At 37.0% G+C, this 127,585-nt stretch overlaps 1 protein-coding gene and 1 long non-coding RNA gene across 2 annotated transcripts; both read left to right on the top strand.

Annotated features, from left to right (window-relative positions):
- Positions 1-8,077: 8,077 nt before the first annotated feature.
- ptprjb.1 (protein tyrosine phosphatase receptor type Jb, tandem duplicate 1) lies at positions 8,078-119,869 on the top strand. The gene is made up of 41 exons (XM_051923414.1): positions 8,078-8,301; positions 9,504-9,557; positions 27,607-27,660; positions 27,998-28,051; positions 32,747-32,800; positions 33,151-33,204; positions 35,385-35,438; positions 36,641-36,694; positions 37,408-37,461; positions 37,891-37,944; positions 39,251-39,304; positions 40,646-40,702; positions 50,941-50,994; positions 52,226-52,279; positions 52,655-52,708; positions 53,910-53,963; positions 55,630-55,683; positions 56,034-56,087; positions 56,522-56,575; positions 57,776-57,829; positions 63,006-63,059; positions 63,410-63,463; positions 63,898-63,951; positions 65,152-65,205; positions 66,871-66,924; positions 67,275-67,328; positions 67,763-67,816; positions 69,017-69,070; positions 70,378-70,431; positions 81,672-81,725; positions 82,147-82,200; positions 83,224-83,311; positions 87,702-87,758; positions 91,346-91,433; positions 94,637-94,727; positions 100,700-100,767; positions 102,531-102,665; positions 109,726-109,845; positions 109,953-110,113; positions 111,284-111,419; positions 118,135-119,869. The coding sequence occupies exons 1-41, from the start codon at positions 8,082-8,084 to the stop codon at positions 118,264-118,266; spliced, it is 2,919 nt and encodes a 972-aa protein (XP_051779374.1). The 5' UTR covers positions 8,078-8,081; the 3' UTR covers positions 118,267-119,869.
- On the top strand, positions 71,276-78,972 carry LOC127526783 (uncharacterized). Its single transcript, XR_007934217.1, has 4 exons — positions 71,276-71,324; positions 77,098-77,151; positions 78,523-78,576; positions 78,928-78,972. It is a non-coding gene; the product is annotated as an uncharacterized LOC127526783 (long non-coding RNA).
- Positions 119,870-127,585: the final 7,716 nt, after the last annotated feature.

Genomic DNA, 127,585 nt, shown 5'->3' with positions numbered 1-127,585 from the left:
ATTCAAAAGAGTATAACTTATTGCCGCAAAGCTCAATTGAACCCTGATCAAAAGCCAGGAGGGGTTTTTTATACTTCAGCATCTCATGATTAATAAGACAGAAAGAACATCCTTATCAAAACAGTAAAGTTAAACAATATGTCTGTTGAGCTAAGCATTATCTGTGTTTTGGAAGCTAAGCACAGGAGAGACGCCTTTGCATAAACTACATGTACAGTTCTGCAGCCTTGTGACCTTGTCCCTGAAACATTCACTCTGAGAAAGGGAAAAACAAGAAACAGCTTACATTTTATTCATCTGGACACTATTTCTCCTGAACCCTGGAATAACATATTTTTGTTAGTTCATAAGCCAAAGCGTCTCTCACTGGCAAGTTACAAAATAGTTATTATAAAGATTCTAATTTACTAAACACACAAAATACGTGGTGCTGAGGAGAACATTCTTCTTCTACAATACTTTTGCTTATACTTGACTTTTGAACCTGCTTTCTGTATTTTTCTTCATTTTACGGGGCTGGAAAACAGCTTCTACCAATATAGTTTTAGAAAAGTGGGTTTTAAAAATGTTTGCTTTAAATGATGTTTGAATTTTGACGTTTACGTAACTGAATAAGCACATTATATTGATGAAGTAAGAAACAAGCAGTGCTGGATGAATAATTCATAAATCCATCAACTGAGAAATCAGTTATGAGAAGCAGTGTGCATTAATATAAAGATCTTCTTAAACGAAATCACCAGTGCTAATGTTTAGTAATACAGTATGTTGATTTCTCATTGTAAACTATTGCAGAATGATTTGACATCGAATGGTGTTTTATGTTATTTCCTTTCATGCACAAACTGATTGTTGAATCCTGATATCTTATCACCGTAAAGAACACGTTGTATTGATTAGGCCATCTCTCTCATGTAAAAGAAAATAATCGATAATCTCATTGGGACTGTTCTGTCTCTTGACAGTTTCTTTTCCAAGTTTGAGATTTTAGATATTGATTATTTTTGACTATTTTGGGGTTTGGTTATTTAAGTGGAATTCTGAGAATGAAAAATTTCGAGGTTTTGTAGGTTCAACTAAACATGACATTTAACTTTTTATGTAGATTTAACTACTCAGAGATATCTATGTTCAGTTTGCAATCTCTATTGATGTCCAAATTTCTTTCTGTTGAACAGTTAATAATTCTCTTTGACAAATGATCTCCTTGTTCTTTGCTGTTTACTTTGTTGTGAGATACATTTTAGAACCTTTTCAAAATATCTTTCATCCTACATATTTTAATGAAGGATTGGAAAATCGCTCAGTTTCTACTTTTACAGTGTTGTAATATAACCTCATGTTCTGTTTTGCTTCATTAAATGTGTCTGAGTGTTTGTTGACAGTATTAATCAGTTAAAAAATTATTCAATATTCTATAATTAGTTTAAGAAAACTGCAGCTGTCGATTCTCTTCCTGCTAAATACAGCTCCCCATACAAAGCAACCAAATGTATAATTCTTTCATGGTTTGTTTAAAACAGAAACCGTGCTGCATTCAATTTCAATGCACCTTTGTGTCAGAAATCAGGCCTTAAAATCATTTTTATACTGTTTATCACTGCTAATTTATGTCTTTACACTTCTTTATTTTCTAAACCGACTTTTTCCTTTGAGAGTTCTGTTAATATTGAATAGATCTTGACGAGATTAGGTTTAAAGTAGGAACTCACCTTGGATTGACTGTATTGCAGTAAATGTTGAACAATGTTGATCCATATCAATATTTAAAGATTATTAAATTGTATCTTCTTGGTAGTTGAAATGTTTACCATCTTTCAGTTTCTGAACCCACTAATTAGTTATATGTTACTATGGAATGTATCTTGGTAGGATTAAGTACATAGTTGGAACTATGAGCTGATGATGTCACACACCGATTCTTACGCATTTGCTAGTGTCACTTGTTTCAAGAAAGATAGTAAGAGCCTCACATGCTCGTGTCTCCACTCTAAATCCCTTTCTTATGTTGAGAGGCGTTTGAGGCACAAACCCTGATCTGTAGTACTGCGCTTTATTTTGTTTCAACAGCAAGTGTAACTTCTGCAACGACAACTAATTCAACAACAACCAGAATTTTGACAAGTAAGTGACAATAAAGTTTGTAATTTTTTTTGAAAGTCAGTATTTCAAGAGTAAAAAATCTGTTATTATTCCATCTACATGTATTTTCATGCTTTATTTTCCTGGACCTACTTTTTCTCTTTAGTTTTCTGTTAATTTAGAGTGGCTCTTGGTAGAACCAAATGTAAAGTACAGAAAATTGGACAGGAACTCCTTCTAAATGTCAAATAAAGTGGTACATTTTATGGGGGAAAGACTCAAGTTAACTTTTTTGTCATTGCACCTGTGATAGAATGACTGAATTTCTGAAGTGGTGTCCCGTCTTTCTCTTCATTTTACATGGGCTGCATTTTGGATCTTGAAATGTTCCTAATAAAATATGCACATTGTTTTTATCAAAGTATTTGCATCAACTTAAATAAAAACATCTGTTAATCTCTTTGGATCACTATATGCTCTCTATGGTCTCTGTTTCAAAATATGATATGGAGAATACTGTTACAACATTTTCACAAATCTTGCAATGAGTGTATTTTAATGTGCTTTTTGAATACACTGACGTGGATTAATAGTACTTTCTGAATACGTTAGTTTAGTGATATGTTAGTTTATTATCGTTTAGTTGTCTTTCCTTTTCCAGTGTCAGATTTGCCTTTTCTTTCAGCGCTTTGCTATATGAATGTTTTTGTCCTGTAGTTTCCTGCTCTTTCGGTTTTACTGTAGTAGTTACGATAATCCTAGAATGTTCTCCAAATGCCTTTCCATATACAGTACACATATGACAGAGGAAATCTTCTCAATTTCACTTTTCCTATTTGTTGTTGTATTGGTATATGCTATATTTGAACTTTTGTAAGCTGTACTTTTTAAAATTTTGCTAGAGAGTTTAATGACAGTGTTACCCAGTAGCATATTATGTGGGAAGATATACATGAATGTTAATTCCTGTATTAGAAATTTCATTAAGTAACATTCAATAAGATTCCATCATTTTGCAGAAAGCATGAATGTTAATTCTCTCACTGTCTTCCCCATATTCCCTTATTGCTTACAGTATGTAGGCACAGGCATATTTCTTGTTTGCGTCTGAGAGAATGTCTGTCACATACAGAGTCAATGTATCTATCAATTGACAGGTCACTTATTATAAACAGTAATACTGCTATTAAAGTAAAGAAGAAACAGTCTGCAGCAATGTGCATTTTTTGTTTTAACAGCGACTGCATCTCCTATATCAACAGTTTATTCAGCAACATCCACAACTTTGCCAAGTAAGTGACAGTGTTTTTCTTTTTTTATTAATGTTAGCATTTCAAAATTATTGTATTTTGCCTGATTACTTTTTAAAGTATTTTCAACATTACAGGTTTTGAAGCCACCATTTCAGATAAGTTTTATGTTAATACAGAATGCACCTTGGTAGAATTAGACTCATAGCTATAACTAACTTTCAATTTACTTGGTTGAACTAAATTCCCCCTAAGATTAAATTATACATTTGAACATTAATATACAGAAAGAACCCAGCCACATAGATTGCACAAACCAGTGTATTTCTTCGTGCCGGTCCCATGCCCGGATAAATGGGGAGGGTTACATCAGTAAGGGCATCCAGTGTAAAATTTTGCCAAATCAATATGCAGACAACAATATAAATTTCCATACCGGATTGGTTGAGCCCCGGGTTAACAACAACCGCCACCAGTACTGTTAGCCAACAGGGTGCCGGTGGAAATCGGGCTACTGTTGGCTGAAGAAGAAGAAGGAGAAGAAGAGGGGGGAGACGTGTCCGGAGGCAGGAGGAGAGGAGGAAGGTAAAGAGAGTGGAACTGAGGGTAGGAACTTTGAATGTTGGCAGTGTGACTGGTAAGGGGAGAGAGTTAGCAGATATGATGGAGAGAAGGAAAGTTGATATATTGTGCGTGCAAGAGACTAAATGGAAGGGGAGTAAGGCCAGGTGGATAGGAGGTGGATTCAAATTGTTCTGTCATGGTGTGGGTGGGAGGAGAAATGAGGTAGGAATTATTCTGAAGGAGCAGTATGTCAAGAGTGTTTTGGAGGTGAAAAGAGAGTCAGGCAGAGTAATGATTATGAAGCTGGAAATTGGAGGTGTGATGATGAATGTTGTTAGTGCATATGACCCGCAAGTTGGGTGTGCAATGGGTGAGAAAGAAGATTTTTGGAGTGAGTTGGATGAAGTGATGAACAGTGTACCCAAGGGACAGAAAGTGGCGATTGGAGCGGATTTCAATGGGCATGTTGGTGAAGGGAAGAGAGGAGATGAGGAGGTGATGGGTAGGTATGGTGTCAAGGAGAGGAATGAAGAAGGTCAGAGGATAGTGGATTTTGCCAAAAGGATGGACACGGCTTTGGTGAATACGTATTTTAAGAAGAGGGAGGAACATAGGGTTATGTACAAAAGTGGAGGAAGATCCACACAGGTAGAGTACATCCTCTGCAGAAGAGTTGATCTGAAGGAGATTGAAGACTGCAAAGTGGTGGCAGGGGAAAGTGTAGTTAAGCAGCATAGTTTGGTGGTCTGTAGGATGACGTTGGATTTCAAGAAGAGGAAGAGAGTGAGGGCAGAGCCAAGGATCAAATGGTGGAAGTTGGAAAAGGAAGACTGCATGGATAAGTTTAGGGGGGAAGTGAGACAGGAACAGGGTGGCAGTGAAAAGTTACCAGACAGCTGGGAAACTACAGCAGATGTAGTAAGGGTGACAGCAAGAAGGGTGGTTGGCATGACATCTGGAAAGAGAAAGGAGGAAAAGGAAGCCTGGTGGTGGAATGAGGAAATACAGGAGAGTATACAGAGGAAGAGGATGGCAATGAAGAAGTGGGATAGTCAGAGAGATACAGAAAGTAGACAAGAGTACAAGGAGATAAGGTGCAAGGTGAAGATAGAGGTGGCGAAGGCTAAAGAAAAGGCATATGATGAGTTGTATGAGAGGTTGGACATTAAGGAGGAATTAAAAGGACCTGTACCGATTGGCTAGACAGGGGGACCGAGCTGGGAAAGATGTGCAGCAGGTTAGGGTGATAAAGAATAAAGATGGAAACAAACTCACAAGCGAGGAGAGTGTGTTGAGCAGATGGAAAGAGTACTTTGAGAGGCTGATGAATGAAGATAATGAGAAAGAGAAGAGGTTGGATGATGTGGAGATAGTGAATCAGGAAGTGCAATGGATTAGCAAGGAGGAAATAAGGACAGCTATGAAGAGGATGAAGAATGGAAAGGCCGTTGGTCCATATGACATACCTATGGAAGCATGGAGGTGTTTAGGTGATATGGCAGTGGAGGTTTTAATCAGATTGTTTAATGAAATCTTGGAAAGTGAGAGGATGCCTGAGAAGTGGAGAAGAAGTGTACTGGTGCCGATATTTAAGAATAAGGGGGATGTGCAGGACTGTAGTAACTACAGGGGAATAAAATTGATGAGCCACAGCATGAAGTTATGGGAAAGAGTAGTGGAAGCTCAGTTAAGAAGTGAGGTGATGATTAATGAGCAGCAGTATGGTTTCATGTCAAGAAAGAGCACCACAGATGAAATGTTTGCTCTGAGGATGTTGAAGGAGAAGTTTAGAGAAGGCCTGAAGGAGTTGTATTGTGTCTTTGTGGACCTGAAGAAAGCATATGACAGGGTGCCTCGAAAGGAGCTGTGGTATTGTATGAGGAAGTCAGGAGTGGCAGAGTACGTAAGAGCTGTACAGGATATGTACGAGGGAAGTGTGACAGTGATGAGGTCTGCGGTAGGAGCGACAGATGCATTCAACGTGGAGGTGGGATAAAATCAGGGATCGACTCTGAGCCCTTTCTTATTTGCAATGGTGATGGACAGGTTGACAGATGAGATTAGACAGGAGTCCCCGTGGACTATGATGTTTGCTGATGACATTGTGATCTGTAGCGATAGCAAGGAGCAGGTTGAGGAGACCCAGGAGGGGTGGAGATATGCTCTAGAGAGGAGAGGAATGAAGGTCAGTAGGAACAAGACAGCATACATGTGTGTAAATGAGAGGGAGGTCAGTGGAATGGTGAAGATGCAGGGTGTAGAGTTGGCGAAGGTGGATGAGTTGAAATACTTGGGATCAACAGAACAGAGTAATGGGGATTGTGGAAGAGAGATGAAAAAGAGAGTGCAGGCAGGGTGGAATGGGTGGAGAAAAGTGTCAGGAGTAATTTGTGACAGACGATTATCAGCAAGAATAAAAGGGAAGGTCTACAGGACGGTAGTGAGACCAGCTATGTTATATGGGTGGGAGACGGTGACACTGACCAGAAAGCAGGAGACAGAGCTGGAGGTGGCAGAGTGAAAGATGTTAAGATTTGCGTTGGGTGTGACGAGGATGGATAAGATTAGAAATGAGGACATTAGAGGGTCAGCTCAAGTTTGACAGTTGGGAGACAAATTTAGAGAGGCGAGATTGCGTTCGTTTGGACATCTGCAGAGGAGAGAGGCTGGGTATATTGGGAGATGCTAAGGATAAAGCTTCCAGGGAAGGGGAAAAGAGGAAGGCCTAAATGAAGGTTTATGGATGCGGTGAGAGAGGACATGCAGGTGATGGGTGTGACAGAGCAAGATGACAAGGACAGAAAGATATGGAAGAAGATGATCTGCTGTGGCAACCCCTAACGGGAGCAGCCGAAAGAAGAAGAAGAAGAACATTAATATACTGAAGGAACCATTCGTGTGTTTTCTTTTATTCACCTTCACATTCTAAGATATTTCCAGTGTTTCAGCTCGTTTTGAAGGGTAATATGCAACCTTTAAACATGTAGTGATGCATGAATTAAGTTTAAAACAACGAATGTTCTGTATTTTGATTCTTCAAATGTATTTAATTTAGAAAGGAAATTATCTTTATTAATATAACTGCCTCATTTTGAATTAAATCAATTGTTAATCTCAACACTTTTTCATTCAGTTACTGGCATTTATTTCAAACCTATCAAGTGAGGATTCTTTTATAAAGTTTTCATGAATCTGACAATAAAGAAGTGGAGTTAGTACTTTTGGTTACATTAAAATTTGGGCACATAAGTCAATATTTTGCAAACGTTTTTCTGAGGGAGACTTTTTTGTTTTAGGAAAATCTGCACATTATTACCGTGTTCATCTGTAGCCTACTTCACATAAAGTCGACCAGGTTGAGTCGCAATTCCGTTTTCAGTGTTAAATGCAAATCATCGTTCAGCACTATACTAAATAGTTTTTTTTAATCATACAGTTTCATGCTTTTTTAGCTTTATAATTTGGTATTGAAAATTCTAGAAAGGTCTCCAAATGCCTTTTTAATATAGTATATACATGCAAGTGGGGGATAGGAAAGTGTGTCAGTTTCAGTTTTAGTGTTTGTTATTACATAGCCACATGGTATTAAGTTTTGCTTTTTTATTTATGCCTGAGAGTTGCGTTATAGTATAAGTCACTTAATATAGAGAGTTGGAAAATACATATGAACGTTTCTTCTTGTATTTGAAATCTCCCCAAGTAACATTCATTAGGCTACCATTATTTTACAGGCTGTGCAAATGGTTGATTCTATTACTGCTAACAGTATCTTGCCTTAATACTTACAATATGACATCACATGCATGTTTCTTCCATGCGTTTCTTCAAATATAATCATTATTGCTTGCAGATTAGATGTATCCATAAATTGACAAATCACTTTTTATAATCACGAATAATGCTAATGATGTGAATGAGGCCTAGTCTACAGCAATGTGCATTTCTTTTTGCAGTAAATTTAACTGTTCCATTAGAAGGTACTTCAGCAACATACACAACTGCTTCAAGTAAGTAAAGTATTTCTTTTGTTATTTGCAATGTCAGCATTTCAAGATTATTAAATTGTATCTTCTTGGGAGTTGAATTGTTTACCATTTTTCAGTGTCTGAACTCACTAATTAGTTGTGTTACTATGGAGTTTATTTTGGTAGGATTAAGTACATAGATTGGAACTAAGAGCTGGTGATGTCACACTCCGATTCTTACACACATTCGCGACTGTCACTTTATTCAAGAAAGCCAGTAAGAGCCTCACATGCTCTTGTCACAACTGTAAGGCCCTTCCTACGTAGAGAGGCATTCAAGACACGAATCCTGATCTGTAATATTGGCCGTGTTTTTCTCTTAACAGCAAGTGAGACTTCTACAACGACAAGTGGTTCAACAACATCCACAACTATATCAAGTGAGTAACAATGAAGTGTCATATTTTTTTGAAAGTCAGTATTTCAAGAGTAATAAATTTGTTGTTATTCCATTTACATGTATTTTCATGCTTTATTTTCCTGGACCTACTTTTTCTCTTTAGTTTTCTGTTAATTTAGAGTGGCTCTTGGTAGAACCAAATGTAAAGTAATAACATTGGACAGAAGATCCTTCTAAATGTCAAATAAAGTGGCACATTTTATGGGGGAAAGACTCAAATGAACTTGTTTGTCATTGCACCTGTGATAGAATGACTGAATATCTGAAGTGGTGTCCCGTCTTTCTCTTTCTCTTTATTTTACATGGGCTGAATGTTGGATCTTGAAATGTTTCTAATTAAATATGCACATTGTTTTTATCAAAGTATTTGCATCAACTTAAATAAACACATCTGTTAATCTCTTTGGATCACTTTATGTTCTCTATGGTCTCTGTTTCAAAATATGATATGGAGAATACTGTTACAACATTTTCATAAATCTTACCATGAGGGAGTGTATTTTAATGTACTTTTTGAATGCACTGACGTAGATTAATAGTACTTTCTGAATACGTTAGTTTAGTGATATGTTAGTTTATTATCGTTTAGCTGTCATTCCTTTTCCAGTGTCAGATTTGCCTTTTCTTTCAGCGCTAGGCTATATGAATGTTTTTGTCCTGTAGTTTCCTGCTCTTTAGGTTTTACTGTAGTAGTTACGAAAATCCTAGAATGTTCTCCAAATGCCTTTCCATATCCAGTACACATATGACAGAGGAAATCTTATCAATTTCACTTTTCCTATTTGTTGTTCTATTGGGATATGCTATATATGAACTTTTGTAAGCTATTCTTTTTAAAATTTTACTATAGAGTTTAATGACAGTGAAACCCACTTAGTATGCTATGTTGGAAGATATAAATGAATGCTTATTCCTGGATTAGAAATTTCCTTAAATTATATTCAAAAAGATTCCATCATTTTGCAGAAAACATGACATTTAATTCTCTCACTGTCTTCCCCATATTCCCTTATTACTTACAGTATGTAGGCACAGGCATATTTGTTTTATTGCCTGAGAAACTGTGTCGCATGCAGAGCAAATGTATCCATCAATTGACTACTTACTTATTATAAACAGTAATACTGCTATTACAGTAATGAAGGAACAGTCTGCAGCAATGTGCATTTTTTGTTTTAACAGCGACTGCATCTCCTACATCAACCATTTCTTCAACAACAACCACAACTTTGCCAAGTAAGTGACAGTCCTTTTCTTTTTTTTTAAGTGTTATTATTTCAAAATTATTATATTGTGCCTTATTACTTGTTAAAGTATTTTCACCCTTACAATTTTTGAAGCATCTATTTCAGATTAGTTTTGTCTTAATATAAAATGCACTTTGGTATGATTAGGTTCATAGCTAGAACTAGTTTTGGATTTACTGGATTGAAGTAACTTTCCTCTAAGATTAAACTTACATAAATGTTAAAATGTAGGAGAAGTGACCACTTCTGTGTTTTCTGCTATTCACCTTGACATTCTAAGATATTTCCTGTTTTTCTCCTCGTTTTAATGGTTAATATGCAACTTTCAAAAATGTAGTGATGCAAGAATTAGGTGAAAAACATGAAAGCATGTTCTGGATTTTTTTTGATTTTATTGCTTTTATTAAACACAAATAACATTCCAATATGAATAAGTCAAGTTTTACAAAAATAGGTGTGAAAGAAATCAACCCCAACCCCTGAGAAGGAGAGCAAGGCCAGCAAAGTAAAAAGTTAAGCTATTCAAAATAAGTAAATAGATAAATTAATAAATAAATAAATATTAATAGAGTAAAGGAGGGGAGAGAACCTGCTTCCTCAGTTTAAATGCTTATTCTAAAATGTTATTGATCAGATCCTGCCAGGTTTTGAAAATGTTTTGTACTGATCCTCTAAGGGTGAATTTGATTTTTTTCCAATTTCACATATTACATAACATCAGTTACCTACTGACGTAGAATAGGAGAGTTAGGATTCTTCCAGTTGAGCAAGATAAGTGCCAATAGTGTAGTAAAGGCAATTGCAGTTTGTTATTCCTTCTCCACTTTAAGCCCATCTGTGAGCCCACCAAACACAGGTCTTAATGGATTAAGTGGGATTGTGACACAAAGGCTGTCTGAAAGGCATTTAAAGATTTTCATCCAGAATGATGTTAATTTGCTGCAGGCCCAAAACATGTGGCCCAGTGAGGCTGGATCTTGATTGCAGCGTTCGCAGGTTGGATCTTGCTCTGGAAACATTTTGGACAATTTTAAATGAGACAGATGTGCTCGATATGTCATTTTGAGTTAAATAATTCTATGCTTTGCGCATATGGAGCTCAAGTGAATTCTGTGCATTGCTAACTTCCATTCCTTTTCTGAGATATTGAGTGAGAGATCCTTTTCCCACTGTCCTTTTTGATCTTTGAAAGGGAGGGACTGTAAAATGGTTTTATATATTACGGAAATGCTGTCTGAGTCCTCATGACTGATTAATATTTTTTCCGGCATAGAGGTAAGTAGGAGGTGAGAAAAATTGGGCAGGTTCTGTTTAACAAAGTTTCTAACTTGAAGGCAGCGAAAGAAATGTGTAGCTGGAAAGTTAAATTTGGAGTGTAATTGTTTGTAGGATGGAAATACATTGTCTATGTGCAGATCTCTAAGTGATTTAATCCCAGATGTTTTCCAGACAATAAAAACTGCATATGTTTGAGGGTGGAAAAAAGTGGTTCTCATGCAGAGGAGCCACAGATAAAAGCTACTCTATCTTAAAATACTCACTACATTGGTTCCATACTCTGAGTGAGTGAAGTACAATTGGGTTGTTAGTATATTGGCGATAACTTGTATTAATTGTTGTACAAAGGAAGGAATATAAAGAAGTACTGCAGGATTTTTTTTCTATACTGGACCAAGCCTGTGTATGTTCATCTATTTGTCTCCATGTCCATTTTTTTATTGCTTGTATATTTGCTACTCAGTAATAAAACTGAAAGTTAGGTAGAGCCATGCCACGTTCCACCTTATGTCTTTGTAGGGTCGCCTTTGGATACATGGATGTTTTGAATTCCAAATAAATGAGGTTGTGGTTGAATCTAATATCACTGCTAACGGTATCTTGCCTTACTGCTTACAACATGACATCACATGCATGTTTCTTCCATGTGTTACTTCAAATACAGTCATTATTGCATGCAGCGTAGATGTATCCATCAATTGACAAATCACTTATTATACCCACGAATGATGCTAATGAAGTGAAGGAGGCCTAGTGTATAGCAATGAGCTTTTTTTGTTTTACAGCGACTGGATCTCTTACATCAAAAAGTACTTCAGCAACATCCACAACTGCTTCAAGTAAGTAACAGTGTATTCTTTTTTAAATTTATATGCAATTTCAGCATGTAAAGATTATTAAATTGTATCGTCTTGGTAGTTCAAACGTTTGCCATCTTTCATTTTCTGAATCCACTAATTAGTATTGTGTTACTATGGAGTTTATTTTGGTAGGATTAAGTACAAAGTTGGAACTAAGAGTAGGCGATGTCACACTCCGATTCTTACACACATTTGCGAGTGTCACTTGTTTGAAGAAAGCCATTAAGAGCCTCACATGCTCTTGTCACAACTGTAAGGACCTTCCTTCGTTGAGAGGCTTTGAAGACACGAACCCTGATCTGTAATATTGGCCGTGTTTTTCTTTCAACAGCAAGTGAGACTTCTGCAACGACAAGTGGTTCAACAGCATCCGCAACTACGTCAAGTGAGTGACAATGAAGTGTCATATTTTTTTGAAAGTCAGCATTTCAAGAGCAATAGATTTTTTGTTTTTCCATCTACGTGTATTAACATACTTTATTTTCCAGGACCTACTTTTTCTCTTTAGTATTCTGTTAATTTAGAGTGGCTCTTGGTAGAACCAAATGTAAAGTAATAACATTGGACAGAAGCTCCTTCTAAATGTCAAATAAAGTGGCACATTTTATTGGGGAAAGACTCAAGTGAACTTGTTTGTCATTGCACCTGTGATAGAAGGACTGAAACTCTGAAGTGGTGTCCCGTCTTTCTCTTCGTTTTACATGGGCTTCATGTTGGATCTTGAAATGTACCTAATTAAATATGCACACTGTTTTTATCAAAGTATTTCCATCAACTTAAATAAAAACATCTGTTAATCTTTTTGGATCATTTTATGCTCTCTGTGGTCTCTGTTTCAAAATATGATATGGAGAATAATGTTACAATATTTTCACAAATCTTACCATGAGGGAGTGTATTTTAATGTACTTTTTGAATGCACTGACATAGATGAATAGTATTTTCTGAATACGTTAGTTTAGTGATATGTTAGTTTATTATCGTTTAGCTGTCATTCCTTTTCCAGTGTCAGATTAGCCTTTTCTTTCAGCGCTAGTCTATATGAATGTTTCTGTCCTGTAGTTTCCTGTTCTTTCGGTTTTACTGTAGTAGTTGCGAAAATCCTAGAATGTTCTCCAAATGCCTTTCCATATACAGTACACATATGACAGAGGAAATCTTCTCAATTTCACTTTTCCTATTTGTTGTTCTATTGGGATATGCTATATTTGAACTATTGTAAGCTATGCTTTTTAAAATTTTACTAGAGAGTTTAATGACAGTGAAACCCACTTAGTATGCTATGTTGGAAGATATACATGAATGCTTATTCCTGGATTAGAAATTTCCTTAAATTACATTCAAAAAGATTCCATCATTTTGCAGAAAACATGACAGTTAATTCTCTCACTGTCTTCCCCATATTCCCTTATTGCCTACAGTATGTAGGCACAGGCATATTTATTTTATTGCCTGCGTCAAAGAGAAACTGTGTTGCATGCAGAGCAAATGTATCCATCAATTGACTACTTACTTATTATAAACAGTAATACTGCTATTACAGTCATGAAGGAACAGTCTGCAGCAATGTGCATTTTTTGTTTTAACAGCAACTGCATCTCCTACATCAACCATTTCTTCAACAACAACCACAACTTTGCCAAGTAAGTGACAGTGCTTTTCTTTTTTTTTAAGTGTTATTATTTCAAAATTATTATATTGTGCCTTATTACTTGTTAAAGTATTTTCAACCTTACAATTTTTTAAGCATCTATTTCGGATTAGTTTTGTCTTAATATAAAATGCACTTTGGTATGATTAGGTTCATAGCTAGAACTAATTTTGGATTTACTGGATTGAAGTAACTTTCCTCTAAGATTAAATTTACATAAATGTTAAAATGTAGGAGAAGTGACCACTTCTGTGTTTTCTGCTATTCACCTTGACATTCTAAGATATTTCCTGTTTTTCTCCTTGTTTTTATGGTTAATATGCAACTTTCAAAAATGTAGTGATGCAAGAATTAGGTGAAAAACATGAAAGCATGTTCAGGATTTTTTAAAATTTTATTGCTTATAATAAAATCAAATAACATTCCAATACGAATAAGTCAAGTTTTACAAAAACAGGTGTGAAAGAAATCAACCGCCACCCCTGAGAAGGAGAGCAAGGCCAGCAGAGTAAAACTTTAAGCTATTCAAAATAAGTAAATAGATAAATTAATAAATGAATAAAGATTAATGGAGTAAAGGAGGGGAGAGAACCTGCTTCCTCAGTTTAAATGCTTTTTCTAAAATGTTATTGATCAGATCCTGCCAGGTTTTGAAAATGTTTTGTACTGATCCTCTAAGGGTGAATTTGATTTTTTCCAATTTCACATATTATATAACATCAGTTACCTACTGACGTAGAATAGGAGAGTTAGGATTCTTCCAGTTGAGCAAGATAAGTGCCAATAGTGTAGTAAAGGCAATTACAGTTTGTTATTCCTTCTCCACTTTAAGCCCATATGTGAGCCCACCAAACACAGGTCTTAATGGATTAGGTGGGATTGTGACACAAAGGCTGTCTGAAAGGCATTTAAAGATTTTGGTCCAGAATGATGTTAATTTGGTGCAGGTCGAAAACATGTGGCCCAGTGAGGCTGGATCTTGATTGAAGTGTTCGCAGGTTGGATCTTGACCTGGAAACATTTTGGACAATTTTAAATGAGACAGATGTGCTTGATATATAATTTAGAGTTTAATAATTCTATGCTTTGCGCATATGGAGCTCGAGTGAATTCTGTGCATTGCTAACTTCCATTCCTTTCCTGATATGTTGAGCGACAGATCCTTTTCCCACTGTCCTCTTTGATCTTTGAAAGAGAGGGACTGTAAAATGGTTTTATATATTACGGAAATTCTGTCTGAGTCCTCAACGCTGATTAATATTTTTTTCCGGCATAAAGGTAGGTTGTCGGTAATACTGACCGTGTTTTTCTTTCAACAACAAATGAGACTTCTACAATGACAAGTGGTTCAACAGCATCCACAACTAAGTCAAGTGAGTGACAATGAAGTGTCATATTTTTTTGAAAGTCAGTATTTCAAGAGCAATACATTTGTTGTTATTCCATCTACGTGTATTTTCATGCTTTATTTTCCTGGACCTACTTTTTCTCTTTAGTATTCTGTTAATTTAGAGTGGCTCTTGGTAGAACCGAATGTAAAGTAATAACATAGGACAGAAGCTCCTTCTAAATGTCAAATATAGTGGCACATCTTATGGGGGAAAGACTTAAGTGAACTTGTTTGTCACTGTACCTGTGATAGAAGGACTGAATATCTGAAGTGGTGTCCCGTCTTTCTCTTCGTTTTACATGGGCTGCATGTTGGATTCTGAAATGTACCTAATTAAATATGCACACTGTTTTTATCAAAGTATTTCCATCAACTTAAATAAAAACATCTGTTAATCTTTTTGGATCATTTTATGCTCTCTATGTCTCTGTTTCAAAATATGATATGGAGAATACTGTTACAACATTTTCACAAATCTTACCATGAGGGAGTGTATTTTAATGTACATTTTGAATGCACTGACGTAGATTAATAGTACTTTCTGAATACGTTAGTTTAGTGATATGTTAGTTTATTATCGTTTAGCTGTCATTCCTTTTCCAGTGTCAGATTAGCCTTTTCTTTCAGCGCTAGTCTATATGAATGTTTTTGTCCTGTAGTTTCCTGCTCTTTAGGTTTTACTGTAGTAGTTGCGAAAATCCTAGAATGTTCTCCAAATGCCTTTCCATGTACAGTACACATATGACAGAGGAAATCTTCTCAATTTCACTTTTCCTATTTGTTGTTCTATTGGGATATGCTATATTTGAACTATTGTAAGCTATTCTTTTTAAAATTTTACTAGAGAGTTTAATGACAGTGAAACCCACTTAGTATGCTATGTTGGAAGATATACATGAATGCTAATTCTTGGATTAGAAATTTCCTTAAATTATATTAAAAAAGATTTCATCATTTTGCAGAAAACATGACAGTTAATTCTCTCACTGTCTTCCCCATATTCCCTTATTGCCTACAGTATGTAGGCACAGGCATATTTGTTTAATTGCCTGCGTCAAAGAGAAACTGTGTCGCATGCAGAGCAAATGTATCCATCAATTGGCTACTTACTTATTATAAACAGTAATACTGCTATTACAGTAATGAAGGAACAGTCTGCAACAATGTGCATTTTTTGTTTTAACAGCGACTGCATCTCCTACATCAACCATTCCTTCAAAAACAACCACAACTTTGCCAAGTACGTGACAGTGCTTTTCTTTTTTTTAAGTGTTATTATTTCAAAATTTTTATATTGTGCCTTATTACTTGTTAAAGTATTTTCAACCTTACAATTTTTGAAGCATCTATTTCAGATTAGTTTTGTCTTAATATAAAATGCACTTTGGTATGATTAGGTTCATAGCTAGAACTAGTTTTGGATTTACTGGATTGAAGTAACTTTCTTCTAATATTAAATTTACATAAATGTTAAAATGTAGGAGAAGTGACCACTTCTGTGTTTTCTGCTATTCACCTTGACATTCTAAGATATTTCCTGTTTTTCTCCTCGTTTTTATGGTTAATATACAACTTTCAAAAATGTAGTGATGCAAGAATTAGGTGAAAAACATGAAAGCATGTTCTGGATTTTTTAAAATTTTATTGCTTATATTAAAATCAAATAACATTCCAATACGAATAAGTCAAATTTTACAAAAATAGGTGTGAAAGAAATCAACTGCCACCCCTGAGAAGGAGAGCAAGGCCAGCAGAGTAAAACTTTAAGCTATTCAAAATAAGTAAATAGATAAATTAATAAATGAATAAAGATTAATGGAGTAAAGGAGGGGAGAGAACCTGCTTCCTCAGTTTAAATGCTTATTCTAAAATGTTATTGATCAGATCCTGCCAGGTTTTGAAAATGTTTTGTACTGATCCTCTAAGGGCGAATTAGATTTTTTCCAATTTCACATATTATATAACATCAGTTACCTACTGACTTAGAATAGGAGAGTTAGGATTCTTCCAGTTGAGCAAGATAAGTGCCAATAGTGTAGTAAAGGCAATTACAGTTTGTTATTCCTTCTCCACTTTAAGCCCATCTGTGAGCCCACCAAACACAGGTCTTAATGGATTAGGTGGGATTGTGACACAAAGGCTGTCTGAAAGGCATTTAAAGATTTTGGTCCAGAATGATGTTAATTTGGTGCAGGCCCAAAACATGTGGCTCAATGAGGATGGATCTTGATTGCAGCGTTTGCAGGTTGCATCTTGCCCTGGAAACATTTTGGACAATTTTAAATGAGACAGATGTGCTTGATATATAATTTTGAGTTAAATAATTCTATGCTTTGCGCATATGGAGCTCATGTGAATTCTGTGCATTGCTAACTTCCATTCCTTTTCTGATATGTTGAGCGACAAATCCTTTTCCCACTGTCCTCTTTGATCTTTGAAAGTGAGGGACTGTAAAATTGCTTTATATATTATGGAAATGCTGTCTGTGTCCTCAAGACTGATTAATATTTTTTCCGGCATAGAGGTAGGTGGTCGTTAATATTGGCCGTGTTTTTCTTTTAACAGCAAGTGCAACTTCTGCAACGACAAGTGTTTCAACAGCATCCACAACTACATCAAGTAAGTGACAATGAAGTGTCATATTTTTTTGAAAGTCAGTATTTCAAGAGTAATAAATTTGTTGTTTTTCCGTTTACATGTATTTTCATGCTTTATTTTCCTGGACCTACTTTTTCAATTTAGTTTTCTGTTTATTTGGAATGGCAATTGGTGGAGCAAAATGTAAAGTAACTACATTGGACTGAACTCCTTTTCCATGTAAAATCAAACGGCACATTTTATGGTGGAAGGACTCAAGTAAATGTGTTTGTCATTGTACCTGTGATAGAATGACTGAATATCTGAAGTGTTGTCCAGCGTTTCTCTTCATTTTACATGGGCTGAATGTTGGATCTTGAAATGTATCTAAATAAATATGCACATTTTTGTTCAGACTAATTGCATCAGCTTGAATTAAAATATTTGTTAATGTGTTTGGATCTTTTTTTATGCTCTGTATGACCTCTGTTCCAAAATATGATATGGAGAATACTTTTACAAAGTTTTCACAAGTCTTACAACGAGGAAGTGTATTTTAATTTGCTTTTTGAATACACTGATTTGGATTATTAGTACTTTATCTATCTATCTATCTTTATGCATATCTCAGTTTAGTTATATGCTAGTTTATTATCGTTTAGTTGTCATACCTTTTCCAGTGTCAAATTTGCCTATTCTTTCAGCACTATGCTATATAAATGTTTTTACTTTGGTGGTTACGAACATCAGTCATTGAGAATAAAACTTTTGGATTTCCAGCATTATCATTTATAATTTTATAAAAATCAGACTGCCTGTCAAGACAGAGTGCTTTTTTTATTCATCTATATGTGCGTTTAATATTTTGCAGTGGACTGTTAATTTTGTTTTTCTCCATCTACTCTCAGTACTATGGCATTTTCTCTTAAGATCCCGTTTTCCAAGGTGTTTTAGTGCTAGAGGATTTTTTCAAGCGGGACTGTGTCAGCTACAGTTCTCACCTTAGAAAAACAACATTCTACCTTACTGGGAATATTAATGACTGTGTTAGGACAAACACTAAATTTACACTGATTATTGAGAATATTAGCAAATTTAGACATTGTGAATGCATCAAATTAACATTTTTAAGAATATGCTATAATTCTATTTACCAGTATTTCCATGTTAAACAGAATGAAGAAATGATCAGATATACAGATATCCACAACTTGAACTCTCTAATGTATTTAGAGATACAGTATCTGTCAATGATTAACAGATATTTTTAAATGGGTGCTTGCATATTTAAATATATCTTTAAATGATTTAGAGACATGTTTAAATGAAGTAAAGATATCTTTAAATGATTTACAGGTGTTTTTAATTGATTTACAGATATCAGAGCGCTTGCATATTTAAAGATGTGTTTAAACAACCTATAAATATTATATTCCTATAAACATACAGCAGATGGTTATGTTTCATAAATTAGCCTATTATACAACTAATGCATCATATTTTAATTAGTACATGCATATTAAAATTAAAATACAAGAAAAAAAAACCTTGCAGTGAAAATTGGATATAAAGTACTATAATGAATTAATTGTGATAACCATACAATTTTTAATTATGTAATGAGTTATTCTGTATCATGATAATGAAGGTTACTTATTCATCACCTCCACTTCTGTGCACTGGCTGTGCAGCTGAATGTCTTTGAAATAAGGCTCTAGTTTCATAGAAAAATGTGGCCGCTTCAGAATCTACAGCTGAATTCTGTCCATCCGTGTCTGCTCCAGGTTCTTTTCTACTTGTATAAAAGGTCAGCACCACACCAGGGTTAACACCAGCTGTAGGGATGTAGCACAGAACTATACATAAGCAGTCATTTTGGGCCCCTTACCCTTGAAAACAAACTTTTCATTCCAGGCTTCAAAGGCCCATCTTCTGGGCCCTGGGTAATCATTACCTTTTCAACACCCCCTGTCTCCTAGCTGCGACACCTATTCCAGCCGGAATTCACAAACACAAATGTATCTAAGAATCATCTATGTAGGAAAGCCACCTGATAAACATGAATAAAATACTGTTTATATAATATAACCAACACTGCTGACATCTTAATCACAGCAAACATATATGCCACAAACAATCGCTGACATTTTTCATATTCTATAAATTAACACATATGGACAAAATAAATACGGAAAAATACAACAATGCCTGGGTAAAAAGGTAAAATATCGAGAATTTGGACAGAAATCGACTGCCTTACTCAAACTAAGAAAAACCAAAACATGATTACTAACTGTATTAGCTGCTATTGATACTTCACATGAAGCGGTGGCAACTATTTGTAATTTAAACTTTGAAAAAAATGTTGGATGCGTGACTGTGAGACTGCATTATTTCCACATTGGAATATATAAATACAAATATATTTGTAAATCTATTATCTTCTATGAAAGAACGAATGGCTGAAGTCATTCACAGGAAGTGACGTAAAGACATCTTCATTTCCTGCTTAGAATATCCAACTATATACATATTACTTCTATGGTTCCTTCCCAAAGAAAACTGTTGCATGTAGATTAATACATTGACTGAGTAACAAATCAGTTATTACTTCTAATAACAGTGCTGTTAAAGGAAAAGTTTGGTATTTTTTAAGTTGAACTTATTTCTTCACAATCGTAGTATATATTAATTTGCCACATAAAACTGTGTTCTAAAGTAAATTGTTTTTTATAAATTTTAAAAAATACCTTGTCTGTTCTTACATCATACCATGGTACTGTATGTGTGATAAAAAAAATGTCTTAAAACTTACCAAATACATCCATTCTCCAAGCCAAAAAGGTAATCGAGTATTGATCTGTGTCTTGAGATTACATCCATATTGCAAAACAACATATCCTTATTGTTTTAAGAAGAACAATAGCAAAAAGCAAACAATTGTTTTGAAATTCTGCTATTTTAAAAGGAGATTGACTGTAAGCCTTAATTCTTTTCCAGCTTCACTGATTGTCTTACTCTGCAGTACCTGTGTTCTCTCTGCTCTGTATAGTGTAAAAAAAAAAACACACTTATAATCTCATATTTACCAAATGGGAAATACTGCCGGCTCTGGCTGGATTGATAAAGCACTTGAATGTTCAGAATCAGAATCAGAATATCTTTATTGTCATTGTAAGAAATACAATGAAATTAGGTGCAGTCCCTGCGGTGTCAAAATATAAATCTCTCTATTATAAAAAAAAATCCTGCAGAGAAACAGTTACAGCTACGATATGTGATCTTCATGTTAAGATCACAGAAGACACTTAAAAGACCCGCGAGACTAGAGAGATTGGCCACCGAATGTCTCGCGGGGACCTTAAACATGAGACTTTGTCCAGACGATTGACCCAGGACCGTCTCACGATGACGTAGAACATAAGATTCTTGCAAGACGCGCCCTACTTACCAAATAAATAAGAGCAGGGGCAGCCAGCAACACACACACTCGTGTTTTGGCTTTGAGTACACACAGATCCAGGTCTCTCAGCGCGTATAAAGCGTATAAGGACAATGCATTATAAATGAAACGTAGACGACAAAGCGAAGAAGAAAGCAGCGTGGAGAAAAGAGACTCAAAAGCGTTGGAGAGACAAAAAGTAAAAGAATAATCTAGGTGCAAATTCAGAAAATAAGGAAAGTAATTATCAGCCTGGAACAAGTGGAATTGAAAAAAAGCACGTCCAATCAGGACGTTTGCACTATACACATGCAGAGCAGGTTAGAGATTATAAAAGCAGTGGAATTTGAAAGGCTCAAAAAAAAAATGGCGTGATACACATGTGGAGAAAGTTAAAGAATATGAAAGTAGGAAAATTAGGAAGTATAAAAAAAGAAAGTAAAGATTGCAGGAGCACAAACAAACTGAAATTATTACTCGAAGAAGGGAAGATAATCACCATGGACCAGGGGCCTCATGTATAAGGCTGTGCGTAGAACTCACACTATAACATGGCGTAAGCACAAAAGCGGGAATGTGCATACGCACAGAAAAATCCAGATGCAGGAATCTGTGCGTACGCAAACTTCCCTGTTCTTCCGCCACATAAATCCCGATCAGCATGAAAAGTAACACATGTGCACACACCTTCTGTCCCACCCCAACTCCTCCCAGAATTACGCCTCTTTGAATATGCAAATCAATATAAATAGCCCTTAAACTCAGCCTTCTGTGAAAAGACAATGGGAAAAGCACGGGGGGAAATATAAGAATTTCAGCAAATACCAAGTGGAGGCAAAGAAAAACGTACTATTTGTTGGTTTAAATAGTGGTATAAACAAGAAAAGGAAGTTGATTGAGTGACATAGCGTGTCGGAGAAACTCGAAAGCTCAAGTTCACAAAGTCGCACAGTGCCCGAAATAAAAAAGAAGTTGTCAGATATCAAATTCGCCATGAAAAGCCGAGTTGTAGCCCACCGTCTGAGTTTCATATGAAAGCTTATTAGGGTACAGAGAAAACAAAAATAGGCACACAGTGGGAAAAACAGCTTGAAATGTCAACTTTGATCTCGAAATTTTCACTTTGATCACGTAGTTTAATTTGTCATTAAAGTAGAACATCATAAACTTCATCTTAAAATCATTTAATTTACTAGTTTTTCAAATCCCATCGTAACTAAAGTAGCATGTTAAATGCTTTGTTTTGTATTTGATCTTCTATGTGCTTTATGTGTGTGAATCACTACGTACTTACCGGCTTTCTCTTCCTCCGACAGGACACAAAATCCATTACGTTCGTAATATTATTATGTATACTTGATATAATTTTCATGATGATAGGAGTTAAAGCATGTTATTAAACATGGGAACACGGTGGTGCAGTGATTGTGCGCGACCTTCAGTGAAATATTGATGATATTGTAGCAGTACTGTCTCTTTCAAAGTACTAACCCCCAATTCCTGTCCTTACTTTTCTTTCTCCAAATACCCAATCGCCACACAATCAGCTCTGTAATAGACGTTAAGTCATCTGTAAACTTATAACGCCGATTCTTCAAAACTTTTAAGGAACATTGAAATATCTTTGTAGTATATTATTCTATCCTTCACGCCAGTCCCAGTGAAGCATACAGTGTGAGGCAGGAACAATCCGTGAACAGAGCACCAGATCCTTGCTACCGTAGTGACACCGTTTCCTGTAATTATTAACAATATAGATTATTTAAATGAAGTTAAAGTTTTATCTGTATAATATGTTAAACATATTTTGCTGCATTTCATCTTAAAAATGATATCATCATCATGTGTAAATACGCACTTTATAAAGTAGCTCAGGTTGTGCAATATTATAACTGTATCGCAAGTTTACAGTGAGGTGATTGTACTTATAAGTACAAACAGTTCTACAAGGAGCACTTGATGAACTGATTGATTGCATTTAGAGCTATTGGGATGAAACTCTTTCTGAACCGCGAGGTCCGTACAGGAAAGGTTTGAAGCGTTTGCTGTGTGAGAAGCAGTTTAAATAGGAAGCATGGCTGAGGCGGCGTGTGCTTGATGCTGTATACCGATAATTCTCTTTCCGATCAGCTGCTCCGAGTGGTACAGTGAGAGTAATATGGAAAAAGATGATCCGCTGTGGCAACCACTAACGGGAGCAGCTGAAAGAAGTAAAAGAATGTGCAGTGAGAGTAACAATGCTAAAGCAGTTATGGTATTTGGAATAGTTTGACCATTCCGTGTACCATTATATTGTTACTGGTTAATTACAATCAGATGCATTAAACTAATAAACAATATGCGGTTAATTTCAGTGTATTTATAAAGCCGCGTCAGGGATGTGGATCAGGAAAAAGAAAGGGTAACCACATAGGAACAGTAGCACTGCTTTGACGCTGGATGCCACCAGTCTGCAAAACTGAGCGGAGAACTTGCGTATGCCAGGGTATGAGGTACCATGGAAATGTGCGTGGCTTTACGGCAAGTTTAGGTTTTATACATCGCGATTTGAGCGTGGAAACATTTGTACGCAACATTTCTGTGCGTACGCATCGTTTATACATGAGGCCCCAGGTGTCTTTAAAAATAAAAGCAGGATAAAGCGAGGTCAGAAATAAAAGACAGAGTAGAAAACAAAGTAAAACCTCATAAAAAGGTTTAAAAACAAGGGGGCCAAACACATGCAAATCAGGTTAGAGATAATGAAAACTGGAATTCAAAAGCCTCAAAAAAAACGTAAATGCAAAACACATGCAGAGCAAGATACAGAATATGAAAGCAGAAAAAAATGACAGTGTCATAACAAAGAAAGTAAACATCGCAGTAGCGCAAAGAAATTGAAATTATTACTCGGAGAAATAACGAAAAGAGATTGAATATATGGACACAGGTGATATGACAGAAGTATTTAAATATTGTAAGGCTTTGAAGTTTAAGTCAAGAGAATTTCAAAGATAGAGTTTACCTCACATGCATTTATTGGTCACTTTGCTGAAATTCCAAACAGAGAGAGCTATCCTGAATTATGGTACAAAGTCGTTAAACACATGTCTCATTGACCTCATTGAAAAGATAGGGCGGAGTGGTGGCTCTGAGGCTAAGGAGCTGCGCTGGTATCCCGAAAGTTGCCGGTTCGAATCCCCGTCACTGCCAAAAAGGCCACTGCTCTGCTGGGCCCTTGAGCAAGGCCCTTAACCTGTAATTGCTCCAGGGGCGCTGTACAATGGCTGACCCTGCACTCTGACCCCAAGGGGTATGCGAAAACTACCAAATTCCTAATACAAGAAATTGTATAAGGTGAAATAATAAAGAACAAAAAGATTTAGCACGTTGGGACTCGAAAGATTCCAAATATTGTTTTTACAGAAGTTCTGAAATAAAAGTGAAACTAATGAAATAGCAACAATTCAAAGAACAAAAAATCTTAAAAGTGTGTATCCGGAAAAACAAAAACGGGGGTTGGCGAGCGAAGTGAGCAGGGGGCGAAGCCCCTTTGTAAATATAATTACAAAAGGATAGGAAAGGATAAGAAGAAATAAGGTAGAACACAAACATTCAACATAAGACCTTATTGCACATGAACACTGTCGCACAAAATGTCATCTATTGCACTGCAGCATTGGAGGTGATTAGGTGGCATTCAGTGCCCTAACAGCAACAGTGTAGAAACTACTATTCAGTCTATTAGTCTTTGATTTGATGCTCCTATGTCTTCTGCCTGATGGCAACAGTTGGAACATGTCATGAGCGGGGTGTGAGGAGTCTTTTAGGATGTTTTCTGCTTTCCTGAGGCAGCGAGAGCTGTGCAGTTCATCCAGAGAGTGTAAAGAACAGCCGATGATCTGTTGGGCCGTCTTTACGATCTGCTGAAGTGTTTTCCTCTGTGCTGTTGTGCAGCTGAAAAACCACACGCGGAGCCAGTAGCACAGGATACTCTCGATAGAGCAGTGATAGAAGGACACCAGCAGTTTTTGAGGGATGTTATTTTTCATGAGGACTCTCAGGAAATAAAGTCTCTGCTGAACCTTCTTCAGCTCAGCTGTGTTCGCACCCCAAGACAGGTCTTCCATGATGTGGACTCCCAGGAAGCCGGAAGTCTGACACCCTCTCCACACAGTCCCCTCTTTTCTTTTCCTGAAGTCCACAACGAGCAGGTTGTTGTCAGTGCACCATGTTGTAAGCCACTCCACTTCGTCCCTGTAGGCGGACTCATTCTCCCCAGAAATGATCCCCACCACAGTGGTGTCGTCTGCAGATTTGACGATGGTGTTGCTGTGGTGGGCAGGGGCGCAGTCATGTGTGTACAGCGTGAAGAGCAGGTGGCTCAGCACACAGCCCTGAGGAGAGCCGGTGCTGATGCTGATGGCCGAGGAGATGTGAGGGACCACCCTAACCCTTTGTGTGTGGTATGTCAGGAAGTCTTTAATCCATATACAGGTGGAATACGGGAGTCCCAGGGCTAGCAGCTTACACACCAATCTATGAGGGAGGATGGTGTTAAAAGCAGAGCTAAAATCAATAAAGAGGAGACGTGTGTAGCTCCCCTGGTGCTCCAGATGGGACAGGGTAGCATGGAGAGCAGCAGCAACAGCATCCTCAGTAGATCTGTAAGCCCTGTAAGCAAATTGGTGTGCATCAAAGGTGGGAGGGATGAAGGACATGATATGACTCCGGACCAGTCTCTCAAAACACTTCATCAACACCGGGGTGAGCTCTACTTGCTGATAGTCATTCAAGTTATGGGTGATTTTTTTGGTAAAAGGAGTAATATGGAGGATTTCAGACAGGGAGGAACTGAGGCATGGGAGAGTGACAGGTTAAAGATCTTTATAAAGACCCCGGCCAGCTGCTCTGCACAGCTCCTCAGCACACGTCCAGGGACCTGCTGCCTTCCTAGGATTGACAGCCTGGAGCGAGCATCTCACCTTGTGTTCCTTCACCCTAAGGGTGGGGGTGATGTTGTTGTGAGCTGCTGCTGCATGTGTAACAGCTGTCTCTGGTAGTTCCACCTCAAAGTGAGCGAAGAAGTGGTTCAGCTCTTCTGCCATTGAGCCGTCACCTTCAGCAGCTCCATGACTGGTCCTGTAGTTGGTGAAGTGCTGGACTCCCTTCCAAACTATGTTTTAGTGAGACTAAATATTGAGCATGTGTAGAAACCAACTAAGTGACAATAACTGAACAGATATCATGGCCAAACATCCAAAGCTTGAATTGGAGAAAACCCGGTATGGTGTGTTGGTTCTTACTACCCCACTTCAAGCCCTGTATACATCTCAATCATCTTCCCAACCAGCATATCGAGGGCTGCATATCAAGGGCAGATGCAGTCCACCTGATGCCTATCCCAGCAAGAAACAAACACAAGGCAGGAACATCCATCCATCCATCCATTTTTCAACCCGCTGAATCCGAACACAGGGTCACAGGGGTCTGCTGGAGCCAATCCCAGCCAACACAGGGCACAAGGCAGGAAACAATCCTGGGCAGGGTGCCAACCCACCGCAGAGGTGTAATATGCAACCTTTAAAAAAGTTGTGATGCAAGAATTAGGTGAAAAACATGAAAGCATCTTCTGGATTTTCTTTCTAAAAAGTAAATTATCTTTATTATGATAATTGCCTCATTTTGAATTAAATCAATTGTTAATCTCGAAACTTGTTCATTCTGTTAATGACATTTATTTCAAACCTATCAGGTCAGGGTTCTTTTATAAAGTTTTTATGAATCTAACAATAAAGAAGTGGATTTAGTACTTTTGGGCGGCACGGTGGCGCAGTGGGTAGCGCTGCTGCCTCGCAGTTGGGAGATCTGGAGACCTGGGTTCGCTTCCCGGGTCCTCCCTGCGTGGAGTTTGCATGTTCTCCCCGTGTCTGCGTGGGTTTCCTCCCACAATCCAAAGACATGCAGGTTAGGTGGATTGGCAATTCTAAATTGGCCCTAGTGTGTGTGCTTGGTGTGTGGGTGTGTGTGTTTGTGTGCGTCCTGAGGTGGGTTGGCACCCTGCCCGGGATTGGTTCCTGCCTTGTGCCCTGTGTTGGCTGGGATTGGCTCCAGCAGACCCCCGTGACCCTGTGTTCGGATTCAGCGGGTTGGAAAATGGATGGATGGATGGATTTAGTACTTTTTAGCACATTAAAATTTGGTCACAACTCAATATGTTGCAAACATTGTTGTGAGGGAATCTTTTTTATTTTAGGAAAAACTGCACATTATTACCGAGTTCAAAACGCAAATCATCGTTCAGCACTATAGTAAATATTTTTTTTTAGTCATACAGTTTCCTGCTTTGTTGGCTTTACAATTATGGTATAGAAAATTCTAGAAAGTTCTCCAAATGCCTTTATAGTATACACATGGAAGTGGGGGATAGAAAAGTGTGTCAATTTTTGTTTTACCGTTTGTTGTTATATCCACATGGTATATTTGCACCTTTTAAAGTTTGCTTTTTTATATTTGCCTGAGAGTTGGGTCATAGTATAAGATGCTTAATTTAGACAGTTGAAAAATATGTATGTACTTTTCTTGTATTTGAACACTACTCAACTAACATTCAATAGGCTACCATCCTTTTACAAAATGTACAAATGATTCTATCACTGCTAATGGTATGTTGCCTTACTGCTTACAATATGACATCACATGTACAGTATGCTTCTTTCATGTGTTTCATCAAATACAATTATTATTGCATGCAGAGTAGATGTATCCATCAATTGACAAATCACTTATTATAACCACAAATAATGCTAATGATGTGAAGGAGGCCTAGTCTACAGCAATGTGCATTTTTTTGTTTTACAGCGACTGTATCTCCTACATCAAAAAGTACTTCAGCAACATCCACAACTGCTTCAAGTAAGGAACAATGCATTTCTTTTTTGGTGCAATGTCAGCATTTCAAGATTAGTAAATTGTATTTTCTTGGTAGTTGAAATATTTACCATTTTTCATTTTCTGGACCCACTAATTATTTTTGTCTTACTATGGAGTTTATCTTGGTAGGATTAAGTACAAAGTTGGAACTATGAGCTGGTGATGTCACACACCTATTACTACTCATTGTCACTTGTTTCAAGAAAGCTAGTTAGAGCCTCACATGGTCTTGTCACAACTGTAAGGCCCTTCCTATGCAGAGAGGCATTCGAGACACAAACCCTGATCTGTAATATTGTGGATTTTTTTGTTTTAATAGCAAGTGCGACTTCTACAACGACAACTGGTTCAACAAAATCCACAACTTTGTCAAGTAAATGACAATAAAGTTTCATATATTTTTTTAAAGTCAGTATTTCAAGAATAATAAATTTGTTCTTATTATGTTTACAAGTATTTTCATGCTTTATTGTCATAGACCTACTTTTATTTAGTTTTCTGTTGATTTGGAATGGCTTTTGGTGGAGCCAAATGTAAAGTAATAACGTTGGACTGAAACCCCTTCTACATGTAAAATAAATTAGCACATTTTATGGGGGAAAAACTCAAGTAAATGTGTTTGTCATTGCACCTGTGACAGAATGACTTAATATCTGAAGTGGTGTCCTGATTTTCTCTTCATTATACATTTGCTGAATATTGGATTTTTGACACTTATCCAATTAAATATGCACATTATTTTTATCAAATTGCACCAACATGAATTAAAATATTTGTTAATCTCTTCTTTTTACGCTCTGTATGGTCTCTGTTCCAAATATGACATGGAGATTACTTTTACACTGCGGTGGGTTGGCACCCTGCCCAGGATTGGTTCCTGCCTTGTGCCCTGTGTTGGCTGGGATTGGCTCCAGCAGACCCCCGTGACCCTGTGTTCGGATTCAGCGGGTTGGAAAATGGATGGATGGATGGATGGATGGATGGATTACTTTTACAAAGTTTTCACAAATCTTAGAAAGAAGAAGTCTATTTTAATGTGCTTTTTGAATACACTGATGTGTATTATTAGTGCTTTATGAATTTTTCAATTTAGTTGTATGTTAGTTTATTATTGTTTAGTTTTCATTCCTTTTCCATTTTCAGATTTGCCTTTTCTTTCAGTGCTATATTATATGAATGTTTTTCTCATATAGTTTCCTACTTTTTAGGTTTTATTTAAGTGGTTACGAAAATCCTAGAATGTTATCCAAAAATTTTTCCATATACTATACACATATGTCATAGGAAATTTTCTCAGTTTTTTTTTCCTATTTGTTGTTCTATTGGTATATATTATATTTGAAATTTGCTAAGATGTACTTTTTAAAACTTTGATAGAGAGTTTAGTGACAGTGTAGCCCAGTTAGTATACTATGTTGGAAGATATTCATTAAAGTTTATTCCTGTATTAGAAATTTCCTTAACTAGCATTCAATATGATTCCATCATTTTCCAGAAAGCATGACAGTTAATTCTCTCACTGTCTTCACCATATTCCCTTATTGCTTACAGTATGTACGCACGTGCATATTTCTTGGTTGCGTCAAAGAGAATCTGTGTCACATGCAGAATAAATGTATCGATCAATTGACAGGTCACTTATTATAAACAGTAAGATTGCTATTACAGTAAAGATGGAACAGTCTGCAGCAATGTGCATTTTTTGCCCTATTAGTGACTGCATCTACTACATCAACAAGTCATTCAGCAACATCCCAACTTTGCCAAGTAAATGAGAGTGTTTTTTTTTTTTTTCTTTTTGACTAGGTGGCTTTGCCCCCTGCTCGCTTCGCTCACCAGTCCCTCCGACTTGCGCTACACGATAGCCACTTTGCGTCTATACCGCTCGCATTGTGAAGAGGGAGGCTGAACGCACCCCAAGGAGATATGATCGCTCCTCCGAAACCTCTTCTTAAGCAGTGATACAATGGGAAACCAATACAGTTTTATTTTTACCTAATCTTTGCTCGATCAGCTGCTGGCTTCCTGCTGCTGCCGTGCCATGTGATCTGCATTTCATGCCGTGCACCTCTGTCATACCACCTATGTCCATATACTCGATCTCTTTTCACTTTTTTACCTTTTCATCAATATCATATTGAATTTTGATTCCGTGTTTGGAATGAGATTGTGACAACGCAACGTATAACTGCCTGTGAGTGAATATCGTTTCTTTCTCTCTACAAGAAATGTGTCTGACAATAGCATTCACACAAATGATAAATTGAATGAAAGTGTCTCTCTGAGAAAATCACGTTCTGTCTACTTCCAACCTTCCAAGATTTTTTTTTATAATAGAGAAAATATTAGTGTTTCAAAATTATTATATTGTGCCTTATTACTTGTTAAAGTATTTTCAACCTTACAATTTTTGAAGCCACTGTTTCGGATTAGGTTTGTCTTAATATAGAATGCACCTTGGTAGAATTAGGTTCATAGCTAGAACTAACTTTGGATTTACTTGATTGACCTAAATTCCCTCTAAGATTGAATTATACATTTTAACTTTAATGTACAGAAGTGACCATTCCTGTGTTTGCTGTTATTCACCTTGATATTCTAAGATATTTCCAGTCTTTCTGCTTGTTTTGAAGGGTAACATGCAACCTTTAAAAAAGTAGTGATGCAAGAATTAGGTGAAAAACATGAAAGCATGTTCTGGATTTTAATTCTTCAAATGTATTTAATTAAAAAAGTAAATTAACTTTATTATGATGACTGCCCCATTTTGAATTAAATCAAAGCAATCTCAAAACTTGTTCATTCTGTTAATGGCATTTATTTCAAACCTATCAAGTGAGGATTCTTTTATAAAGTTTTCATGAATCTAAAAATAAAGAAGTGGATTTAGTACTTCTGACTACATTAAAATTTGTCACATAAGTCAATATTTTGCAAATATTCTTCTGAGGGAGATTTTTTTATTTTAGGAAAAACTGCACATTATCACCAGGTTCTTGTGTAGGCTTTTTCACATACAGTGGTGTGAAAAACTATTTGCCCCCTTCCTGATTTCTTATTCTTTTGCATGTTTGTCACACAAAATGTTTCTGATCATCAAACACATTTAACCATTAGTCAAATATAACACAAGTAAACACAAAATGCAGTTTTTAAATGATGGTGTTTATTATTTAGGGAGAAAAAAAATCCAAACCTACATGGCCCTGTGTGAAAAAGTAATTGCCCCCTTGTTAAAAAATAACCTAACTGTGGTGTATCACACCTGAGTTCAATTTCCGTAGCCACCCCCAGGCCTGATTACTGCCACACCTGCTTCAATCAAGAAATCACTTAAATAGGAGCTGCCTGACACAGAGAAGTAGACCAAAAGCACCTCAAAAGCTAGACATCATGCCAAGATCCAAAGAAATTCAGGAACAAATGAGAACAGAAGTAATTGAGATCTATCAGTCTGGTAAAGGTTATAAAGCCATTTCTAAAGCTTTGGGACTCCAGCGAACCACAGTGAGAGCCATTATCCACAAATGGCAAAAACATGGAACAGTGGTGAACCTTCCCAGGAGTGGCCGGCCGAACAAAATTACCCCAAGAGCGCAGAGACGACTCATCCGAGAGGTCACAAAAGACCCCAGGACAACGTCTAAAGAACTGCAGGCCTCACTTGCCTCAATTAAGGTCAGTGTTCACGACTCCACCATAAGAAAGAGACTGGGCAAAAACGGCCTGCATGGCAGATTTCCAAGACGTAAACCACTGTTAAGCAAAAAGAACATTAGGGCTCGTCTCAATTTTGCTAAGAAACATCTCAATGATTGCCAAGACTTTTGGGAAAATACCTTGTGGACTGATGAGTCAAAAGTTGAACTTTTTGGAAGGCAAATGTCCCGTTACATCTGGCGTGAAAGGAACACAGCATTTCAGAAAAAGAACATCATACCAACAGTAAAATATGGTGGTGGTAGTGTGATGGTCTGGGGTTGTTTTGCTGCTTCAGGACCTGGAAGGCTTGCTGTGATAGATGGAACCATGAATTCTACTGTCTACCAAAAAATCCTGAAGGAGAATGTCCGGCCATCTGTTCGTCAACTCAAGCTGAAGCGATCTTGGGTGCTGCAACAGGACAATGACCCAAAACACACCAGCAAATCCACCTCTGAATGGCTGAAGAAAAACAAAATGAAGACTTTGGAGTGGCCTAGTCAAAGTCCTGACCTGAATCCAATTGAGATGCTATGGCATGACCTTAAAAAGGCGGTTCATGCTAGAAAACCCTCAAATAAAGCTGAATTACAATAATTTTGCAAAGATGAGTGGGCCAAAATTCCTCCAGAGCGCTGTAAAAGACTCATTGCAAGTTATCGCAAACGCTTGATTGCAGTTATTGCTGCTAAGGGTGGCCCAACCAGTTATTAGGTTCAGGGGGCAATTACTTTTTCACACAGGACCATGTAGGTTTGGATTTTTTTTCTCCCTAAATAATAAAAACCACCATTTAAAAACTGCATTTTGTGTTTACTTGTGTTATATTTGACTAATGGTTAAATGTGTTTGATGATCAGAAACATTTTGTGTGACAAACATGCAAAAGAATAAGAAATCAGGAAGGGGGCAAATAGTTTTTCACACCACTGTAAAGTTGATAAGGCTCAGTTGCAATTCCTTTTCAATGTTAAAGGCAAATCATAATTCAGCATTATACTAAAAAGTTTTTTATATATGTCTGAGAGTTGGATGATAGTATAAGTCACTTAATTTAGAGAGTTAGAAAATATGTATGAACGTTTCTTCTTGTATTTGAACTCTCCCCAAGTAACATTTATTAGTATACCAACATTTTACAGAAAGTGCTACAATTGATTCTATCACTGCTAGCGGTATGTTGCCTTACTGCTTACAATATGACATCACATGCATGTTTCTTCCATGTGTTTCATCAAATATAATTATTATTGCATGCAGATTAGATGTATCCATCAATTGACAAATCACTTATTATAACCATGAATGATGCTAATGAAGTGAAGGAGGCCAAGTCTACAGCAATGTGCATTTTTCTGTTTTACAGCAACTGTATCTCCTACATCACAAAGTACTTCAGCAACATCCACAACTGCTTCAAGTAAGTAACAATGTATTTCTCTTTTTTATTTGCAATGTCAAAATTTCAAGATTATTAAATTGTATCTTCTTGGTAGTTGAAATGTTTACCATCTTTCATTTTCTGAAGCCTCTAATTAGTTTTGTATTACTATGGAATGTATCTTGGTAGAATTCAGTACATAGTTTGAACTATGACCCGGTGATTTCACACACTGATTCTTACGCACATTTGCGAGTGTCACTTGTTTGAAGAAAGCCAGTAAGAGCCTCACAAGCTCTTGTCACCACTTTAAGCCCCTTTCTTATGTACAAAGGTGTTCAAGGCACAAATCCTGATCTGTAATACTGCAGTTTATTTTGTTTTAACAGCAAGTTCGACTTCTATAACGACAACTGATTCAACAACATCCACAGCTTTGTCAAGTAAGTGATAATGAAGTTTCATACTTTTTTTTGAATCTCAGCACTTCAAGAGTAATAAATCTGTCCACAACTGCTTCAAGTAAGTAACAATGTATTTCTTTTTAAAATTTTTTTTTTTGCAATATCAACATTTAAAAATTATTAAAATGTATCTTCTTGGTAGCTGAAATGTTTACCATCTTTTATTTTCTAAACCCACTAATTAGTTTTGTGTTATGATAGATAGATAGATAGATAGATAGATAGATAGATAGATAGATAGATAGATAGATAGATAGATACTTTATTAATCCCAAGGGGAAATTGACAATAATTCACATAATTCATATTATGGAATTTACAGTGGGTACAGAAAGTATTCAGACCCCCTTCAATTTTTCACTCTGTTATATTGCAGCCATTTGCTATAATCATTTAAATTATTTTTTTTCCTCATTAATGTACACACAGCACCCCATATTGACAGACAAAAAAAAAGAATTTTTGAAATTGTTGCAGATTTATTAAAAAAGAAAAACTGAAATATCACATGGTCCTAAGTATTCAGACACTTTGCTCAGTATTTAGTAGAAACACCCTTTTGAGCTAATACAGCCATGAGTCTTCTTGGGAAAGATGCAACAAGTTTTTCACACCTGGATTTGGGGATCCTCTGCCATTCCTCCTTGCAGATCCTCTCCAGTTCTGTCAGGTTCGATGGTAAACATTGGTGGACAGCCATTTTTAGGTCTCTCCAGAGATGCTCAATTAGGTTTAAGTCAGGGCTCTGGCTGGGCCATTCAAGAACAGTCACAGAGTTGTTGTGGAGCCACTCCTTCGTTATTTTAGCTGTGTGCTTAGGGTCATTGTCTTGTTGGAAGGTAAACCTTCAGCTCAGTCTGAGGTCCTTAGCACTCTGGAGAAGGTTTTTGTCCAGGATATCCCTGTACTTGGCCGTATTCATCTTTCCCTCGATTGCAACCAGTCGTCCTGTCCCTGCAGCTGAAAAACACCCCCACAGCATGATGCTGCCACCGCCATGCTTCACTGTGGGGACTGTATTGGACAAGTGATGAGCAGTGCCTGGTTGTCTCCACACATACCACTTAGAATTAAGGCCAAAAGGTTCTATCTTGGTCTCATCAGACCAGAGAATCTTATTTCTCACCATCTCAGAGTCCTTCAGGTGTCTTTTAGCAAACTCCATGCGGGCTGTCATGTGTCTTGCACTGAGGAGAGGCTTCCGACAGGCCACTCTGCCATAAAGCCCTGACTGGTGGAGGGCTGCAGTGTTGGTTGACTTTATACAACTTTCTCCCATCTCCTGACTGCATCTCTGGAGCTCAGCCAAAGTGATCTTTGGGTTCTTCTTTACCTCTCTCACCAAAGCTCTTCTCCCCCGGTAGCTCAGCTTGGCCGGACGGCCAGCTCTAGGAAGGGTTCTGGTCGTCCCAAACGTCTTCCATTTAAGGATTATGGAGGACACTGTGCTCTTGGGAACCTTAAGTGCAGCAAAAAAAAATTTTGTAACCTTGGCCAGATCTGTGCCTTGCCACAATTCTGTCTCTGAGCTCTTCAGGCAGTTCCTTTGACCTCATGATTCTCATTTGCTCTGACATGCATTGTGAGCTGTAAGGTCTTATATAGACAGGTGTGTGGCTTTCCTAATCAAGTCCAATCAGTATAATCAAACACAGCTGGACTCAAATGAAGGTGATCTTAAGGATGATCAGAAGAAATGGAAAGCATCGGAGTTAAATATATGAGTGTCACAGCAAAGGATCTGAATACTTAGGACCATGTGATATTTCAGTTTTTCTTTTTTAATAAATCTGCAACAATTTCAAAAATTCTTTTTTTTGTCTGTCAATATGGGGTGCTGTGTGTACATTAATGAGGGAAAAAATTAATTTAAATGATTTTAGCAAATGGCAGCAATATAACAAAGAGTGAAAAATTGAAGGGGGTCTGAATACTTTCCGTACCCACTGTATCTTGATAGGATTAAGTACAATGTTGGAACTAAGAGCTAGCGATGTCACACATTGATTCTTACACACATTCGCAAGTGTCACTTGTTCCAAGAAAACCATTAAGAGCCTCACATGCTCTTGTCACAACTGTAAGCCCCTTCCCATGTAGAGAGGCGTTCGAGACACGAACCCTGATCTGTAATATTGGCCGTGTTTTTCTTTTAACAGCAAGTATGACTTCTACTTCCACAAGTGGTTCAACAGCATCCACAATTTTGTCAAGTAAGTGACAATGAAGTTTCATATATTTTTGAAAGTCAGCATTTCAAGAGTAATAAATTTGTTGTTATTCCATCTACAAGTATTTTTATGCATTATTTTCCAGAACCTACTTTTTCTATTTAGTTTTCTGTTGATTTAGAGTGACTCTTGGTAGAACCAAATGTAAAGTAATAACATTGGACTGAAACTCCTTCTCCGTGTAAAATAAAATGGCACATTTTATGGGGGAAAGTATGAAGTGAACGTGTTTGTCATTGCACCTGTGATAGAATGACTGAATATCTGAAGTGGTATCGAGCGTTTTCTCTTCATTTTACTGGGCTGAATGTTGGATCCAGAAATGTATCAAATTAAATAAGTACACTATGTTCATCAAACTAATTACATCATCTTGAATTAAAACATTTGTTAATCTCTTTGGAGTTTTTTTTTTTTGCTCTGTATGGGTCTCTATTTCAAAATATGAGATGGAGATTACTTTTACAAAGTTTTCACAGATCTTACAATGAGGAAGTGTATTTTAATGTGCCTTTTGAATACACTGGCATGGATTAATAGTACTTTTTGAATACATTAGTTAGTTATATGTTAGTTTATTATCCTTTAGTTGTCATTCCTTTCCAGTGTCAGATTTGCCTTTTCTTTCAGTGCTATGCTATATGAATGTTTTTGTCATGTAGTTTCCTGCTGTTTCGGTTTTACTGTAGTGGTTACAAACATCCTATAATGTTCTCCAAATGCCTTTCCATATACTGTACACATATGTCATGGGATATTTTCTCAATTTCTCTTTTCCTATTTGTTGTTCTATTGGTATATGTTATATTTGAACTTTTCAAATTTATGCTTTTTAAAATGTTGCTACACAGTTTAATGACAGTGCAACCCAGTTAGTATCCTATGTGGGAAGATATTCATGAATGCTTATTCCTGTGCTGGAAATTTCATTAAATAACATTCAACAGTATTCCATCATTTTGCCGAAAGCATGACAGTTAATTCTCTCACTGTCTTCACCATATTCCCTAATTGCTTACAGTATATAGGCACAGGCATATTTCTTGGTTGCGTCTGAGAGAATGTCTGTCTCATACAGAGTCAATGTATCTATCAATTGACAGGTCACTTATTATAAACAGTAATAATGCTATTAAAGTAAAGAAGGAACAGTCTGCAGCAATGTGCATTTCTTGTTTTAACAGCGACTACATCTCCTACATCAACAAGTCATTCAACAACATCCACAACTTTGCCAAGTAAGTGAGAGTGTTTTTCTTTTTCTTTTTTTTTGGATATGTTAGTATTGCAAAGTTTTTTTTTATTTAGCCTTATTACTTGTGAAAGTATTTTCAACCTTCCAATTTTTTAAGCCACTATTTCTGATTAGTTTTGTGTTAATATAGAATGCACCTTGGTAGAATTAGGTTCATTGCTAGAACTAACTTTGGATTTACTGGATTGACCTAAATTCCCTCTAACAATGAATTATACATTTTAACATTAATGTACAGAAGTGACCACTCCTGTGTTTTCTGTTATTCACTTCGATATTCTAAGGTTTTTCCAGTCTTTCTGCTCATTTTGAAGAGTAATATGCAACCTTTAAAAAAGTCGTGATGCGAGAATTAGGTAAAAAACATGAAAGCATATTCTGGATTTTAATTCTTCAAATGTATTTAATTAAAGTGAATTGTCTTTATTATGATAACTGCCTCATATTGAATTAAATCAATTGTTAATCTTAAAAGTTTTTCATTCTGTTATTGGCATTTATTTCAAACCTATCAGCTGGGCATTTTTTTGTGAAGTTTTAATGAATCTAACAATAGTGGATTTATTACTTTTGACTACTTTAAAATTTGAGAGCCTCACAAGCTCTTGTCACCACTTTAAGCCCCTTTCTTATGTACAAAGGTGTTCAAGGCACAAATCCTGATCTGTAATACTGCACGTTATTTTTTTTCAACAGCAAGTTCGACTTCTATAACGACAACTGATTCAACAAAATCCATAGCTTTGTCAAGTAAGTGATAATGAAGTTTCATACTTTTTTTGAATCTCAGCACTTCAAGAGTAATAAATCTGTCCACAACTGCTTCAAGTAAGTAATAATGTATTTCTTTTTTATATGTTTTTGCAATATCAACATTTAAAGGTTATTAAATTGTATTTCTTGGTAGCTGAAATGTTTACCATCTTTCAGTTTCTGAACCTACTAATTAGTTGCGTGTTACTATGGATTTATCTTGTTAGGATTAAGTACAATGTTGGAACTAAAAGCTAGCGATGTCGCACATTGATTCTTACAACCATTCACGAGTGTCACTTGTTTCAAGAAAACTATTAAGAGCCTCACATGCTCTTGTCACAACTGTAAGCCCCTTCCTATGTAGAGAGGCGTTCAAGACACGAACCCTGATCTGTAATATTGGCCGTGTTTTTCTTTTAACAGCAAGTATGACTTCTACATCGACAAGTGGTTCAACAGCATCCACAACTTTGTCAAGTAAGTGACAATGAAGTTTCATATATTTTGAAAGTCAGTATTTCCAGAGTAATAAATTTGTTTTTATTCTGTCTGCAAGTATTTTTATGCGTTATTTTCCAGAACCTACTTTTTCTATTTAGTTTTCTGTTGATTTAGAGTAACTCTTTGTAGAACCAAATGTAAAGTAATAACATTGGACTGAAACTCCTTCTCCGTGTAAAATAAAATGGCATATTTTATGGGGGAAAGTCTCTAGTGAACGTGTTTGTCATTGTACCTGTGATAGAATGACTCAATATCTGAAGTGGTATCCAGCGTTTCTCTTCATTTTACTGGGCTGAATGTTCAATCCAGAAATGTATCTAATTAAATAAGCACACTATGTTAATCAAACTAATTACATCATCTTGAATTAAAACATTTGTTAATCTCTTTGGAGATTTTTTTTGTGCTCTGCATGGGTCTCTATTCCAAAATATGAGATGGAGATTACTTCTACAAAGTTTTCACAGATCTTACAATGAGGAAGTGTATTTTAATGTGTTAGTACTGCAAATTTTTTTTTATTTAGCCTTATTACTTGTGAAAGTATTTTCAACCTTCCAATTTTTGAAGCCACTATTTCTAATTAGTTTTGTGTTAATATAGAATACACCTTAGTAGAATTAGGTTCATTGCTAGAACTAACTTTGGATTTACTGGATTGACCTAAATTCCCTCTAACACTGAATTATACATTTTAACATTAATGTACAGAAGTGACCATTCCTGTGTTTTCTGTTATTCACTTCAATATTCTAAGATTTTCCCAGTCTTTCTGCTCGTTTTGAAGGGTAATATGCAATCTTTAAAAAAGTCGTGATGCAAGAATTAGGTAAAAAACATGAAAGCATGTTCTGGATTTTAATTCTTCAAATGTATTTAATTTAAAAAGTAAATTATCTTTATTATGATAACTGCCTCATTTTGAATTAAATCAATTGTTAATCTTAAAACTTTATTTACACTTTATTTAGAGAGTTGGAAAATATGTATGAACGTTTCTTCTTGTATTTGAACTCTCCCCAAGTAACATTCATTAGGCTACCAACATTTTACAGAAAGTGCTACAATTGATTCTATCACTGCTAGCGGTATGTTGCCTTACTGCTTACAATATGACATCACATGCATGTTTCTTCCATGTGTTTCATCAAATATCATAATTATTGCATGCAGATTAGATGTATCCATCAATTGACAAATCACTTATTATAAACAAGATTGATGCTAATGAAGTGAAGGAGGCCTAGTCTACAGCAATGTGCATTTTTTTGTTTTACAGCAACTGTATCTCCTACATCACAAAGTACTTCAGCAACATCCACAACTGCTTCAAGTAAGTAACAATGTATTTATTTTTTTTATTTGCAATGTCAACATTTCAAGATTATTAAATTGTATCTTCTTGGTAGTTGAAATGTTTGCCATCTTTCATTTTCTGAAGCCTCTATTTAGTTTTGTATTACTATGGAATGTATGTTGGTAGGATTCAGTACATAGTTTGAACTATGAGCCGGTGATGAAGTTTTAATGAATCTAACAATAGTGGATTTATTATTTTTGACTACTTTAAAATTTGGTCCCATAAGTCATTATTTTCCAAACATTTTTTTGAGGGAAACTTTTTTGTTTTAGGAAAAACTGAGCATTATTACCGAGTTCTTGTGTAGGCTTTTTCACATAAAGTTGATCAGGTTCAGTTGCAATTCCTTTTTCAATGTTAATGGCAAATCATCATTCAGTACTGTACAATATAGTTTTTTAGTCATACACTTTCCTACTTTTTTGACTTTTCAATTATGGTAAAAAAAATTGTAGAAAGTTCTCCAAATTCCTTTTCATATCTTATACATATGCAAGTGGGGGATTGGAAAGTGTGCCATTTTCTGTTTTACTGTTTGTTATTATATAGCCACATGGTATATTAGCACCTATGCCTTAGATTTGAGTGATAGTATAAGTCACTTTACTTAGAGAGTTGGAAAATATGTATGAACGTTTCTTCTTGTATTTGAACTCTCCCCAAGTAACATTCATTAGGCTACCAACATTTTACAGAAAGTGCTACAATTGATTCTATCACTGCTAACGGTATCTTGCCTTACTGCTTACAATATGACATCACATGCATGTTTCTTCCATGTGTTGCTTCAAATACAATCATTATTGCATGCAGATTAGATGTATCCATCAATTGACAAATCACTTATTATAAACAAGAATAATGCTAATGAAGTGAAGGAGGCCAAGTCTACAGCAATGTGCATTTTTTTACAGCAACTGTATCTACTACATCACAAAGTACTTCACCAACATCCACAACTGCTTCAAGTAAGTAACAATGTATTTCTTTTTTTTATTTGCAATGTCAAAATTTCAAGATTATTAAATTGTATCTTCTTGGTAGTTGAAATGTTTACCATCTTTCATTTTCTGAAGCCACTAATTAGTTTCGTGTTACTATGGAATTTATCTTGGTAGGATTAAGTACAATGTTGGAACTAAGAGCTGGCGATGTCGCACATTGATTCTTATACACATTCGCGAGTGTCACTAAATTTAAGAAAACCAGTAAGAGCCTCACATGCTCTTGTCTCAACTGTAAGCCCCTTCCTATGTAGAGAGGCATTTGAGACATGAACCCTGATCTGTAATATTGGCCGTGTTTTTCTTTTAGCAGCAAGTACAACTTCTACAACGACAAGTGGTTCAACAGCATCCACAACTTTGTCAAGTAAGTGACAATGAAGTGTCATATAATTTTTGAAAGTCAGTATTTCATGATTAATAAATGTATTGTTATTCCGTTTACAAGTATTTCCATGCTTTATTTTCCTGGCCTATTTTTTCAATTTAGTTTTCTGTTGATTTAGAGTGACTCTTGGTAGAACCAAATGTAAAGTAATAACATTGGACTGAAACTCCTTCTGGGCGGCATGGTGGCGCAGTGGGTAGCGCTGCTGCCTCGCAGTTGGGAGACCTGGGGACCTAGGTTCGCTTCCCGGGTCCTCCCTGCGTGGAGTTTGCATGTTCTCCCCGTGTCTGCGTGGGTTTCCTCTGGGCGCTCCAGTTTCCTCCCACAGTCCAAAGACATGCAGGTTAGGTGGATTGGCGATTCTAAATTAGCCCTAGTGTGTGCTTGGTGTGTGGGTGTGTTTTTGTGTGTCCTGCAGTGGGTTGGCACCCTGCCCGGGATTGGTTCCTGCCTTGTGCCATGTGTTGGCTGGGATTGGCTCCAGCAGACCACCGTGACCCTGTGTTCGGATTCAGCGGGTTGGAAAATGGATGGATGGATGGATGAAACTCCTTCTCCACATTAAATAAAATGGCATATATTATGGGGGAAAGACTCATGTGAACGTGTTTGTGATTGTACCTGTGATAGAATGACTCAATATCTGAAGTGTTGTCTGGCGTTTCTCTTCATTTCATTTTACATGGGCTGAATGTTGGATCCAGAATTGTATCTAAATAAATAAGCACACTATGTTTATGAAACTAATTATATCAGCTTGAATAAAAATATTTGTTAATCTTTTTTGGAACTTTTTTATGCTATGTATGGTCTCTATTCCAAAATATGAGATGGAGATTACCTTTACACAGATTTCACAGGATCTTACAATGAGGAAGTGTATTTTAATGTGCCTTTTGAATACACTGACATGGATTAATAGTACTTTTTGAATATGTTAGTTTAATTTTTTATTAATTTATTATTGTTTAGTTGTCATTCCTTTTTCTGTGTCAGATTTGCTTTTTCTTTTAGCACTATGTGATATGAATTGTTTTCTCATATAGTTTCCTGCTCTTTAGGTTTTACTGTAGTGGTTATGAACATCCTAGAATGTTCTCCAAATGTTTTTCAGTATACTGTACACATACTGTATGTCATAGGAAATTTTCTCAGTTTCTCTTTTTCTATTTGTAAGAGCCATTTCCTAGTTACATAAGATGCATAAATGTTTTACTAAATGTTAGTGCATAATCTATGGGAGGTTCCTACAACCCCCATAAGTTGAGTTGAATTGCTATATTGTAACTATTTCTAGCCTCTCTGACAAAAATTATTCTCAGATAGTGATCAGCCTTGCCATGTGTAAGGTGTAGAGGGCACATGGTTTTAAGCCGTGCCTTTCATGCCTTGCATACCTTGTGTGTGTGTTTTGTGTGTCAAGTAATATGTAAGACAAAGCACATAATTGAAAGTGCTGTGTCATACATTTAATGTGTACAGAAGAAGAAGTTAAGAATCTTTAAGTATAGAAACAACTAAAGTTTTACAAGAAAATCTAAGTTTAGAGATGATACATTTTTTCTTTTTTTTTTTGCCTTTTATTCTACGTGTGTAACAACTTTTTTATTTATTCTTGTGTGGATTGTTTGCTTTGAATTTTCACCAAATATTTAAAAGCGAACTTTTGGACTGAGAGATTTGTTTCGGCACGTGTTTTACCCGTGCTTGAACTCGCCTTACACTCCTTAGGCTCCACTAAAGTTTAAAACCTGCCTAAGATAAAAAGTTTGAAATCTGCCTAAGATTAAAAGAAAGAATCCTGTGTTTTTTAAGCCTGACGTTGGTCTGCGACAGAAGAAAACAATGATGACTTGAAAAGATTTGACAGGTACTTTTATTCTTTGTCTTTGATCGGAGTAGAACATTTGAGAGAATTGCTTGCGCTCCTCACGAGACTCTATGAATTAGATAAAGTAGCTTAAGTACCTTAAAGAGAAGCTGACCTGGTGCAAGATCGTCATGACATCTAAATCTGGAAGCCCGAGGAAATATCAAACTCTAAACGAAAGTCTGAGTGGCATGAGTGGATACCGCGATGATTATGATGTAACAAAGGAGGACCATCTCCAAGACAATAGAAAGCTGTTCAAATTAACAGAGATGGCAGAGCTTGTCTTCGGAAGCTTGGCAATGACTTCAGCAACAGTTGATCTTCAGTCGGAAGTATACGACAGATATGATCGATTATCTAGTCTGATGAAGTACATAAAGGATTTACAAAAAAATTAATCTAACTGTGAAAATTTAAAAACAATTTTCAAGAATGAGTTCTCCAATCTGATAATGGAATATAAAAGGTTAAGCGATGAACTTGTATCCTTCCAGAGCAACGAAGATGCATACAAAAGGGTATTGATGCTAAAACGAAAAGTTTACATACGTTTTTGGGATATACAGTATAACGAATTGGGTTATGGAAGTACGCCAAAATAAAAGCCTCAACCAGCAGCAACCTGACTTTTCTGGTAACCATAGATTACAGAGCAAAAGATGATATTATCCCTGTGGACAGTGTCTCCCAAATCTTTGCAAAAAGTAAAAGTCAAGCAAGTACAGTGGCTACTTCAGTTAGTGTCCTCAGATCTCAAGAGGCAGCGCACGCTGTGCTGTTGGCTAAAGCAGAGAACCAAAAAAGGCAACAGGCTCTAGATATGGAAGAGGCACAGTTGAAAGCACAGCTAAAGGCTAAAAGATGTCAATTGGCATTGGAAGCAGCTATCGCAGAATCCAATGCAAAATTGAGAGCTCTTAAAGGACGCAGTCGCAGTTCAGGTAAGCCAAATCCCTATAATGTTCCTCAGAAACCAGATGTGAGAAATGAAAAGTCACATGATGTGAGTATTTGTAACTTTTCGTGTAAAAATGAAAGTAAAAACAATCCTCAACAACCGCTTTATGATCAGCCAAATAAGGCACCAGTACCTCCTCAACAACCGCATTATGAACAGTATTACGAACAGCAGAATGAACAGCAGTATAAGACTCAAGTGCCTTATGTGCTATATAGAAAGATCCCAATATTTGATGCCGATCCTATGAGCTATATAGATTTTATTGGAGCATTTGATTGAGCTATCAATAAGGTGATAGAGAATCCAAGGGATAAATTGGACTTTCTGTAGGAACAGGCAACATCAGCTTTGCATCCTGTGTACGGCTCAGCCCTAGGAAGCCATACCTTCAAGAAGGAAAAGGACAAGACTGATCAAGGGAAGCATCCTTCAAAAGGCGTCCTAAGAAGAAACAGTTTTGCTACAAACTTTTCTGCTACTGATGAAAAAAGGGATACAGTCACCTCAGTCAAAAAAGAGGAGACAGCTGAACGTACACGCAGTAAGCACTGTCTTTTTTGCAATGAAAATCACAATCTTAACGAATGAAGTGCAATCCAGAAACTAACTTATGAAAGTAGAATTGACTTTTTGAGATCTAAGGGCTTATGCTTTAAGTGCCTTAAACAAGGACATCTTAATAAAGACTGTGTAGATTAAAGATTCGGGACACACTTCAGTGTGACATTCCCTATGTGTGTGTCATGGGATCCCAAAAGAGTTCAGAAACCTCACAATATGAAGAAGAAGAAAAGGATCATTCGGCTTCTGATTGATAACTGTGCTGCCCACAACATGCGTCCACATTTAGATAATGTTCGCGTTGAATTCCTCCCACCCAATTGCACAGCAGTGCTTCAGCCATTGGGTTTGGGAATCATTTGCACCCTGAAAGTGTATTATCACGAGGAAATGCTGAGAAAAATTTTCGTCAGCATAGCTTGTAGACAGGAGGAGATTAAAATTAATGCAAAAGAAGCTATTGAAATGATTGCAAACACCTGGACGCAAGTTAAAGAAAGCACTATAGCTAGAAATGCAGAATCTCATTAAAACAAAATTAAATGCCAAATATGCTCTCATTTACATCCAGTCATTCTGGATATGAACAAGGAAAAGGCACAGACGATAAAGCCGCGACTCCTAGAAAGGAGAACAGTAAGTCGAAAAAGAAGAGCATTTTTTCTTCGAATATTTCTGCAGAACCATTGCAGACTTGTATGGCTATCAGGGCCGGAAAAGAGGGTGTCTTAGCTGTGATTCCAGTTAAAGTTAAGTCTGAAATGAGTGAGAAATGTGTTGAAACATATGCTCTAATAGATTCTGGCAGCACAGTTACACTTTGCACAGAAAGTTTGCAAGAGCAGTTAAATCTTTCTGGAAAAAAGTCTCACATTTACATCAGCACTGTAGAAAGGGACAATGTAAATAGACAGAAATTAGTAGAGTGTACATTTTTAATGGAGTTACAAGTCTGTGGGGTGAAGGAAAACATATTTTTTGATTTACCAGAAGTGTACACCCTGAACCTTATACCTGTGAATAAGGAGAACATTCCTACACAAGAAGATGTCAAGAAATGGTCTTATCTAAAAGATGTTCATCTACCCCAGATAAAGGCAGAAGTAGGTTTGTTAATAGGTACAAATGCCTGTAAAGTCATGGAGCCATGACAAATCACACATAGTGAAGGTGAAGGACCTTATGCTGTGAAAACAGTCCTTGGATGGATTGTTAACGACCTAATAAAGTGATCAGACAATGAAAGACTGCAAAGTTATTCAGTCAGTTGTGTGACAATAATGGAGGTAGAACAAATGTTACTCCAGCAATACAATACAGACTTTCCAGAGCGCAGTTGTGAGGAGAAGGAGGAAATGTCACAGTAGGACATTAAGTTCATGCGCATAGCCTCAGAGACTGCCAGGCTAGTAGATGGACACTATTACATTAATCTGCCTTTTAAAGATGAGACACTTAAGGTACCAAATAATCGTTGCATTGCAGAACAACGTACTATTGGACTCAAAAGGAAACTTACGAAGTATCCAACATTCCATGAGGATTACAAAATTTTCATGAAAGACATGTTAGACAAAGGATATGCCATGTGAGAGATGGCCGGCAGCTTATCCCAGCCAATACATCCACACCGCCAGATGGAGTCCCCCCTGCAACATGGAGGTGCCCCGAATTCCCGCAGGGCATCATGGACAATGGAGTTCGGTGTCACAGCCCTGCTGGATACCATGGGGGCCGCCAGGGGACGCTGCAGGGAGACAAGAAGATTGTTTCTATTATAACCCGGAAGTACTCCCAAGTCATGGGGATGGAAGGACAGAATTACTTCTGGGCTAAAGAAAAATATAAATCTTCATCTGACCCGGAAGTGCCATGGGATCACATGGACTGAAGGACAGGAGCTCTTTCGAGTCAAGGACTATTTAAAGGACTGTGGGAAACTCAGCAGACGGAGCTGGAGTTGGGAGGAAGTGTGAAACAGCTGCTGGGTGGAGTGGAGGATTGATTATTGTATTATTGTTATTGATTATTGGAAGAATTGTGGAGGTGGAGGTGCTTTGTGCACATTTTTGTAATAATAAATTCATTATTGGGACTTTTTACCTAGTGTTTTGGCGTGTTGTCTGCGGGTTTGGAGGTGCGACAGCGCCCTTTATTGTCACAGCTATTAAGGTACCCACTGAACAGCTGACCCTTGAAAGGGAGAGAGTGTGGTACATCCCTCACCATGGAGTATATCATCCAAAGAAAAATAAGATCAGAGTGGTTTTTGACTGTACAGCCACTTACCGAGGCTTCTCTTTAAATGAACAGTTGCTGAGAGGACCTGACCTAACTAATACACTCATTGGAATTCTTATAAGATTCAGAGAGGAGCCAATTGCTCTCATGGCAGATATTAAATCAATGTTTTATCAAGTGAAAGTTCCAGATGAAGACACTGATCTTCTTCGTTTCCTGTGGTGGCCTGAAGGTAATCTAAACAATGGCCTAGAGGAATACAAAATGACAGTGCATCTTTTTGGTGCTACTTCATCACCCAGTTGTGCCTCTTATGTTATACAAAGAACAGCAGAGGATGCCAGAGGCACAGCTTCAAAGGAAGCGGTTAACACTGTGCTGCAGAATTTCTATGTTGATGACTGTTTAAAGTCAGTTGCTACAGAAGAACAAGCCATAAAATTGGCCAAAAATCTTCAAGCCCTGTGTTTCAAGGGAGGGTTTTATCTTACGAAATGGATTAGCAATAGCAGAGCAGTCTTGTTGTCCATTCCTGAAGAAGACAGGGCAATAGATCAAAAGGACTTAGACTTAAGCCATGATTTGTTACCAGTTGAAAGAGCCTTAGGTGTTCAATGGTGCACACAGACTGACAGTTTCAAGTTCCAGGTAAAGCTGCAATACAAGCCTGCTACAAGACGTGGTATTCTGTCAGTGGTCAGTTCAATAAACGATCCACTTGGATTTTTAGCATCAGTCATAATGCCTGCTAAGCTTATTTTAAGAGAACTGTGTAAAGAGAAATATGCATGGGATCAAGAAGTGGAGGTTAAGTATGTCCAGCAATGGAAAAAATGGATGGACGATTTGCAGCTACTTGTGGATTTCAATGTAAACAGGTGCATTAAACCCCCTGGATTTGGTCAAATAATGTCTGCACAAATGCATCATTTTGGAAATGCTTCAGAAAACAGGTATGGCACTGTTTCCAACCTCCTCCTAACTAATACAGAACATAAGAGACATTGCTCATTTATAATGGGGAAACCAAGAGTGGCACCACTGAAACCTGTCACTATACCAAGGTTAGAACTTACAGCAGCAGTGGTATCAGTCAAAATGGACAAAATGCTAAGACAAGAACTAAAGATTTCCCTGCAAGAGTCAATCTTTTGGACTGGCAGCATCACTCTATTAAGGTACATTGCAAATGAAAGTGCACGCTACAAAACGTTTGTTGCTAACAGAATCGCAGTAATAAGAGAGCACTCTCAACCCTCGCAATGGAGGTATGTCACATCTGTACAAAATCCTGCGGATCAGGCATCAAGAGGAACGACAATAGAAAGCTTCATAAAAAGTAAGTCTTGGATACAAAGACCAAACTTCCTGCTACAGCCAGAGCACGAGTGGCCTAAGACAGTGGTCCCCAACCTTTTTGACACCAAGGACCATTTTATAGAAGCAAATATTTCCAGTGACCGGTAGGTGGGGAGGATTCGAGGTGGGTTCGTAGGGCATTTTTATGCACAATATACATTACATTTCTATTATTATTAAGTTATAATATCATAATAGAAATTATACAACTTAACATAATGAAGAATCAGTGGGAGCCTGAGCTTGTTTTCCTGCAACCAGACAATCCCATCTAGTGACGATGGAAGACAGTGACACGCGAAGTGTGTTGCTTATGTTCAGTCTACTCCGTAATCTCGTTTTAGTTGCTGTCACTGCAGAAAACGCTGCCTCACAAAGATAGGATGTTGGAAATGGAAGCAGTCTTTTCAGTGCTTTTGTGGCAACCTCAGGATATTCCGTCTTGACTTTAATCCAAAACGTATGGAAATTTAAAGTTGTCTCCGACATACTTTTAAGGCCACCATCATTTGCAACCTCAAGCAGTTGATCCTCTTCAAGCACAGACAAAGTTGATTCACCTGGCTTATTCACAAATGGGGCACAGATCCATTCCTTCCCATTTCAGGCCCTGGCTTGGTATCTTTAACAACCGCTGCTAACGTTTGAAACATATCAAAAATCCCAATGTTTACTTGTCGCCCCCATAAATCAAGTTTGGCTTTGAATGCAGCCACTTTATCTGCCAACTGTTACAACGGATATCTTCTGCCTCTGCCCCACATGCTGCTGCTCCACTGCTGCCTCAGATTTACCTCGTCAGGCTCCTCCAGCACTCCTCCAGCCTGGCTGGATACTGAGTCTGCAGAGTGGGTAAAGGTGGGGTGCCCAATAGTGCCTGTATGCCTGTAGCGCAAATACAGGTAAAATTCCATTACAACAAACTGCCAGGGAACTAAAAAATATTTTGCTGTAATGAAAATTTTGTTGTAATGAGATTCTGTATTTCTAGCTATAGTGCTTTCTTTAACTTGCGTCTAGGTGTTTGCAATCATTTCAATAGCTTCTTTTGCATTAATTTTAATCTCCTCCTGTCTACAAGCTATGCTGACGAGAATTTTTCTTAGCATTTCCTCGTGATAATACACTTTCAGGGTGCAAATGAAGCCCAAACCCAATGGCTGAAGCACTGCTGTACAATTGGGAGGGAGGAATTCAATGTGAACATTATCTAAATGTGGACGCATGTTGTGGGCAGCACAGTTATCAATGAGAAGCTGAATGATCCTTTTCTTCTTCTTCATATTGTGAGGTTTCTGAACTCTTTTGGGATCCCCCACACACATAGGGAACGTCACACTGATGTGTGTCCCGAAGTGTGATTGCCGCGTGTGTGTAGGATTGTTTGTCCGTTGCCGGGGCAGGGAAGAGCAGGCTCACAGCGGTGCAGTGAGGCGCCACAGAATCAAATCCTAAAAGATTGTGGTTGCACTATAAGTCCCTGTCTTATACCCCAAAACATGAGTCTCAGTACTTTAGCAAAACCAGCTTTATTCAGCTTGAAGCAGGAACAGCACGGTTATTTATTGTAGCGGGATCTGCCACTCTCCTCTAAACAGACACAGCAGTCAGACAGGGCTGTGACCAGGTTATTGGCCAAGTAATCTTGTTCCCTGCATTTACAATGTTCCTTGCATCACCCATTGAGATCTTTGCTGTTTGCTTCAGTGAAGAGCCCAGCACAGTTGTGAGCCTGCTGTTGCCCCGGCAATGGATAAACAATCTTCCACAGATGCGGTGATCGCACTTCGGGACGCTCTTTGGCATGTTGTCCAGTTGGAGGAGGTCTGAAGAGAGTTTAGAAACCTCATATTTTCTTGAATGAGTACCGCATTAATAGGAACATTTCTTGAATGAGCATCACTGAACCACATAAAAACGGCTTTTTCGGGATCTTCAAATGCAGCAGCATACATTTGCAACCCAAAAGGTGTGTAGTAAATTTTTTAAGTGTAGAAGAAAAAACTGAATCAGTAAAAAGACTTGTGGAGTACTACTCAGAATGGTTTAATTTAAAGAAAGCAGTAGCATGGTTCCTTAGGTTCAAAGAAGTGCTACTGCATCTGAAAGAAGAGAGAAAGACAATCCAATATACAGTCAGTCAATCAGGACAATACTATACAATACAATACAATTTATTTTTGTATAGCCCAAAATCACACAAGAAGTGTCGCAATGGGCTTCAAGACAAAAGCCCAGAAAGACAAAAAACACTAATCACAGAACATATGAAGGAATACAAATCAACAAGGAGGTCAAAGCCTTGTGCAAAAATCAGCATATAAAGAAAAGTAGTGAAATCAACAAACTAGACCCAGTACAGCAAGAAGGAATATTGAGAGTTGGAGGGAGACTCAGCAGATCTGCTATGCCAGAAGAGGCAAAACACCCTGCAGACATTCATAAGAATTCACATATTGCTACTCTCATTATCCGACACTTTCACAAAGAGCATAGACATTGTGGATGTAAATACATGCTAGCACGTTTATGTCAGAAATACTGATTACCTCAAGCAAACTCAGCTATCAGAAAAATCATTTCAAAGTGCACAACGTGCAGAAGATACAATATGAAAGCAGGTGAGCAAAAAATGGATCGTCTACTCCCAGACCAACTACGCTTTACCAGTGTAGGAGTCGATTATTTTGGCCCCTTCCTGGTAAAAAGAGAACAAAGCCTAGTGCAGAGGTATGGGGTCATTTTTACTTGCCTAACAACAAGAGCAGTACATTTAGAAATTGCATATACATTAGACACTGATTCTTGTATTCAAGCCTTATGCTGATTTAGCTGTAGAAGAGGACAAGTTAAAATCTAGCACTAAGATAATGGAACAAACTTTATCGGAGCAAAAAGAGAACTAAGAGAAGCAGCTAAAACTCTTGAACAAGAAAAAATTTTCAATGCCATGATGAAGAATGAAATCAAATGGAAATTTAATCCACCAATGGCCTGTCCCGTTTTTCTCATTTTTTTCATTTTACATTGGCTGAATCATATTCCCTAATTGCTTACAGTATGTAGGCACAGGCATATTTCTTGGTTGCGTCTGAGAGAATGTCTGTCTCATACAGAGTCAATGTATCTATCAATTGACAGGTCACTTATTATAAACAGTAATAATGCTATTAAAGTAAAGAAGGAACAGTCTGCAGCAATGTGCATTTTTTGTTTTAACAGCGACTACATCTCCTACATCAACAAGTCATTCAACAACATCCACAAATTTGCCAAGTAAGTGAGAGTGTTTTTCTTTTTCTTTTTTTTTGGATATGTTAGTATTGCAAATTTTTTTTTATTTAGCCTTATTACTTGTGAAAGTATTTTCAACCTTCCAATTTTTGAAGCCACTATTTCTGATTAGTTTTGTGTTAATATAGAATGCACCTTGGTAGAATTAGGTTCATAGCTACAACTAACTTTGGATTTACTGGATTGACCTAAATTCCCTCTAAGATTAAATTATACATTTTAACACTAATGTACAGAAGTGACAATTCCTGTGTTTTCTGTTATTCACCTCGACATTCTAAGATCTTTCTCCTTGTTTTGAAGGGAAATATCCAACCTTTAAAAATGCAGTGATACAAGAATGGGGTGATAAACATGAAAGGATGTTCTGGATTTTAATTCTTCAAATGTATTTAATTACAAAAAGTAACTTATCTTTATTCTGATAACTGCCTCATTTTGAATTATATCAATTGTTAATCTCAAAATGTTTTCATTCTGTTATTGGCATTTTTTTCAGACCTATCAGGTGGGGATTTTTTTATAAAGTTTTCATGAATCTAACAATAAAGAAGTGGATTTAGTACTTCTGACTACATTAAAATTTTTGCACATAAGTCAATATTATGGAAAAATTTTTCTGAGAGAGACTTTTTTGTTTTAGGAAAAACTGCACATTATTACCAAGTTCTTGTGTAGGCTTTGTCACATAAAGTTGATCAGGTTCAGTTGCAATTCATTTTTTCAATGTTAAAGGCAAATCATCATTCAGCATTGTACTAAATAGTTTTTTTAGTCTACACTTTCCTACTTTTTTGACTTTTCAATTATGGTACAAAAAATTCTAGAAAGTTCTTCAAATTCCTGTTCAAATCTTATATACATGCAAGTGGGGGATAGGAATGTGTGCCATTTTCTGTTTTACTGTTTGTTATTATATAGCCACATGGTATATTAGCACCTATGCCTGAGAGTTGGGTAATAGTATGAGTCACTTTATTTAGAGAGTTGGAAAATATGTATGAACGTTTCTTCTTGTAGTTGAAATCTCCCCAAGTAACATTCATTAGGCTACCATCATTTTACAGGCTTCTTCCATGTGTTTCTTCAAATACAATCATTATTGCATGCAGATTAGATGTATCCATCAATTGACAAATCACTTATTATAAACAAGAATAATGCTAATGAAGTAAAGGAGGCCAAGTCTACAGCAATGTGCATTTTTTTACAGTGACTGTATCTACTACATCACAAAGTACTTCACCAACATCCACAACTGCTTCAAGTAAGTAACAATGTATTTCTTTTTTTAATTTTTTTTAATTTTTTTTTTTATTATTTTTTTATGTCAAAATTTCAAGATTATTAAATTGTATCTTCTTGGTAGTTGAAATGTTTACCATGTTTCATTTTCTGAAGCCACTAATTAGTTTCGTGTTACTATGGAATTTATCTTATTAGGATTAAGTACAATGTTGGAACTAAGAGCTAGCGATGTCACACATTGATTCTTACACACATTTGCAAGTGTCACTTGTTTCAAGAAAACCATTAAGAGCCTCACATGCTCTTGTCACAACTGTAAGCCCCTTCATATGTAGAGAGGTGTTTGAGACACGAACCCTGATCTGTAATATTGGCCGTGTTTTTCTTTTAACAGCAAGTTTGACTTCTACATCGACAAGTGGTTCAACAGCATCCACAACTTTGTCAAGTAAGTGACAATGAAGTTTCATATGTTTTTGAAATTCAGTATTTCAAGAGTAATAAATTTGTTGTCATTCCGTCTACAAGTATTTTTATGCGTTACTTTCCAGAACCTACTTTTTCTATTTAGTTTTTTGTTGATTTAGAGTAACTCTTTGTAGAACCAAATGTAAAGTAATAACATTGGACTGAAACTCCTTCTCCGTGTAAAATAAAATGGCACATTTTATGGTGGAAAGTCTGAAGTGAACGTGTTTGTCATTGCACCTGTGATAGAATGACTGAATATCTGAAGTGGTATCCAGCGTTTCTCTTCATTTTACTGGGCTGAATGTTGGATCCAGAATTGTATCAAATTAAATAAGCACACTAATGTTCATCAAACTAATTACATCATCTTGAATTAAAACATTTGTTAATCTCTTTGGAGAATTTTTTGTGTTCTGTATGGGTCCCTATTCCAAAATATGAGATGGAGATTACTGTTACAAAGTTTTCACAGATCTTACAATGAGGAAGTGTATTTTAATGTGCCTTTTGAATACACTGGCATGGATTAATAGTACTTTTTGAATACATTAGTTAGTTATATGTTAGTTGATTATCATTTAGTTGCCATTCCTTTTCCTGTGTCAGATTTGCCTTTTCTTTCAGTGCTATGCTATATGAATGTTTTTGTCATGTAGTTTCCTGCTGTTTCGGTTTTACTGTAGTGGTTACAAACATCCTATAATGTTCACCAAATGCCTTTCCATATACTGTACACATATGTCATGGGATATTTTCTCAGTTTCTCTTTTCCTATTTGTTGTTCTATTGGTATATGTTATATTTGAACTTTTCTAAGTTATGTTTTTTAAAATGTTGCTAGAGAGTTTAATGACAGTGTAACCCAGTTAGTATCCTATGTGGGAAGATATTCATGAATGCTTGTTCCTGTGCTGGAAATTTCATTAAATAACATTCAACAGTATTCCATCATTTTGCCGAAAGCATGACAGTTAATTCTCTCACTGTCTTCACCATATTCCCTAATTGCTTACAGTATATAGGCACAGGCATATTTCTTGGTTGCGTCTGAGAGAATGTCTGTCTCATACAGAGTCAATGTATCTATCAATTGACAGGTCACGTATTATAAACAGTAATAATGCTATTAAAGTAAAGAAGGAACAGTCTGCAGCAATGTGCATTTTTTGTTTTAACAGCGACTACATCTCCTACATCAACAAGTCATTCAACAACATCCACAAATTTGCCAAGTAAGTGAGAGTGTTTTTCTTTTTCTTTTTTTTTTTGGATATGTTAGTATTGCAAAGTTTTTTTTATTTAGCCTTATTACTTGTGAAAGTATTTTCAACCTTCCAATTTTTGAAGCCACTATTTCTGATTAGTTTTGTGTTAATATAGAATGCACCATGGTAGAATTAGGTTCATAGCTACAACTAACTTTGGATTTACTGGATTGACCTAAATTCCCTCTAAGACTGAATTATACATTTTAGCATTAATGTACAGAAGTGACCATTCCTGTGTTTTCTGTTATTCACTTCGATATTCTAAGATTTTTCCAGTCTTTCTGCTCATTTTGAAGGGTAATATGCAACCTTTAAAAAAGTTGTAATGCAAGAATTAAGTAAAAAACATGAAAGCATGTTCTGGATTTTAATTCTTCAAATGTATTTAATTAAAGTAAATTATCTTTATTATGATAACTGCCTCATATTAAATTAAATCAATTGTTAATTTTAAAAGTTTTTCATTCTGTTATTGGCATTTATTTCAAACCTGTCAAGTGGGGATTTTGTTATGAAGTTTTAATGAATCTAACAATAGTGGATTTATTACTTTTGACTACTTTAAAATTTGGGCCAATAAGTCATTATTTTCCAAACATTTTTTTGAGGGAGAATTTTTTGTTTTAGGAAAAACTGAACATTATTGGGGCGGCACGGTGGCGCAGTGGGTAGCGCTGCTGCCTCGCAATTGGGTGACCTAGGGACCCGGGTTTGCTTCCCGGGTCCTCCCTGCGTGGAGATTGCATGTTCTTCCCGTGTCTGCGTGGGTTTCCTCTGGGCACTCCGGTTTCCTCCCACAGTCCAAAGACATGCTGGTTAGGTGGATTGGCAATTCTAAATTGGCCCTAGTGTATGGTGGGTGTGTTTGTGTGTGTCCTGTGGTGGGTTGGCACCCTGCCCGGGATTGGTTCCTGCCTTGTGCCCCATGTTGGCTGGGATTGGCTCCAGCAGACCCCTGTGTTCAGATTCAGCGGGTTGGAAAATGGATGGTTGGATGAACATTATTGCCGAGTTCTTGTGTAGGCTTTTTCACATAAAGTTGATAAGGTTCAGTTGCAACTCCTTTTTCAATGTTAAAGGCAAAACATCATTCAGTACTGTATTATATAGTTTTTTAGTCATACACTTTCCTACTTTTTTGACTTTTCAATTATGGTAAAAAAAATTGTAGAAAGTTCTCCAAATTCCTTTTCATATCTTATACATATGCAAGTTGGGGATAGGAAAGTGTGCCATTTTCTGTTTTACTGTTTGTCATTATATAGCCACATGGTATATTAGCACCTATGCCTTAGATTTGAGTGATAGTATAAGTCACTTTACTTAGAGAGTTGGAAAATATGTATGAACGTTTCTTCTTGTATTTGAACTCTCTCCAAGTAACATTTATTAGGCTACCAACATTTTACAGAAAGTGCTACAATTGATTCTATCACTGCTAGCGGTATGTTGCCTTACTGCTTACAATATGACATCACATGCATGTTTCTTCCATGTGTTTCTTCAAATACAATCATTATTGCATGCAGAGTAGATGTATCCATCAATTGACAAATCACTTATTATAACCATGAATGATGCTAATGAAGTGAAGGAGGCCAAGTCTACAGAAATGTGCATTTTTTTACAGCAACTGTATCTACTATATCACAAAGTACTTCAGCAACATCCACAACTGCTTCAAGTAAGTAACAATGTATTTCTCTTTTTTATTTGTAATGTCAACATTTCAAGATTATTAAATTGTATCTTCTTGGTAGTTGAAATGTTTACCATCTTTCATTTTCTGAAGCCACTAATTAGTTTTGTGTTACTATGGAATGTATCTTGGTAGGATTAAGTACATAGTTTGAACTATGAGCGGGTGATTCCACACACTGATTCTTATGCACATTTGCGAGTGTCGCTTGTTTGAAGAAAGCCAGTAAGAGCCTCACAAGCTCTTGTCACCACTTTAAGCCAATTTCTTATGTACAAAGGTGTTCAAGGCACAAATCCTGATCTGTAATACTGCACGTTATTTTGTTTTAACAGCAAGTTCGACTTCTATAACGACAACTGATTCAACATCATCCACAGCTTTGTCAAGTAAGTGATAATGAAGTTTCATACTTTTTTTGAATCTCAGCACTTCAAGAGTAATAAATCTGTCCACAACTGCTTCAAGTAAGTAACAATATATTTCTTTTAAAAAATTTTTTTTTGCAATATCAATATTTAAAGATTATTAAAATGTATCTTCTTGGTAGCTGAAATGTTTACCATCTTTCATTTTCTGAAGCCACTAATTAGTTTCATGTTACTATGGAATTTATGTTGGTAGGATTAAGTACAATGTTGGAACTAAGAGCTAGCGATGTCGCACATTGATTCTTATGCACATTCGCGAGTGTCACTTGTTTCAAGAAAACCATTAAGAGCCTCACATGCTCTTCTCACAACTGTAAGCCCCTTCCCAGGTAGAGAGGCGTTTGAGACACGAACCCTGATCTGTAATATTGGCCGTGTTTTTCTTTTAACAGCAAGTTTGACTTCTACATCGACAAGTGGTTCAACAGCATCCACAACTTTGTCAAGTAAGTGACAATGAAGTTTCATATGTTTTTGAAATTCAGTATTTCAAGAGTAATAAATTTGTTGTCATTCCATCTACAAGTATTTTTATGCGTTATTTTCCAGAACCTACTTTTTCTATTTAGTTTTCTGTTGATTTAGAGTAACTCTTTGTAGAACCAAATGTAAAGTAATAACATTGGACTGAAACTCCTTCTCCTTGTAAAATAAAATGGCACATTTTATGGGGGAAAGTCTGAAGTGAACGTGTTTGTCATTGCACCTGTGATAGAATGACTGAATATCTGAAGTGGTATCCAGCGTTTCTCTTCATTTTACTGAGCTGAATGTTGGATCCAGAATTGTATCAAATCAAATAAGCACACTATGTTCATCAAACTAATTACATCATCTTGAATTAAAACATTTGTTAATCTCTTTGGAGATTTTTTTTTGCTCTGTATGGGTTTCTATTCCAAAATATGAGATGGAGATTACTTTTACAAAGTTTTCACAGATCTTACAATGAGGAAGTGTATTTTAATGTGCCTTTTGAATACACTGGCATGGATTAATAGTACTTTTTGAATACATTAGTTAGTTATATGTTAGTTGATTATCATTTAGTTGCCATTCCTTTTCCTGTGTCAGATTTGCCTTTTCTTTCAGTGCTATGCTATATGAATGTTTTTGTCATGTAGTTTCCTGCTGTTTCGGTTTTACTGTAGTGGTTACAAACATCCTATAATGTTCACCAAATGCCTTTCCATATACTGTACACATATGTCATGGGATATTTTCTCAGTTTCTCTTTTCCTATTTGTTGTTCTATTGGTATATGTTATATTTGAACTTTTCTAAGTTATGTTTTTTAAAATGTTGCTAGAGAGTTTAATGACAGTGTAACCCAGTTAGTATCCTATGTGGGAAGAAATTCATGAATGCTTGTTCCTGTGCTGGAAATTTCATTAAATAACATTCAACAGTATTCCATCATTTTGCCGAAAGCATGACAGTTAATTCTCTCACTGTCTTCACCATATTCCCTAATTGCTTACAGTATATAGGCACAGGCATATTTCTTGGTTGCGTCTGAGAGAATGTCTGTCTCATACAGAGTCAATGTATCTATCAATTGACATGTCACGTATTATAAACAGTAATAATGCTATTAAAGTAAAGAAGGAACAGTCTGCAGCAATGTGCATTTTTTGTTTTAACAGCGACTACATCTCCTACATCAACAAGTCATTCAACAACATCCACAAATTTGCCAAGTAAGTGAAAATGTTTTTCTTTTTCTTTTTTTTCGGATATGTTAGTATTGCAATTTTTTTTTTATTTAGCCTTATTACTTGTGAAAGTATTTGTAACCTTCCAATTTTTGAAGCCACTATTTCTGATTAGTTTTGTGTTAATATAGAATGCACCTTGGTAGAATTAGGTTCATAGCTGCAACTAACTTTGGATTTACTGGATTGACCTAAATTCCCTCTAAGACTGAATTATACATTTTAGCATTAATGTACAGAAGTGACCATTCCTGTGTTTTCTGTTATTCACTTCAATATTCTAAGATTTTTCCAGTCTTTCTGCTCATTTTGAAGGGTAATATGCAACCTTTAAAAAAGTTGTAATGCAAGAATTAAGTAAAAAACATGAAAGCATGTTCTGGATTTTAATTCTTCAAATGTATTTAATTAAAGTAAATTATCTTTATTATGATAACTGCCTCATATTGAATTAAATCAATTGTTAATTTTAAAAGTTTTTCATTCTGTTATTGGCATTTATTTCAAACCTGTCAAGTGGGGATTTTGTTATGAAGTTTTAATGAATCTAACAATAGTGGATTTATTACTTTTGACTACTTTAAAATTTGGGCCAATAAGTCATTATTTTCCAAACATTTTTTTGAGGGAGAATTTTTTGTTTTAGGAAAAACTGAACATTATTGGGGCGGCACGGTGGCGCAGTGGGTAGCGCTGCTGCCTCGCAATTGGGTGACCTAGGGACCCGGGTTTGCTTCCCGGGTCCTCCCTGCGTGGAGATTGCATGTTCTTCCCGTGTCTGCGTGGGTTTCCTCTGGGCACTCCGGTTTCCTCCCACAGTCCAAAGACATGCTGGTTAGGTGGATTGGCAATTCTAAATTGGCCCTAGTGTATGGTGGGTGTGTTTGTGTGTGTCCTGTGGTGGGTTGGCACCCTGCCCGGGATTGGTTCCTGCCTTGTGCCCCATGTTGGCTGGGATTGGCTCCAGCAGACCCCCTGTGTTCAGATTCAGCGGGTTGGAAAATGGATGGTTGGATGAACATTATTGCCGAGTTCTTGTGTAGGCTTTTTCACATAAAGTTGATAAGGTTCAGTTGCAACTCCTTTTTCAATGTTAAAGGCAAAACATCATTCAGTACTGTATTATATAGTTTTTTAGTCATACACTTTCCTACTTTTTTGACTTTTCAATTATGGTAAAAAAAATTGTAGAAAGTTCTCCAAATTCCTTTTCATATCTTATACATATGCAAGTTGGGGATAGGAAAGTGTGCCATTTTCTGTTTTACTGTTTGTCATTATATAGCCACATGGTATATTAGCACCTATGCCTTAGATTTGAGTGATAGTATAAGTCACTTTATTTAGAGAGTTGGAAAATATGTATGAACGTTTCTTCTTGTATTTGAACTCTCTCCAAGTAACATTTATTAGGCTACCAACATTTTACAGAAAGTGCTACAATTGATTCTATCACTGCTAGCGGTATCTTGCCTTACTGCTTACAATATGACATCACATGCATGTTTCTTTCATGTGTTTCTTCAAATACAATCATTATTGCATGCAGAGTAGATGTATCCATCAATTGACAAATCACTTATTATAAACAAGATTGATGCTAATGAACTGAAGGAGGCCAAGTCTACAGCAATGTGCATTTTTTTGTTTTACAGCAACTGTATCACCTATATCACAAAGTACTTCAGCAACATCCACAACTGCTTCAAGTAAGTAACAATGTATTTCTCTTTTTTATTTGTAATGTCAACATTTCAAGATTATTAAATTGTATCTTCTTGGTAGTTGAAATGTTTACCATCTTTCATTTTCTGAAGCCACTAATTAGTTTTGTGTTACTATGGAATGTATGTTGGTAGGATTAAGTACATAGTTTGAACTATGAGCGGGTGATGTCACACACTGTTTCTTACGCACATTTGCGAGTGTCACTTGTTTGAAGAAAGCCAGTAAGAGCCTCACAAGCTTTTGTCACCACTTTAAGCCCCTCTCTTATGTACAAAGGTGTTCAAGGCACAAATCCTGATCTGTAATACTGCACGTTATTTTGTTTTAACAGCAAGTTCGACTTCTATAACGACAACTGATTCAACAACATCCACAGCTTTGTCAAGTAAGTGATAATAAAGTTTCATACTTTTTTTGAATCTCAGCACTTCAAGAGTGATAAATCTGTCCACAACTACTTCAAGTAAGTAACAATATATTTCTTTTTTAAAATTTTTTTTTGCAATATCAATATTTAAAGATTATTAAAATGTATCTTCTTGGTAGCTGAAATGTTTACCATGTTTCATTTTCTGAAGCCACTAATTAGTTTCATGTTACTATGGAATTTATGTTGGTAGGATTAAGTACAATGTTGGAACTAAGAGCTAGCGATGTCACACATTGATTCTTATGCACATTCGCGAGTGTCACTTGTTTCAAGAAAACCATTAAGAGCCTCACATGCTCTTGTCACAACTGTAAGCCCCTTCCCAGGTAGAGAGGCGTTTGAGACACGAACCCTGATCTGTAATATTGGCCGTGTTTTTCTTTTAACAGCAAGTTTGACTTCTACATCGACAAGTGGTTCAACAGCATCCACAACTTTGTCAAGTAAGTGACAATGAAGTTTCATATGTTTTTGAAATTCAGTATTTCAAGAGTAATAAATTTGTTGTCATTCCATCTACAAGTATTTTTATGCGTTATTTTCCAGAACCTACTTTTTCTATTTAATTTTCTGTTGATTTAGAGTAACTCTTTGTAGAACCAAATGTAAAGTAATAACATTGGACTGAAACTCCTTCTCCGTGTAAAATAAAATGGCACATTTTATGGGGGAAAGTCTGAAGTGAACGTGTTTGTCATTGCACCTGTGATAGAATGACTGAATATCTGAAGTGGTATCCAGCGTTTCTCTTCATTTTACTGGGCTGAATGTTGGATCCAGAAATGTATCAAATTAAATAAGCACACTATGTTCATCAAACTAATTACATCATCTTGAATTAAAACATTTGTTAATCTCTTTGGAGATTTTTTTTTGCTCTGTATGGGTTTCTATTCCAAAATATGAGATGGAGATTACTTTTACAAAGTTTTCACAGATCTTACAATGAGGAAGTGTATTTTAATGTGCCTTTTGAATACACTGGCATGGATTAATAGTACTTTTTGAATACATTAGTTAGTTATATGTTAGTTGATTATCATTTAGTTGCCATTCCTTTTCCTGTGTCAGATTTGCCTTTTCTTTCAGTGCTATGCTATATGAATGTTTTTGTCATGTAGTTTCCTGCTGTTTCGGTTTTACTGTAGTGGTTACAAACATCCTATAATGTTCACCAAATGCCTTTCCATATACTGTACACATATGTCATGGGATATTTTCTCAGTTTCTCTTTTCCTATTTGTTGTTCTATTGGTATATGTTATATTTGAACTTTTCTAAGTTATGTTTTTTAAAATGTTGCTAGAGAGTTTAATGACAGTGTAACCCAGTTAGTATCCTATGTGGGAAGAAATTCATGAATGCTTGTTCCTGTGCTGGAAATTTCATTAAATAACATTCAACAGTATTCCATCATTTTGCCGAAAGCATGACAGTTAATTCTCTCACTGTCTTCACCATATTCCCTAATTGCTTACAGTATATAGGCACAGGCATATTTCTTGGTTGCGTCTGAGAGAATGTCTGTCTCATACAGAGTCAATGTATCTATCAATTGACATGTCACGTATTATAAACAGTAATAATGCTATTAAAGTAAAGAAGGAACAGTCTGCAGCAATGTGCATTTTTTGTTTTAACAGCGACTACATCTCCTACATCAACAAGTCATTCAACAACATCCACAAATTTGCCAAGTAAGTGAAATGTTTTTCTTTTTCTTTTTTTCGGATATGTTAGTATTGCAATTTTTTTTTTATTTAGCCTTATTACTTGTGAAAGTATTTGTAACCTTCCAATTTTTGAAGCCACTATTTCTGATTAGTTTTGTGTTAATATAGAATGCACCTTGGTAGAATTAGGTTCATAGCTGCAACTAACTTTGGATTTACTGGATTGACCTAAATTCCCTCTAACACTGAATTATACATTTTAACATTAATGTACAGAAGTGACCATTCCTGTGTTTTCTGTTATTCACTTCAATATTCTAAGATTTTTCCAGTCTTTCAGCTCGTTTTGAAGGGTAATATGCAACCTTTAAAAAAGTTGTGATGCGAGAATTAGGTAAAAAACATGAAAGCATGTTCTGGATTTTAATTCTTCAAATGTATTTAATTAAAGTGAATTATTTTTATTATGATAACTACCTCATATTGAATTAAATCAATTGTTAATCTTAAAAGTTTTTCATTCTGTTATTGGCATTTATTTCAAACCTATCAGCTGGGCATTTTTTTATGAAGTTTTAATGAATCTAATAATAGTGGATTTATTACTTTTGACTACTTTAAAATTTGGTCCCATAAGTCATTATTTTCCAAACATTTTTTTGAGGGAGAATTTTTTGTTTTAGGAAAAACTGAACATTATTGCCGAGTTCTTGTATAGGCTTTTTCACATAAAGTTGATCAGGTTCAGTTGCAACTCCTTTGTCAGTGTTAAAGGCAAATCATCATTCAGTACTGTACTATATAGTTTTTTAGTCATACACTTTCCTACTTTTTTGACTTTTAAATTATGGTATAAAAAATTGTAGAAAGTTCTCCAAATTCCTTTTCATATCTTATACATATGCAAGTGGGGGATAGGAAAGTGTGCCTTTTTCTGTTTTACTGTTTGTCATTATATAGCCACATGGTATATTAGCACCTATGCCTTAGATTTGAGTGATAGTATAAGTCACTTTATTTAGAGAGTTGGAAAATATGTATGAACGTTTCTTCTTGTATTTGAAATCTCTCCAAGTAACATTTATTAGGCTACCAACATTTTACAGAAAGTGCTACAATTGATTCTATCACTGCTAGCGGTATCTTGCCTTACTGCTTACAATATGACATCACATGCATGTTTCTTTCATGTGTTTCTTCAAATACAATCATTATTGCATGCAGAGTAGATGTATCCATCAATTGACAAATCACTTATTATAAACAAGATTGATGCTAATGAACTGAAGGAGGCCAAGTCTACAGCAATGTGCATTTTTTTGTTTTACAGCAACTGTATCACCTATATCACAAAGTACTTCAGCAACATCCACAACTGCTTCAAGTAAGTAACAATGTATTTCTTTTTTTTATTTGTAGTGTCAACATTTCAAGATTATTAAATTGTATCTTCTTGGTAGTTGAAATGTTTACCATCTTTCATTTTCTGAAGCCACTAATTAGTTTTGTGTTACTATGGAATGTATGTTGGTAGGATTAAGTACATAGTTTGAACTATGAGCGGGTGATGTCACACACTGTTTCTTACGCACATTTGCGAGTGTCACTTGTTTGAAGAAAGCCAGTAAGAGCCTCACAAGCTTTTGTCACCACTTTAAGCCCCTCTCTTATGTACAAAGGTGTTCAAGGCACAAATCCTGATCTGTAATACTGCACGTTATTTTGTTTTAACAGCAAGTTCGACTTCTATAACGACAACTGATTCAACAACATCCACAGCTTTGTCAAGTAAGTGATAATAAAGTTTCATACTTTTTTTGAATCTCAGCACTTCAAGAGTGATAAATCTGTCCACAACTACTTCAAGTAAGTAACAATATATTTCTTTTTTAAAATTTTTTTTTGCAATATCAACATTTAAAAATTATTAAAATGTATCTTCTTGGTAGCTGAAATGTTTACCATGTTTCATTTTCTGAACCCACTAATTAGTTTTGTGTTATTATGGAATTTATCTTGGTAGGATTAAGTACAATGTTGGTACTAAGAGCTAGCGATGTCACACATTGATTCTTATACACATTCGCGAGTGTCACTTGTTTCAAGAAAACCATTAAGAACCTCACATGCTCTTGTCACAACTGTAAGCCCCTTCCTATGTAGAGAGGCGTTTGAGACATGAACCCTGATCTGTAATATTGGCCGTGTTTTTCTTTTAACAGCAAGTATGACTTCTACATTGACAAGTGGTTCAACAGCATCCACAACTTTGTCAAGTAAGTGACAATGAAGTTTCATATCTTTTTTGAAAGTCAGTATTTCAAGAGTAATAAATTTGTTGTTATTCCGTCTACAAGTATTTTTATGCGTTATTTTCCATAACCTACTTTTCTATTTAATTTTCTGTTGATTTAGAGTGACTCTTGGTAGAACCAAATGTAAAGTAATAACATTGGACTAAAACTCCTTCTCCGTGTAAAATAAAATGGCACATTTTATGGGGGAAAGTCTGAAGTGAACGTGTTTGTCATTGCACCTGTGATAGAATGACTGAATATCTGAAGTGGTATCCAGCGTTTCTCTTCATTTTACTGGGCTGAATGTTGGATCCAGAAATGTATCAAATTAAATAAGCACACTATGTTCATCAAACTAATTACATCATCTTGAATTAAAACATTTGTTAATCTCTTTGGAGTTTTCTTTGTGCTCTGTATGGGTCTCTATTCCAATATATGAGATGGAGATTACTTTTACAAAGTTTTCACAGATCTTACAATGAGGAAGTGTATTTTAATGTGCCTTTTGAATACACTGGCATGGATTAATAGTACTTTTTGAATACATTAGTTAGTTATATGTTAGTTGATTATCATTTAGTTGCCATTCCTTTTCCTGTGTCGGATTTGCCTTTTCTTTCAGTGCTATGCTATATGAATGTTTTTGTCATGTAGTTTCCTGCTGTTTCGGTTTTACTGTAGTGGTTACAAACATCCTATAATGTTCACCAAATGCCTTTCCATATACTGTACACATATGTCATGGGATATTTTCTCAGTTTCTCTTTTCCTATTTGTTGTTCTATTGGTATATGTTATATTTGAACTTTTCTAAGTTATGTTTTTTAAAATGTTGCTAGAGAGTTTAATGACAGTGTAACCCAGTTAGTATCCTATGTGGGAAGATATTCATGAATGCTTGTTCCTGTGCTGGAAATTTCATTAAATAACATTCAACAGTATTCCATCATTTTGCCGAAAGCATGACAGTTAATTCTCTCACTGTCTTCACCATATTCCCTAATTGCTTACAGTATATAGGCACAGGCATATTTCTTGGTTGCGTCTGAGAGAATGTCTGTCTCATACAGAGTCAATGTATCTATCAATTGACAGGTCACGTATTATAAACAGTAATAATGCTATTAAAGTAAAGAAGGAACAGTCTGCAGCAATGTGCATTTTTTGTTTTAACAGCGACTACATCTCCTACATCAACAAGTCATTCAACAACATCCACAAATTTGCCAAGTAAGTGAGAGTGTTTTTCTTTTTCTTTTTTTTTTGGATATGTTAGTATTGCAAAGTTTTTTTTATTTAGCCTTATTACTTGTGAAAGTATTTTCAACCTTCCAATTTTTGAAGCCACTATTTCTGATTAGTTTTGTGTTAATATAGAATGCACCATGGTAGAATTAGGTTCATAGCTACAACTAACTTTGGATTTACTGGATTGACCTAAATTCCCTCTAAGACTGAATTATACATTTTAGCATTAATGTACAGAAGTGACCATTCCTGTGTTTTCTGTTATTCACTTCGATATTCTAAGATTTTTCCAGTCTTTCTGCTCATTTTGAAGGGTAATATGCAACCTTTAAAAAAGTTGTAATGCAAGAATTAAGTAAAAAACATGAAAGCATGTTCTGGATTTTAATTCTTCAAATGTATTTAATTAAAGTAAATTATCTTTATTATGATAACTGCCTCATATTGAATTAAATCAATTGTTAATTTTAAAAGTTTTTCATTCTGTTATTGGCATTTATTTCAAACCTGTCAAGTGGGGATTTTGTTATGAAGTTTTAATGAATCTAACAATAGTGGATTTATTACTTTTGACTACTTTAAAATTTGGGCCTATAAGTCATTATTTTCCAAACATTTTTTTGAGGGAGAATTTTTTGTTTTAGGAAAAACTGAACATTATTGGGGCGGCACGGTGGCGCAGTGGGTAGCGCTGCTGCCTCGCAATTGGGTGACCTGGGGACCCGGGTTTGCTTCCCGGGTCCTCCCTGCGTGGAGATTGCATGTTCTTCCCGTGTCTGCGTGGGTTTCCTCTGGGCGCTCCGGTTTCCTCCCACAGTCCAAAGACATGCTGGTTAGGTGGATTGGCAATTCTAAATTGGCCCTAGTGTATGGTGGGTGTGTTTGTGTGTGTCCTGTGGTGGGTTGGCACCCTGCCCGGGATTGGTTCCTGCCTTGTGCCCCATGTTGGCTGGGATTGGCTCCAGCAGACCCCTGTGTTCAGATTCAGCGGGTTGGAAAATGGATGGTTGGATGAACATTATTGCCGAGTTCTTGTGTAGGCTTTTTCACATAAAGTTGATAAGGTTCAGTTGCAACTCCTTTTTCAATGTTAAAGGCAAAACATCATTCAGTACTGTATTATATAGTTTTTTAGTCATACACTTTCCTACTTTTTTGACTTTTCAATTATGGTAAAAAAAATTGTAGAAAGTTCTCCAAATTCCTTTTCATATCTTATACATATGCAAGTTGGGGATAGGAAAGTGTGCCATTTTCTGTTTTACTGTTTGTCATTATATAGCCACATGGTATATTAGCACCTATGCCTTAGATTTGAGTGATAGTATAAGTCACTTTACTTAGAGAGTTGGAAAATATGTATGAACGTTTCTTCTTGTATTTGAACTCTCTCCAAGTAACATTTATTAGGCTACCAACATTTTACAGAAAGTGCTACAATTGATTCTATCACTGCTAGCGGTATGTTGCCTTACTGCTTACAATATGACATCACATGCATGTTTCTTCCATGTGTTTCTTCAAATACAATCATTATTGCATGCAGAGTAGATGTATCCATCAATTGACAAATCACTTATTATAACCATGAATGATGCTAATGAAGTGAAGGAGGCCAAGTCTACAGAAATGTGCATTTTTTTACAGCAACTGTATCTACTATATCACAAAGTACTTCAGCAACATCCACAACTGCTTCAAGTAAGTAACAATGTATTTCTCTTTTTTATTTGTAATGTCAACATTTCAAGATTATTAAATTGTATCTTCTTGGTAGTTGAAATGTTTACCATCTTTCATTTTCTGAAGCCACTAATTAGTTTTGTGTTACTATGGAATGTATCTTGGTAGGATTAAGTACATAGTTTGAACTATGAGCGGGTGATTCCACACACTGATTCTTATGCACATTTGCGAGTGTCGCTTGTTTGAAGAAAGCCAGTAAGAGCCTCACAAGCTCTTGTCACCACTTTAAGCCAATTTCTTATGTACAAAGGTGTTCAAGGCACAAATCCTGATCTGTAATACTGCACGTTATTTTGTTTTAACAGCAAGTTCGATTTCTATAACGACAACTGATTCAACATCATCCACAGCTTTGTCAAGTAAGTGATAATGAAGTTTCATACTTTTTTTGAATCTCAGCACTTCAAGAGTAATAAATCTGTCCACAACTGCTTCAAGTAAGTAACAATATATTTCTTTTAAAAAATTTTTTTTTGCAATATCAATATTTAAAGATTATTAAAATGTATCTTCTTGGTAGCTGAAATGTTTACCATCTTTCATTTTCTGAAGCCACTAATTAGTTTCATGTTACTATGGAATTTATGTTGGTAGGATTAAGTACAATGTTGGAACTAAGAGCTAGCGATGTCGCACATTGATTCTTATGCACATTCGCGAGTGTCACTTGTTTCAAGAAAACCATTAAGAGCCTCACATGCTCTTCTCACAACTGTAAGCCCCTTCCCAGGTAGAGAGGCGTTTGAGACACGAACCCTGATCTGTAATATTGGCCGTGTTTTTCTTTTAACAGCAAGTTTGACTTCTACATCGACAAGTGGTTCAACAGCATCCACAACTTTGTCAAGTAAGTGACAATGAAGTTTCATATGTTTTTGAAATTCAGTATTTCAAGAGTAATAAATTTGTTGTCATTCCATCTACAAGTATTTTTATGCGTTATTTTCCAGAACCTACTTTTTCTATTTAGTTTTCTGTTGATTTAGAGTAACTCTTTGTAGAACCAAATGTAAAGTAATAACATTGGACTGAAACTCCTTCTCCTTGTAAAATAAAATGGCACATTTTATGGGGGAAAGTCTGAAGTGAACGTGTTTGTCATTGCACCTGTGATAGAATGACTGAATATCTGAAGTGGTATCCAGCGTTTCTCTTCATTTTACTGAGCTGAATGTTGGATCCAGAATTGTATCAAATCAAATAAGCACACTATGTTCATCAAACTAATTACATCATCTTGAATTAAAACATTTGTTAATCTCTTTGGAGATTTTTTTTTGCTCTGTATGGGTTTCTATTCCAAAATATGAGATGGAGATTACTTTTACAAAGTTTTCACAGATCTTACAATGAGGAAGTGTATTTTAATGTGCCTTTTGAATACACTGGCATGGATTAATAGTACTTTTTGAATACATTAGTTAGTTATATGTTAGTTGATTATCATTTAGTTGTCATTCCTTTTCCTGTGTCAGATTTGCCTTTTCTTTCAGTGCTATGCTATATGAATGTTTTTGTCATGTAGTTTCCTGCTGTTTCAGTTTTACTGTAGTGGTTACAAACATCCTATAATGTTCTCCAAATGCCTTTCCATATACTGTACACATATGTCATGGGATATTTTCTCAGTTTTTCATTTCCTATTTGTTGTTCTTTTGGTATATGTTATATTTAAACTTTTCTAAGTTATGCTTTTTAAAATGTTGCTAGAGAGTTTAATGACAGTGTAACCCAGTTAGTATCCTATGTGGGAAGATATTCATGAATGCTTATTCCTGTGCTGGAAATTTCATTAAATAACATTCAACAGTATTCCATCATTTTGCCGAAAGCATGACAGTTAATTCTCTCACTGTCTTCACCATATTCCCTAATTGCTTACAGTGTATAGGCACAGGCATATTTCTTGGTTGCGTCTGAGAGAATGTCTGTCTCATACAGAGTCAATGTATCTATCAATTGACAGGTCACTTATTATAAACAGTAATAATGCTATTAAAGTAAAGAAGGAACAGTCTGCAGCAATGTGCATTTTTTGTTTTAACAGCGACTACATCTCCTACATCAACAAGTCACTCAACAACATCCACAAATTTGCCAAGTAAGTGAAAATGTTTTTCTTTTTCTTTTTTTCGGATATGTTAGTATTGCAATTTTTTTTTTATTTAGCCTTATTACTTGTGAAAGTATTTGTAACCTTCCAATTTTTGAAGCCACTATTTCTGATTAGTTTTGTGTTAATATAGAATGCACCTTGGTAGAATTAGGTTCATAGCTGCAACTAACTTTGGATTTACTGGATTGACCTAAATTCCCTCTAACACTGAATTATACATTTTAACATTAATGTACAGAAGTGACCATTCCTGTGTTTTCTGTTATTCACTTCAATATTCTAAGATTTTTCCAGTCTTTCAGCTCGTTTTGAAGGGTAATATGCAACCTTTAAAAAAGTTGTGATGCGAGAATTAGGTAAAAAACATGAAAGCATGTTCTGGATTTTAATTCTTCAAATGTATTTAATTAAAGTGAATTATTTTTATTATGATAACTACCTCATATTGAATTAAATCAATTGTTAATCTTAAAAGTTTTTCATTCTGTTATTGGCATTTATTTCAAACCTATCAGCTGGGCATTTTTTTATGAAGTTTTAATGAATCTAATAATAGTGGATTTATTACTTTTGACTACTTTAAAATTTGGTCCCATAAGTCATTATTTTCCAAACATTTTTTTGAGGGAGAATTTTTTGTTTTAGGAAAAACTGAACATTATTGCCGAGTTCTTGTATAGGCTTTTTCACATAAAGTTGATCAGGTTCAGTTGCAACTCCTTTGTCAGTGTTAAAGGCAAATCATCATTCAGTACTGTACTATATAGTTTTTTAGTCATACACTTTCCTACTTTTTTGACTTTTAAATTATGGTATAAAAAATTGTAGAAAGTTCTCCAAATTCCTTTTCATATCTTATACATATGCAAGTGGGGGATAGGAAAGTGTGCCTTTTTCTGTTTTACTGTTTGTCATTATATAGCCACATGGTATATTAGCACCTATGCCTTAGATTTGAGTGATAGTATAAGTCACTTTATTTAGAGAGTTGGAAAATATGTATGAACGTTTCTTCTTGTATTTGAAATCTCTCCAAGTAACATTTATTAGGCTACCAACATTTTACAGAAAGTGCTACAATTGATTCTATCACTGCTAGCGGTATCTTGCCTTACTGCTTACAATATGACATCACATGCATGTTTCTTTCATGTGTTTCTTCAAATACAATCATTATTGCATGCAGAGTAGATGTATCCATCAATTGACAAATCACTTATTATAAACAAGATTGATGCTAATGAACTGAAGGAGGCCAAGTCTACAGCAATGTGCATTTTTTTGTTTTACAGCAACTGTATCACCTATATCACAAAGTACTTCAGCAACATCCACAACTGCTTCAAGTAAGTAACAATGTATTTCTTTTTTTTATTTGTAGTGTCAACATTTCAAGATTATTAAATTGTATCTTCTTGGTAGTTGAAATGTTTACCATCTTTCATTTTCTGAAGCCACTAATTAGTTTTGTGTTACTATGGAATGTATGTTGGTAGGATTAAGTACATAGTTTGAACTATGAGCGGGTGATGTCACACACTGTTTCTTACGCACATTTGCGAGTGTCACTTGTTTGAAGAAAGCCAGTAAGAGCCTCACAAGCTTTTGTCACCACTTTAAGCCCCTCTCTTATGTACAAAGGTGTTCAAGGCACAAATCCTGATCTGTAATACTGCACGTTATTTTGTTTTAACAGCAAGTTCGACTTCTATAACGACAACTGATTCAACAACATCCACAGCTTTGTCAAGTAAGTGATAATAAAGTTTCATACTTTTTTTGAATCTCAGCACTTCAAGAGTGATAAATCTGTCCACAACTACTTCAAGTAAGTAACAATATATTTCTTTTTTAAAATTTTTTTTTTGCAATATCAACATTTAAAAATTATTAAAATGTATCTTCTTGGTAGCTGAAATGTTTACCATGTTTCATTTTCTGAACCCACTAATTAGTTTTGTGTTATTATGGAATTTATCTTGGTAGGATTAAGTACAATGTTGGTACTAAGAGCTAGCGATGTCACACATTGATTCTTATACACATTCGCGAGTGTCACTTGTTTCAAGAAAACCATTAAGAACCTCACATGCTCTTGTCACAACTGTAAGCCCCTTCCTATGTAGAGAGGCGTTTGAGACATGAACCCTGATCTGTAATATTGGCCGTGTTTTTCTTTTAACAGCAAGTATGACTTCTACATCGACAAGTGGTTCAACAGCATCCACAACTTTGTCAAGTAAGTGACAATGAAGTTTCATATCTTTTTTGAAAGTCAGTATTTCAAGAGTAATAAATTTGTTGTTATTCCGTCTACAAGTATTTTTATGCGTTATTTTCCATAACCTACTTTTCTATTTAATTTTCTGTTGATTTAGAGTGACTCTTGGTAGAACCAAATGTAAAGTAATAACATTGGACTAAAACTCCTTCTCCGTGTAAAATAAAATGGCACATTTTATGGGGGAAAGTCTGAAGTGAACGTGTTTGTCATTGCACCTGTGATAGAATGACTGAATATCTGAAGTGGTATCCAGCGTTTCTCTTCATTTTACTGGGCTGAATGTTGGATCCAGAAATGTATCAAATTAAATAAGCACACTATGTTCATCAAACTAATCACATCATCTTGAATTGAAACATTTGTTAATCTCTTTGGAGTTTTCTTTGTGCTCTGTATGGGTCTCTATTCCAATATATGAGATGGAGATTACTTTTACAAAGTTTTCACAGATCTTACAATGAGGAAGTGTATTTTAATGTGCCTTTTGTATACACTGGCATGGATTAATAATACTTTTTGAATACATTAGTTAGTTATATGTTAGTTTATTATCATTTAGTTGTCATTCCTTTTCCAGTGTCAGATTTGCCTTTTCTTTCCGTGCTATGCTATATGAATGTTTCTGTCATGTAGTTTCCTGCTGTTTCAGTTTTACTGTAACAACAACAATAACAACATTTATTTATATAGCACATTTTCATACAAAAAGTAGCTCAAAGTGCTTTACATAATGAAGAAAAGAAAAATAAAAGACAAAATAAGAAATTAAATTAAGGCAACATTAGTTAACATAGAAAAGAAGTAAGGTCCGATGGCCAGGGTGGACAGAAAAAAAAAAAAAAAACTCCAGAAAGCTTGAGAAAAAAATAAAATGTGTAGGGGTTCCAGGCCACGAGACCGCCCAGTTCCCTCTGGGCATTCTACCTAACATAAATGAAATAGTCCTCTTTGTAGTTAGGGTTCTCACGGAGTCACTTGATGCTGATGGTCATACAGAGTTCTGGCTTTTAATCCATCCATCATTTTTGGAACATCATGGTACTTAGAGTAGCCACCACCAAAAGGACACCGGAAAAGGAAACCGAAGAGAGAGTAGGGGTTAGTACAGATTTTAGAGCCACCATGAATGGTTATTATATTGAATTGGATATACAGAGTATCAGGATTAAATTACAGTGAAGTTATGAGAAGGCCATGTTAAAGTAATGTGTTTTCAGTAGTTTTTTAAAGTGCTCCACTGTATTAGCCTGGCGAATTCCTACTGGCAGGCTATTCCAGATTTTAGGTGCAGAACAGCAGAAGGCCACCTCACCACTTCTTTTAAGTTTTGTTCTTGGAATTCTAAGGAGACACTCAGTTGAGGATCTGAGGTTGCGATTTGGAATATAAGATGTCAGACATTCCGATATATAGAATGGGGCGAGATTATTTAAGGCTTTATAAACCATAAGCAAAATTTTAAAGTCAATCCTGAATGACACAGGTAACCCGTGTAGTGACGTCAAAACTGAAGAGATGTGCTCGGATTTTCTTTTCCGGGTTAGGATTCCAGCAGCTGCATTCTGCACTAATTGCAAACGATTTATGTCTTTTTTGGGTAGTCCTGAGAGGAGTGCGTTACAGTAATCTAGTCGACTGAAAACAAACGCATGAACTAATTTCTCAGCATCTTTCAATGATATAAGAGGTCTAACTTTTGCTATGTTTCTTAAGTGAAAAACTGCTGTCCTAGTGATCTGATTAATATGCGATTTAAAATTTAGATTACAGTCAACAGTTACCCCTAAGTTTTTTACATCCGTTTTGACTTTTAATCCTAATGCTTCCAGTTTATTTCTAATAGCCTCATTGTATCCATTATTGCTAATTACCAAGATTTCGGTTTTCTCTTTATTTAACTTGAGAAAGTTACTATTCATCCATTCTGAAATACAAGTCAGACATTGTGTTAGTGAATCAAGAGATTCGGGGTCATCAGGAGCTATTGATAAATACAGCTGTGTGTCATCAGCATAGCTGTGGTAGCTCACGTTGTGCCCTGCAATAATCTGACCTAACGGAAGCATATAGATTGAGAAGAGCAGCAGACCCAGGATAGAGCCTTGTGGAACACCATATAGGATATGATGTGTCTTTGAGTTGTAATTACCACAACTAACAAAGAATTTTCTCCCTGCCAGGTAGGATTCAAACCAATTTAAGACACTGCCAGAGAGGCCCACCCATTGACAAAGGCGATTCTTAAGAATATTATGATCAATGGTGTCAAATGCGGCACTCAGATCTAAGAGGATGAGAACAGATAAATGGCCTCTGTCTGCATTTACCCGCAAGTCATTTACTACTTTAACGAGTGCAGTTTCTGTGCTGTGATTTGTTCTAAAACCTGACTGAAATTTATCAAGAATAGCAGGTTTATTGAGGTGCTCATTTAACTGCATAATGACTGCCTTCTCCAGAATTTTACTTAAGAAAGTCAGGTTAGAGATGGGTCTATAATTTTCAAGAGCAGAGGGGTCGAGGTTATTTTTCTTAAGTAGGGGTTTAACTACAGCAGTCTTAAGACAGTCTGGGAAGACCCCCGTATCTAATGACGAATTTACTATGTCAAGAACATTATCAATTAGCACGCCCTGTACTTCTTTGAAAAAATTTGTTGGTATTGGGTCAAGGGCGCAGGTGGAGGGTTTCATTTGAGAAATTATTTAATGTAAATCAGGTAAATCTATCCTAGTGAAACAGTTCAATTTGTTTATAATGGAATACTGGGGTTTAGGAGGATCCTTAGTGTTGGGGAGATATACTATGTTATTTCGAATATCATTAATTTTTTGATTGAAAAATACAGCGATAGCCTCACAGGTTTTACTTGAAGTACTTAGGATGCATTCCTTTGAGTTACCTGGGTTTAACAGACGATCCATTGTTGAGAATAAGACTCTGGGATTACTAGCATTGTTATTTACAACCTTAAATCAGAAAAAGTTGGGACAGTGTGGAAAATGTGAATAAAAAAATAAAGCAGTAATTTACAAATTTCCCTTAACTTTTATTTCATTGCAGACAGTATGAACACAAGATAATTCATGTTTTGTTTTGTCAACATCATTTGATTTGTTAATAAACATCCATTCTTGCCATTCAGGCTTGCAACACATTCCAAAAAAAGTTGGGATGGGGGCAATTAAGGGGTAGTAATGAGGTATAATAACTAAATAATGATGTGATTTGAAACTGGTGATGTTAACAGGTGATTGCAATCATGATTCGGTACAAAAGCAGCATCGAGGAAAGGCCTACTCCTTTAGGAGCAAAGATGGGCAGAGGATCGCCAGTTTGCCACCACGTGCGGGCAAAAATCTTTGAAATGATGAAGAAAAACGTTTCTCAAAGACAGATAGGAGGAGATTTAGGCATTTCTCCCTCTACAGTGCATAACATAGTGAAAAGAATCAGGGAATCTGGAGAAATTACCGTGCGCAAAGGCCAAGGGCGCAAGCCTAAACTGAATGGCCGTGATCTCCGAGCCCTCAGACGGCACTGCATTAAAAACCGTCATTCATCAATAAATGATATAACTGCGTGGGCTCAGGACTACTTCAGGAAGTCACTCTCAAGCACTACAGTACGTAGTTACATTAGGAAATGCCAGCTAAAACTGTATTGTGCCAAAAGGAAGCCCTACATAAATAGTGTCTAGAAGCGCCGTCGACTTCTCTGGGCTCGGAGGCATCTGGGATGGTCCATTGTGCAGTGGAAACGTGTATTGTGGTCAGACGAATCGGTTTTTCACATCTTTTTTGGAAGAAATGGACGCCGTGTGCTGCGGACCAAAGAGGAAAAGGACCATCCAGACTGTTACCAGATACAAGTCCAAAAGCCAGGGTCTGTCACGGTATGGGGTTGTGTCAGTGCCTTCGGCAAAGGTAACTTGCACTTCTGCGATGGCACCATCAATGCTGAGAAGTATATCTCAGTTTTGGAGGAACAAATGCTGCTTTCAAGATGACGTCTTTTCCAGGGACGCCCATGCTTATTTCAGCAAGACAATGCCAAACCACATACTGCGCGCATAACAAAGGCATGGCTGCGTAAGTCGAGGGTGCGGATGCTTGACTGGCCTGTCTGCAGCCCTGATTTGTGTCCTATAGAGAATGTTTGGCGCATTTTGAAACGAAAAATGCGTCAACGAAGACCCCGTTTGCGCACCTAAAACGTTGTTTGCAGGAAGAATAGGACACACTAACACCTGCAACACTTAGTCACTTGATTTCTTCAATGCCTAAACGTCTTTTAAGTGTTGTTAAAAGACAGGGGAACTGTACAAAGTGGGAAATGCTGTACTGTCCCAACATTTTTTGAAATGTGTTGCAAGCCTAAATGGCAAGAATGGATATTTATTTACAAATCAAATGATGTTGACAAAAAAAAACATGAATTATTTTGTGTTCATACTGTCTGCAATGAAATAAAATTTGAGGTGAATTTATAACTTGCTTTTTTCTTTTTTTATTCACATTTTCCACACTGTCCCAACTTTTTCTGATTTGGGGTTGTATAATCTTAGAGAAATAGCAGCGCCTCTCAAGACGGACTGTGTTATTGTATTCTGTTATTGTAACTTTTAATATTTCATAGTGGATAGTTAGTTTAATCTTCCTCCATTTACGCTCAGCTCTACGGCATGCTCTCTTTAAATCAGACACTCTTCCATGGTATAACAATGCAAGAAGATTTTTTAACTGTCTTTTCAGGTGCAACTATGTCAACAGCAGCTCTTACCTTAGTATTAAATCTTTCCACCTTACTATTTACATTATTCTCGCTATTACAGTTGGCACTATAAACGGACTGATTGCTTAGAATGTTTGTAAGTTTTAAAGCTGCTGATGAGTCAAAGAAGCGTTTTTGAACAATATGCTTCTCATGAGTGTTTTCTATCATTATTTCTATATTAAAAAGTAGAAGAAAACGGTCTGATAGACCAATATCAATGACCTGCTTTATATCAACTTTTAGTCCTTAAGTAATCACTAAGTCTAACGTATGACCCGCTTTATGTGTAGGCTGATTAACGAGCTGTCTCAAATCAAAAGAGTCAAGGAGGTTCATAAATTCTTTTACTTTTTGGTCACACTGATTATCTATATGAAAATTAAAGTCGCCGACTATTAAGAGTGTGTCATAGTTCGTAATTAAAATTGACATTAAGTCAGAAAATTCCTCAAAAAAAGGTTACAAACATCCTATAATGTTCTTCAAATGCCTTTCCATATACTGTACACATATGTCATGGGATATTTTCTCAGTTTCTCTTTTTTCTATTTGTTGTTCTATTGGAATATATTATATTTGATCTTTTCAAATTTATGCTTTTTAAAATGTTGCTACAGAGTTTAATGACAGTGTAACCCAGTTAGAATCCTATGTGGGAAGATATTCATGAATGCTTATTCCTGTGTTGGAAATTTCATTAAATAACATTCAACAGTATTCCATCATTTTGTCGAAAGCATGACAGTTAATTCTCTCACTGTCTTCACCATATTCCCTAATTGCTTACAGTATATAGGCACAGGCATATTTCTTGGTTGCGTCTGAGAGAATGTCTGTCTCATACAGAGTCAATGTATCTATCAATTGACAGGTCACTTATTATAAACAGTAATAATGCTATTAAAGTAAAGAAGGAACAGTCTGCAGCAATGTGCATTTTTTGTTTTAACAGCAACTGCATCTCCTACATCAGCAAGTCATTCAACAACATCCACAAATTTGCCAAGTAAGTGAGAGTGTTTTTCTTTTTTTTTTTTTTTTGGATACGTTAGTATTGCAAATTTTTTTTTATTTAGCCTTATTACTTGTGAAAGTATTTTCAACCTTCCAATTTATGAAGCCACTATTTCTGATTAGTTTTGTGTTAATATAGAATGCACCTTGGTAGAATTAGGTTCATAGCTACAACTAACTTTGGATAACTGTTGTAAGTCGCTCTGGATAAGAGCGTCTGCTAAATGTTGTAAATGTAAATGTAAAATTTACTGGATTGACCTAAATTCCCTCTAACACTGAATTATACATTTTAACATTAATGTACAGAAGTGACCATTCCTGTGTTTTCTGTTATTCACTTCAATATTCTAAGAATATTCCAGTCTTTCTGCTCGTTTTGAAGGGTAATATGCAACCTTTAAAAAAGTTGTGATGCGAGAATTAGGTAAAAAACATGAAAGCATGTTCTGGATTTTAATTCTTCAAATGTATTTAATTAAAGTAAATTATCTTTATTATGATAACTGCCTCATATTGAATTAAATCAATTGTTAATCTTAAAAGTTTTTCATTCTGTTATTGGCATTTATTTCAAACCTATCAGGTGGGGATTTTGTTATGAAGTTTTAATGAATCTAACAATAGTGGATTTATTATTTTTGACTACTTTAAAATTTGGGCCTATAAGTCATTATTTTCCAAACATTTTTTTGAGGGAGAATTTTTTGTTTTAGGAAAAACTGAACATTATTACCGAGTTCTTGTGTAGGCTTTTTCAGATAAAGTTGATAATGTTCAGTTGCAATTCCTTTTTCAATGTTAAAGGCAATTGATCGTTCAGTATTGTACTATATAGTTTTTTAGTCATACACTTTCCTACTTTTTTGACTTTTCAATTATGGTAAAAAAAATTGTAGAAAGTTCTCCAAATTCCTTTTCATATCTTATACATATGCAAGTTGGGGAGAGGAAAGTGTGCCATTTTCTGTTTTACTGTTTGTCATTATATAGCCACATGGTATATTAGCACCTATGCCTTAGATTTGAGTGATAGTATAAGTCACTTTATTTAGAGAGTTGGAAAATATGTACGAACGTTTATTCTTGTATTTGAAATCTCCCCAAGTAACATTTATTAGTCTACCAACATTTTACAAAAAGTGCTCCAATTGATTCTATCACTGCTAGCGGTATGTTGCCTTACTGCTTACAATATGACATCACATGCATGTTTCTTCCATGTGTTTCATCAAATACAATCATTATTGCATGCAGATTAGATGTATCCATCAATTGACAAATCATTTATTATAACCATGAATAATGCTAATGAAGTGAAGGAGGCCAAGTCTACAGCAATGTGCATTTTTTTGTTTTACAGCAAGTGTATCTCCTACATCACAAAGTACTTCACCAACATCCACAACTGCTTCAAGTAAGTAACAATGTATTTCTCTTTTTTATTTGCAATGTCAACATCTCAATATTATTAATTTGTATCTTCTTGGTAGTTGAAATGTTTACCATCTTTCATTTTCTGAAGCCACTAATTAGTTTTGTATTACTATGGAATGTATCTTGGTAGGATTCAGTACATAGTTTGAACTATGAGCCGGTGATGTCACACACTGATTCTTATGCACATTTGCGAGTGTCGCTTGTTTGAAGAAAGCCAGTAAGAGCCTCACAAGCTCTTGCCACCATTTTAAGTTCTTTTCTTATGTACAAAGGTGTTCAAGGCACAAATCCTGATCTGTAATACTGCCAGTTTATTTTGTTTTAACAGCAAGTTCGACTTCTATAACGACAACTGATTCAACAACATCCACAGCTTTGTCAAGTAAGTGATAATGAAGTTTCATACTTTTTATTGAATCTCAGCACTTCAAGAGTAATAAATCTGTCCACAACTGCTTCAAGTAAGTAACAATGTATTTCTTTTTTATATTTTTTTGCAATATCAACATTTAAAGATTATTAAATTGTATCTCCTTGGTAGCTGAAATGTTTACCATCTTTCAGTTTCTGAACCCACTAATTAGTTTTGTGTTACTATGGAATTTATCTTGGTAGGATTAAGTACAATGTTTGAACTAAGAGCTAGCGATGTCACACATTGATTCTTACACACAATCGCAAGTGTCACTTGTTTCAAGAAAACCATTAAGAGCCTCACATGCTCTTGTCACAACTGTAAGCCCCTTCCCATGTAGACAGGCGTTCGAGACACGAACCCTGATCTGTAATATTGGCCGTGTTTTTCTTTTCACAGCAAGTATGACTTCTACATCGACAAGTGGTTCAACAGCATCCACAACTTTGTCAAGTAAGTGACAATGAAGTTTCATATATTTTGAAAGTCAGTATTTCAAGAGTAATAAATTTGTTGTTATTCTGTCTGCAAGTATTTTTATGCGTTATTTTCCAGAACCTACTTTTTCTATTTAGTTTTCCGTTGATTTAGAGTAACTCTTTGTAGAACCAAATGTAAAGTAATAACATTGGACTGAAACTCCTTCTCCGTGTAAAATAAAATGGCACATTTTATGGGGGAAAGTCTCAAGTGAACGTGTTTGTCATTGCACCTGTGATAGAATGACTCAATATCTGAAGTGGTATCCAGCATTTCTCTTCATTTTATTTGGCTGAATGTTCGATCCAGAAATGTATCTAATTAAATAAGCACACAATGTTCATCAAACTAATTACATCATCTTGAATTAAAACATTTGTTAATCTCTTTGGAGATTTTTTTTGTGCTCTGCATGGGTCTCTATTCCAAAATATGAGATGGAGATTACTTTTACAAAGTTTTCACAGATCTTACAATGAGGAAGTGTATTTTAATGTGTTAGTAGTGCACTTTTTTTTTTTTTTATTTAGCCTTATTACTTGTGAAAGTATTTTCAACCTTCCAATTTTTGAAGCCACTATTTCTGATTAGTTTTGTGTTAATATAGAATGCACCTTGATAGAATTAGGTTCATTGCTAGAACTAACTTTGGATTTACTGGATTGACCTAGATTCCCTCGAAGACTGAATTATACATTTTAACATTAATGTACAGAAGTGACTTTTCCTGTGTTTTCTGTTATTCACTTCGATATTTTAAGGTTTTTCCAGTCTTTCTGCTCGTTTTGAAGGGTAATATGCAACCTTTAAAAAAGTCGTGATGCAAGAATTAGGTAAAAAAAATGAAAGCATGTTCTGGATTTTAATTCTTCAAATGTATTTAATTTAAAAAGTAAATTATCTTTATTATGATAACTGCCTCATTTTGAATTAAATCAATTGTTAATCTTAAAGATTTTCATTCTGTTATTGGCATTTATTTCAAACCTATCAGGTGGGGATTTTTTTTATAGTTTTAATGAATCTAACAATAAAGAAGTGAATTTATTACTTTTGACTACTTTAAAATTTGGGCCCATAAGTCGTTATTTTGCAAACATTTTTCTGAGGGAGACTTTTTTGTTTTAGGAAAAACTGAACATTATTACCGAGTTCTTGTGTAGACTTTTTCACATAAAGTTGATCAGGTTCAGTTGCAATTCCTTTTTCAATGTTAAAGGAAAATCATCATTCAGTACTATACTATACAGTTTTTAGTCATACACTTTCCTACTTTTTTGACTTTTAAATTATGGTTAAAAAATTGTAGAAAGTTCTCCAAATTCCTTTTCATATCTTATACATATGCAAGTGGGGGATAGGAAAGTGTGCCATTTTCTGTTTTACTGTTTGTTATTATATAGCCACATGGTATATTAGCATCTATGCCTTAGATTTGAGTGATAGTATAAGTCACTTTATTTAGAGAGTTGGAAAATATGTATGAACGTTTCTTCTTGTATTTGAAATCTCCCCAAGTAACATTCATTAGGCTACCAACATTTTACAGAAAGTGCTCCAATTGATTCTATCACTGCTAGCGGTATGTTGCCTTACTGCTTACAATATGACATCACATGCATGTTTCTTCCATGTGTTTTATCAAACATAATCATTATTGCATGCAGATTAGATGTATCCATCAATTGACAAATCATTTATTATAACCATGAATAATGCTAATGAAGTGAAGGAGGCCAAGTCTACAGAAATGTGCATTTTTTTGTTTTACAGCAACTGTATCACCTACATCACAAAGTACTTCACCAACATCCACAACTGCTTCAAGTAAGTAACAATGTATTTCTCTTTTTTATTTGCAATGTCAACATTTCAATATTATTAAATTGTATCTTCTTGGTAGTTGAAATGTTTACCATCTTTCATTTTCTGAAGCCTCTAATTAGTTTTGTATTACTATGGAATGTATGTTGGTAGGATTCAGTACATAGTTTGAACTATGAGCCGGTGATGTCTCACACTGATTCTTATGCACATTTGCGAGTGTCACTTGTTTGAAGAAAGCCAGTAAGATCCTCACAAGCTCTTGTCACCACTTTAAGTTCCTTTCTTATGTACAAAAGTGTTCAAGGCACAAATCCTGATCTGTAATACTGCAGTCTATTTTGTTTTAACAGCAAGTTCGACTTCTATAACGACAACTGATTCAACAACATCCACAGCTTTGTCAAGTAAGTGATAATGAAGTTTCATACTTTTTTTTGAATCTCAGCACTTCAAGAGTAATAAATCTGTCCACAACTGCTTCAAGTAAGTAACAATGTATTTCTTTTTTTTTTGCAATGCCAACATTTCAAGATTATTTAATTGTATCTTCTTAGTAGTTGAAATGTTTACTTCATTTTCTGAATCCACTAATTAGTTTTGTGTTACTATGGAATGTATCTTTGTAGGATTAAGTACAATGTTGGAAATAACAGCTGGTGATGTTACACACTGATTCTAACGCGCATTCGTGAGTGTCACTTGTTTTAAGAAAGCCAGTAAGAGCCTCACATGCTCTTGTCACCGCTGTAAGGCCCTTCCTACGTAGAGAGGCCTTTGAGACACAGACTCTGATCTGTAATATGTTGTGTTTTTTTGTTTTAATAGCAAATGCTATTTCTACAACAACAACTGATTCAGCAACATCCACAACTGATTCAAGTAAGTAACAATGTATTTCTTTTTTTGCAATGCCAACATTTCAAGATTGTTTAATTGTATCTTCTTGATAGTTGAAATGTTTACCATCTTTCATTTTCTGAATCCACTAATTAGTTTTGTGTTGCTATTGAATGTATCTTGGTAGGATTAAGTACATACAGTAGTTGGAACAAGGAGCTGGTGATGTCACACACTGATTCTTACGCTCATTTGCGAGTGTCACTAGTTTCAAGAAAGCCAGTAAGAGCCTCACATGCTCTTGTCACAACTGTAAGGCCCTTCCTACGCAGAGAGGCCTTTGAGACACAGACTCTGATCTGTAATATTGTGTGTTTTTTTGCTTTAATAGCAAGTGCTAATTCTACAACAACAACTGATTCAACATCATCCATAACTTTGACAGTCATTATTTGAAGAGTAATAAATTTGTTGTTATTCCAATTACAAGTATTTGTGTCCTTCATTTTCTGTCATTTTGTTTTGTGTTGCTATGGAATGGCTCTTGTTAGAACCAAACGTAAAATAACAACATTGGACTGAAACTTCTTCTGCATCAGTTTGAATTAAAACATTTGTTACTATCTTTGGATCTGTTTTATGCTCTGTATGGTCTGTGTTCTAAAATATGATATGGAGATTACTTTTACAAAGTTTTCACAAATCTTGCAAGTACCATTAAGTGTATTTTTTTTTTTTTACCTTTTTGAATATGCTTACGTGGATTCATTGTATTTTTTCAATGTTAGTTTAGTGACGCTGCTGAAAACATCTTCTTTTCCTGTTACCTACCTAATTCTACAAATGAATTAAAAAAGACAAGCATTACATGTAGCATTACAATAAATTGAATATATCAGTTTTATATCCAGTAACAATGTGTTTAAAAGGAAAGAAAATATAATCTGTAATACTTTGTATGGTGTAGTTTTTCAAACATTGGATCTAATTTGAGACAACTGTGGTATTATGTGTCTTCTCAGTCACTTTTACTAAAGATTTTCTTTTTTTCTTCTAATTTGTTAGGTGGCAGAACCATTGGCGGAATTGTGGGAGGAATCTTGGTCCTATTCCTACTCTTGGGCATAGTGGTTTTCTTTGTGCATAAGAGATGGTACAATTGTTATTTTTCCTTCGACGTACAGTTTTGATTTATTTTTTTCTGTTAACAAAGATTCTTCATTCAACACCGTTACCAGCACGTAAAGCTTATGCAGCATTCAGTTTAGTTTGTTTTGTATAGTACCTCTTCACTGAGTACCATCTTGAAGGTCATAATTAAGCAATCCACTAACCATACAAGATTTAGCGAAACTTTGCGCAAATGCTTAAAAACCAAGAAAATCACATAATTTCACATTGGTAAAATCAAGTCCTAAAACATCCTAGAATGTCCATGAACATTACACTTTTCACAAAAGCTTCTTGAAATTTTTTCTAATTATTCTTGAGCATGTGCTTAACAATTATGAAGAAATATCTTATCATGAATTATCAAGTATTGTTGGTTGCGCTGTACAAGTATGCAGATATCATTTTGTTATGAGCACAAGCTGTTAAAACATTAGTGCAAGATACATTTAAAAGTCCTAAAGCAGCAAAAATCGTGCTGGGCAACACTTCATCAACATGAATTGGCTTGAAAACTGAAATTATTGTAATTGGTGCCACTAAGACAAAATAAATATATCGGGCGGGTTATCATTAGTTTGACATAGGAATCATGGGTGAAGCTGTATTCAGAAGTCAAGTGAAAAGACAAAAGCATTGTAAGAATGCAATGCATGCCAGCAGCTCAATAGTGAAAAGCTTCTTATGATTTTTGTTAAGGCCTTAGTCAAGCCTGGACAGCAGAATAACTTGCAATCCCATTTCTGAACAGCTGCATGACTCAAACTACAGGATATTTAATAGATATAACCTGACACTTAGTACATTCTCTGTGACACGCTGGACATCTTTCATTTAAAAAAAAAAACTGATTACTTAAAATCTGAAATTGTATAGTCCTTGCATGATTAAGCCTTATTCTGTTAGATATTGCAACAGTATGAATAAGGAAAGGACAATCTTTTTTATTTGGAGTAAATATGTATATTTATCCTAATGTTGAGTTGCAGCACATTTTAAGGTAATGCTGGTGTAGAAAATAGAAAAAAGGAATATGTGCACCTGCATGAAAGGAACTTGGATTAAAACTCGCAGTGCAAGCAAATGGAAATTGAAATAGGGCTATAGGAGAATGATACAGTCTTCACACTGTACTGTGGGCCTAAATTTATGAGCCATAGAGATGTCAGCATTATATTTCAGCATTTCAATGACTGTGTTTAAACAAATAACCCAGATTCCTGAGTCCATCTGTGGATGCTGCTCAGTGGTTGCAAGGATGTAGCCGCTGTAACATTCTTCTATCTCTGTGTCCTGGCATGGACAGGAGATATCGCCCCCCTCCCTAGCCTTCCGTTATCAAGGCCTCGTGGCCAGGTGGATGTCCATCACACTAAGTAAAAATATTCATAGCACAATTATGGGGCTAAGGCAGATATTTATTAAATCATCAGTCTGGAAAGAAGCAGCATCAGTAGTTAATCTAATGAAAATTAACCCCTCAAAAATGCATATTACGATTAATTTAAAAAAATGATGTGGAATTTGTGTCAGAATACCGTATATTACACAGGACTTTGATTTCTAAGAAAAAATACAGCATACTCTCAGTACTTGAATTCTGTACATTAGACGTTTCACGAGTAGAGTAGTTCACTAGCTGAGTATCCAACAGGGAGCACGTGTTCACTGGGAATTGTAACTCGTGATTTGAACCAATACATATTCCTTCTCAGTAACTATGGTGGAGATATTAAGGCAAAAGAAATATGGTTCAAAAGAAAGGATACATCCATCCATCCATCCATCCATCCATTTTCCAACCCGCTGAATCCGAACACAGGGTCACGGGGGCCTGCTGGAGCCAATCCCAGCCAACACAGGGCACAAGGCAGGAAACAATCCTGGGCAGGGTGCCAACCCACCGCAGAAGGATACATTTAACTTGTTTTAAACTGCAGATTTCATTCTAATATATAGAACAGCGTTTCTCAACCTTTAAGTATTTGCGACCCGAGTTTTCATAACAGTTTTAATCGCGCCCCCCTAACGTTTTTTGAAAGGAGCCCATTAATACCAATTTGTTCTTTTTTAATTAATGATATATCATAGATGCATATTTTATTATACCTACTTAACTTTTATCGACATTTATCTAACTCTATATTTATTTTTCTAGTATCAGAATGTAGTTTAAGTTAATTTGTTTTGGTTTCAATAGGATGTATTTTTCATATTTTCGATTCTTGTTTTCTTTTTTTCACATCTTCGCACCCCCCTTTTTGTTACTTCGCGCCCCCCTAGGGGGGCCCACCCCACAGTTTGAGAACCACTGATATAGAAGAAGCCATGGGATAATACTGTTGTCCTACAGTTTTTCAGTGGGGTCTTTGGTGATTGTATGTCCAACTATGGAGGAGTTTGGAGGCATTTCTCTTAGGTACAGACTTTTTACATCTGTACAAGGTGGCTTCTGGCTTATTGAAGCTCTGACAGGCTTTGTACCCACATTTTCCACTGACAAGTACTACTGTATGTATGGTTAGGCTCTGTTTTGATAATTTCACACATTTAGTGAGCTATTTTCAGGTTCTGCTGACCAAGGCTATATATGGTGTAGTCGAGTAAGTGTAAGGACAGAATATAAAGAAATGTTGGGGTGTCCACCGGGTCACCCCGTTTAATTGAAATGTACTGTAAAACAGAACAAGCACACTGATGACTTAGAAGTTGTCTCACTTGCGGCATTTAATGAAGGAAGAATAAGATAAGAAAAAGGACAAAAGAAAGTAAATGCTGTGAATAGTATTTAATCCATCCTTGTATTATATAAACCCACCTAATACAGGTTTGTGGTTGTTTGGGGTGGGGGGAGACAGGAAGCTTTAACTGCAGCAGCATTAGGTGCAAGGCAGGACCCTAACCTTGATGGGTTTAATTGTCAACTAAGCTAGAAAAAACTTTGTGTGGTTATTGGAGGAAAATATAGAAAAAACAGAGCAGAGTACAATCGAAAAAAACAAAGCACAGTCTGAATGTGCAGACTCTATGCAGACAGTGACAGGACTAGCATTTGTTACTGGGTTGCTTGTGCTCACTTAGGAATAACAGAATGCAACTTATTTATGGTGTGGTTAGCCTGTCTTTTTCATTCAGGGTGTTTTGCTATATAAAATAATTGGAATTTTATAGGACTGAGCACATTTCTATTATGAAGAAAAGATATTCTAGATTGCCTTTGGAGTAGTTATATAGAAATGTAATGGGAGGCGGAATGTATCTCCAACTTACTGAAGCAGGACAGGTGTGCGAGGTTAGTTGCATGGAGAACAATCACAAATGTCTTCGGCAATAAGGCTGGAGATGCCATTTGCATTTTCTTCTGGCTTAGTTTTCTATTTTGTTTGAGATAGAGGACTCTAAGGAGGTAGCATGAGTGAGTGAAACACACTAGATGTCTGTCTTGACCCTATAGATTGTAGCATTAAAGGACAGGAATGAGTGATTAGTGCTCACTGGCAGCAATGGGGGAGAATGGGCTGTGTATCTAGCAATGTGTACAGATTGCCAAATTTCCTATGTGCAGAAGGTTTTTCATTTGTGTGTACTGCTCTTTCCTTACAAGGTGTTGCTTAAGGGCTTATGGGAAATCTTGCAGATATATGTTTAATGTTTACAATGAAAAGGTTCAAATTGTTAAATGAAATATTGGGATATATTAAAAGTACTGATGGATTGTTTTCTTTCAGTTGCTGTATTTTTCTCTTTTCTTATTGTTTGACTTTTTTTGTTATTTACTGGAAACATATATGACCAGTGGGCGGCACGGTGGTGCAGTGGTAGTGCTGCTGCCTCGCAGTAAGGAAACCTGGGTTCGCTTCCCGGGTCCTCCCTGTGTGGAGTTTTCATGTTCTCCCCGTGTCTGCGTGGGTTTCTTCCCACAGTCCAAAGACATGCAGGTTAGGTGCATTGGCGATCCTAAATTGTCCCTAGTGTGTGCTCGGGGTGGGCTGGTGCCCTGCCTTGGCTTTGTTTCCTGCCTTGTGCCCTGTGTTGGCTGGGATTGGCTCCTGTGGCCCTGTGTTAGGATATAGCGGGTTGGATGATGACTGACTGACTGACATACATGATCATGTAAATGTCCCATTTATTACCATTATTTCTTTTGCTGAATATCTTTGTTCTGATTCTGAAATATGTAAATTAATTTTAACTTATTGTTATATAGTCCTATTCACCAGAAACCGGTACTTACTCTGACCTACAAATGTAATATATCAGTGGTAAAGTATGTTCATTGTGTTAATAACAGGTTTACTCCAGAGTGTTATCTTGCCATTGGCCAATATACTACATACAGTACAATACTGTTTTGGTTTTCTGTTTATTTCTAGGAGAGGAAGAAAACAAACACTGTCTCTTGGCAGTGTAGCTAGCCGTTCTACTTGCAGGTAGGTTTCTGTTCATGGTTCTTTTTAAGCTAAACTTTCTTTAATAGGATGGAAAAACAGAAATACATCAATTAAAATCCAAAATGATACTGATAATTAAATGTCACCAGGAGCCCATTAAGAAAGCCTTGGTACTACTGTACTTTATTAAAAAAAATAAAGGTGCCAAAGTTATTTTTCAAAGCGATATTGCCATATTGGAGCGATTTTTGATTCTCAAAATAACCATTCACATTAGGTTTCCAGAAAGAACGTTTAATTATTTAAATCCATAACAGGTTTCATAAATAACCCTGAATAGATGTTAAAAGGACTCTTGCTGCGTATAAATACACAGGCTAAACTGAGAAAAGCGCTATATAAATGTAATGAATTATTATTATATTATTATAAATTCAGATTTTCTTGGTTCTGTTCATATTCTTCTAGGTAGCTTAGCACACATTAAATATATCTGTTTTGCTCAAATACTGAGAACCTTTTCAAAGTCCAGAGAAATAATTTCATATGCAAAAAAAAAAAACAATTCTAAGAATGTCTAGCCTAAGTTTTACAAAGAAGCTAAAGAAGCCAGTAAAGTGCCATTAAAGAACTGTTTTTTTTGTTTGTTTGTTTTCTTTATAATTTTATTGATTTTATTGTAATCACACAACATTCCATACAAATAGATCATTTTTAACAAAAATAGGATCAAAAACAAATCAACCCCCATCCCTGAGAAAGAGAGCATGGCCAGTAGAGTAAAACTTAAAGCTAGTGAAAATAAGTAAATAGATGTGAATAAAGATAAATGGAGAAGAAAATGAAATGGGGAAAGAATCTACTTCCTCAGTGCTTTGAGAGCTTATTCTAAAATGTTATTGATCAGATCCTGCCAGGTTTTGAAAAAGTTCTGCACAGATCCTCTAAGTGAGAATTTGACTTTTTCCAATTTCACATATTATATAACATCAGTTACCCACTGACTTAGAATAGGAGAGTTAGGATTTTTCCAGTTGAGCAAAATAAGTCTACGTGCCAATAGTGTAGTAAAAGCAATCACAGTTTGTTTGTCCTTCTCCACTTTAAGCCCATCTGTGAGCCCACCAAACACAGCTCTTAACCCTTTAACCGCCAACTCCCTAAATATTCCCCAAGCCAGGCGAAATCTGAACAATTTTTGTTTTTTTACTTTTTTACATTTTTTTTACATTTTTTACATTTATTCAAGCAGTATTGACCCCTAAATGTTGTGCAAGTTGCTAGTGTATACACGAAATCTATAAATGTAACCTGAATTCTCAGCTAAGCAAAACATCTTGATACCAAACCGTGCCCTTTTCAATGGTAGATACTGTCGAAACTGTAAATAAACTTTCATCAACTGCAACTGACGGTCCTGGCATGTAGGGCAACTGAAATGCTTCAAATAAATGATCAATCAAAGGACGTAGCTTGAACAAGTGGTCGTGGTTTGGATCTTTCTTATCTGGCTCGTTTCTGTTGTCATTCAAATGAAAGAATTTCAGCAGCAAAGAGAATCGGTTACGTGTCATGACAGCTGCAAAAATAGGTGTTGCATACATAGGATCTGTAGACCAGTACATCTCAATATCTGGTTTTCTGATTATTCCCATCAACATCAAAATCCCAATGAATTTTTTCATTTTGTTTTCATCAGTGTCAAACCAAGCACGAACACGGGAATGTGAAGGTAAATTGGGATTTTTCTCAATAAACTGTGCTGCAGAAAAGGTAGTTCACCACGGGCAGCAGCCCAGCTGAGATGCTGGGGATACACCCACTCAGCGCCGTCATCCGATGCCTCTTCATTCACAGTATCATGCAGCGCACGTTGCTGCTCATCACTGTCACTAAAATCTTCTTCAGAACTGCTACAATCATGATCAGAACTGTCCAAAATCGCCTGCAAAGCCTCACTTGAAGTCAGTTTACGTTTCGCCATATTCAGCTGTTACATGCGAATCACGTCACATGACCGGCCAAAACAACCACAGACTTGTCGAAATACAACGTAGTAATAATACCCACGCCAAACCATCAGTTATACTACTTGCCAGGCATTCATATAACCACAGGCAAATGTGCCGGATAATTCCGGCAGTATGGCGTTAGCATTAAAACAGCGGTGCCGGATATATCCGGCAGAGGGCGGTGAAGGGGTTAATGGATTAGCGGGGATTGTGACACCAAGGCTGTCTGAAAGGCATTTAAAGCTTTTGTTCCAGAATGATGTTAATTTGGTGCAGGCCCAAAACATGTGACCCGGTGAGGCTGGAGCTTGATTGCAGCATTCACAGGTTAGATCTTGCCCTGGAAACATTTTGGACAATTTTAAACGAGACAGATGTGCTCGATATATAATTTTGAGCTGAATAATTGTATGTTTTGCGCATATGGAGCTCAAGTGAATTCTGTGCACTGCTACTTTCCACTCCTTTCTGATATGTTGAGTAACAGATCCTTTTCCCACTGTCCTCTTGGATCTTTGAAATGGAGGGACTGTAAAATGGTTTTATATGAGCAATATTTTTTCCAGCATAGAAGGAGGTGGAAGTTGAGGAAAAATTGGGCAGGTTCTGTTTAACAAAGTTTCTAATTTGAAGGTAGTGAAGAAATGTGTTGTTGGAAAGTTATTTTTAACGGTATAGAAAGATAAAGCATCGGAAACAGGCTTGCATGCTGTCATTCTGCTGCTTAAAGGTGGGGAAAGATAGCTTAGATAATTCATTTGTGCCTTCCTCCTAAGGTTCTCTGGAGTATAGAAAGAAGTACAAACTGGTAGGCAGAAGTACAAGGTGGACATCATCAACTTTCAAAGACTGACCCATGACAGTAACTTGTGGTTGAGTTCCTAGACTTAAATATGCACTCTGCCAAGTGCTGCTCCAAAAATAAAAATGGGTGTCTTATTTTAAACAGTTTTCAACTTCTTAATCCATGCATAAAACCTGTTTTTGATTTCTTTTAAAATACAAATGGTTGTTAACATGACTAATATTGCTGTACTGTTTATCCAGTACTTTCTCTTTTTTGTGTTTTTTTAATTAATTTTATTTCATGTTTGGACTGGTGCCCAGTTTTGTTGGTGTCAATTGTAACCCATTCTGGAGCATGGCCTATTGTATGCTATTATATTTACTATGATATAATTTAAATCAACAAGCTAAATGTCTGACCTGAAATGCCATCATTCAAATGATTATTCTTTCATTTTTTGAATTAATATCAAAACAAATATTATTTAAACTATGTTACTGCATTATTGAAAACAAAGGTATGCATTTTGACTTGAGGAACAAAGGACGTTTTACACATACATGAAAAATGATAGAAAAACATAGATTACTCCTATCACTACCAAAATAAAGTACATACAAACTAGCAGTTAACTATATTTAGTGATCGTTTTGTTTTCTTTTTCAGAAGAAGGATTTAGAACAGTTAGAGGTATTATGTCCTATGTATCCCAAAAAAGAGTTATCATAATAAATTAATTAGGTAACAAATAGTCTGTATAGCAAATCATTTTGTTTGTAAATCAAATGTAAATACTTTTTTATGAATATTTTACATATATTCTTCAGAAACAAACCTATCAAGGCTGAAAAGTATGAGATGTACTATCTTGAACAACATACAGATCAAAACTATGGTTTTGCATTGCAGTTTGAGGTAAGCAGTATTAATTATTTTTCTAAACATAACTGCATTGTTGTCCACATATTGGAAGTGTCTTCAACCTGAGCCTGGAACAGGAGAGAGTCCCGAGGCTTTGGAAAACATCTTGCATCACCCCAGTCCCAAAGGTATCACGTCCTAGTGAGCTGAATGACTTCTGGCCTGTCGCTCTGACGTCACATGTGATGAAGACCATGGAGCGGCTGCTGCTTCACCACCTGAGGCCACAGGTCTGCCACGCCCTCGACCCTCTGCAGTTCGCATACCAGGTGGGAGCGGAGGATGCCAGCATCTATATGCTACACCGATCCCTCTCCTACTTGGACAGAGGCAGTGGTGCAGTAAGAATTATGTTTCTGGACTTCTCTAGTGCCTTCAACACCATCCAACCTCTGCTCCTTAGGAACAAGCTGACAAAGATGGGAGTAGATTCATACCTGGTGGCATGGATCGTGGACTATCTTACAGACAGACCTCAGTATGTGCGTCTCGGGAACTGCAGGTCTGACATTGTGGTCAGCAACACAGGAGCACCGCAGGGGACTGTACTGTCTCCGGTCCTGTTCAGCCTATATACATCGGACTTCCAATACAACTCGGAGTCCTGCCACGTGCAAATGTTCGCTGACGACACTGCTATCGTGGGCTGCATCAGGAGTGGGCAGGAGGAGGAGTATAGGAACTTAATCAAGGACTTTGTTAAATGGTGCGACTCAAACCACCTACACCTGAACACCAGCAAAACCAAGGAGCTGGTGGTGGATTTTAGGAGGCCCAGACCCCTTGATTATTAGGGGTGACTGTGTGCAGAGGGTACAGACCTATAAATACTTGGGAGTGCAGCTGGATGATAAATTGGACTGGCCTGCCAATACTGATGCGCTGTGCAAGAGAGGACAGAGCCGACTATACTTCCTTAGAAGGCTGGCGTCCTTCAACATCTGCAATAAGATGCTGCAGATGTTCTATCAAACGGTTGTGGCGAGCGCCCTCTTCTATGCGGTGTTGTTTGGGGAGGCAGCATAAAGAAGAGGGACACCTCATGCCTGGACAAATTGGTGAGGAAGGCAGGCTCTATTGTAGGCATGGAGCTGGACAGTTTGACATCTGTGGCACAGCGACGGGTGCTCAGCAGGCTCCTGTCAATCATGGAGAATCCACTGCATCCACTGAACAGGATCATCTCCAGACAGAGGAGCAGCTTCAGCGACAGACTGCTGTCACCGTCCTGCTCCACTGACAGACTGAGGAGATCGTTCCTCCCCCACACTATGCGACTCTTCAGTTCCACCGGGGGGGCTGTGGGGCGGTTTGTTACTATCTGTTATACCTGCATTGTTATCACTCTTTAATTTAATATTGTTTTTTATCAGTATGCTGCTGCTGGAGTATGTGAATTTCCCCTTGGGATTAATAAAGTACAGTATCTATCTCTATCTATCTCTATCTATCTCTATCTATCTCTATCTATCTACTGAATAGTATTATAATATGCACAAAGTTTACCTTTATATTAAACATAATATATGATGTTATTCTAAACTTTTAAAGTATTGTTTAAAAGGTGGCATTTGGTGCTTTTGCTTTTGCTTTAAGTTTATTTTTTTAATATCAAGTTCAAGTTTCCTGTGTATGCCATATATACTGTTTCAAAACAGAAATTTAATCATCTTTACACCAGAAATGATTAGGGAAACTAAATTATATATAAGTGCACATAGCAATGTGTTCTCAGGGTTCAAATGAGTATGAGAATCACACAGTGAAGGAGACTATACTGGTCACTGGCATGTGCCTTCATGCAGTATTGTGCATAGAAATTTGTCACTGGACAGCAGTAGGAATTACAAAATTTCCAAGGAGTGTGTTCTCTGGGGGCATTAAATTTAAGAAGAGGAAATGGAGGACTAGCTGATTTCCCACAGCCTTATGGATCAGCCACAGGTTGGGACCCTGCAATCCTATCAGTAAAGATGTTTTCTTTCATCAGGAGTTAAATAAGGGTAGGAATTAATATCTGTGGGCAGCAGAGTGAGCCAGGGAGAGCTTTGTTTGGATTGCCTTAGGATTTTCAAGAAGCATCTCCAAAACTAAAAATAAAAACTGAATTTGATATAATGGCTTATCCCTGCCAATAGCTTAATGACCTTGGATGGTTAAGGTGAACTGGTGCAAAGACTTAACTTAAACAGTACTGTAGTAGAGTAGCTGGAGAATATGAAAAAAGATTTAGAGAGAAATGGGGGAACTTTTAGGCTATATTTCTTTTCTGGGTTTGTCCATACTAATGCAGAATTTAACATGGTTGAAGTGACAGTCAGTTCCAAAGCATATTCTTGAATAAACACCTGGACCTACATATATCAGCCAAATTAGAGCTGTCACCCTGCCTAACCTGCATGTTTTTTAAAAGTAGGAGAAAAACTAGCGTACCAAAGGAATAGCCTATTCAGGCTTCATTTTGAACCGAAGACTGAAAGTTATGAGGCAGTAGTACTAACGCCTGTGTCACCATGCTCCAATTTACAGGCAAAAAAGAAAACATGACCCCCTCCAAACAACATACATGTTTAGTATTTAGAACGGCAGCTTCACCTAGTCAGGTTGACGTGTTCTCTTGACATTGAGAGTCTTGAGGAAACAACTGTCCTTGGCTTCTTTGCTTAAGATCTTTTGCTTCTCTGTTCTGTCTTTCCAGATTTTTTTATATTGTGAAAGGGGGTGGATTTAATGAGGGACCCTTTGTTATGTATTTCTAAAAATGAGGGTTTTGAGTTTGGCTCATCAAGTCCTGTATTCATAAGACAGTGTTAGGGATGCTGGGTAGTTGGCTGAAATCCATTCTTTGGTGTTTCTCTCTGCTAGTGTTTACCTTGTTTTGAATTTCTAATATTATAAATAGATACATCCTCAAAACCGCCTATTCATGGTTGTTTGGGGGTGGAGCCTGTCCCAGCAGCATTGAGTGCATTGTGGGAAATGGCCTCAGACAGAGGATCAGTTAATCACCGGGCATTTTAAGGTGTGGTATTGTATTTCTGATAAACATGTGACAGTATTTTAGTAGGTCAAAGGTGAATTCTGAGGTTAAGCAGTATAGTGGTACTTTATATATAGCTTAATGGTAATTGAAAGATACCTTTTTTTATGTAAAATTTATAACTAACAGAAACATATGTTATGTTTCATTATGTCAGGATCTCAAAGTTGTTGGTATCACCCAGCCCACCATTGCAGCACTATGCATGGAAAATAAACAGAAAAATCGTTACAATAATGTATTGCCATGTAAGTATGAAAACAAAACACTTCTTTCATTATTATGCTAATTTTACCTAAAATACGCTGCATGTTTCTGTTCAAAATTACTGTTGATCAGAAGCCAGTCCTTGCTCATGGAACATTTCAAATGTCTCAGCTGATTTAAACTGTCTCAGAAATTACTAATAGTATGAGTGTTGCTTTTCTGTGAAAGACAGACATTTCTATTACAGTAACAGCTTTTGTTACACACACATTTATTTAGTCTTTATGGTTTTTGTTTATTTATTTAAGATTCTGAGCCATTGACTATGTTTTAACCATGGGAAAATGGACTCCAAATAAGTAACAGTAAAGTGACTCAATTCTAATGTTTCTCAATATTTATTAAGAAGTAAGATGACAGACTGATAGAAAAATATACAATGACATTTTTAATGTAGTAGAATTCTTCTTCTTCTTTCGGCTGCTCCCATTAGGGGTTGCCACAGCAGATCATCTTCTTCCATATCTTTCTGTCCTCTGCATCTTGTTCTGTTACACCCATCACCTGCATGTCCTCTCTCACCACATCTATAAACTTTTGCTTAGGCCTTCCTCTTTTCCTCTTCCCTGGCAGCTCTATCCTTAACATCCTTCTCCTAATATACCCAGAATCTCTCCTCTGCACATGTCCAAACCAACGCAATCTTGCCTCTCTGACTTTGTCTCCCAACTGTCCAATTTGAGCTGACCCTCTAATATCCTCATTTCTAATCCTATTCATCCTCGTCACACCCAGTGCAAATCTTAGCATCTTTAACTCTGCCACCTCCACCCCTGTCTCCTGCTTTCTGGTCAGTGCCACCGTCTCCAACCCATATAACATAGCTGGTCTCACTACCGTCCTGTAGACCTTCCCTTTCACTCTTGCTGATACCCGTCTGTCACAAATCATTCCTGACACTCTTCTCCACCCATTCCACCCTGCCTGCACTCTCTTTTTCACTTCTCTTCCACAATCCCCATTACTCTGTACTGTTGAACCCAAGTATTTCAACTCATCCGCCTTCGCCAACTCTACTCCCTGCATCATCACTATTCTGTATTCTGTCTTGTTCCTACTGACCTTCATTCCTCTCCTCTCTAGAGCATATCTCCACCTCTCCAGGGTCTCCTCAACCTGCTCCCTACTAATGCTACAGATCACAATGCCATCAGCAAACATCATAGTCCACGGGGACTCCTGTCTAATCTCATCTGTCAACCTGTCCATCACCATTGCAAATAAGAAAGGGCTCAGAGCCGATCCCTGATGTAATCCCACCTCTAACTTGAATGCATCCGTCACTCCTACCTCAGACCTCACCACTGTCACACTTCCCTCGTACATATCCTGTACAAATCTTACATACTTCTCTGCCACTCCCGACTTCCTCATACAAAACCACAACTCCTCACGAGGCACCCTGTCATATGCTTTCTCCAGGTCCACAAAGACGCAATGCAGCTCCTTCAGGGCTTCTCTAAACTTCTCCATCAACATCCTCAGAGCAAACATTGCATCTGTGGTGCTCTTTCTTGGCATGAAACCATACTGCTGCTCACTGATCATCACCTCACTTCTTAACCAAACTTCCATTACTCTTTCCAATAACTTCATGCTGTGGCTCATCAATTTTATTCCCCTGTATTTACTGCAGTCCTGTACATCCCCCTTATTCTTAAATATCGGCACCAGTACACTTCTTCTCCACTCCTCAGGCATCCTCTAACTTTCCAAGATTCCATTAAACAATCTGGTTAAAAATTCCACTGCCATCTCACCTAAACACCTCCATGCTTCCACAGGTATGTCATCTGGACCAACGACCTTTCCATTTTTCATCCTCTTCATAGCTGTCCTTACTTCCTCTTGGCTAATCTGTTGCACTTCCTGATTCACTGTCTCCATATCATCCAACCTCTTCTCTCTCTCGTTCTCTTCATTCGTCAGCCTCTCAAAGTACTCTTTCCGTCTGCTCAACACACTCTCCTCGCTTGTGAGTACGTTTCCATCTTTATCCTTTATCACCCTAACCTGCTGCACATCTTTCCCAGCTTGGTCCCTATGTCTAGCCAATTGGTACAGGTCCTTTTCTCCCTGCTTAATGTCCAACCTCACATACAACTCATCATACATCTTTTCTTTAGCCTTCGCCACCTCTCTCTTCACCTTGCGCCTTATCTCCTTGTAGTCTTGTCTACTTTCTGCATCTCTCTGACTATCCCACTTCTTCTTTGCCATCCTCTTCCTCTGTATACTCTCCTGTATTTCCTCATTCCACCGCCAGGTTTCCTTTTCCTGCTTCCTCTTTCCAGATGTCACGTCAAGCACCCTTCTTCTTGCTGTCACCCTTACTACATCTGCTGTAATTTCCCAACTGTCTGGTAACTCTTCACTGCCACCCAGTGCCTGTCTCACCTCCTCCCTAAACTCAACCTTGCAGTCTTCATTTTTCAACTTCCACCATTTGATCCTTGGCTTCCTCTTCTTGATCTCCAATGTCATCCTACAGACCACCATCCTATGCTGCTTAACTACACTGTCCCCTGCCACCACTTTGCAGTCTTCAATCTCCTTCAGATTAACTCTTCTGCATAGGATGTAATCTATCTGTGTGCATCTTCCTCCACTTTTGTACGTCACACTATGTTCCTCCCTCTTCTTAAAATACATATTCACCACAGCCATGTCCATCCTTTTGGCAAAATCCACTATCCTCTGACCTTCTTCATTCCTCTCCTTGACACCATACCTACCCATCACCTCCTCGTCTCCACTGTTCCCTTCACCAACATGCCCATTGAAATTTGCTCCAATCACCACTTTCTCTCCCTTGGGTACACTGTTCATCACTTCATCCAACTCACTCCAAAAATCTTCTTTCTCACCCATTGCACACCCAACTTACGGTGCATATGCACTAACAACATTCATCATCACACCTCCAATTTCCAGCTTCATAATCATTACTCTGCCTGACACTCTTTTCACCTCTAAAACACTCTTGACATGCTGTTCCTTCAGAATAACTCCTACCCCATTTCTCCTCCCGCCCACACCATGAGAGAACAATTTGAATCCACCTGGCCTTACTCCCCTTCCATTTAGTCTCTTGCACGCACAATGTATCAACCATCCTTCTCTCTATCATATCTGCTAACTCACTCCCCTTACCAGTCATACTGCCAACATTCAAAGTTCCTACCCTCAGTTCCAGTCTCTTTACTTTCCTCCTCTCCTCCTGCCTCCGGACACGTCTCCCTCCTCTTCTTCTCCTTCTTCTTCTGGAATATTGGTCTTAAAGTCACACACAAGGATTCAACAGCTTTCCATGAATCTACATTCAGGAACAGAATGACCTCATATGACTGGATTCTTATGGGAGTACCAAGACATGTGGTGCACAGAGAAATAAGCCACTTTCTAGACCAATACCATTTTTTTTCTTTCTCCACTTGCATCGTATGACAAAAGCGAAACACCGAACAGGCATCTTTGCTGGCTCTGAAGTCCATTGAACCTCTCCTCCAGTTTGCACAGTCCAAAACACTTGATTTCTTTCTTAATCTTGTAACTGCCATTATTTGTACTCTCTCAGACACTAGACTAGTGTCTCCTCATGGTACCTGGCACAAAAGTTGTGCAAACTTTTAGTAGACACCTTGGCAAAAATGAATTTAGCAATTCTATATTACAGTGATCCCTCGCTATATCGCACTTCGACTTCCGCGGCTTCACTCCATCGTGGATTTTAAATGTAAGCATATCTAAATATATATCACAGATTTTTTGCTGGTTCGCGGATTTCTGCGGACAATGGGTCTTTTAATTTATGGTACATGCTTCCTCAGTTGGTTTACCAGTTGATTCATACAAGGGACGCTATTGGCAGATGGCTGAGTAGCTACCCAATCAGAGCACGTATTACGTATTAAATAAAACTCCTCAATGATATACGATATGCTTCCCACGCGGTGCTTCGCATACTTGAAAGCCCAAACAGCACGTATTGATTTTTGATTGTTTGCTTTTCTCTCTCTGTGTCTCTCACTCTCTCTGACATTCTCTGCTCCTGACCGAGGGAGTGTGAGCAGAGGGGCTGTTCGCACACTGGCCTAGAGGATACGGACGCTCCTCTAAAAAATGCTGAAAGACTACCTTCACATTGCTCCCTTCCTTGCAGCTGCTTTGTCCGGCTTTGCTTTGCATACTTAAAAGCCTGAAGAGCCCTATTGATTTTTGATTGTTTGCTTTTCTCTCTCTCTTTCTGACATTCTCTGCTCCTGACGCGGGCTCCTTTGAAGAGGAAGATATGTTTGCATTCTTTTAATTGTGAGACAGAACTGTCATCTCTGTCTTGTCATGGAGCACAGTTTAAACTTTTGACTAAAGGGTGTTATTATGTCTAGAGGGCTCTAATAATGTTAAAAAACGTATTTAGAAGGTGGTAAACTGGTTTTCTATGCTCTTCATGTGAAAATATTCGGTTTATAAATAAAGAATCCTACTTCGTGGAAATTCATTTATCGCGGTAGAGTCTGGAATGGATTAACCATGATAAATGAGGGTTTACTGTATATTAAATCACACCATTGATCTTTGGCATGATTAATGCTCCTGTGAAGTGTAAAGGAAGTATAGACATTGTACCTCAACAGCCTCTGTGAAAAGATTTTGAATCTAGTTTATAATCTGGAGAGATGAAAAGAGAAATGGGACATATTTCTATTGCTTACGTCATTATATTTATAGGTGTGAGATAACATTTGCAGTTAAGCTTTACTGAAATTAGGGGTGTTTCACATTACTGCACTTAAAGGAGTTCTAATCCTTTAGTTATTTTTATCACATAAAAACTAAATTGTAAAACTCCTATTTATACCATTTTAGGAGTGGTTTAATAAATCCTAAGCCTAAAAGTGCAATGATTGTGTGCAACAATTTTATGTGACATTTTTATGTCACGTTTTTTGTCACGCTTTAAATCAGGTTTATTTTAAAAACCTATATATATGTTTCAGAGTTTATCGAATTTTAATGAAATGTTGTCAGATTTTCAGATTCTTATTCCGTTTTTAAATTATAAGCTAAAAAATATCAAGAACTCACGTCCCACGAGACGAGACTTTATGCCAACAGATTTAACCATGCCCGGGGCCAGAAATAAAAGACAAAGAGTAGATGACAAAGACAGCTGCTGTACAGGCTTTTAAATGTTGAAGGTCACGCAGCACAGCGGCAGCAGCAGCAATCCAGCAGCTGATCGAGCAAAGAGGAAGTAAAAAAAAACAAAAAAAACAACTGTATTTGTTTCCCGTTGTATCACTGTTTAAGAGGGGGTTTCGGAGGACTGACCACGTCTCCTTGGGGTGAGTTCAGCCCCCCTCTTCACAACACGAGTGGCGCATAGCGCAGGCAAGGGGGGTTGGCGAGTGAAGCGAGTGAAGCAAGCAGGGGGTAAGCCCCCTAGTATAAATATATTCATTATCTGAGAAATGTGTTAACTCTGGTGTCTTACTTCTTCAGTCAAGGATTTAAATCCTGACTGAGATCCATCCTTTGTGAAGTCTGCATGTTCTCCATCTCCTAGAATGGCTTTTCCTACCATATCCCAAAAAATATGCAAGTGTGGTTAATTGACTATCTAAGGTATCCTAGTATGTGTGAGTGTGGTGATGTTTGGGCCTGTCTAGAGATGTTTCCTGCATGACCCCCACCTAGAGTTAGAAAATTAATAAATGGGTCCATTCTCTGTAGACAGGATGACTAAGGCAAAAATATGTGGTCTTCACAAACAGCTTTCTACTTTATTTGAAGTAATACAAATACCATATTATATGGTAAAATCAATAACACAATTAAATGTACCCCCATCATTTTAAGCAGAATTTGATTAAGAATTAACTGTATTGTATCTATCTCTGCTATAGTACTTTCTCAAATATATTTTTGTTGGTGTGCATTTTCCTTTCAGATGACATATGTCGTGTCAAGCTAGCAGGTGGCATAAATGATGACTACATCAATGCTAATTATTTGCCAGTAAGTACCACTGAATTAGTAAACAGCAAAGATTTTAGAATGTTTTTTTATGTCAGTTTGGTAAAAATGTTACATCGGTTTTAGTAACTTAAATAAATAAATTATGTTATTCATGATAAATTACTATAACAGTTTAAATAAATGCAGAAGAATACAGTGTCAGACAGTATGGGCATTGCTTCATTTTGCCAGGCATTTAATGGTATTACGGGCTTGTTCTCTGCTTAAAAGAGCAGACTTAACAGAGATGCAGAAAGCCCACTGTACCTTCTTCCACCTTAATTCCAGATGGAACTATCTTTCAGCTCCCCATATACTGTATCTGACATTTTTTAAGCTGGCATTCTGAGTTTCATCTGATAGCCAGATGTATTAATCTACTCATATATATATATAAAATCCTAAGCCTAAAAGTGCAACGGTGACGTTTTTATGTCATGTTTTTTGTCACGCTTTAAATCAGGCTTATTTTAAAAACTACATATATATGTTTGGTATCTTTTCAGAAATTATCGAACTTTAATGTGATGTTGTTAGATTTTCAGATTCTTATTCCGTTTTTAAATTATAAACTAAAAAATATCAAGACATCACGTTTCGCGAGACGGGACTTTGTGCCAAAAGATTTTACCATGCCTGGGGCCAGAAATAAAAGACAAAGAGTAGGACAGTTCCTGTACAGGCTTTTAAATGTTTGAAGCGTCACACGAGATGCAGATCACACGGCACGACAGCAGCAGCAAGCCAGCACCTGATCGAGCAAAGTGAAGGTAAAAAAAAAACTATTTGTTTCCCATTGTATCACCATTTAAGAGGGGGTTTTGGAGGAGTGACCCCGTCTCCTTGGGGTGCGTTCAGCCCCCTTCTTCACAACACAAGTGGCAGAGACGTAAAGTGGCTAGCGAGTGAAGCGAGCACGGGGAAACCCCCTAGTCACACATAAATTGACACATCTGCAGACTCCATCAGACAAAAAGGTGCTTAAAAGTCTATTCATCTTAAGTTTGCAACTGAAAGCTTTCAAATCACACTCTGATGTACAACATAACACACCTAAAATCAGAGGCTGGATAACTACAGGAGATCTTGGTCCAATCACCAAATGCTACATTTTCTTGTAAAATCGAGTGCATACATCTCTTCTGTCTCTTTGAAGATTCTTCTTTGCCCTAAAAGCTACTCCTTAATGAGCAATTGTAGTTGGACACCCCCTCACACACCTCTGTGTACTAGTGAGGGCCAGCTGACTGAGATATTCCACTTTCAAAACTAAAACACTAAACGAAAAAGTTCACAAATTCAAGAAAAAACAGAAAATAAAAAAAAAAAAACAGTGAAAGCGGTTAAGCAGTTACCATGTTTCTGTAATCCTTGTGTATATCAATTAATTGTATTATTCTGCTCTTTAAATTAGTGTGGTTTAATTACTTAACTTTATGTCTAACAACTCTGAACCCCATTCACAGGTTAAGCTGAGAAAAATACCAATATCCAATTATGTAATTTTTTATTGACATTAGCAAGGTAAAACTAATAACTGATTGATTGACATCAATCCGTCCAATTTACCATTCCACCTAACTAAGAACATTCATATAATTTACATAGTGTAATTTTAAACATGTTGAATGTTATGTTTTTGTGAAGTCATTTTGGGATACACACTCCAAATGTGTTAATTGCATTATTTTTTTTCACAAATGTAATAAAGAGTTTGAACCCATGAGTCATTAGTAGCTGTGTTTTGTGTTCTGTACTTTCAGGGTTATAACTCAAAGACAGAATTCATTGGTGCTCAGGGACCCTTGCCGAATACTATAAAAGATTTCTGGAGAATGATCTGGGAACAGAATGTGCACACGCTAGTCATGCTGACACGGTGCAATGAACAGGGAAGGGTAAGTTCTATTGTGTTAATTGAATTCTTGTTGTTCTTCTTACATAATTATTCCCATTTTTATATGGGGGTCACTATTTTTTTACTAGACATCTCCAATAGAGGAGTCTATTATTCACTAAATTATTAACAGTAATTTTGTTAATCAAATCAGGTACAAAATAATCTTTGTTATCTATAAAATTTCTCTCCAGTATCATGTCCATACATTTTTAAAAGAATAATGATTTTATAGTTATTTGGGTTGAGTTTATTCAGAGAAGTGTGAGAAACTTGCTTGTATCAAAGTGATTTAAATAAAGAATCTGATAAATGGGGTGAATAAGCACAGGGCTGTTGGTCATAATGAAGAGCTGTAGGCACAGTAGAAAGATCTGTTTATGAAGAAAATGAAAACTGTCCTACACCATGTGGCATACTAAATTCTTACAACTACAGTAAGTAGTGTTTTAAAATATAGCTTTGCTTATCATTAATTTTATATATCTGGAAAGAATGTGATAACTCTGTCTAGTTAATGCTAGCGTTAGTCATTTAATGTCATTATATCTGAGCTTCCAGATTAGAAAACGGTAAATGTAAAATTTAAATAGGTGTGGCATGATGGAACAGTGCTTAGCACTTCAGCCTCACAGCTCCATAACATGATGAACAGAGACAGGATGTGATGAGGGATCTCTGGGATAATATTGCAGCTTGGCTCTTCTTCTTGTACTCATTTTCATTTTTTCAGCCATGAAAGCATGTTTCCATATTCAGAAGCTCATAGCATACTGATACATACATACTGAATAGCTCTATTCAGTGAACAATTAACCCCTCTTATATACTAAATTGACCCTACTGAATTCCCCATGCTTCTAAATGATTAACAACCACCAGTCTGTGAATTATTGAGGTACTGTACTTGAAGGTTGATCTTTTGTTCCTTATGTATACTCCATGGATGTCACACACAAGAGAAAAATGAGCTGCTAATCTTAAATCTAAAAGGTGTATGACCAGCACTTAGCTTAGCGCTTAACATCAGAGGTTATAAAAGTCAAGAGACAGTACTAAAAGTGAGGGATTGCACAAGTATACATTTTAGAAGTAGAGGAACAGTGCCATAGCAGAACATAACCACTAAAGAAACAGAATTGCGGTAAAAAAAGTAGGTAGGTAGGGGTAGACGTTATTATTATTCCAGAGGGAAATTTGTTAGCAGCAGGAAAGTACAAAAACAGAAGACATTGTTACAGAGATCCAATAGATAAACAAAAACACAACATTCAATGTTAGTGCATAAATACACACAAGATCAAATGCAAAGAAGAATAATTACTTTCAATAGTACATAAAATAATAATGCAGAATTTATTATTTAACAGCATCCCTACAAGTAAAAAAGCTTAAAATGTGTATTGCTCTATGAATAAAAGAGTTATTTAATCTGTTTCTGTTTAACTTTGGAAACCTGAACCTGCAGCCTGATGGCAACAGCTGGAATTTAGAGCAAAGAGGACGGCTACTGTCTGACAGAATTGAGCTGGCTTTCTTTCTGACCTGTTTGCAATACATGTCAGTGGTAGAGATCTGCTGTGAACCAATAATTTTACTGCAAATTGTTGAAAAAAAAAATGTTGTTGATAATTTATATTCTTATTGTTGAGGTTGCCAAACCAACAAATAAAAGCAAGTGTAACAATGGATTCAATAAAGGACATATAAAAAAAGTGTGATTATGGTTTTGTCCACTTTTAAACAGCTGAGTTTCCTAAGAAAGAAAAGTTGTGACTTCCCTTTTTTACACAATTGTGTGTTACATCTTGCCTGATAAAGGGGCCTTAGCTGCATTTGTAATCTATTTAGTTAGCCAATAAAAGGTGTCATTTCACCCGACTTTCTCCTTTATCAATCTATGGCTAACACGGTACAACACTGTACTGCTATGCTCTGTTAAGATCAGACTTTAGTTTGTTATCAATGATTGTTCCCAAGTATTTGTTTTGCTCCACCATCTCCACTTTCTCACCTTTAATTGAGGTTGAGATGGGGGATGGTGGAGAGAACCTGAAATCTACAACCATATATTTTGTCTTAAAAATATTAAGTCATAAATTTAAAGAGATCACACCATTGTACAAACTCATTGACAATAAGTCCATGGCTGTCTTCCTTATCTTGTAAAAGACTCACAATGACAGAGTCATCTGCAAATTTCAGGATATGCCTATCCTTGTGTAAACTCCTGCAGTCATTTGTATACATGAAAAACAAAAGAGGAGTTAAACAACAACCTTGAGGAGTGCCCACAGATGTACTTAGGCTATCAGAGAAACAGCCATCAACACTCACTCTTTGAGTTCCGTTTGTTAAAAAGTCCAGAATCCACAACACCAAGTTAGGGTCAAAACAGAATTGATCAACTCTTTAAACCACAAAAGCAGACTAGTTATTTTTTTACATTTATAAAATACTAGGTACATTACCCATCTTCTTCTTTTGGCTGCTCCTGTTAGGGGTTGCCAGAGCAGATCATCTTCTTCCATATCTTTCTGTCCTCTGCATCTTGCTCTGTTACACCCATCACCTGCATGTCCTCTCTCACCACATCCATAAACCTTCTCTTAGGCCTTCCTCTTTTTCTCTTGCCTGGCAGCTCTATTCTTAGCATCCTTCTCCCAATATACCCAGCATCTCTCCTCTGCACATGTCCAAACCAACGCAATCTCACCTCTATGACTTTGTCCATCAACCGTCCAACCTGAGCTGACCCTCTAATGTCCTCATTTCTAATCCTGTCCATCCTCGTCCAATGCAAATCTTAACATCTTTAACTCTGCCACCTCCACCTCTATCTTCTGCTTTCTGGTCAGTGCCACTGTCTCCAACCCATATAACATAGCTGGTCTCACTACTGTCCTGTAGACCTTCCCTTTCACTCTTGCTGATACCCATCTGTCACAAATTACTCCTGACACTCTTCTCCACCCATTCCACCCTGCCTGCACTCTCTTTTTCACCTCTCTTCCACAATCCCCATTACTCTGTACTCTGTACTGTTGATCCCAAGTATTTAAACTCATCCACCTTCACCAACTCTACTCCCTGCATCATCACCATTCCACTGACCTCCCTCTCATTTACACACATTTATTCTGTCTTGTTCCTACTGACCTTCATTCCTCTCCTCTCTAGAGCATATCTCCACCTCACCAGGGTCTCCTCAACCTGCTCCCTACTATCGCTACAGATCACAATGTCATCAGCAAACATCATAGTCCACGGGGAATCCTGTCTAATCTTGTCTGTCAACCTGTCCATCACCATTGCAAATAAGAAAGGGCTCAGAGCTGATCCCTGATATAATCCCACCTCCAACTTGAATGCATCCGTCACTTCTACCACAGACCTCACCACTGTCACACGTCCCTCGTACATATCCTGTACAAATCTTACATTAAGTTGAGCCCCCCCTGTCATATGCTTTCTCCAGGTCCACAAAGATGCAATGCAACTCCTTCTGGGCTTCTCTAAACTTCTCCATCAACATCCTCAGAGCAAACATTGCATCTGTGGTGCTCTTTCTTGGCATGAAACCATACTGCTGCTCACTAATCATCACCTCACTTCTTAAACTAGCATTCACTACTCTTTCCCATAACTTCATGCTGTGGCTCATCAATTTTATTCCCCTGTAGTTACTGCAGTCCTGCACATCCCCCTTATTCTTAAATATCGGCACCAGTACACTTCTTCTCTACTCCTCATGCATCCTCTCACTTTCCAAGATTCCATTAAACAATCTGGTTAAAAACTCCACTGCCATCTCTCCTAAACACCTCCATGCTTCCATAGGTATGTCACCTGGACCAACAGTCCTTCCATTCTTCATCCTCTTCATAGCTGTCCTTACTTCCTCCTTGCTAATCCGTTGCACTTCCTGATTCACTGTCTCCATATTATCCAACCTCTTCTCTCTCTCTTTCTCTTCATTCATCAGCCTCTCAAAAGTACTCTTTCCATCTGCTCAACACACTCTCCTCGCTTGTGAGTACGTTTCCATCTTTATCCTTTATCACCCTAACCTGCTGCACATCTTTCTCAGCTCGGTCCCTCTCTCTCTTGCCCACAGGTCCTTTTCTCCCTCCTTAGTGTCCAACCTGTCATACAACTCATCATACGCCTTTTCTTTAGCCTTCTCCACCTCTCTCTTCACCTTGCGCCTTACCTCCTTGTACTCTTGTCTACTTTCTGCATCTCTCAGACTATCCCACTTCTTCTTTGCCATCCTCTTCCTCTGTATACTCTCCTGTATTTCCTCATTCCACCACCAGGTTTCCTTTTCCTCCTTTCTCTTTCCAGATGTCACGCCAAGCACCCTTCTTGCTGTCACCCTTACTACATCTGCTGTAGTTTCCCAGCTGTCTCGCATCTCTTCACTGCCACCCAGTGCCTGTCTCACCTCCTCCCTAAACTCAACCTTGCAGTCTTCCTTTTTCAACTTCCACCATTTGATCCTTAGCTCTGCCCTCACTCCCTTCCTCTTCTTGATCTCCAACGTCATCCTACAGACCACCATCCTATGCTGCTTAACTACACTTTCCCCTGCCACCACTTTGCAGTCTTCAATCTCCTTCAGATTGACTCTTCTGCATAGGATGTAATCTACCTGTGTTCATCTTCCTCCACTCTTGTACATAACCCTATGTTCCTCCCTCTTCTTAAAATATGTATTCACCACAGCCATGTCCATCCTTTTGGCAAAATCCACTATCCTCTGACCTTCTTCATTCCTCTCCTTGACACTATACCTACCCATCACCTCCTTGTCTCCACTTTTCCCTTCACCAACATGCCCATTGAAATCTGCTCCAATCACCACTTTCTGTCCCTTGGGTACACTGTTCATCACTTCATCCAACTCACTCCAAAAATATTCTTTCTCACCCATTGCACACCCAACTTGTGGTGCATATGCACTAACAACATTCATCATCACACCTCCAATTTCAAACTTCATAATCATTACTCTGCCTGACACTCTTTTCACCTCCAAAACAATCTTGACATGCTGTTCCTTCAGAATAACTCCTACCTCATTTCTCCTCCCATCCACACCATGACAGAACAATTTGAATCCACCTCCAATCCACCTGGCCTTACTCCCCTTCCATTTAGTCTCTTGCACACACAATATATCAAGCTTCCTTCTCTCCATCATATCTGCTAACTCTGCTCCCCTTACCAGTCATACTGCCAACATTCATAGTTCCTACCCTCAGTTCCACTCTCTTTACTTTCCTCCTCTCCTCCTGCCTCCGGACACGTCTCCCCCCCTCTTCTTGTCCTTCTTCTTCTTCGGCCAACAGTAGCCCAATTTCCGCCAACACCCTGTTGGCTAACAGTACTGATGGCGGACGTTGTTAACCCGGGGCTCGACCAATCCGGTATGGAATTTTGTATTGTTGTCCGCATATTGATTTGGCAAAATTTTACATCAGATGCCCGCCTGACGTAACCCTCCCCATTTATCCGGGCTCGGGACCGGCACAAAGAAACACACTGGTTTGTGCATCCCCTGTGGCTGGGTTCTAGTAATGAAACAGGACAAACTTTAAAAATCAATAGACGTTGGTACTATATCTGATCGTGTTCAGCTCTAACAGGAAAGCATTCCCTGCATGGGAAGAAAAGCACATGGCCATGATATCTCTGGCAATCAGCATCTACCGTCTAAAACACATGGAGCTCTGATTTCTCTCTCAAAAACGTCAAACGTTACTCCTTAACAATCTGTAGATGATAATATCCATTGAACAAACAGGTATCGCTAGCTAAGCGGAGGCAAGGTGCACTCCAACATGTGGCGAGACGTAGACCAACTCGAACAGAGGCTGGCAAGTGAATGAGGAAGGCCCCGCCCCCCTGCTCTTGGCCCACAGCCATTCTCTTGGATTTGCATAAATACATTGGTACTGCAAGTGAACTGTGGTACTTAGTGCGATTAGAGAAGTCACAAAATCAACCGGAAAGTTCAAGCAAATTATTGAAAACGACGAGATCTAAATCTGTTAAGTAATTCTCTCGTGAAAAGTGGACAGACATAAAGCGGACAGACATACAGACAGAACGCACTAAATTTTTAAAACCATTTCTTAGTGAGCACCTATGGGCCAAGGGTAACCTACATTCCAAATTTCAAGTGCCATGTCCTCATGGTTCAGGAGATTTCATGATGAGTGAGTCAGTGGCATTTGGCTTTTATATATATATAGATTACATAATTCCTTTCCCCTTCAATTAATTTAGAGAGAAGTGACTCTTTTTGTACTTCTATGGTTAACTTACCTAAAGCAGCAGGAAAGGGCTGCTGCTGTGGGAGCTGCTTAAATGCGTGCTATATCCGGGGTCTGACTTGCACTGGGCAACTAAGTGGCTGTCATACGAGTACAAGAGAAAATTATATGCAAAATATACAAGTTCAAAGTAAAATTGAAACCGTAACCTAATTCAGAGTTGAAGTTGAGCAGAATGTTTTGCATCTTGTGACAGAAAGGTTCATAAATTCACTAGTGCTCTTCAATGGAAGATTTTGAAATTTCAGAAGTATGTCTTGTGCGACCTGTCCTTGGAGAATAAGCATGCCACATTTCAACAAAACTGGTGCACAGGGAAGCCTGACTGATAGATATACACACAGACGTGGATAGTGCACCTAAAAAGGTCTAGGCCGATGAACTTTCAATAAAGTTGGCTTCTGCTAGCCTTTACTGGTTGACCTGTCTTCAAGGGGATCAGCATCTGAAATGAACACCGTCTTCTGTTGGCTCCATGGTTTGTAAAGGAGCTGGGGTGGAAGAGGTCCATGTGATTGGTGCAAGTGATGTCAATGTTTTCCCACAAAGTATTTTTCCATTCTACAGAAAACAGTATAGAAGTGGTAAATGACTGTTTCCCTGTTGTTGTTACCTCCTCAAAGCCAAGAAGCTGCTCCTGCGGCTTGCATGTGTGAAAACATATTAAAAGAAATATTCCCCACCCTCTTTCACAAACACCCTTTTATTACCCTATTTCAGGTAAAATGTGAAAAATACTGGCCTTCATTTAATGCCCAGACTCATGGACATATACAAGTAACTTTTGTTATGAAGACTCCCAAGAAAAACTGGATAATTAGAGATTTCATGCTGGAAAATGTGAGTATGAGTTTGTCTGCTTTGTCCAAGTATAAAGAAGGTAGTAATCTTTCTACTTTCCATTAACTTACTATTTACTAATAATCTTTACTCTTTTGTTTTTATAGCTGGCAAATGGCAAAAGGCGCAACATAAGGCAATTCCATTTTATTGCATGGCCAGACCATGGAGTCCCAGAAAACACAGATTTGCTAATTAAATTTAGGAATCTAGTGAGAGAACATATGAATCTGGAAATCGGAAACTCCCCCACGGTAGTTCATTGCAGGTCAGCAACCACAGCATTGCTCTATCAAACTGAAAACATTGATTAAAGTGGTATGAAAAGTTCACAAAATTGCCAATATATATGTATATCCCGTGCCCCTGCAAGGCAGCGTATCACCTGGGACAAGGAGTTAAAATGAGAAATACTTCAGTACCAAAAACAAGAAGATTGACGTCATTTTAATTTGCATGTCATAGTGTCCTTACAGCGCAAATGAAGTTAACATTTGTAAACACTTTTTTTTTTGTCAATACTTTATTTAAAATTTAAGGAAGAAGTCAGTGGTGATGAACTTATGTATAACTTATGTATAACTGCAAGGGCCTCCTTTAGAGAGTCATGTGTAGAATGTGCTGTAAAAAGACCAGAGCAATGGTTTGAAATGCCAGTTTTGGGGGTTTTGCTGCAATTAGTTGTACATTCAGTAAGTCATTTTATTTGCTGTATAACTGATCTCATTGTTTATCCAAGATCATGTTTATTTTTTTCTGCTCTTATTCTGAGATTGGAAGCCACTGCTGTAGACTCAGGAACAAGCAAAATTGTGAACCAGATCTATTGGATGCAGCAGACTTCTTCTTCCAGCGTCATTTGTCAGAACCTTAAAAACTTAATCATGAGTGGATGAGGCCTACAAGAGTCAGTATAAATAGCATATACACAGCAAAATCACCAGTGCTAATTTAACACTTAAATATAAAAAAAAAAAAGCATCTTACTATAACACTGTAAGAGTTAATATAACAGTGACAATTTTGCTGTATTCCATGTGTGCCTGGAACAAAATTCAGGACATTTGGGAAACACTTGGGACACATAATGCCTGGGACGGAAGTAAGATTATCGTCTATCTGTGCCTTCCTTAAGAACCACACTTGGCATCTCATTATTGTTTGTCTGAAAGTTAAAGAAAAAACAGTTAAGTAAGTCAATTTAAATAAAAGCACAAGAAGTATGATAAATTAGCAGTCGTAACTCGTTACTAATTAAGAAAAGTGTCTGGAACGAAAATCTGCAGCCATCACAGCTCTCCCAGATCTGAGTGTGACACCCCCGCAGTGTAATGGGATGAGTGGTTTCAGAAAATGAACAGATCAATGTTGATATTTTTATTCAGCTAATAACAAAGTTAATTTAATTGTCTCCTTTGTCATGTGCATTTCATTTCAGTGCTGGAGTTGGGCGCACAGGGACATTGATAGCTCTGGACCACCTCATCCATCAGATAAAGCTGGATAACATTGTGGATATTTATGGAATAGTCTATGAACTTCGAATGCACAGGCCACTAATGGTACAAGCTGAGGTATCAGACTTTTTTTCACTAGTCCATCTGCTAGGCATAATAATAATAATGAACCTGCTTGTGTTCCAGTTGTAAAAAAAGTATGTAAACAATTGTAATGAATACTGACCTTGTAAATTAGCTAAAGGCACCTGCCAAATACACAATAACTTCAACAATAAAAACTATTTGCTTCAATCGAAAGTGTTCAATATGTATGAAATTGTATTTTGCATTTGTATGCAAATTATATTTTCATAAAATGTTCAGTAAAAAGCTTTCTCTGCATTGATCACCGCATAAAGTTATATGTTATAGTTCTTTTGCAGTACTGTGATTACTTTATTTGGAATTAGCATTAGCAGCACAGAGCACTGAGTAAGAGCTGCTCCCTCATGGATTCAGTGTCTTCGGTTTATTGAAGTCGCACATTCTCCTGGTTTCTCTGTGGTTTTCATCCAGGTACTCTGGTTGTCTTTCCACATCCCCTGTGATGCCAAGATAGGCCCTGGCCACCCATGACTAGGGTTGCCAGATTAGAAAATTTGAAATTCGGGACACTCTTAAAATCTCTCTCTATATTACTATATATATAAATGTATACATGCCCCCTACACACCCAGACCAATATATTATATAGAAGTAGAAACATAAGTTAAAAACATAAAGCAAGGATTTTAATGGGTTATGAGGAAAACAAAAGTAAAATCATTTGAAATTATTTAATACAAGCTAAAAAAAATCTGTAAAAGTGAAATCATTTGAAAATATGTATTTAATAAGGACAACAAAGAAATATTATTATTTAACACAGGCAGATAGAAAAAAAGTGGGCTGTGGCAAGTTGTAACAAAACACTTTGTTGACAGTCACTGTATGTCACAATGCTGATACAGAACTGCACAGCAGCGCAGCTGGAGAGCAAAACAGTAAGAGTGTCGCCGTCCTCAGCCAACCACAGCAACTGAACAAGCTGCAAACAGGCAGCAGACACTCGTTTCCTCGTTACATTTGGGTTATTTTCATCAAGAGAATCTGAGAAAAGAAAGTATAATTACTTATAAAGTTACAACTAAATACCATAAGAAGGTAGTAAAAATATATTTTTATTATGAAATTTGAAAATCAACTAAATACGGGACATTTGGGTGACTCTGAAAGGTTAGTACGGGGCAGGGGACAAAATGATGAAATATGGGACATGTCCCGTATATAAGAGACGTCTGGAAACCCTACCCACTTGAAACTACACTTGAAAAATGTGGTGTTTTACATTTTGAAGATGTGTTTGGCTATCTTTGTGGTTTTTCGTGGTTTGTTTTAATTTTCCTTCCTCAATCCAAGAAATGTTTAGTTAGTTTTATTGTAAATTCTAAATTTAACCTTTGGGGTGGGAACATATGTTTACTCTGTAATGGACTGGCACCCCATCCAGGGTGTTCCAGTGTTTGACTCCATACTGACAGGATAGGCTTTGCTTTGTGCAAGCATTAACTGAATTAAACATAGGAAGTTTTGTTATCATTAATCAAAACATTATAACCTTACTTATCTTGGAACAGATTTATTCAGATTGGTTTTACAATATCCTGGTTTTGATAAAAGTATTAAATGAATGTTTCCTTTTTTTGTCTATACTTAACTGCTGATGTTTTCATTACCAGGTTTGCATGACCTATCCATTTTCCCCCACCAAACAATTCCCTGTGTCATTTCCCATTCTTTTTTTTATAATTTGGTTTCTCCTTGTATTACCAAACCTATTATAAATTATCATTATAAAACCACTTTTTTGAAAAATTTTCTTGTTCATCCTAGATGGAATTACTTCTAGGTTTAGGGTGAGTCTATTCTTTAAATAGAAACACCAGGCTAGCTCTCCTCCTAATGGTCCATGGTGTTTCTGCACCCCTGGACTCTTAAATGGTTGGATTTCACAGGCAACCATTAGGCTTCCTCTTCAGTATAAGCAACTTCATAACCAGTCTTCTCCGTATCATGGAACATATTCCCTGTTAAGACCAAGAAGTGCCTTCTTCTGATGTATCTTCTCTTATTTGTTGGAGTCATTTGTTAGGTTTGCTGCATTCTAGTTGCTAGGAGGTGTTTTATTGAAAGTCTTTGTATTGTTGTTAGATTATATAAGGCTTCATAGTCAAATACTCCATTATGCAGAGCTGCCCGCCCATGGCATCGGGACAGTGTTTTGGTTTATTACTGTCTCACTTTGCTGTTCTTTCCTTCCTGATGTTAGCCTAGGCCTCTGTGACTTAGATAAGAAATGTCATCTCCTTATATGTCACAAGCTTAAAATTCTATAGCTCAATTTAAAGAATTCTTTGTGGAAGTACCATGTTTTCTTGTTTGTTTAAGAACTTTTTCTACAGGAAATTATGTTCTACTCACTCCAAAAACAGGTTTTCGCGTGAACTGGCATCTCTAAATCATATATAATTCTAGATAGAGAGAGAGTGGCTCTGTACTTGACTTAAAATCTGTTTCTAGACATTCTGTTTCTATACACAATTATCTTATTTTGTCTTGTAGCTTTGAAGACTAATAAAATATGTGCATTTTCTACAATCCAAATCACCAACTTTTGTTTTACTGTTTACTGTAAATATAGTGCCAGAAATGTACAAATCAGGGAGAACAGTTGTGTACAAGAGTTTTCATTGTATTTGAGTGAATCATACTCCTTTACACTTGATACAAATACTATATTGAGATGAGAGCGGACAATAAATAATGTCTTCAGAGTTAAAATACCTGTGCTGATTCATGAACAGGTTATAATACTAAGTACCAATATGTTATGTGGACCCGTTTACACTCAACAATCATACAATGGCTGACCCTGTGCTCTGACCCCAAGGGGTAAGCAAAAACTAATAAATTCCTAATAAAAGAAATTGTATAAGGCGAAATAAAGAACAAAAAAAAATGTGTCACTTGTTAAAATCCCTCTACTATTCTCAGTTTTTTGGTTGTTTTGTTTTACCTTAACTTAATTCAGCATAACTTCAAAATTCTACACTCTTCATTTAAAATATATCCCCACATACCCCATTATAGGCAGTGGAGGACAAAACACGAAAATATTAGAAAACAAAATCAGGATGTTTAATACTATTTTAAAACTTTGAAACAGCAAAGGCATCATATTAATCCTCTCAACCAAATTTCTGGCACAAAAGAAAGATTTCTTGTTTGGGATAGGGGGTCTTAGCTCTCGCACTGTGTCTCAAATACTAGATGGCTTGATGAATTCTAACAATACTAATATATTAAAACATTGTGGCAGACAGTCCATGATCATACAAGGCAAGCAGCAGCATTGTAACTTGGTTGCTCTTGTTTTCATCGTAATTCAGTATTGGCTTCAAGAATCAGTCCAGTAAATACAATTTCATATACACCCATTTTTCTATTTGTCTTTCTTTAACCAGAATATTCCAAAAGGTTCTTGGCTATTTGAAGGATTTTGTGTTTGACCTTCAGAGTTATCTTGTTTGTATGTTATTTTTGGCAAGGTCATAGGAAGTAGGGGTGCTAAGGATACTACAACACCACATAGCAAATGGTGGTTAAACTGGCCTTTCATGATATGCATAACATTAGTATATTGACTTTGTGTAATTGCCAGTTAGCCCACAATATGGCAGTATAAAAGCACATATTTGATTTCTCTCTATTATAAAAAGAAATCCTGTCCCCTGTCCTGATAGTCTATGATACGTGATTTTTCTCGGAAGATAATTTAAAGACCCGCGAGACGAAAGAGACCTGCCATGGTGCGTCTCACGGGAACATAGAACGAGAGTCTTGCAAGACACACTCTACCTACAAGCAATATAAAAAAAAAAACAAATCAGTAGTGTAAAGGCAGTCATGCAGCACACACAGCTCCAGGGCTCAGTGCATATAAAGTGTATAAGGTCATTACGGTAGAAATGAATAGGGTAGAAATTAAATGAATAGGGCAGAAATGAAACATCGACGATTAAACGAAGAAGAAAGAAAAGCGCTGGGAAAAGAGACTCAAATGCATTGGACAGAAAAAAGAACAAAAAAGAATAATCGAGGTGCAAATTCAGAAAATAAGGAAAGTAATTATCAGCCCAGAACAAGAGGAATTGAAAAAAAAGCACGTCCAATCTGGCTCTTAAATAAATGACAGTGAGTAAAAGACAAAGTAGAACTTCATAAAGACGTTTACAAACGTTGGCGCTAAACACATGCAGAGCAGGTTAGAGATTATGAAACCAGGGAAATTAGAAAGGCTCAAAAAAAAAAAAACGTTGGCACTATACACATGTGGAGAAAGTTAAAGGATATGAAAGTAGGAAAATTAGAAAATATAAAAAAGTAAAGATCGCAGTAGCACATAAAAACAAACTGCCTCATTTAACTAAGCACCAGTCTAACTTTGGTTTTGCACAATAATTACTACACTATTGCACCATAACACTTAATTCTACTTTATTCACATAATTTTACTTATTTATAATGTTCTACTATACTGTTATCTTTCGATCTATGACTTTTTGTTAATCTAACTGATATTCTTCTACCTTTGCACAGTTTTTGAAAAGAGGATCAGGATGCATTTCACTGCGTGTTGTCCTGTATAACTATGCATGTGACAAATAAAGAATCTTGAAAATTTCAAAAACGGAGTTTACCGCACATGCATTTATTGGTTAATGTATATATATTTATCTGTCTGCTTATTTAAAAACTTAAATTACCACAGGAGTCAAAAACGTTCTGTCTAGCCTTTGTACAAAAACCTAGACAAAAGCTGGGGTATCACCTTGGTAACCCCATGTACTTTTGGAACTGTGAGAGGAAAATAGCATGACTTTACAGACAGGAGTCCAATGCAGAACTCTACTTACTTTGTAAAAACTCTACTTACTTTGTCTGTGCTGAAAGTCCAAACAGAGAAACCTATCCTGACCTCATTAAAAAGATTCAGCATATTGGGACTCGCAAGATTACAAATATTGTTTTTACAGAAGTTCTGAAATAAAAGTGAAACTAATGAAATAGCAACAATTCAAAGAAAAAACAATCTTAAAGTGTGTATCCGGAAAACCAAATACGGGGGTTGGCGAGCGAAGCGAGCAGGGGGCAAAGCCCCCTAGTCTTTTAAAATCCATCTGCTTCAGTTTCCTCCCACAGTCCAAAGACATGCAGGTTAGGTGCATTGGCGATCCTAAATTGTCCCTAGTGTGTGCTTGGTGTGTGTGTGTGTGTGTGTCCTGCGGTGGGCTGGTGCCCTGCCCGGGATCTGTTCCTGCCTTGCGTCCTGTGCTGGCTGGGATTGGCTCCAGCAGATCCCCATGACCCTGTGCTAGGATATGGCGGGTTGGAAAATGACTGACAAATGTTGGTATTACCACTTCATCTCATTCTCGCCAGCAAAAGAGGAAGAAATAAACATTGGTCCATTAACTGGCGTCAGTTTTCAGTCTGGTGCAAGGAGACTTCAAAATGAATTTTTTATCTGAAATCACCAATAAACAAAAACACTGTTCAAACTTGTTTCTGTGACTATGGAATAAACATAAAACTCTTTTTCAACAAAATTTTGCTTTCTGCATGGAAAAACGTAGGGAGACTTGCACAGATGGTCTACCCTCCACTTCACTTTAGCAGAGAGAATTAACAATACTATTTGAAACTGGAAAAAATCTAATTCTCACTTAGAGGACCTGTTCAAAACTTTTTTAAAACCTCGCAGGATCTAATTAATAACATTTTAGAATAAGCATTTATATTGAGGAAAATGATTCTTTCTCCCTTTTTTCATCTCTTAAAGTTTTACTCTAGCTGTTGGCCTTCCTGTCTTTCTCATGGTTGGGGGTTGAATCTGATACCACAAATGAAATTATTCTGTGTATTAAGATTCCCACACCTCTAGTTTTCTTTGTATGGCTGGAGTGGAATATTTGGCCAGTCTAGTCTCTGCAACCGAAAATGATCCTTGTTGATAAAGTGAGTCTCCTGTAAAAATACTATCTTGGCATTTAGACCTGTTAGGTGAGAGAATACTTTCTTCCTCTTTAGTTCCTGATTGAGACCTTTGACATTTCAGCTCACAAAGTCTTAAATTTCTTATTTCTAATTCATTAACTTACTTTTTCCTTGCAATTGTGAAGTAATTTGCGCTACACATTTGGTGTACATGTGCTATAGTAAAAAATGTGCTGTAGCAGTAAGTTTTGTCATTGAATTTTATTTTTTAAAGATCACCCGTTACTTTCTCTTGATTTCGACTGCACATTACAATATGCTCGGGGGTCATCACAGAAATCTTTTTTTTTTTCTTGTTTATGTCTGAGATTGTTTCCCAGCAATCCCTTTAGAATCAGAATTACATCTTTTTGCTTCTAATCTACCTAACGTTATTTTGTGGGTGCCTCTCCAGTTGTTTAAGAACAATTAATGCTAAAATTCTGATCCTATTATATAGAACAAAACTGTCAATATGAAAACAAAATATACTGTATAATTATTTGCAAAATATCAAATGTCACCCCAAGTCATTTTCACCTGTTCAAAATGTAGCTTTGTGAAAGTATAATTTATACTGCACATTATTGGTTCAGCTGTTACACTAAATATTGTAGAGTAATGTCACTAACTCCTAATGGTTCTGTTACCTCTAATGAATATTGATGAGACTCTGATGATGAATAACTATTTTTTGTATTTTGTTTACTTTCAGGAACAATATGTATTTCTGAATCAATGTGCCTTGGACATCATCAGATCAAATAAAAGTTCAAATATGGGTATTTCTTACACGAATATAGCAATGGAAAGCTGTGAGAACTTGATACCAAGGAATGCCAAATAAAACAACCGTGGATCTTGTGAACAAAACCTTATTTCCATTTGTTAAGACTACGTTACAGTCATCTTTTTAATGAAAATGAGTCTATTTGCTTAAAATTCAATATAGTATTGAATTTTGCAAGCACATTTTTTGAATGTGTGTGTGTGAGTTCTACAATGGACTGAGACCCCATTCAGGATTAATTAAAGTCATTTGCAGTATAAGTGGACTTTAATAATATAGTTAAAGTGAGAAAAAAGGGTAACTCAGAACTGTGAAGCAAATTATATGTTTTTAATAGATTGTTTTAATATGGGAATGGAAAAAAAAATCAACTGTTAAAAGAAGATGTGAATATTTTAGTCAGCTTTGCTGTTTTATATTTTACTTGTAATGTTTAAGTATGCATTGTTCAAATAAATGGTGTGCTGGTAGAATAATGTTAAAGAAAATATTAAGGTACCAGTGTTTGGTAAGTCTGCCAGCATTTGGTTTATTAAGATGTTTGCAATGCAGCTGTACAAGATAAAATACGCTAAATGCAGCTTCTACCTGTATAGTCTGTTGTGAATCACCAGGACTTTAATATATTTAAATTTGCTCTCTCTCTTTCCATTCTTGAATCATAGTTATCAGAAAAGCTTTAGCACCCTGTAATTAGAATTTATCACGAAGCAGAAGCTTATATAATAATAATAATAATCTTTTCATTTATATAGCGCTTTTCTCACTACTCAAAGTGCTCAGCAATTGCAGGTTAAGGGCCTTGTTCAAGGGCTTAACAGAGCAGAGTCCCTACTGGCATTTACGGGATTCGAACCGGCAACCTTCTGATTGCCAGTGCAGATTATTAGCATCAGAGCCACCTTAAAATAGAAAATGAGGCATGCAATTTTCAGTTTTTATAAATGCTATTTGTTTACTCAGAGTTAAATATATTGTGCTGAATCCACCTGGACGATGGGACAACAGCCATTTTGTACCAGTACACTCACCACATATTAGTTATTATGTGGTGAAGAGCTGAAAGAGGCACTTTGCCAGTTCGAGACAGGGGATGATAAAGAGGCCAGAATGACCAGGACATGATTGACAATTTAGCCAGAACACAGGGATTCAACCTACACTTTATGAATGGGGTACAGGGATCATTTATGACTGCAGAGAGTCAGAACCTATATTTTACATCTCATCTAAAGGATGGTACCACTTTTACAGCACAGTGTCCCCATCTCTGTGCTTGTGTATTGGGGTCCACACTCAGACCACAGGGTAAGCACCCCCTGTTGACCGCACAAACATCTTCTACTGCAGCAACCTAAGCTTTTCCCATCCATGCACTGGCCATGCCAAGCCATAGCCTGGAGTTTAAAGGATCTGGAGAGCGCTCAGGCTTCAGGGTCTGAGCTCCATAGCATGGGTGGTTCATCTCTTGAATGAGATGTCTCCTTCCAGGAATGAGTGGTGTGAATTGCCTTCAATGGGTGGCTGTGGGTAAAAAAAAAGTGGTCAATTGTTGTGTCTTGGCTTATTTTATTGAATCTGTGTAACAATGCCTTATGTTTTTGTACTTTCCTGCTGCAAACAAATTTCCCTCTGGAATAATAAAGTCTACCTAACCTAATTTGTGTCAAGGATTGAAAAGAAACAAATCATGACGCATATAATGTCTGTTTTCGCCTTTAGAGCCATTGCACACCACAAAATATACACACGTCACTGTTTGCAGGTGCTGAATTAGAGAGGGCTGATAACATTTTTAGCAGCATATCATCTGTGCATCAGTGTAGGGCCCATGTGTGAGTCATTTCCTTTCAGGCCATTAGGTGGCAGCAGATAGGTATTTTACAGAGACTGATAGACATGAAAGGGCACAGTGTAACATAGCTAGATAGGATATGAAAGGCACTGTACACAGTAAATACATAGATACATATGACATGCACCATATACCAGATAGATAGATAGATAGATAGATAGATAGATAGATAGATAGATAGATAGATAGATATGAAAGGCAGTATACAACAAACAGAGAGATATGAAAGACCATAGATAGATATGTGTAAGGCACTATAAAAAGAGAGATAGATAGAACTTTATTTGTCCCAAGAGGATATAAAGCTTTTTACAGAAGCTCAACAAATAGTATAACAAGGAACAACAACAGCAAGCTTCCTCAAATGCACACAAGGCCATGTTGCCCTTTTCAGAGAATGGCCTTAGTATGTTATGGGCAGTTGTGGTGGCATCAGATGCTGGTACCGCAGATTGGTGGCCACCACACTTTATAGTCACACTCATGATCTCAGCTGGAAAGTTTCAGGTCTCCACACTGCCAAGGGTGTGCTGTGATGGCTAGCTCAAGGGATTACTGTCAAAATGAGAGGACAGAGAAGATTGGAGATGGAGGAGACTGGGGTGACTCTCTGGCCCCTTTCATAGTTTCCACTAAATTTGGCCACATATGGTGGTCTGAGGTGGTCAACTACAGACAGTGGCCACATTTAACACAAGTATCAAAGCAATGGCACTCTCCATCCACACACAACAAAAATAACACAAACAGAAGCCAGTTTGAGTTTCATAAGGGGAAAGAGTCATCAGATCTTTATCTGAATACAATGCAACAATATCAATATTTATTTTTATATACTTGCACTTTCTCATACATGAAAGTAGCTGAAATGTTTTATCATAAGAAGGAAAAGAAAGTGAAAAACTAAAGAATGGTTTTTTATCAAAGGATATTGAAGACAGCAGAAAAGAGAAACAAAATGTCCAGTTTAATAAAGGGAGAGGTATTGAAGTGCCAGGCGTAGATGTAATCGGACAAAGTTATAGCAGGATGCAAATGATGGGGTAAAATCGTGTTATCGATCAAGTAGGGCTTGGCATCTTCGGCTTCTGAACGAAGCTTAATACATCCGCTGATGGTGGACAGGGACATAGAAAAGTTAATCTGACTCGTAATGGTGGACAGTGTAGGAAGCATGTGGAGTGTTGATTAGAACAAACAAGTCAGAACTTCGCTGTCCTTTGCGCATGTTGCAAAATAAGAAGACAAAAGGAAACTGTCCAAGAGATGGGGTCCATCTACCCACCCCATTTAGTATACACAAAGAGAAGAAAATTCAAACAAGTCCAAAAGAAATAATCAAACCTCTATTGTCCTGTATTGCATAGGCTTTCCAGACTTTAGTCTTTCCTTGAGTATCTCCTCTGAGAGCTCCATCTTTATCAGACGTTGGTTTGTCTGCCCTCACTCTTTAAATGGGTACTGGGATGTAAGCAGCAGGACTTCTTGGTGTAAACTTGGAGTGCCATCAAAACTCATCACAGGGTGCGTCCTCCAGTCCATGGGTGAAACTAAATGAGGCATCAGTGGCCGCCCGTCCTCAAGAGCTTGTGATGGAGGTGTTACCTTAACTCAGCCTGTTAGACACGTGCTGTGCTGTGTGTACGTGTGCAACAACATGGAGCCTATAAACTTACAAAAGGGGCCTCCTTTGTTAGCTTAACCCTATTATGTCTAGTTTCCAGTTTTTCCCTAAATTACAAAGTTGAGTCACTAATTATTTGCACTTTTGTGATCATTCTGGTTGAGGTGGTCCCACAAATTATATACACGGCGTGTCTGTGATCAACGCGCTCAAGGTTCGACGCGATCTGTCAGTTTCTCTTGTCGTTACATGGAGTTACATGGCCACTCTCATCTCCATCCACACCAAAGAAGATCAGGGAGCAGTGATCTGTGTTTTTTTATGGACTGAAGGTGTGCCAGGGGCTGAAATCCATAGAAGGCACACTGCACAATATGGAGTCAGTGTTTTACCTCTACAGAGTGTTTATGAATGGATTGAGAAGGTCAAAAATGAACAAACAAGTGTAAACTCTTATGGAGGAGCGGGACACCCGAACAACACTGAGCAAATCTGTATCATGATTCGAACAAACCAAAAAAGGATTTCAGCTCCAGGTGCACCTTCAGTCCGTAAAAAACGGATCACTGCCCGCTATTCTACTTTGGTGCAGATGGAGATCTGAGCTCCCATGATTACTCCGTGAAAACAGCAAGAGATGCTGACTGATCAGGTCGAACTTTTAGTGTGCCCACATGTGCATTTGGAAAGCTGAGGAGCCCACCCAAACAAAATTATCACAACAATTATCACAATTATTTTGTTTTTATTTCTTATGCCCTTACTTTATTGTTTTCAACTTAACAAATTTTAACCTCCATTGCTGTTCATTGCTCAGCAACAACAGCAACATTTAATTTCTATAGCGCATTTTATACAAAGCATGTAGCTCAAAGTTTATAAGATATTAAATAAAAAATTGTAAATAAAAAAAAATCTAATTAAAAATAAAATAATCAATTAGAAATAAATTAATTTATGAATGAGTCTTCTTCTTCTTTCAGCTGCTCCTGTTAGGGGTTGCCACAGAATTTCATCTTCTTCCATACCTTTCTGTCCTTGTCATCTTGCTCGGTTACACCCACCACCTGCATATTTCTTTATTGTACGTATAGTTCGTGGATACAGCTGACTCGAATTGTATGGATTTGGCTTATATTTACAGATTTTATGGACTCTACTTTGACTGGGAACAGCTGAGTCTGTGGATCACGGGACGAGAACCTTCAAGCATTTCTTTGTGCCTGGTAATCTAGGACCTCAGGATGATCTGTCTCCGTGATTATATTTAATTCGCTTTGCTGATCTGCTCCCGTTTCATCTTATAGTACTCTACGACTGGGAACTGATCTGATGTTCTTATTAACCTGGCTTTTGGCTCCGGGGCGATCACGCCTGAAATTACCAAGCGTTACTGTTTGTGGCTGTGTATTGGAACCTCCAACTCCTGCTAGCTCCTCCTGCTATGCTTTCTGCTGATTGCTATGGCTGCTCACCTACGCTACCACACCACTGTGCTGTGCTGCTTCTCCACTGCTATTCAGATAAGTATTACTCAGTATCATGCTAAAATACTCTCATGACAAACTCCTTCTTATTAAACAGTTTGTCCAGAGCAAATGGTCTGACTGGAACATCCTAAAGGACGCCCGAAATATATACATCACGGGTCAGGTCGCCACCGCCGGGCTGCGAATGAAAAGACCACCGGCAGCATTTGCTCAGGAATACGCCGTCCTTCTCATGACCCTGGAAATGGAATTGTCAGTGTGCCAAATTTGCATTATGTGGAAATAAACCCTGATCGCGGCTCTGTGCAAAAAGAAGCCTCATTATCTAATACTGCACTATTTAACTCGAGATCTCTTAATGGCAAAGCATTGGTGCTGTCAGAACTCATCACTGACACCAAAATTGATATTCTGTGTCTAACGGAGACTTGGCAAAAACCAAACGAATATTTCGTGTCTCACAGAGGCGACTCCAATTGGTTTCACTTTCCACTCAGAGCCTCGTAGCTCAAGACAAGGCGGAGGGCTGGCAGTAATTATCAGAGAAGACTTAAACGTTAAAAGAATCCCAATTGACTGCCCATTGTCTTTTGAGTGCCTGGCTCTTAAACTAATAACGGAATCAGGTCCTGTCTCACTCATTGTTCTCTATCGTCCCCCAAAATACAATGCATCCTTCTTATCCGATCTGATTGAACTTTTGACCCACCTAAGCTCTTACTCTCAGAGAATTATCCTTCTTGGTGATTTCAACATCCATATTGACATCCCCACATCTACACTGAGAAATGAATTCCTGTCCTTACTGGACTGTTTTGACTTGACACAACATGTTGATTTTCTAACCCATTCTGGCGGTCATATATTGGATCTGATCTGCACTTCTGGACTATCTGTTGCCAACATTTACAGCACTGATTTGGGACTCTTTGACCATAAAGCAGTATTTTTCACTGTCTCATTACCTCTCCCACCTCTTACCTGTAAACGACAAATTTCTTACAGAAACCTTAAAAATATCTGTCCCTCTATCCTTTCTGGATCCATTTCTGATCTTTTACTGTCTTCTCCTATTCCATCAACACTAGATAGTCTTGTTGACCACTATAACTCAGTCCTTCACTCAGCATTAGATAAAACAGCTCCTTTAAAACATAAGGAGGTTTCCTTTAAATGTTCAGCTCCTTGGTATAACTCAGAATTGCGATCTATGAAAGCAGCTGGCCGACGCCTTGAGAGAATGTCACGTAAGACTGGCCTCACCGTGCACATCCAGGCTTTCTCTGACCACCAAAGAGCTTACAGAGAAGCACTAACTTCTGCCAAGAACACCCATTATGGCAGAATAATAGAAAGTGGCCACGAGAACCCAAGGGTTTTGTTCTCTGTAGTTAATAAACTACTCGAACCCGCATCTGGCCCAACTACCTCTTCTACTGAAGTCTGTGAGGAATTCCTCCACTTTTTCCGTAACAAAATTAAAGATCTAAATAATTCAACCAACATAAATACATCATCTGTTTATATCTCTCCCTGTTTTCCCACTCCATCCAGCTCCTTCTCTAAGTTCTCACCAGTCACATCTGCGTTTGTTAATAACCTGCTTTGTAAGTTGAGGCCGACTACTTGTGTACTGGACCCCATCCCCACCACACTTCTTAAATCCTGCCTTCGTGCCATAATCCCGACTGTTACAACAATAATAAACTCATCCCTTGACACTGGCTTTGTGACGCTCACTTTTAAAATTGCTTCTGTAACCCCAATGTTAAAAAAGTCTGGCCTTGATGCTGACAATCTTAACAATTTCCGGCCTATTTCCCACTTACCTTTCCTGTCAAAAGTTCTTGAGCGTGTTGTAGCTTCCCAACTCACCAATTCCCTAACCTCTAATAATTTGATGGAACCCTTTCAGTCTGGTTTCAGGGCGCAGCACAGCTGTGAAACTGCTCTGCTACGGGTAACCAATGATTTGCTTATGGCAGCAGATTCTGGACAAACCAGCATATTAATTCTGTTAGACCTCAGTGCAGCATTTGACACTCAGGTCAGACATGACATTCTACTGTCCAGTGTGGAGAACATGCTGGGTATCTCTGGCACTGCCCTCCAGTGGTTCAAGTCCTATCTGACTGATAGGCAAGAGTTTGTTAGTCTTGGCAACAGCAGATCCAGCTCAGCGCCAGTCACACAAGGAGCTCCTCAAGGCTCTGTCCTCGGTCCTCTGCTTTTCTGTATTTATATGCTTCCCCTCGGCCATATTATCCGTAGTTATGGATTGGGTTATCATTTTTATGCAGATGATACTCAGCTCTACTTCAATGTTAAAAGTGGAACTTCATCAGAGCTTTCTCAGCTCACAACCTGCCTTAGTGAAATTAAAACCTGGATGGAGCAGAACTCTTTAAAATTAAATTACAATAAAACTAAACTCCTGCAAATTGGGACTAAAATGCAACTTAATAAAATGAGCTCCTTCCCAGTCCATCTTGGCGGTGATCTCATCAGACCTGCCTCTACTGTAAAAAATCTTGGTGTCATTTTTGATTCCTCCCTCACTTATTCCGCCCAAATAAATCACATTAAGAAACTTTCTTACTTTCACCTCTGTAACATATCCCGTGTTCGCTCCTTCCTCTCCTTCTCTAATGCTGAGAAACTTGTCCATGCTTTTATCACATCCCGCATCAATTATTGTAATTCCCTACTGGCAGGTGCCCCTTCTAATCTTATATCACAGCTCCAGCTTATTCAAAACTCAGCTGCAAGAGTCCTTACATGAACCAGCAGCAGCGAGCACATCACACCCATCCTGCTCCATCTCCACTGGCTCCCTGTGTCCTACAGAATCAAATATAAAATCCTACTAATAACCTACAAAGCTTTAAATAACCTCGCACCAAACTACATCAGTGACCTTCTCCATCACTATGTGCCTGCCCGCCCACTAAGGTCCTCTGATTCTGGTAATCTTGTTGTACCCCACACTAATCTACACTCCATGGGTGACAGGGCCTTCAGCTGTATAGCGCCCAGACTCTGGAATGACCTACGGAAATTAATCAGGTCAGCTGACTCCATGAATTCTTTTAAAAAACAACTCAAAACTCATCTGTTCAGGAAGGCTTTTAGCTCTACTTGACTTTATTACCCTTCTCTCAGTTTACGTCTCTGTCAAGTTGCTCATGTAACCTGTATGTGTGTGCTAGACCATCGATTATGTTGTCTGTTTTGTTTTCAGAATTTATCGTCTTTGTTTATTTATCTGGTTTGTACAATGCTATATACTGTATATTCTGCCGTTCTTTATTTATTCTGTAAGTGCCTTGAGCATGGAAAAGGCACTATATAAATAAAATGTATTATTATTATGTCCTCTCTCACCACATCCATAAACCTTCTCTTAGGCCTTCCTCTTCTCCTCTTCCCTGGCAGCTCTATCCTTAGCATCCTTCTCCCAATATACCCAGCATCTCTCCTCTGCAGATGTCCAAACCAATGCAATCTCGCCTCTCTGCCTTTGTCTCCCAACCATCCCACTTGAGCTGACCCTCTAATGTCCTCATTTCTAATCCTGCGCATAATGGAAGAAATACCAAACAGTCTCTGACTCAGACTTTTATTAATGGAAGGCATGGATGTTCTCTGAGGCTTGAACGTTTGTTTGCCGACAGCCGTTTCCCTTTTTAGAATGTATGAACATTCAGAGAACACCTCATTTGCTAGTCCACCCAGACAAAAGTCCCATAGAAGCAGAGCAGAAGTTATCATTTGCCTGCATGAGCCTCAGAGCTGACCTTTTGCATTTCCTTTTGATGACCAACAGAGGGCACCAAATTCTTCTTTTTTTTGTTTTTACCCAACAGTGAGAAGGTCCTTGCTGCAGAATGCGGGATGCCTAAACGTTGAAGGGATTAAACCAGGGGTGTCCAGCTCTGGTCCTGGTGGGTCGCAGTGGCTGCAGGTTTCCATTCTAACCCTTTACCTAATCACTGAACAGTTGTCTCTGCTAATTAACTTCTTTTCCCTTCCTTTTAATAGCCCTGATTTTAAGGATTCAATCCTCTGAATTGACTTGTTTCCTCATTAAATTGCAGCCAAACAGAAATGAACCAACAGATGACCAGCTAAATTGGAACATCAAACTCCAGCCAATTTCACTCCAACCAGTTTCTGAATGAGAAGCCAATTCTTGCTGGTAATTAAAGCTGTTATTGAATATCGGGACTTGTTGCTGCTCTCGTTCTGCCACAGCAGACTGTTGATTTTCTGCTTTTTTCTAAGACAACTGTCAAGATGTTTTGGTGACCTGAGCAGACCAACATGACCGAGACCTTCACCTTTCTTTATTTTCAGGTTAGCTGGTCATACGGTGGCTTGTTTTGTGTCTCATTATAGTTTGTCAGC

Source organism: Erpetoichthys calabaricus, chromosome 2 (genome assembly GCF_900747795.2).
Source record: "Erpetoichthys calabaricus chromosome 2, fErpCal1.3, whole genome shotgun sequence".
NCBI classification, from domain to species: domain Eukaryota; kingdom Metazoa; phylum Chordata; class Cladistia; order Polypteriformes; family Polypteridae; genus Erpetoichthys; species Erpetoichthys calabaricus.
The sequence above is the reverse complement of the archived record's forward strand: the minus strand, read 5'-3'. Positions and strand labels throughout refer to the sequence as shown.

What these genes read in the sequence shown, in the direction of transcription:
- ptprjb.1 (XM_051923414.1), top strand. Translation starts at nt 8,082, where the DNA reads ATGTCACACTCCGATTCTTACACACATTCGCGACTGTCACTTTATTCA. An exon ending in AAAATCCACAACTTTGTCAA is followed by an intron (nt 28,052 to 32,746) that starts GTAAATGACAAT and finishes TCTGTTTTACAG; the next exon opens with CAACTGTATCTCCTACATCA. An exon ending in AACATCCACAGCTTTGTCAA is followed by an intron (nt 33,205 to 35,384) that starts GTAAGTGATAAT and finishes TTCTTTTAACAG; the next exon opens with CAAGTATGACTTCTACTTCC.